The sequence below is a fragment of the Salmo trutta genome, chromosome 12, assembly GCF_901001165.1.
Source record: "Salmo trutta chromosome 12, fSalTru1.1, whole genome shotgun sequence".
NCBI classification, from domain to species: domain Eukaryota; kingdom Metazoa; phylum Chordata; class Actinopteri; order Salmoniformes; family Salmonidae; genus Salmo; species Salmo trutta.
In genome coordinates, this window is record NC_042968.1 from 81,863,334 (window position 1) to 81,973,847 (window position 110,514).

Consider the following 110,514-nt stretch of genomic DNA (forward strand, 5'->3'; position numbering starts at 1 on the left):
CACGACTGTGGACCAGATCCAGGACAGTTTTTTAAATGTGCAACGACAGTGCCAGCAGGCCCTGGTATTGGTCGACGTAGATTGTCCTGTCGCTCCCGGGGAAGCTAGATCTCCCTCTCCCCTGGTCCGGTCTGTATCCTCCCTTGTCTGCTATTGCTACTGTAGAAGACCCTGGAAACACTCTACTGCTTTGGTATGTCTCCCTCTGATGTGGCTGCCTCCATACTGCACCTTGGTCTGAAACTGTGCAATGCTCTCACACAATGACTCGAACATCTCTTTTGGAACTCTGACATTGTCTCCATCTGGAGGCAGAGTAACCTTGCTTGTCCCACACATGTTCACTTTGTATTGTGCAGTGTCTTTGCTTTCCAGCAATTCTAGCTGCCTTATCTGATCAAGCTCTGTAGCAATGCGAATTGCCTCTTCCAATGCTTTTGGTACTGCCTTGCGCAGGTGCATGCAAAAATCACTGCACCCAATGTGTGTAATAAAACGGTCTCATGCCAGCGAATCACGTGTGCTCGCGCTATAATCTGGATAAGCCTTTGAAGCCTGCATAATTCATGCCAAAAGTCACGAATGCACTCACACACTTTACGTTTTCTGTCCTGAAAAAAATGCACGATTCACGTCAGCATGTTCCGGTGACTCAAAATGCCTCTGCAAAAGCCACTTTCACACTGTTGTAATTGTTCTTGGTATCCTGAGGTAAAGTATTACAACATCGCAGCACATTTCCTCTCAGCAACAGTATGAGAAAGTTCAAACGATCTGCCGCGCGCCATCCATTCACTTGCGCTGCTAACTCAAATTGTTCAATCCAAACAGCCATTCGCCTTCTTTCCCCTTGAAAGATTCTGGAATCAACACCGGCCAGTCAATCCACCACCGGCTGTCAGTCGGTTTGTGGTTGTTGATTGCTGTTCCCGGGTTGTTCGATTTCTCTCTCCATTTTCCCAGGCAGCTAACCAGCTTTTTAAAAAAAATGTTTTTATTAACAACAAATCAATACAGGAAGTACATGTGGGAACACAAGAATATATAAATAATATACAAAGGACAATTGGGCTAGGGGGTACAATATCACATTACACAAGGACCTTAAGGGACACACATACACTTACTATTCTAACAGCTTTTTTGTTAGTAGAGTATTTAATTGTCTTAAAATACAGGTCAATTTATTTTTGAAAGGTAAGAAAATGTGGTGTTTGGTTTGTAAATTTACATTTGTGAATGAAACTTGGCCAAAATAATAATGAAATGAATTACATAAAAATGCTTCATCTTATTTCTATCGTAGGTAAAGAATCCAAGCAGTACATCTCTCCACAATAGTGTAAGATCTTCATAAATGTGTTCAATTATAAATCTACTGATGTCTTGCCACAGTTTTCTTACATGAATACAATGCCAAAAAAGATGCAACACTGTTTCTGGGTAGTCATTACAAAAGGAACAATTTGAGTTGATGTTTTCCTTAAACTTCTTCATATAGTGGTTGGCAGGATAATATTTATGAATAATTTTAAAGGAAACTTACTTAATTTTGTTAACAAGTAGGTATGTGTGTGGCAACATCCAAACTTTTTTCCAACAGATATTATCAATAAATCCATTCCAATAAGGCATAGATACAACATCCTGCTGAAACAAGGTTCGTATCGCTCTGTTGTTGAATGGACCAAAAGAGAAACAAATCTTTCCTACTGATGAGTCAATAGGGTCAATGGAAGGCAGGCTTTGAGGGTCAGGTCTTGACACGTTCCTGAATAATAAAGCAACACCTGAGGGAATGGCATCTAAAACAATTGCAAAATCTTTAGGTGTTTCAAGGACCTTGTAAAGTGATAAGAGTTCCTTATAACTAAGTAAAATACCCTCTGCATTTACCAGTTGGCTCACCAATAGGATATTATTTCAGAACCAATATTCTAAAAACAAAAGAAGTATTTTTTTACAATATATCCCGATTATTCCATATATAATATCTGTGTGGAGAAAAATTATGCTTATAAATTAAGGACCATGACAAGAAAACCTGCCGATGAAAAGCAGAAAGTTTCACTAGAACTTTGTCAATATTATAATTGCAAACCAACAAGTTATGGCCACCAAAAGTAGAGAAGACATGATGAGGAATACAATTCCACATAGAAGTGGGTCTTCTTAGGAATTGTTTTATCCAATTGATCTTAAAAGTATTATTTAAGGTAGTAAAGTCCAGAAAATTCAGCCCGCCATTCTCATGTGTTCATTACAACAGTTTTCCTAATGTAATAAGTACGGTTTCTCCACAGAAAGTTGAAAAGCATCTGGTCTATCTCCTTGATTATTTTACCATCAAGATATAAAGATAGAGCGCCATACGTTAGTCTAGAGATATCTTTAAAAAGAAGAGTCCTAATAACCAAGGATGAAGCTAAGTCCCTCTGTAGCCATTTGTTTAGCTTCTTCTGGGGTTTTTTAATAAGAGGGTTAAAATTTAGTAAGCCTCTAGTCTTCTGATCCTTTGTAATGGTTATGCCTAAATACATACGTTCTTTTTTTACTGAAATACCATAATATGAAGGTGTCACACAATCTTTAACAGCCATGAATTCACATTTATTAATGTTAAGATATAGACCAGACGCTTTGGAAAAAGATTGTATCACATTGATCGATCTGGGAATTTGGTTAGCGTCTTTCAGGAAAAGTGTAGTATCGTCAGCCAGCTGGCTTATAATAATGTCTTTACCAGCTATGGAAAAACCTTGTACAGGACTATTATTTAAAGAATTTGTAAGAAGTTGGGTGATTAATAAAAACAGGTACGGAGAGATAGGACAACCTTGCCTAATTCCTCTCTTTAACTCAAATCTAGGTGAGGTGCCATATTTCAATTTGATAGAGCTGTTACCATTTGTACAGAGTCTTAACCTGTCTGGGCTAGTCAACAGCCAGTGGAATCGCGTGGCGCGAAATACAAATTCCTCAAAAATGCTATAACTTCAATTTCTCAAACATAGGACTATTTTACACCATTTTAAAAGACAAGACTCTCGTTAATCTAACCACACTGTCCGATTTCAAAAAGACTTTACAGCGAAAGCAAAACATTAGAATATGTCAGGAGAGTACCCTGCCAAAAATAAATCACAGCCATTTTCAAAGTGAGCATATATCAAAATCAAATCAAATTTATTTATATAGCCCTTCGTACATCAGCTGAAATCTCAAAGTGCTGTACAGAAACCCAGCCTAAAACCCCAAACAGCAAGCAATGCATGTGAAAGAAGCACGGTGGCTGGGAAAAACTCCCTAGGAAAAACTCCTGAGAAAGGCCAAAAACCTAGGAAGAAACCTAGAGAGGAACCAGGCTATGAGGGGTGGCCAGTCCTCTTCTGGCTGTGCCGGGTGGATATTATAACAGAACATGGTCAAGATGTTAAAATGTTCGTAAATGACCAGCATGGTCAAATAATAATAATCATAGTAATTGTCGAGGGTGCAACAAGCACATCCGGTGAACAGGTCAGGGTTCCGTAGCCGCAGGCAGAACAGTTGAAACTGGAGCAGCAGCATGGCCAGGTGGACTGGGGACAGCAAGGAGTCATCATGCCAGGTAGTCCTGAGGCATGGTCCTAGGGCTCAGGTCCTCCGAGAGAAAGAAAGAAAGAGAGAAAGAGAGAATTAGAGAGAGCATATTTACATTCACACAGGACACCGGATAAGACAAGAGAATACTCCAGATGTAACAGACTGACCCTAGCCCCCCGACACATAAACTACTGCAGCATAAATACTGGAGGCTGAGACAGGAGGGATCAGAAGACACTGTGGCCCCATCCGATGATATGTCACAAAAACCCAAACCACAGCTAAATGCAGCACTAACCTTTGATGATCTTCATCAGATGACACTCCTAGGACATTATGTTATACAATACATGCATGTTTTGTTCAATCAAGTTCATATTTATATCAAAAAACAGCTTTTTACATTAGCATGTGATGTTCAGAACTAGCATACCCACCGAAAACTTCCGGTGAATTTACTAAATTACTCATGATAAACGTTCACAAAAAACATAAATTATTTTAAGAATTATAGATACAGAACTCCTTTATGCAACCGCGGTGTCAGATTTTAAAATAGCTTTTCGGCGAAAGCACATTTTGCAATATTCTGAGTACATAGGTCGGCCATCACGGCTAGCTATTTTGACACCCACCAAGTTTGGAGCTCACTAAACTCAGAATTACTATTAGAAAAATTGGATTACCTTTGCTGTTCTTCGTCAGAATGCACTCCCAGGACTTCTACTTCAACAACAAATGTTGTTTTGGTTCCAAATAATCCATAGTTATATTCAAATAGCTCCGTTTTGTTCGTGTGTTCAGGTCACTTCCATTACCGTACTTAGAAGCAATATTCCAACCGGGCAACGTTGTATTCATTCAAAGGCTGAAAGAAAAAAATTGAGAATTCTCATGACCGCGCTTCAGTCTCACTGTCCCCAGGCTGACTACTCACAAACTCTCCTGCTGTTCTTCGCCCCAAGAGACAGCAGACACCCCATTCCACTTTCTGGCGGCTTTAGAGAGCCACGTTACAGCACAGATGCTGTATTTTCGATAGAGATGCAACAGAAGGACAACAAATTGTCAGACAGGGCACTTCCAGTATGGAATCTTCTCAGGTTTTGGCCTGCCATATGAGTTCTGTTATACTCACAGACACCATTCAAACAGTTTTAGAAACTTTAGAGTGTTTTCTATCCAAATCTACCAATTATATGCATATTCTCGTTTCTGGGCAAGAGTAGTAACCAGTTTAAATCGGGTACGTTTTTTATCAGGCCGTGCAAATACTGCCCCCTAGCCCCAACAGGTTAATAGACTTACAGAAAAAATCCCCAAAGCCAAGTCTCTCAAGGGAGTGGAAGAGGAACTGATGCTTTACTGTGTCAAATGCTTTATAAAAATCTAAAAATAATATGACGCTATCCTCGTTATTAGGTCTGAGTAGTCAAGTATGTGTAATACTAGTCTGATATTGTTAGAAATATGTCTGTTCTTCATAAAGCCAGACTGTGTTTCATCAATGATTGCATCCAGGACTTCTTTAATTATTTTTACAAGTAGTAAGGCTAATATCAGTATTAAGAAGACAAACTGGACGCCAGTTATCGATGAGCAGCACTTCTTTTTTTAGGCTTAGGTATCAATGTTATTAACCCCTGACTCATTGTAGGAGGGAGAACATTGTTTTTAATACTCTCTAAAAATACTTCAAATAGGAAGGGAGCTACTGGTTCAGAAAATAATTTGTAAAATTCTGATGTAATTCCATCAACACCTGGTGATTTATTGTTCTTTAGATGTTTGATAGACTCTATAATCTCTTCAACTTTGATGGGTTCATCACACTGTTTAGATTCTATGTCACTGATAGAGTGAACATTATTCAGTGAGTCAAAAAACATATCTGTGAATTCCTGACAGTACGTAGAGCTATACAATTTTCTGTAAATATTGCTACAGTATTTAGCGATTAATTTTTGGTCATCTGTAATAACACCATCAATGTTTAACTTATGGATAGTGTTATTTTTTAGAGTGAAATTTCTCAAGTCTAAAGAAATAGGATGAATTCTGTTCTCCTTCCTCAATCCATTTTTTCCTAGATCTAATAAAGGCTCCTTCTGCTTTTAATCTATATATATTACCCTGTTTATTTTGTAACTCAATCCGTTCCATCTTCTCCTCCCCCGAGAGGCCGGCTGGGGACCTCTGAGAAAGGGAAGTTATCTTAATGATCACCTTTTCCTCCTCAGCTCTTCAGGTCTTAACAAGATTACTACCATATTTTCTAAGGTATTTGGACACCACAAGCCCTTTCTCAAAAGTGTGAAAGCAGATCTTTAACCTCAAACTTAACTATATCATTATTTAATAACGAGCTATTTAGCTTCCAGTAGGATGCTCTACTAAGGTTAGTATCAGGGGTAAATATTTTGATATCAATGTAAATGGCCCTGTGGTCTGTGAGGGGAGTAGTACAAATATTTGTAGTAACACACCATCAATACATTTGGATATAAGCCAATAATCTATTCTGGACTGTCTGGAACCTGTTTTGTTACTCCAAGTGAATGATCTGTGGCCGGAACCCTCTCTCTCCATATATCAGTAAGATCAAACCTTTCCATAAAAAGTATTAAACCCAAATTCTGATTGGTTGGCCTACCTGGGGGCCATCTATCAGTTGAATTATCTATAGTAATGTTAAAGTCCCCTCCTATCAATAATAACGAATTCGGAAATTTAGATATACTTCATTGGTTATGTTTCTCTATAGATTCAAGCAACTCATCATTCTCATGTTTGGTGTTGTACCCGTAGAAGTTTACAGTAATGAGCGTAATGTCATTGTAACTGATCACAAGACAAATAAAGTGGCCAAAGGGGTCACATTCTGAGTGTAGAATATTACCACCAAAGGTATATTTCATTGTAGTGACACCAGCGAAGTGTTCAGATCCATGGGAAAACCAAATATCGTTGCCCAACTGTGACCTCCAGAAGTTGGCATCAGCCGAAATTGAGTGAGACTTGAAAAAAGCAGAAATCTGTACGAAATTGTTTAGCAAATTAAAAAGGCCTTGCGCTTCACATTGTTTCGCAACCCCCCCAAGCATTAAGAGAAACTACAGACAAAGACAAAACAACAAAGATTATATAAAAGTATAAACTGTAGTAGGATGAGTCAAACGTAGGAGCAGTGAACGTAAGCGATAAGGAACCGAGATCTGCACCATTTAAGTCAACTTAAAGTGAAAATTGCTTATTCCATAAACTCTGAACTAGATGTTATCCAGCTTTTGAAATATGTTCAAGACCAAACCAAGGGTTCTTTGTAGTAAGAGACTAAAAACCCTCTTTAGTGTAATCAGGAACTATTCTGAGAAATAAAATACAAAATAATAATTTAAATAAAAGGTTACCTACTATTTTAAGCGTATATGAAAACTGATCATAAAAAAATGGAATAAAATGTTTTTACATATACATGTTCCTAAGACCTTTTTCACTTGGAAATATGTATTAATAACTAAATAGAACAATAACCATGTAAAGTCAGAGCAGACCTGTATGCCCTTTAAAACAGTATCTTAGTTACTGTATACATAAAAAATAAATACAAACTTACGAAGAAGACTGAAAGTTGTAAATAAAATAGGCCTTCTGGTCATACAAGAACAAACTAATAAATTGAGGAACCTGAGTATTCCGAAAAATAGTCACCTGATGCTTGTTAGGCAACATTAATCAATACAAGGAAAATGAGAATACCATTGCCGAAACCATCAATCTGTTCCTTCTGGTGAGGTTCTAGAGAGGAATATGGATTTCTGAACCGTTGATGAAGCCTCGTCCTCCGACGAAGTAAGCAGCCTTTCCCTCATTTCGTGCTTTCTTGATCGTTGGCCACAACTTGTTCCTTCTTTCTATGTCCTCTGGGCTGAGATGCTCGGCGAAACACATACCATGTCTCTGAAGGAAGGGGTTCTTCCTAGCAGCTTTCCAGACAGCATCCCTGTAGAATCTGGTAGTGAAGAGGATGATGATACCCCTTGGCCTTGAATCGTTTTGCTATTGCATCTTGCCGAGGCGATGCAGAACGTCGATGGTATCACCAACTTTGTTCTTCTCTGCAGGCATAACTTCTTGGCAGATGCGGATAGCCTCTCCTCGCACATCCTCATTCTCCACCTCTGGCACGCCTCATAGGCTGACCACACCACTCGCGTCGCGTTGCAAAATAAATGTAGAAATCTATGTAATTCAATTATTGCACCCACACTGCTCACGCGCATCTACGTTGCCAAGGGCTAAAATAGAACTAATTTCTATTTCTGACGAAGATCGCGCTGCAAGTCCTGCCTCTCCCATCTCCTCATTGGTTTATAGAAGCAGGTACCCACGTGCCATCTCCTCATTGGTTATACCCACGTGGGTGATTGAAAGATGAACTGTTTAAAAGTTTAGATGCCAATCACCATATAAGTTCAAAGATGAAAAAGCCTGGAAGAAGGAGAGATGACTAGAAATGATTCATATGACCGTTTGTGTGGATTAATTGTCAGAGTAGAGGACCTTGTGCATTTCAGGTAAAATAACAATTCAATGTTTATATCCCAGTACAAACTGGCTAAGAGCAAGCTAGCTAAATAGGTCAAATTAGCTAGCAAGTGCAAGCTAGCTAAATAGCCATAAATGTTTAATGCTTTTCGACCTGTTCCCAAATTAATGTAATTGGTTCAGAGTTAGTTTTGATATTTTAACCTGCGTGTCGTGATCGCGTTTGGTGTAGAGGGACAAAATACATTTATGCACGATGGCGCATGCGGCAGCCGTTTTGGGTTTCATGTTAGAGTCTCAGGTTCCATCTTCTTGTGTATTGTTCCAGATCAGTGAGACGTCTATGGTAGACGTTGTTATTCTTTTCCACACTTTTTTCAACTTTTGCCACTCTCGTTTTCACATCCTTGATTTCACCACATGTTAACTCCACATTTTTTTTCAAGCCTTCGATAACCATGGTGTTCGCGCCTACCATTTTCTCAATGGCGTCATACCTGGAGTTGATGAGTAAGGAGAGGGTAGCCACGATGTCAGAGTTCACGTTGGGTTTTTTGGAGGGTGGAGGTTTGCACGGAATAACCGGTAAAGAGGGGAATTCGTCATCTTCATCAGCATTCGAAAGCATGATATTACCCATAGGGCAAGCGTAGTTATGGCAGTTGTCTATAAGCACGTTTCTCTCTTGATTATCAATAGAACGGCTAGCTTCTTCCTTTTTTTGTCACGACTTCGCATGGACATGCCAAAATAAATGATCCAATTCTTATTCCAGTCACAGGAAAGTTCTTATATCTTGAACAAATAAAAACAGTAATAGTAATGACTAAACGTGTTTTTTCCCCCAATCTTTCTGAAGTTTAGTGCGGCGCTCGGTAAAAAAAAAAGCATCTGTTCAAGCAGCTAACCAGCTAAAGTTAGCCAAGCTCGCTAGTTGACGTGCTGATCCCACCTCTATTTTGTAACGAACCTGTAAGGCCACGGAAACTCGCACGCCTATTGATTTTATAATTTTTACTAACTACTATGGTAATTTAAACATCTGACAACATGCTGCCTTTCTCCACCATGCCAACTTTTTCAGTCACCAATTAATCAATAAACAGTGGAATTAAGTAATGGTAATGTGACAGAATTCAGAGCGTGCGCAGATTCAAAATCTGCAAGTGTATTTTTGATTCACAGCAGAATATTCAAACTCGTAAATGGTTTATAAAAAATTCTTAAAATTATCCTTACAAATCTTATTAAATGAATTCAAATGTAAAGTTACAAGTTTGTGATCGTTGCTAAATTTTTCACGCATTATGATACAAGCTTGCAAAATTAAATGACACATTTGCCAATTGTGCTTGCAACCACGAAATTCTATATAGAAACTCAGGTAGTTCTGTCGTCATTATAATCCCATATCCCCTTTATGTCACCTGTGGTGCCGTGTTCAAAACACCTGGGAACTCGGAATTATCTGCCTTCCGACTGGTAAATCGATTTGAACGGTCATCCAACTCGGAATTACAAATCTTTCTAGAACTCCGACTTTCCGACCTGAAGATCACCGATTTGACCACGTATTTTTCCGAGTTCCCAGTTGTTTGAACCTGGTCCAAACGCTCATATCCTTCCACGTACGGTGTTTGCGAAAGTAGTAGCCAGCCAGGATCCAGCCCAAAACAACATCAGAACTCGAGGCATCTCACAGGCAAGACATCTTCCTTCTCCAAGGAAAAAGTATTTGTCGTTAAAAACGGCAAAGGCTTTGTAAACTTTAACTTGTATTTTGGGATTTAATTTCTACCTTGATAGCTATCTGACACAATGGTCGCAGTAGCTGTTAGCTGGCTAACTAACTACAATGCTATTTGCATTGGATAACGGTACACTTCACGAGCTACTTACTGCTAGCTAGTTAGCAACCTACTTGCTAGCCTCTTGGTTGCATAACACTAGCCATTTGTCATCTTCTAAAGTATGTGTTACTGTTCAGAGTGTGCAAATCAGGTGAACGTAGTATTTAATTTTGCGTGGTGCTTAATCAACTCTTTCCAACTTTGACCACCCAAAAATATGTCGGCACCAATCTAGTCAATGTTAGCTAGCTACAGCCAGTTTGAGTAACATTGAATGTGTAGCAGGCAGCATTCAAAAGACAAATACATTCACTCACTGTCACTACAGTTGGGCAGAAGGCTACTGGCTATGTCATGTTTCAATTCCACAATACCTAATAGGTAGCTAGCTAACAAGTTAGCTGCTAATTTGTTAAATTACCATTTTACATCAACTGGTTGTTTTTTGTCATGGGTCTGTTCTTTAGTCATTTTAGCTAGTCTAAACACAGTTTAGATTAGGATTATAGGTATCCCATTTTGGTTACGTGAAGAGAAGGAGAAATAAGAACAACTTGGGAATGTGATGTGTTTAAGCTAAAAACACACAAAAACAGTCTACAGTTACAGCCTAGGATTACTATCCAGGACATCCATGAATTGTGTGCATTGAAAGACAATGGCTTGAAGCTGTGTCAACAACATGAAACCAAAGAGCAAACAGGTATGAGTGAAGAGGAAAAGAGAATCGTTCCACTTCAGTTACTTTTCATTTTGGGTGGCGGGAGTATATAGATTAAACACCACAGTGAGTGTACAGCCAAGGTAAAGTAGCCTACTGTGAATTCTGTTGTCGCATAGGCCTAGCCTCTGTCACAGGCATTCACTGAAGCCTGGGTGCCCAAGGCTAGTTGTGGCATAATGCCCTGGTGGAATGCTATAAATGCAAGTAGGTAGTGTTGATGAAAATGTAAGTATTTCTTAATTCGGGTACCACGTGCAGAAGAATTGAGTTCCTTTTAAGTGACCCACCTTCATTCACATGCAACTGGCTTTTCTCTGAATTTAAACTTTGCACCAGTGGAAAATCAACAAAATAATTCAAAGTAGGTCTAATGCTTTTTTTTTTTTTTTTTTTTTTTTTTTACATTAGTGACAATGATTATGAAACTTCCCCAGAATGTTGTGTCATCATGGGATGTGTGATCAGAGGTCCTGGTGCTCTCTACCCGGTTATTCCGCCTGTGGCTGCTGCAGAGAACCAAGACTGAAGCCTACCACATTTTGGGGGATTTGACACTGAACATCTACAACTGAGAAACCATGGGAGTCTGTCCTGCTGTGTCCATGTTTTTCCGGAAGTGCAAGTATATGATACTGTTGTTGCTCTCCGTCTCCGTCTTGGCTTGGTACGCCACTTTTGCCGGTGAAACAGTGAAAGCAATTCAGGAAACCCTTTTACCAGAGCAAACGCTTGCTGATAATACTGAGGTCCTGAGTGGGGGAGAAGAAAACTTGTGGAGATCAGTGACACAGGTCTTCTCCAATCCTCTCCCTGACACCTCACCGCCAAAACAAAGCTGTCCTGAGAAATCGCCACTGCTCCGTAAGTACAGACTCAGAGTATCCACAGATGTAATTGTAAGCTTGATACAAGCCTTTCTATAAACTACATACCGATGATGCCATGTTAGTGTATAATTCCTTGTAAAGAACGATGATAATGCCATGTTACTATATCATTCCTTTTAAAGAACATTATGTACGGTGTGGCTTAATGTGGAGAGAATAACATTGGTAATCAAGTAAATACTTTAATGTTTTATGTAGGGATTGTGTAACAAGCATTTGTTACTCCTAAACACTGCTAGGCAATGGCTCATTTTGATTATTTTCACATATTGTAGCAATCTGTGATAATCTCATTCCAAGTCTGGTGGACCAACACGTCAAATTTGGCCTTGGTTATTCAATACTGAGAGCCATGAGAATCACCCGGCATGTAGGCATTGGCTTAATCATCTCCTACAACACTACCCCTAACAGGCTGACTACACCGCTCGCGTCACGTGCGCGAGCATTGCAAAATAAATGTAGAAATCTATATTATTCAATTATTGCACCCACACTGCTCGTGCGCGCCAACGAGTGTCTGCGTTGCCAAGGACTAAAATAGAACTCCTTTCTATTTCTGACGCAGATCGCTCTGCAAGTCCTGCCTCTCCCATCTCCTCATTGGTTTATAGAAGCAGGTACCTACGTGCCATCTCCTCATTGGTTATACCCACGTGGGTGACTGAAAGACAAACGAGGTCGGTGGCGGTAATGCACCTAATTTATGATAGTTGCCAATCGCAATATAAAGTCCAGAGAAGAAAAAGCCTATAAGGAAGAGAGATAACTAGAAATTATTCAGTTGACCATTTTATGTGTGGATTAATTGTCGGAGTAGAGGACTTTGTGCATTTCAGGTAAAATAACAACTCAATGTTTATATCCCTGGACAAATTAGCTAGCTACAGCAAGCTAGCTAAATAGGACAAATTAGCTAGCAAGTGCAGGCTAGCTGAATTGCTATAAAGGTTTAATGCTTTTCCACCTGTCCCCAAATTAATGTAATTGGTTCAGCGTTTTTGATATTTTAACCTGCGTGTCGTGATCGCGTTTGGTGTGGGGGACAAAATTAATTTATACACGATGGCGCACGCGCAGCCAGTTTGGGTTCCGTGTAACCCTCCTTGTACTCTAGCACACCACAAGCACAGAACCAAGCCTCAGTCGTGTGATTTGCCAAAATTATATGATGACAAGTACTGTACTAAGTTGGTCACTCCCATATAATTATATGGCCACTCCCATTAAGGCTAAATTTGAGTGGTTGATATCCAAGTCTATATGCACTGTGCGCAATAGCTTGGGGATGCGGTAACAATTGGCATGTAGCCGACATACAACGGCTCCTTGTTGACAGGAAGTGTACAGCTGTTGTATTGAGTGATTCCATACGAAACCAGGACAAAAAAAGACAATTGCTTTTTGGATTTTTACTAGATTTAATCCATAGACATTTTTGGAAGAAGGTTTGTTGACATGCATTTGACATTTGTATCTAAAAGCATAATTGAGAAATAATTAAAGTTGATATATTTATGAGACGTGGACTTAACCGAGGCCACTTAAGACTCCGTAATGTTTCATAGATTGGTGGTATATGAAGCTTTACTGCTTGCTCTGTAATATGAGTAGGATTCTGAATTCAATAACAATTTTCTTACATTAATTTATGAATATTAAAAAATATAAACATGAATTTTGAAAAAGAAAATGATTTCCCCAATTTGTTGAATATATTGTTGAACAAAAGATACTCTACGGCCATATCAAAGTTCCAGGGTGAGATCTCTGGACTATTTTATACAGAGAAATTGGCGTAGTATACAATGTAACCAATCACAGCCCTCCTGTTACTTGTATCATTACACATCATACAAATCACCAGCATAGGGTGACCATTTTGAATCCATTTTCACATTCACTCTGTTGGTGATGCGTACAAATTGGATCATAACTCTAAAAGTAAGGTGGGTAAGGCCCACATGTCATAAATATGCCAACTTGGATTTAAAAGAATGTATTATTATTCTGCTTTTAGATACAAATGTCAACAATCCTTCCTTCAAAGGACCATTCTATAGATTAAATCTTGTGACAATCCCCCAAATCATTGTCTTTTTTTGTCCAGGTTTCATATGGAATCAATCTATAGGCCGACACCTATGGGATGCAGATTGCACAGCATTACAGTGGGTTTCCATAAACACATTCAAGTTTGAAGACAGTTTGTGTTTGTCAGTGGCCCAAACAAAATGCGCTCAGACGTGTTTGTAATCATCTGTCCATACCAGGGCTCTCCAACCCTGTTCCTGGAGAGCTAAACTCCTGTGGGTTTTCGCTCCAACCCCAGTTGTGTGTTACATTAGGGTTGGAGTGAACCTAGAGGACGGTAGCGCTCCAGGAACAGCCCTGGTCCAGACTATATTTTTTAACCTTTATTTAACTAGGAATGATTTGCAGTTCATAATATTTAGATCCTTTTTTTAGGAAACTAGTGCCATGTAAAAATATTGCTATGGAGTTGATTGATTAAAGCACAGATAATGAATTTGTCCAGAAGGCTTTACTATTTGGTTTCTGTATTTTCATTATTAGAGGTCGACCGATTATGATTTTTCAAGGCCGATATCGATTATTGGAGGACCAAAAAAAGCCGATACTGTTTAATCGGATGATTTTTATATATATATTTGTAATAATGACAATTACAACAATACTGAATGAACAATGAACACTTATTTTAACTTAATATAATACATAAAGAAAATAAATGTATTCCAAAATAAATAATGAAACATGTTCAATTTGGTTTAAATAATGCAAAAACAAAGTGTTGGAGAAGAAAGTAAAAGTGCAATATGTGCCATGTAAAAAGGCTAACGTTTAAGTTCCTTGCTCAGAACATATGAAAGCTGGTGGTTCCTTTTAACATGAGTCTTCAATATTCCCAGTTAAGAAGTTTTAGGTTGTAGTTATTATAGGACTATTTCTCTCTATACCATTTGTATTTCATATACCTTTGACTATTGGATGTTCTTATAGACACTTTAGTATTGCCAGCCTAATCTCGGGAGTTGAGTTGAAGTCATAAACAATGCTGTGCATCAATCATTGCTAAGAGCTGCTGGCAAATGCAGTAAAGTGCTGTTTGAATGAATGCTAACGAGCCTGCTGCTGCCTACCACCGCTCAGTCAGACTGCTCTATCAAATCATATACTTAATTATAATAAAAACAAACAGAAATGCGAGCCTTTGGTCATTAATATGGTCGAATCCGGAAACTATCATTTAAAAAACAAAACGTTTATTCTTTCAGTGAAATACGGAACCGTTCCATATTTTATCGAACGGGTGGCATTCCTAAGTCTAAATATTGCTGTTACGTTGCACAACCTTCAATGTTTTGTCATAATTATGTAAAATTCTGGCAAATTAATTACGGTCTTTGTTGGGAAGAAATTGTCTTCACACAGTTCGCAACGAGCCAGGCGGCCCAAACTGCTGCATATACCCTGACTCTGCTTGCACTGAATGCAAGAGAAGTGACACAATTTCCCTAGTTTATATTGCCTGCTAACATACATTTATTTTAATTACATATGCCGGTTTAAGAAAATGTACTTGTGTATTGATTTTAAGAAAGGCATTGATGTTTATGGTTAGGTACATTTGTGCAAAGATTGTGCTTTTTTTGCAAATGCGCTTTTGTTAAATCATCACCCGTTTGGCGAAGTTGGAGGCTGTGGTTCGATGATAAATTAACAGGCACCGCATTGATTATATGCAATGCAGAACAAGCTAGTTAACCTGGTAATATCATCAACCATGTGTAGTTAACTAGTGATTATGTTAAGATTGTTTTTTATAAAATAAGTTTAATGCTAGCTAGCAACTTACTTTGGCTCCTTGACGCCACAAGGTCCTTTTGATGCTGCACTCACGTAACAGGTTGTCAGCGTGCCATGCAGTCTCCTCGTGGATTGCAATGTAATCAGCCATAATCGGCCAAGCCGATTAATTGGTCGGCCTCTATTCGTTATGCCTACTATTGTCTATCTACAGAGGGAGCCCTAAACCTCACATTTGAGGACTCTCTAACGCTGAAGGAGGTGGAGAGTGAGAACAGTGGAGTGGCTGAGGGCCAATACCAGCCTCCAGACTGCCTCGCCCAGCAGAGTGTGGCTATCCTCATTCCCCATCGTAACCGGGAGAAACACCTCCTTTACCTCCTGCATCACCTGCATCCCTTCCTTCAGAGGCAGCAGCTGCACTACAGCATCTACGTCATCCACCAGGTATTTCTCTCATGATGTGTAGTAATAGTAAATTATGTCAGTTTCACTAATAATTTGTGAGTGAATTTAAATTTGTATAACCGTTTCATGACGAGTATTTAAATGTTCAACATGTTTCACTTGACTGGAGAATATTGATGGAGGAAAGTGCTGCACTGATTTTGAGCCTGAAATGAAATTGATGTTTGTAGTTGATTTGTTTGTTTTGACAGGCTGGAGAGGTGACGTTTAACCGTGCCAAGCTACTTAATGTTGGGTACTTGGAGGCACTCAAGGACTACGATTGGGATTGCTTCGTTTTTCATGATGTGGATCTGGTTCCAGAGAACGACTACAACCTATACAAGTGTGACCAACAGCCCAAACACTTAGTGGTCGGCAGGAACGCCACAGGGTACAAGTAAGTTTCTCAACTCATATCCACCTAAATCTAAAAGCAGGTAAATGTCTATATGCCATCAAAACAGCATCCATGCTTTTGTATGACAAAGTGATGTTGCCGCTATCAATATAAGTATTCATTACCAAGTCCAAAGATAAACATTTCAGTTACCGTGATTTCCGGACTATTAAGCGCACCTGAATATAAGCCGCACCCACTGAATTTTAAAAAAAGTATTATTTTGAACATAAATAAGCCGCACATGTCTATAAGCCGCAGGTGCCTACCGATACATTGAAACAAATTAACTTTACACAGGCTTTAACAAACACGGCTTGTAACAAAAATAAATAGGCTTTAACGAAACACGGCTTGTAACAAAAAATAAGAAATTAGCAGTAAGCTTTAGTTGTCTTTTTGCACTGAGTCAATTCCTCACGCTGCTGTTTCCAACGTCTTATCGACTCATTAAGACCAAGCTCCCGTGCAGCAGCTCTATTTCCTTTTCCAACAGCCAGATCAATCGCCTTCAACTTGAAAGCTGCATCATATGCATTTCTCCGTGTCTTTGCCATGATGAGGGTGACAAAATGACTACCGTAATCAGAATGATGGCAAGTTTGAGAGCACTTGATTTAATCTAAACAGTAAACAAAAAAAGTTGTTTGACCTTAACCCATTCGGCAATTTCATTGGTCTAATGAAAGCTTCATGCCGCCAAAAAACTGAACACGTCACAGAATGTGTTTTTTTTGGGGGGGGGGGGAATAGAAAGTGGGAAAAATCCATATATTAGCCGCGTCATTGTTTAAGCCGCGGGGTTCAAAGCCTGGGAAAAAAGTTGCGGCTTATAGTCCGGAATTTACGGTATTAATTGTGTTCTGGGGATAGGTCTGTAATGTCTTGTTTTTTGTCTTTTTGCTGTCGAAGATTGCGATACAAAGGGTACTTTGGAGGGGTGACGGCCATGACGAAGGACCAGTTTCACAAAGTTAACGGCTTTTCAAACACTTACTGGGGATGGGGTGGGGAGGATGATGACCTTCGCATAAGGTGAGACCACTGCTAAATGTTGGACCTCTCTCCATATCTGTCATTACATCTTAGTCAATACGGAATGTTATTGATTGATTTAATTTGTATCTGGTAGGGTGGAGCTCCAGAAAATGGAAATTATACGCCCCCCCCCTCTCATAGCACGCTATACCATGGTATTTCATAAAAGAGATAGCGGCAACGAAATCAATAAAGACAGGTGAGTCACGGTGGACACATCAATAATAAATAGCTTGCTGTATTCTAAATATTATTAGTCGTTGAATTCACTTCATTCTGAAATAATTTCTCCTTCACAGGATGCGCTTGCTAGGACGGACACCTAAAGTCTGGAGAAAGGATGGCCTTAACACCTGCTCCTACAGTACTCTATCAGTTGAGAGGTCGCCTCTGTACATTAATGTCACCGTTGACATTGGCGAACCAATGCACTGAGGCTTCAGAGCACCTCTCTTTGTTTACCGCAGTGTGTACAGGATTATTGATCTGGTATGTCCATGCCTACATGTTACTTACCAGAGGGTCGCAAACAGGTTAGTGGCAGTAGCTTTTGACCATAATTCATGTGATCTACTCAGTTTTCACTGTAAACCATTCCAAGCAGGGCATGTAAAATTTCTAGGTACACATAATGTAAGTCTGGAAGCCCTATACAGTCAAACCTGGTGACCAGGTTCTAGGGGTGAGAGTAAGACCAAACTATATATTTTTGTCTACAAGATAGCATTATTTGATTTGTCCTAGACTTAAAGGGGCAATCTGCAATTGCTACATTCATTTTTGGACTTATAAATGAATGACATTTATCCATTGATTCTTGAAGAATGTAACTTATAAATGCCTAATGAGCTTAGTTCAACTGTTGTACCCCATCAGAACCCAAAATATATAAGCTTATTTTATGCCAATGTTTTTAAACATTGTACATGTAAATAAACACTGTATAGCCTCAAAACATGCTTAAAACTATAATTTTGATATCTTGGATGGTCAGTACTTTGCTCTGCCGATTTTAATTTGAATGTTTTACATTTCTCCAGGCCCGTCACTCAGCTTTTTGCCAAAACAGAGTCAGGTGTGGCGCTTTGTTGTTTCAACTAAGGATTTTCCCGCTAAGGTGTGTTGTTACTTGATTGTTTCAACAAGTTATATGTATTCGAATATAGTATGTTGTCGTGTTTTTGATTCTAAAGAATCCTGGGTGTTAGACCTGGATTTGGTCATTTCTTAAAATCTCTTGTCAAATGAAAATGGGAACGAAGAATTGCTCTCAATTCATTCCTATTTGATGAATGTAGTAGCTAATATGGGACACAAGGGACTCATTTACATATATTGATCATTCTCACATGGTCCCATGTTTATGAAAGTATGTTACATTAAGATGAATTGTAATTTTTATGAAATCTTGTTACAATATTACAGTGTAGATGGCTTCATTTTATACACTTATCACAAGTTTGATATTTTGGATCAACATTTTGGATATGCTTATTCAAGATTTGTGAAGTAACTCATACAGATGTCAAATATGTAATATTGTATGATACTTTCTGTTGCCTTAAAGCTGCAATATGTAACTTTTTGGGCCACTTGACCACATTCAAATAGAAATGTGTGTTTATAGATCTGTCATTCGCATTGAAAGCAAGTCTTAAGAAGCGGCAGATCTGCTCTGTGTGCAATTTGTATGCTTCCTGTTCTTAAGTTTCGTTTTGTCTTTTACTTTTGGTTTTGTACACCAGCTGAAATTACAATATTTTTGGTTAAGGAAAATATATTTCACAGTGGTTTAGATGTACAATGATTCTCTACACTATACTTTGATTGCATAATTTCAGTTTGTGACTAAACAAATTATTAGAATTTTTGCAAACAGGAAATAGCGGAGTGATTTCTTCATAGTGCATATTTAAATAATACATTTTTAATAGAACCAGAGGTCTACTTTGTTTGTTATTGCTGATTCATAGTTCCTTGTGGGTTGTCCCATTTAGGCTGTTATGAACCACACACTCCCTTTATATGTGACACCTTTTTGATAGGCATAAACCAAGAATACATTCTATTTTAAAAATGTTATCCAATGAAATAGGACTATTGTGTGTTTTTATATATATATATATATATATATTTTTTTTTTTACTATTTTCTACATTGTAGAATAATCGTGAAGACATCAAAACTATGAAATAACACGTATGGAATCATGTACTAACCAAAAAAGTGTTCAACAAATCAAAATGTATTTTATATTTGAAATTCTTCAAAGTAGCCACCCTTTTGCCTTGCACACTTTTGGCATTCTCTCAACCAGCTTCACCTGGAATGTTTTTTCCAACAGTCTTGAAGGATTTTCTACATATGCTGAGCACTTGTTTGCTGCTTTTTCTTCACTCTCCGGTCCAACTCATCCCAAATCATCTCAATTGGGTTGAGGTTGTGTGATTGTTGAGGCCAGATCATCTGATGTAGCACTTCATCATTCTCCTTCTTGGTCAAATAGACCTTACACAGCCTGGATGTGTGTTGGGTCATTGTCCTGTTGAAAAACAAATGATAGTCCCACTAAGCTCAAACCAGATGGGATGGTGCATCGCTGCAGAATGCTGTGGTAGCCATGCTGGTTAAGTGTGCCTTGAATTCTAAATAAATCACTGACAGCAAAGCACCATCACACCTCCTCTTCCATGCTTCACGGTGGGAACAACATACAGAGATCATCCGTTCACCTACTTTGCGTCTCACAAAGACACGGTGGCTGGAACCAAAAATCGCAAATTTGGACTCATCAGACCAAAGAACTGATTTCGACTGGTCTAATGTCCATTGCTCGTGTTTCTTGGCCCAAGCAAGTCTCTTCTTCTTATTGGTGTCCTTTAGTAGTGGTTTCTTTGCAGCAATTCGACCATGAAGGCCTGATTCACGTAATCTCCTCTGAACAGTTGATGTTGAGATGTGTCTGTTACTTGATCTCTGAAGGATTTATTTGGGCTGCAATTTCTGAGGCTGGTAACTCTAAAGAACTTATCCTCTGCAACAGAGGTAACGCTGGGTCTTCCTTTCCTGTGGCGGTCATCATGAGAGCCAGTTTCATCATAGCGCTTGATGGTTTTTGCGACTGCACTTGAAGAAACTTTAAAAGTTCTTGACATTTTCTGGATTAACTGACCATCATGTCTTAAAGTAATGATGGACTGTTGTTTCTCTTTGCTTATTTGAGCTGTTCATGCCATAATATTGCAAAATATTTCCAAATAGGGCTATATTCTATATACCACCCCTACCTTGTCACAACACTACTTGATTGGCTCAAATGCATTAAGAAGGATAGAAATTACACAAATTAACTTTTAACAAGGCACGCATGTTAATTGAAATGCATTCCAGGTGACTACCTCATGAAGCTGGTTGAGAGAATGCCAAGCGTGTGCAAAGCTGTCATCAAGGCAAAGGGTGGCTAAATATTTGAATATTTTGATTTGTTTTAACAATTTTTGGGGGTTTTTGGTTACTACATGACTCCATATGTGTTATTATATAGTTTTTATGTCTTCACTATTATTCTACAACATAGTAAAAATAAATAAAAACCCTGGAATGAGTAGGTGTGTTCTAACTTTGGACTGGAACTGTATGCTTGGGCTCCCGAGTGGCGCAGTGGTCTAAGGCACTGCATCTCAGTGCAAGAGGCGTCACTACAGTCCCTGGTTTGAATCCAAACTGTATCACATCCGCCTGTGATTGGGAGTCCCATAAAACAGTGCACAATTTGCCCAGCGTTGTCTGGGTTTGGGCCGTCATTGTAAATAAGAATTTCTTCTTAACTGACTTGCCTAGTTAAGTAAAGGTTAAATAAAATATTCTGTAAGTTATGCCTCATTGATATTTGAATAGTGTGAGGTTAAAGCTATGTAAGTAATTCATTGTTTTGGTTTGTTTCTGTGGTCCTACTCTACCTGAACGATAGTTAGTGAATGATTCATGTTAGAAAATATTTAGGGATGCCATAGTGACTGATTCATTAAGAGTGCCATATTGGGTGAGGCCCTTCTGTTTTGAATTTTTTTGTACATTTCCTTTAACCTCTTACAGCTCTTTAAGGATAGGGGGCAGTATTGACTTTAAAAACCACATGTTTAGTCTTGTAGGTTTTCATTGGGTGTATGTGTAACCGGTGTGAAATGGCTAGCTAGTTAGCGGGGTGCACGGGCGAGGAGAGGGACGGAAGCAATACTGTCACATATGGTGGGTTAACCCATATGAATAAGATGGAAGTTGTGAATTCAAGATAATTTATTTCTATCAGCGAAAGGTAATTATCAACTGTGTTTCAGTTAGGGATAGTCTTTGATTTGCAATGTAGCTTTTTTGCAACATGGCTTCAAGTAGCCTAGTGTAAAGTTGTTGTTTGTTTTTTTAAAGGATTGACTGATTCATAAAGTACATTTACTAAGTAGGGTACTTAGTAGAATTAAACAGAAGTACCTGTTCTTTACCCACTTTGCTTTGCTCTCCATATGATGGACACTATGCAATGTAAAACATTTGTATCTAGTATTTTGACTACAAGTTTGAAGGATGTGCTCTGAAAGGAACACTGGTTTCACCAGTAGTCTTGTGGAGGGACTCGAAGAGGGGAAGGAGTGTGATGTCTGAGCATTTGTATGGACAAAATTATGTCATCCCTTTTTCCTGTTGTGCAGAAAGAAAGCAGTTCAGTGGAGGCCAGGATGGCCAGAGCACCATTGGAAACATTAAGCTTTGAGCCCAGCAAACAAGATATCACATGATACCATAGGATGTAGGATTTGAAATGTAAGCCAACTTCACACTACAGCTGACATCAAGAGCTTAGAATAAGGATAACACCATGGCAATACCTCCTACTTACATGTACTATTAGTCAGCTGTCCTTGGAAAAAATACCAATGAAGGCAATGGGATATGTCGAAACTGTTGACTCCCTGTGTGGGTTGTTAGATATGGCTCAGCAGGCCTGGTCACTTGACTGGAAACTTTCTTTTAAGCAAAAACAAATGTTCCATTAAATAACCCTTATGGTTAAAGACCTGGTGCTAAAGTAAGGGTCCTGACATGACCTCACCTGGAAAAGCTATGGGCCCCGAGTTATAACTTACAACTACTATAACTATAAACACCCTTGTTTGATCCTACTTGACAGTCATACAGTGCTTTCGGAAAGTATACAGACCCCTTGACTTTTTCCACATTTTGTTACGTTACAGCCTTATTCTAAAATTGATTTAAATCGTTTTTTTCCCACTCATCAATCTACACACAATACCCCATAATGACAAAGAAAAAAGAGGTTAAGAAATGTTTGCTAATTTATTGCAAATAAACTGATGTCACATTTGCTTAAGTATTCAGACCCTTTATTCAGTACTTTGTTGAAGAAACTTTGGCAGCAATTACAGCAGCGAGTCTTCTTGGTTATGATGCTACAAGCTTTGCACACCTGTATTTTTGGAGTTCCTCACATTCTTCTCTGCAGGTCATCTCTAGCCCTGTCAGGTTGCGTTGCTGCACAGCTATTTTCAGGTCTCCCCAGATGTTTGATCGGGTTCAAGTCCGGACTCTAGCTGGGCCACTCAAGGACATTCAGAGACTTGTCCTGAAGCCACTTCTGTCTTGACTAGAGGTCGACCGATTATGATTTTTCAACGCCGATACCGATTATTGGAGGACCCCAAAAAAATGCCGATGCCGATTAATCGGACGATTTTTTTTTGTGGTTTTTATATATATATATATTTTTTTTTTACTTCCCTAAAAAAATTTTTGTTGTAATAATGACAATTACAACAATACTGAATGAACACTTATTTTAACTTAATACATCAATAAAATCAATTTAGCCTCAAATAAATAATGAAACATGTTCAATTTAGTTTAAATAATGCAAAAACAAAGTGTTGGAGAAGAAAGTAAAAGTGCAATATGTGCCAGGTAAGAAAGCTAACGTTTAAGTGCCTTGCTCAGAACATGAGAACATATGAAAGCTGGTGGTTCCTTTTAACATGAGTCTTCAATATTCCCAGGTAAGAATTTTTAGGTTGTAGTTATTATAGGGATTATAGGACTATTTCTCTCTATACGATTTATATTTCATATACCTTTCACTATTGGATGTTCTTATAGGCACTTTAGTATTGCCAGTGTAACAGTATAGGGTCCGTCCCTCTCCTCGCTCCTACCTGGGCTCGAACCAGGAACACATCGACAACAGCCACCCTCGAAGCAGCGTTACCCATGCAGAGCAAGGGGAACAACTACTCCAAGTCTCAGAGCGAGTGACGTTTGAAACGCTATTAGTGCGCACCCACTAACTAGCTAGCCATTTCACATCGGTTACACCAGCCTAATCTTGGGAGTTGATAGGCTTGAAGTCATAAACAGCGCAATGAGCTGCTGGCAAAACGCACGAAAGTGCTGTTTGAATCAATGCTTACGAGCCTGCTGCTGCCTACCACTGCTCAGTCAGACTGCTCTATCAAATCATAGACTTAATTATAACATAACACACAGAAATACGAGCCTTTGGTCATTAATATGGTCGAATCCGGAAACTATCATCTCGAAAACAAAATGTTTTTCCTTTCAGTGAAATACGGAACCGTTCTGTATTTTATCTAATGGGTGGCATCCCTAAGTCTAAATATTCCTGTTACATTGCGCAACCTTCAATGTTATGTCATAATTACGTAAAATTCTGGCAAATTAGTTCGCAACGAGCCAGACGGCCCAAACTGTTGCAAATACCCTGACTCTGTGTGCAATGAATGCAAAATTACACAATTTCACCTGGTTAATATTGCCTGCTAACCTGGATTTCTTTTAGCTAAATATGCAGGTTTAAAAATATATACTTCTGTGTATTGATTTTAAGAAAGCATTGATGTTTATGGTTAGGTACAGTCGTGCAACGATTGTTTTTTTTCCGCAAATGCGCTTTTGTTAAATCATCCCCCGTTTGGCGAAGTCGGCTGTCTTTGTAAGGAAGAACTAGTCTTCACAGTTCGCAACGAGCCAGGCGGCCCAAACTGCTGCATATACCCTGACTCTGTTTGCAAGAGAAGTGACACATTTTCGCTAGTTAACATTGCCTGCTAACATGAATTTCTTTTAACTAAATATGCATGTTTCAAAATATATACACTGCTCAAAAAAATAAAGGGAACACTAAAATAACACATCCTAGATCTGAATGAATGAAATAATTTCTTTACATAGTTGAATGTGCTGACAACAAAATCACACAAAAATAATCAATGGAAATCCAATTTATCAACCCATGGAGGTCTGGATTTGGAGTCACACTCAGTTAAAATGGAAAACCACACTACAGGCTGATCCAACTTTGATGTCATGTCCTTAAAGAAAGTCGAAATGAGGCTCAGTAGTGTGTGTGGCCTCCACGTGCCTGTATGACCTCCCTACAACGCCTGGGCATGCTACTGATGAGGTGGCGGATGGTCTCCTGAAGGATCTCCTCCCAGACCTGGACTAAAGCATCCGCCAACTCCTGGACAGTCTGTGGTGCAACGTGGCGTTGGTGGATGGAGCGAGACATGATGTCCCAGATGTGCTCAATTGGATTCAGGTCTGGGGAACGGGCGGGCCAGTCCATAGCATCAATGCCTTCCTCTTGCAGGAACTGCTGACACACTCCAGCCACATGAGGTCTAGCATTGTCTTGCATTAGGAGGAACCCAGGGCCAACCGCACCAGCATATGGTCTCACAAGGGGTCTGAGGATCTCATCTCGGTACCTAATGGCAGTCAGGCTACCTCTGGCGAGCACATGGAGGGCTGTGCGGCCCCCCAAAGAAATGCCACCCCACACCATGACTGACCCACCGCCAAACCGGTCATGCTGGAGGATGTTGCAGGCAGCAGAACGTTCTCCACGGCGTCTCCAGACTGTGTCACGTCTGTCACATGTGCTCAGTGTGAACCTGCTTTCATCTGTGAAGAGCACAGGGCGCCAGTGGTGAATTTGCCAATCTTTGTGTTCTCTGGCAAATGCCAAACGTCCTGCATGGTGTTGGGCTGTAAGCACAACCCCCACATGTGGACGTCGGGCCCTCATACCACCCTCATGGAGTCTGTTTCGGACCGTTTGAGCAGACACATGCACATTTGTGGCCTGCTGGAGGTCATTTTGCAGGGCTCTGGCAGTGCTCCTACTGCTCCTCCTTGCACAAAGGCGGAGGTAGTGGTCCTGCTGCTGGGTTGTTGCCCTCCTACGGCCTCCTCCACGTCTCCTGATGTACTGGCCTGTCTCCTGGTAGCGCCTCCATACTCTGGACACTACGCTGACAGACACAGCAAACCTTCTTGCCACAGCTCGCATTGATGTGCCATCCTGGATGAGCTGCACTACCTGAGCCACTTGTGTGGGTTGTAGACTTCGTCTCATGCTACCACTAGAGTGAAAGCACCGCCAGCATTCAAAAGTGACCAAAACATCAGCCAGGAAGCATAGGAACTGAGAAGTGGTCTGTGGTCCCCACCTGCAGAACCACTCCTTTATTGGGGGTGTCTTGCTAATTGCCTATAACTTCCACCTGTTGTCTATTCCATTTGCACAACAGCATGTGAAATTTATTGTCAATCAGTGTTGCTTCCTAAGTGGACAGTTTGATTTCACAGAAGTGTGATTGACTTGGAGTTACATTGTGTTGTTTAACTGTTCCCTTTATTTTTTTGAGCAGTGTACTTGTGTATTGATTCTAAGAAAGGCATTGATGTTTATGGTTGGAGCAACGTGTACCTAAGCGATTATATGCAACGCAGGACAGGCTAGATAAACTAGTAATATCATCAACCATGTGTAGTTAACTAGTGATTATGATTGATTGACTGTTTTTTATAAGATAAGTTTAATGCTAGCTAGCAACTTACCTTGGCTTCTTACTGCATTGGCGTAACAGGCAGGCTCCTCGTGGAGTGCAATGTAAAGCAGGTGGTTAAAGCGTTAGACTAGTTAACCGTAAGGTTGCAAGATTGAATCCCCGAGCTGACAGGGTAAAAATCTGTCGTTCTGCCCCTGAACAAGGCAGTTAGCCCACCGTTCCTAGGCCGTCATTGAAAATAAGAATGTGTTCTTAACTGACTTGCCTAGTTAAATAAAGGTCTAAAAAAATATATATAAAAAAAGAAAAATCGGCCAAATCGATGTCCAAAAATACCGATTTCCGATTGTTATGAAAACTTGAAATCGGCCGTAATTAATCGGCCATTCCGATTATTCGGTCGACCTCTAGTCTTGACTGTGTGCTTAGGGTTGTTGTCCTGTGGAAGGTGAACAAAGATGTCATCAAGGCAAAGGGTGTCTACTTGAAGAATCTAAAATATATTTTGATTTGTTTAACAATTTTTGGGGGGTTACTACATTATTCAATGTGTTATTTCATAGTGTTGATGTCTTCACTATTTTACAATGTAGAAAATAGTACAAATAAAGAAAAACCCTTGAATGAGTAGGTGTCAACTTTTGACTGTTAATGTAAAAAACGGAAATATCCTATTTACGTAAGTATTCAGACCCTTAACTCAGTACTTTGTTGAAACACCTTTGGCAGCGATTACAGCATTGAGTCTTCTTGGGTAGGACGCTACAAGCTTGACACACCTGTATTTGTGGAGTTTCTTCCAGTCTCTGCAGATCCTCTCAAGCTCCGTGAGGTTGGATGGGGAGCGTTGCTGCACATCTATTTTCAGGTCTCTCCAGAGCTGTTCGATCGGTTCAAATCTGAGCTCTGGCTGGGCCAATCAAGGACATTCAGAGACATCTCCCGAAGCCACTCCTGCATTGTCTTGGCTGTGTGCTTAGGGTCGATGTCTTGTTAGGTGAACCTTCACCCCACTCTGAGATCCTAAACTGCTCCAGAGCGCTCTTCATCAAGGATCACAGATCACTGCACCTGTACATAGCCCATCTATAATTTAGCCCAAACAACTACCTCTTCCCCTACTGTATTTATTTATTTTGCTCCTTTGCACCCCATTATTTCTACTTTGCACTTCCTTCCACTACAAATCTACCATTCCAGTGTTTTACTTGCTATATTGTATTTACTTTGCCACCATGGCCTTTTTTGCCTTTACCTCCCTTATCTCACCTCATTGGCTCACATTGTATATAGACTTATTTTTCTACTGTATTATTGACTGTATGTTTGTTTTACTCCATGTGTAACTCTGTGTTGTTGAATGTGTCGAACTGCTTTGCTTTATCTTGGCCAGGTCGCAATTGTAATTGAGAACTTGTTCTCAACTTGCCTACCTGGTTAAATAAAGGTAAAATAAATAAATAAAAAGGATCTCTCTGTACTTTGCTCTGTTCATCTTTGCCTCAATCCAGACTAGTCTCCCAGTCCCTGCTGCTGAAAAACATCCCCACAGCATGATGCTGCCACCACCATGCTTCACCGTAGGGATGGTGCCAGGGTTCCTCCAGATATGATGCTTGGCATTCAGGCCAGAGAGTTCAATCTTGGTTTCTTTACACCACAGATTCTTGTTTTTCATGGTCTGAGAGTCTTTAGGTTTCTTTTGGCAAACTCCAAGCGGGCTGTCATGTGCCCTTTACTGAGGAGTGGCTTCCGTCTGGCCACTCTACCATAAAGGCTTGATTGGTGGAGATCTGCAGAGATGGTGTTCTTCTGGAAGGTTCTCCCATCTCCACAGAGGAACTCTAGAGCTTTGTCAGAGTGACCATCAGGCACTTGGTCACTTCTCCCCCGATTGCTCAGTTTGGCTGGGCGGCCAGCTCTAGGAAGAATCTTGGTGGTTCCAAACTTCTTCCATTTAAGAATGGTGGAGGCCACTGTGTTTATGGGGACCTTCAATGCTTTAGAAATGTTTTGGTACCCTTCCCCAGATCTGTGCCTCGACACAATCCTGTCTCGGAGCTCTACGGACAATTCCTTCAACCTCATGGCTTGATATTTCTATTTATAAAAATAATTAAAACATAATTTCACTTCATCATTATGGAGTATTGTGTATAGATTTCAGAGGATTTTGTTTTTATTTAATCCATTTTAGAATAAGGCTGTAACGTAACAAAATGTAGAAAAAGACAAGGTCAGTATACTTTCCAAAGGCACTGTGTGTGTGTGTGTGTGTGTGTGTGTGTACAGTTGAAGTCGGAAGTTTACATACACCTTAGCCAAATACATTTAAACTCAGTTTTTCATAATTCCTGACATTTCATCCTAGTAAAAATTCCCTGTCTTAGGTCAGTTAGGATCACCACTTTATTTTAAGAATGTGAAATGTCAGAATAATAGTAGAGGAATATTTTTTTCTGCTTTTATTTCTTTCAGCACATTCCCATTGGGTCAGAAGTTTACATACACTCAATTAGTATTTGGTAGCATTGCCTTTAAATTGTTTAACTTCGGTCAAATGTTTCGGGTAGCCTTCCACAAGCTTCCCACAATAAGTTGGGTGAATTTTGGCCCATTCCTCCTGACAGAGTTGGTGTAACTGAGTCAGGTTTGTAGGTCTCCTTACTTGCACATGCTTTTTCAGTTCTGCCAGCAAATGTTCTATAGAATTGAGGTCAGGGCTTTGTGATGGCCACTCCAATACCTTGACTTTGTTGTCCTTAAGCCATTTTGCCACAACTTCGGAAGTATCCTTGGGGTCATTGTCCATTTGGAAGACCCATTTGCAACCAAGCTTTAACTTTCTGACTGATGTCTTGAGATGTTTCTTCAATATATCCACATTATTTTCCTCCTCATGATGCCATCTATTTTGTGAAGTGCACAAGTCCCTCCTGCAGCAAAGCACCCCCACAACATGATGCTGCCACCCCCGTGCTTCACGATTGGGATGGTGTTCTTTGGCTTGCAAGCCTCCCCCTTTTTCCTCCAAACATAACGATGGTCATTATGGCCAAACGGTTCTATTTTTGTTTCATCAGACCAGAGGACATTTCTCCAAAAAGTACGATCTTTGTCTCCATGTGCAGTTCCAAACCGTAGTCTGGCTTTTTTATGGCGGTTTTGGAGCAGTGGCTTCTTCCTTGCTGAGTGGCCTTTCTGGTTATGTCGATATAGGACTCGTTTTACTGTGGATATAGATACTTTTATACTTGTTTCCTCCAGCATCTTCACAAGGTCCTTTGCTTCTGTTCTGGGATTGATTTGCACTTTTCGCAACAAAGTACGTTCATCTCTAGGAGACAAAACGCTTCTCCTTCCTGAGCGGTATGACGGCTGCGTGGTCCCATGGTGTTTATACTTGCGTACTATTGTTTGTACAGATGAACGTGGTACCTTCAGGCGTTTGGAAATTGCTCCCAAGGATGAACCAGACTTGTGGAGGTCCACAATTTTTTTTCTGAGGTTTTGGCTGATTTCTTTTGATTTTCCCATGATGTTATGCAAAGAGGTACTGATTTTGAAGGTCGGCCTTGAAATACATCCACAGGTACACCTCCAATAGGCTAATTGACATCATTTGAGTCAGAGGCTTCTAAAGCCATGACATTATTTTCTGGAATTTTCCAAGCTGTTTAAAGGCACAGTCAACTTGGTGTATGTAAACTTCTGACCCACTGGAATTGCAATACAGTGAAATAATCTGTCTGTAAACATTTGTTGGAAAAATGACTTGTCATGCACAAAGTAGATGTCCTAACCGACTTGCCAAAACTATAGTTTGTTAACAAGGAATTTGTGGAGTGGTTGAAAAACGAGTTTTAATGACTCCAACCTAAGTGTATGTAAACTTCCGACTTCAACTGTATATATATTTTTATGACTCATTACGGTTTCTGTCTGAACATTCCTATGAGTGCCACTTTCTACTCCATAGCTGTTGCTCAGTGATAATTGACACTTCCGCATTGTGCTGTTTTATTTCTGATAATTTTCAAAACCTATGAAGATGTCCAGTGAAAGCAAATATGCCATTTTTTAACACAACACGCTACAGACTTGGATACACATTATTCTGAATGTTAATCAATAAAAAATGTCTGTTAAATTCACTGCTCTGTTTTGCCTGATTACAGTGGGTCAAGTCACAGGGTATTGAGGGAGGAATTCTCGTATTGTTACAACACCAAAAAATGTTTTTGTATAAAGTTGCTAATATGGCCATACTGTATATACAGTGTGGCTCTGACACTACCTAAGAAACATCAAGGGTATGTCAATAGGGTGGCAGGTAGCCTAGCCGTTGAGTGTTGGTCCAAAAACCGAAAGGTTGCTGGTTTGAATCCCAGAGCTGACTTGGTGAAAAATCTGGCTGTGCCCTTGAGCAAGGCACTTAACCCTAATTGCTCCTGTAAGTTGCTCTGGATAAGAGTGTCTGCTAAGTGACACATGTAATGTAAAATTAATTAATTTGGTAGTGCACTCATTTCTTGTTTGAACAAGGAGGGCAACAAGACTTTGAGCAGATCTACAGATTTCCAAGAAACAATTTAAATCAAACAAATGTATAACTATAGCAGTTCGTTAAAGTTATTGTTCATTCAAGTCTGTTTTCAGACTTCAAATGGTCTAATGTTGAGTAGTCCACATCCTACGCCATTAGTGTTATAGATCCAGCTGTGTGCTTCAAAATTAAATGAAAACCCTGAATGTCATTCAACCTACCCAGTAGCCTTGTATTTTGGCCTACTTAATTGTATTAATGTTGTTTTTTAAAGTATTGGTTCATTATCAGTTGAACATTTATTTCGATAGGAAGCGTGCTTTAAACACGTGGTTGGAAAGCTTCAGTCTGCTGTAGAGGGAAAATGATGAAACAGCTAAGCAGTCAGTAACAAGAACCATGTGTCCACCCCCCCTTTCCCCATCTGCGCCCTTCAAGCCCTCATTTCACCCCCCCCCCCCACTTCCCTCTTACTTCAGAACTGTTTTTGTTTTCCAAACAAGGCTCTCTGTACAGGAAATTGTGTACTTTGGGAGCATTCAGGAAGGCAGAGAGCACATTTCCTGTTAGGAATATGGCAACAAAAAAAGTGTGGATAAAAGGGGTCAGTAATCTCTAAACCAGAGAAACAGCAGTCAGCTATTCCCCTCCCCTGACTTCACTTCCCTCCCCTTCTCACAGTCTTGAAATTTCAAACCTCCATGCCACTCCAGTGCCACAACTACCATGACCTTCGAAACATGGATAAATTGAAAACTGGAAGCAAGAAGGATAAAGAAACAAACACAGAAACAATATTCCTGCGCCTCACTGGGTACATCTCCACAGATACAGGGGAGCCAAAGAAAAGGGAGATTGTCTGGGCGGGAGGAAAAGAGGAGCGAAAAAAGACAGGCAGACTGAGTAAAAAAACTACAACAGGAAACCAACTAATTCTGATGCTGTTTCTGCAAATCCTTCTGGGATAAATCACTTCAGAGGACTGCCATTCCCAATCCACATTTCCAGATATTTCACAATTATAACTGACTATGGTTTTTCCCTTATATTTTTGATAGATTGATTGGAAATGTATAAAGCACTAAGAAGCTAAAAGGAAAAGTGACGTCAACTTTATTCTTCTCACAAGGACTTTTCAGTCTCCCAAACTGTTAGTGTTGTTGGTCAAGATGTGAGTGGATGAATCCTTTTTGGGCGGTTTGTATGATTTTTACTTTTGGGCTTCAATTTTAGCCTTTCCCAGGGTCTGTTGGATCAATGATTGTATATTTGAGGATTTGTTTGTTCTGAACTCCTGGACTAATAACTGGATCCAGATGAAGAATAAAGGAGCCAAGCAGAGGTCCAAAAAGAAAGGAAGTGAGAATGCATTTGACTGTGACTTGACAGAACATCTACAGAATTCAGGAAAAGACGGTAAACTAGTTTCTTTCGATGTTTATTATGTTGCTTCCCTTTCCTGCTGCTTCCCTTTTCTAGCAGATTTCAGCAGATTTCATCATGTCCCATAATAATGACCTCATGAATTCAGAATGCAAACAAACTGTTACAGCAACAGAGCCCAATTATTGGTCCATATATAGTCATTATTTAATGTGTACTGGATTTATTGAGGGCATTGTCATATTTCATGTTTTCAGATTTATTAAACATAGTAATAACCTGAATAAACAACAAATAATAATAGTTATGATAATGGAAAAATAATAATACAGGATGATTTCGAAAACATTTTTCCAAATCCACCTACATTGAGAAAAGGTGTTCTCAGACCAAACACTTAACAATTTAACAACTTGGTCTAGATTAGGTAGACATTTTCATTTTTTATTGAGCTATTACAATGTTGGTACTTTGGTCTGAGAACAGCTTTTCCTAAATTCACAGCGAATTCTCGATGACTGTTCGATACAGGATATGTAATGGTGCAGTTGAATTATCAATACATGTTCTGTATGGAACACCTCTAAGGTTTTAGGAGAATTCTGAATTAGATTGAGCCTTATTCAACACCTATGTTAATTAGATTGAGCCTTATTCAACACCTATGTTTTTGGGCAAAGAATATGTTAAACCTCTGCTTTGGATGATTTGGTAAACTTGTGTGTGTGAGAAATTGGTTAGGAAAGATCCCAGCTGTTTACATAGTTAACAGTTAGACAGTACATTATTTAGTTTATTCAGGTGTGTGATGCAGATGTATGTTGCAATTTGGACATCAATGGACATGTGTTTTACATTTCATGAAGTCCTTTACGCACCCACAGAGGGGATTTGTTACTTAGGGTGTGGCTCCTGGTGTTTTTGTCAACTTCTCACCAAGAGGCCTGCGTCTTGCTCTCTCTCGCTCTCTCTCTCGCTCTCTGTCTCGCTCTCTGTCTCGCTCTCTGTCTCGCTCTCTGTCTCGCTCTCTGTCTCGCTCTCTGTCTCGCTCTCTGTCTCGCTCTCTGTCTCGCTCTCTGTCTCGCTCTCTGTCTCGCTCTCTGTCTCGCTCTCTGTCTCGCTCTCTGTCTCGCTCTCTGTCTCTGTGTGAGGATTCTGGGTGGGCAACACTGTTCACAGGGGCAGTAGCAGCCGACAGATCAGAATTCAGACAACAATTTGAGGATGGGTGTGTTTACCCAGATAGTATTTGAATGGAGGTAAAAATAGTTGTATGAAGTGAGGTCATGCGATGTGACTTGGAAACCTTTTACTTTGAACAGATTGAACCGATTTAACAGCTAAACAGAATTGATCAAGTAGATCCTTTTTACACAAGACACATGTTTCTGTTACAGGGGGAGAAGGGACTATAATTTACTGTATATGGCTAATATGATACTTTTAGTTTTTATTTGTCAATTACAAGTGGCTTGTGATGATATCTGCTTTTGTTGACATGACACTGCAATATCAGCTGTTGTTGACTGTCACTAACTCTGTCTGACCCTAGATAGGGAAGAGAAAGAATGTTTTATAATGACTTCATTTACACAGACAATTTACCTACGAGGATGTTATCCAATTTAACAATCAACAGCATCTCATTCAATAAGCCGTATTCTTAGATTCCTTTTGAATCCACGAGAAAATTTCCAGGCAAGCAGGAGTTTCGTTCTGAGCAAATACTCAAAAGTAATGTTGAATCAAATCCCATTCGGACCAGGCAGCTACCATTTTGACCACAGGCATGTCACTGCGAGTGTCTGTTCAGATGTGGGAGAACAGACTTTCATTCATACAGCCCATGGGAACCTCTGGGCAGATTGTTTCAAAGCTCCAAAGCTGGAATGAATTGTTTTTGTTTTGCTTGGCTAATGTTCAGCTGCATATCAGCGACATCCTCATGTCTACGTGCGTACTGATTTTATTGTTCAGGTTGTTGTTCATGAGATATGTTAAGAGTCTGAAAGTAAGGGAAACGATGTTTAAGCTGACATTGATCTATGCCACTGTTCCACTATAAGGTATTGTATAGCTTATATACAATAGCTCTGCATTCTCTGGGGACAAGACATCCACGCTTGTCATTGTGTGGCTAAAATGTTAAACAATCCACTGTCACTGGGCCACGCCACTGGCCAGATGGTTCCTCATCCCATTGTAAAGAGTTCTGGGAAGGGCCTCATCATGGGGCGGCAGGTAGCCTAGTGGTTAGAGCGTTGGACTAGTAACCGAAAGGTTGCAAGATCGAATCCCCGAGCTGACAAGGTAAAAAATCTGTCGTTCTGCCCCTAAACAAGGCTACGTTTCTCTTCTAAGGTTGTTGAATATAATGGTTTGCCGATTTCAGTCCAGAGTGGAATCATTTTGGCAAAACGTTAGTCTACCTCCTTGCTATGCTGAAAGAAAAACTAACATATTAACTGCTGTAGTCTATGCTATACTGTGCAAAAGAGGAGCTATACATATTTTATTTTCAGTTTAAATGTATTATAAAGGTGTCCCTTGATTTCCAATAATATATTAGTGTAGAAAGCGACCCTACGTTCCTCCTGAATACAGAATTGTAGATAACATATTTTCCCATGTGGCTCAGTTGGTAGAGCAGAGTGTTTGCAACACCAGGGTTGTGGGTTCGATTCCCACGGGGGATCAATACGGAGAATTTTTTTTTAATGAAATGTATGCATTCACTACTGTAAGTCGCTCTGGATAAGAGCGTCTGCTAAATAACTAAAATGTAAATGTAAGAAAAGAGACCCCACTAGGGAATAAAGTTTCAAAAGCAATAGAGAATTGGGTGGTAACATTTTGAAAGGCCATTTTCTATTAGAGGAAGTGTCACAAGTAATACCAGCTGCAAGGATTTGGGTGTGTCCACCTTCCTCTGAAACAAACAAACCATGTTTAACTTCCTGAGAAATTCCACCTTCTTCACAATCAACAACCTTATGGAATAAAAAGCAGAGCTACTGTCTAAAGTATGTTTAGAATAAATAAGTACTGATACAATTTATTCTAATGGCAATCTGTTTCTCCCAAACTGCCCTTCTCTATCCTTCTCTGTCATGGAAAAAAAGGGTTGACTCAAAGAATGAGCCAAAGATCCAGATTCTGTTTATAGCACACACAGTATTAAAGGTCCAGTGCAGTCAAAAAACGTGATTTCGTGTGGTTTATTTGTATTTCCACACTACGAGGCTGGAATAATACTGTGAAATTCTGAAAATTATTGATTATGCCCTTTTAATGTAAGAGCTTTTTGAAAATACAGCCTGAAATTTTTGCCTGTTTTGATGGGATGGAGTTTTGGTCTCACCAGTCGGTAAATTAGTTAATAGACCAATAAGAAAGAGTTCCAAACCTCTCTGCCAATAACAGCAAGTTTTCCGTTTTCCCCTCCCCACTCAAACCACTCCCAGACAGTCCTAGCCAAAAAGCTATTTTTGTTTCTTGTTGACCATTTTAATTGAAAACAATCACAATAAGGTACTTAATCGTTACCCAGAAATGATCTGATATTGAGATAAAATGGCTGCATTGGACCTTTAAACTGACCCTGTCTAGTTCACAGAGGCACTCCTCTTTCTGCTTCATGTCAGCAGTTGAAATGGAATGCCAGAATTTTCCTAACTGCTAAAACCCAAGTTGCCACGTTTGCCATTCACCTCCCTAGACTGAAAAAGTTGCCTATTACAGAAAACCTATATTACAATTTCTCTTATAAATCATAGCTTATTCACATAACTTAGTAAACAAAATCCTAGTGACGACAGTGTTATATGTTGACCTTCACCTCTTAAAATCTGTATGTTGCCAGACTGGACCCTCCAATTTTTTTTATTTGGTTTTCTATGTATGTGTGTCTTTTGATGTCGAATGTATGGTTAAAACAATCTTTTTTTCAATATTTTTTTTTCAGTTCCTCAAGTTTTAAGGACATGTGCAGAGTTCATTGAGAAACATGGTGTTGTGGATGGAATATACAGGCTCTCGGGAGTCACCTCCAATATCCAGCGACTAAGGTAACTATTTTAGCCACCTAAAGTGCCTTCCAAAAGTATTAGGACAAGGAAGTCAAAGTTGGTGTTTGGTGCTCTATACTTAGCATGTTTGAACAGTAAGTTTATAGATTTAGGCCATTGTGAACATACCATGTTGGACAACTTATGTCTATCCAATATAAACACACGTTTCTACATTTCAATCTTACAAAACATACATATACATTACTAGAGGAGTGTGGAAGCGTCATACGTCTCCAGCTGTATTGATAACCATGTGTTTGTGTGCTTACTTACAGACAGGAATTTTGCTCTGAGTTGTGCCCTGACCTCACAAAGGAGGTGTACCTCCAGGACATCCACTGTGTGGGCTCCTTATGCAAGCTGTACTTCAGGGAGCTACCCAATCCCCTGCTCACTTATGAGCTTTACAAGAAATTCACTGTGAGTACTGTTCAAAGAGGTAGGGTCTCTACCTGTCCGTAATACGCCCACTTTGTTAACCAGAATGTCTCTTTGATTTATATTAGGAATGAGTCCTTTAATAGTGAGTCACATTCAAAGAAAGAATGACATGCAACATTGATAATACTTGACTTTTACTGTGTAGGACACCGTCTCAGTCCAGGAGGACCATGAAAGGCTACAACATATCCAGGACGTCATTAAAGAGCTACCACTCCCCCACTTTAGGTAAAACTCACATCAGCCCTTTTGCTGCCTCTGTGATGTACCTTTCCATTGTTTATATGTGGTTAAAAAGCTAAACAAATTGTGTTTGTCCTCTCTCTTCAGGACTCTGGAATATCTTACCAAGCATTTGGCCCACCTGGCCACCTTAAGTCCCCAGACTAACATGCACACCCGCAACCTGGCCTTGGTATGGGCTCCAAACCTATTGCGGTGAGCTCTACACTAATTGTACACAAACCAATATCACCTTATCCAAAACATACTAAAACACTTATATGATAACTATATTTTGTTCTTCCATTTTGCTTGAGTTATACTCCAGCTGATATTTAATGTAAAATACCTCCTTGGTTGTGACTGAAAGCATTTCTACTTCCCGTTTGGCTATGTGTTTTGTAGCTCGAAAGATATTGAAATTACATCCTGCAATGGGGACATGGCTTTCCAGCAGGTGAGGGTTCAGCAGACTGTGGTTGAGTTCATTTTAAATCACACTGAGCAGATCTTCAACCATGCAGCTGCACCAATAAAAACGAAAGAAGGTACGTTGTTTGAAAGTGTTGATTGTGTGCATTTAGAGACTTCCTGAATGTTGCCCTCTTGCTTGTTGCACTCTTATCCTAATTTTATGTTGCCATTGGAAAACACATTGTATTTACTGTCCTCCTTTCTACCTGATGCCAAAAGGATTTTTTTTAAAGACATTGTTTCGCTACAGGACCCAGTTTGATGTGTGGGGAGAAGTATGCCACTCTTCCTATCAGTGGCCAGGGTGGGCCAATGAAGCTGATGAGCCTAGAGGAGGCCCAGGCCCGCTCCCTGAGCCCTAACCACCCAGCACGGAAAGAGCGACAACGGGAGAACAGTCTACCTTACACCAGCACTGCCACACTGTACCATACCGTCATAGACATATCGGATACCAAGTGAGATGGATGAGAATTCAACTGACTGATTTATTTAGTATACTTAACAAACATGCTTAATACACATCCTCTGGGCTGCCAGGCACCTGGATACATTTGGCAGTGAAAACATGAATCAAAAAACACCTGGTCAAACATAGTATACAATCTAACAATAACCCCGAAACAGAGTACACAGTAAAATACCCTGCAAATAAGTCTAGGTTGATTGTACTGTTTTAGCAATATGTATGTTCATTTGTATTGTTTTGTTGTACATTTTGCTTTTGCTCTTCAATGAACACATTGAACTTCAACAAATAACATCCGAACAAGCCATGTTGTTAACGTACTTCATCTCCCTGTCTGTCAGAGGAAAGGTTTCTGGGAAATCGAAGAAGTGGAAGTTCATCTTCAACCTGGGCAAGTCTGTGACGGACTCTAAGGGAAGACTGAGCCGGAATGGGAGCGTGTTTATGAAAGCACAGAATATCACAGGTAAAGCATGATGAAAACGCTTATCAACCAATATAGTGAACCCATTTCACTGCTAAGGCTAAATGATATATCAAGGTTGCAATAGAATGTGTACTATCTTACTATGTTTCCCATGATAAATTAAATGATCAAATGAAAATTAATATCACACAAATAAACATGCTACTTGAAATAATTAAGATTATGATACAGAATAAAATAACATGACTACATTGTTCGTTCACAGAAAAGGCAGCTATCCGACCAGCGAGAAGCATGGACTCTTTGTGCTCTCTGCAGACAGGTGGGGCTGAATGCACTACATTGTATACAAAACACTTGTGTCATCGTTAAATCTACTCACAGCAGTTCTCTCTCCTATAAACAAATCTTAATTTGCTTTGTAAATAAGGCTGAGACGATGTGTATCTAACAATTTGCTTCTCGTTTGATTTCCAACACAGATGATGACAAGGCAGGAAAATTCAGCTCAGCAGGCGGGGCCAACGGTTTCTTTGCGCCCGGCATAAAATCCAGAACACTTGAATCTGACACGCTCCATGATGTCAGTGAACAGGACCAGGGGCGGGAGTTTGAGATGAAGAGATCGAGCGAGGCCACAGGTGGCAGCAGCCCTAACATGAAGAGAAGGGGCTCTCCACGCGTCTCACCACCACAGCAGAAGGCTCTACCCGAACAACTGAAGGTTTTCAAAGGCGATGATGACCTCAGCAGCTGCCAGCCCAGCTCCCCTAAGAACAGGAGGATGCTGTGTTCTGGCTCCACCCACAGCAGTGCATCCAGGCCCTCCTTCCCTGGAAGTCTCTTTCCAGAGTCCTCCCCCAGGCATCAGCGCAAGGCTCTCAACATATCAGAGCCCTTTGCTGTGTCTGTGCCCCTGAGGGTGTCTGCAGTCATCAGCTCCAACAGCACTCCCTGCAGGGCACAAGGGAAGGAGAGGCCTGCTGCAGCTGCTCTGAAACCAAGCAGAGAGACCTCTCAGTCAGAACAGAGTGACAGTAGTGCCAGCTCAAGTTACAGAGAGCACCCCCTTGGAGAGAGCAGTGTTGTGAGTGAGAGCAGTATCTATAGTAACAGCAGCTCAACCCCTCTGGAAAAGGAGGAGAGACCAGCAAAGGAGAGGAGCAGAGAGGAGGCAGTTTTCAAAAGGGTGACAGAAGGTAGGTCATGTTCACCTGTTAACATAGAAAAAAGCCTGTGTGTGTGCGCTCAGATTAAAAACCTTCCTCATCATCCATGGTAATATTGTCTATTAATAAAATAATTACATATCTATTTATTTTATTAGTTTCGAGAAGTGAAGGAGAGGTGAACGATGTTCAAGGGAAGGTGGAAGTATCTGACCGGAGACAGTCTTCCACTCCCACCACAAGAGAGGAAGATCAAGAGAAACAGCAATTTCCTGGGAAACAACTGGACAACCCGCCAGCACCACAGTATGAGCCAAAAGAACTGACACAACTGGTATGTTTACTCTCCAGTTTAACACTGTGCTTCATCACAGATAATATACAAAGAATAACACAATGACAATGACCGTCGCTTTAATAAGCATTTGTAATTCATGTTTTTGCAGGATATGGGATCTTTACCTATCAAGGAAGAGCTGTGGTCTGACCTCCATCTTGAGCTGAAAATTACTGAGCCTGAGATTGACATTATGGATGAGGAGTTTATGCCTGTTTTCTGTTCCACTAAGAAAACTTGTGAGGATGTTAAGGCAATGCCAGATGCTCCAGCAAAAAGAAGAAGCAGCCTTCCAACTCACTCGTTATTATATAAGGGACAGCCTTTGATGCCCGTCAGGCCTGCACTGACCTATCATGGTGCTGACACAGTAGCACACACAGCAAGAAAGCACTCCTCAGACACACAATGTCCAAATGACAAAATGTTACATTTCATGGTCGGCACAGATATGAAAAATACACCTCTACACGCTGCTGATTCAACAGATAAAACAAAAAACAAACTACACACTTGCTCAAAATCTAAGCTCCCAGAAACCGATAAACCCACTTTCGTCAAGCCACGGCCTGTGGTTACTCACCTCGCAGAGCCAAGTTTACATTCTACTCAACAAAGCCAGGTCACAAAGAGTTTGCAGCCAAGGGATGTCGCAACAGACATAGGCATGTCTGTAGCAGAGAAAGGAAAAGAGCCATCAGGGAAAAGTAAAAGTCAAGATGGGGTCAAAGGGCTTTTCCATGACAATGGAAAGAATGCTTTGTCAGTTGTCATGGGAGGCATTGAGAGGCTTTCAATATGTTTGGAAGAAAGACCCCACCACACCTTGGGGCTACCACACCAAGACGATGAGGATAGATGTGGAGGACACTCCGAGTTGGAGGACTTGGAGGAGGAACCTTGGGAGGAGGTCTTCCGCTCCACCAAACAGTGGGTAACCAGTCCTCTCCATTCACCCACACTTAAGGATTTGTTTGGAAATCTAGATGTGTCATCGTCTTGTTCTGCAGAAGAAGGTTTGAGCTCCAAAGAACTAAACGTTCCTCCTCTATCTAGAGATGACAAATCAACAAATGGATCATGTCCTTTTAGGAGCATTGAAGTGTTCCCAGGAAATAGCTCTCAGGCATGCAGCAGCAAAACAGAGACCAAAATCACACATCTACTTCCCTTACCCTCCAAAACCACCCTGGTCGGTGATGATGCAACGAGAACACAAAGAGGAAACAGCTGCACAGCCAAACAGAAAAACACCTCCTCATCCCAGAGGTTTCACAGACAGATGTCTTATGAAGCATCTCATTCAGAAAAAATAGAGCAGAACAGCTTTTCCAAACACAGGCCCTACTCACTCAATTTGGATTTAGGACATCGACGCATCAGAGACATTTCTAATCAGCAAAACCTTGAATCAGCTGAGTTGTCCTCCATTCAGAGAGGGGCAGTGACACCGTCTGAGACCAAATCCAACGGCCTGTCCCAGGAACTGGAGCTGTTCCTGAGCCATCGACAGGCCCCTGTGCGCCGGAACTCGGCCCCCGTCAGTGTGTCGTCTGTCAGGACGGCCTTCATGGTAAAAACGTGTCAGGCTAAAGCCGTGCCTGTCATCCCCCCCAAGGTGCAGTACAGCCACATACCTCATCCCAGGCAAGATAAGGGCTCTGGTGCAGGAAAGGGACCAGAGAAAGAATTCACAAAAACCAGGGGAGATAAACTAGATCCTGTACCTCTTCTTCCCTCTATGAGGGATCTAAAGGAGGAGTTGGAAAATAAGGAGCCAGTGCCCAAATCCCAAATAAGGCAGCCTATTGCAGAGAAATCTACAGAGACTAATAAAACTACAGCTACTTCAGACCCACCGGTGCTGAGGAGGAAACGCTCCTCCAATGCAGAGGCCTTTTCTGATTGTCCAAGACCTGAAAGGTCTACGGTTCTACAAAGGCCATCCTTTAGGAACCGCCAGAGACCACAGAGCCTCATCTTGTTCAGTCCACCCTTTCCCATCATGGATCACCCACCGCTGGGGGATGATGCCAAGCTCATCCTCTCGCCCATCAGAAGTCCAACTGAAACATCAGCACTTGATGTCTTTTCAAAAGAGATGGCAGAGAACCTCAGGACCCCAGAGGGGGTGACCCTGCGGAACAAAATGACAATACCCAAGAGTGGACAGAGACTGGAGACCTCGACCAGCTGCTTTTATCAGCCACAGAGGAGGTCCATGATATTTGACAGCAGAAACCACAGGCAGATTGAATGAGACACCGGACAGTTTAACCAGTCATGTAGCTACATGCCCCTCAGACTATGTTTCTCAACACTACTCTGGTTATCCTCCTTTTCATCCTCCCTGTTCTTGGACTAATGTAAATGATTTGATCAATATTGGGTCTATAAATCTACCTTTGATATGAAACTATTTGGGGAAAATAACAGTTTCTTTGTTTCCAATGCTCCACCAATCACCTCTCTATCCTGCACTAAAATAAGTAATCTGGACTCGTGGTATGTGAAGATGTGTGTATTTCCTTCAGCCCAAATCATATGCAGTAATTATCAATATTCAAATGATATTTTTTTTATTCAAATGTTAGACATATTTTGTAATGTGCATATGAAGGATAGACAGCCAAAGAGAGGAAAATGTTACATCAACCCATATTGCCATTGGTATTTCAGAGAAGCCATGTACCGGTAGTTTATTTGTTTACATCTCGTCATTAGCAATCACAAGATTGCCTTTTGGCAAAGACAGTTGTACCTTCAGTACTAGCTAGCTACTTTGTTATTAGTTATACCTTTTGTCTTAAATATGTTTGCGAACTGAATAATGACTTCATATAGTATGAACCCGCTGACGTCCAGCTATTGTCACTGTGATCAGCTTTTATCCTAACAGTATCAGGGTAGTGTTTTTTCAACATTCTACGTAATGAGAACTGCAGAAAACTGCTCTGTTAGTTTTAATTGTATTATGGACTGTAATAGTATTTATTTATCCAATTATTAATCTATAGATAGTCATTAACACACTTGACCAATTCTTAGTTGTTTTTTTGTTGATACTTTTAAGATGGACAGAGTGTGTTCTCTTTATTGGTTTGTAAAGTAATGTTTTGGTAAAGTCCGATGTGCTTTTAGAATGAGGAGGCCAGATGACAGAAATACCTAAAGTGTCTGATGTGATAATTTTATCTTAAAAACGAAGCTTTGCTGAGAACTGTTTTGAGTTATAATCAAAAGGAATTGAGGGAAATGGATGTGCTGGCACTTATAATGGTGTAGATTGTGAAAAAGAGGACTCAAACACTATGCATTAAATGTTGTGAAGATTTAAAAAGATATCAGAACAGGGATTCTGGTTGTTTGCAGCTGTGTTGACATAATACTACGCTTGTAACCTGTACAATTTTGTATTGAGCAAAATTGAATGTATTATGTATAGCAACAAAAAATTAAGAGTACAGATTATTGTATGGGACAATTTCCAAACTTTTTTGAGAAAGGTAATTTGAAAAATAAAATTCTATTTAGTACATTTATTGGTTCTCTTAATTTTGATTAGAGACATTAAAATGTAATGAATTGTAAGGTTATTTGTTGATCATAACAAAAAAGTGTTATATTTGCATTACTTCTTTACTGGTAGGTCTGAACTGAAGTTTTTTTGAAGATTTCTTTGTTGGTCATCCTCAGAAATCCAACTGAGTGTAGTGGAAAATGACTCCCAGTATCACAAAGAACTGCAGGGAAAAACAAAGAAAACCGTTGATCCAATTCTCCATATCGCTTTTATCCTATTTTTTTCCACCACATTTAAAGGGGCAATCAACAGTTGCTACATCAATTTTTGAGATTATAAATTCACTATATGTACCCACTGATTCTCATGACTCATGAGCTTAGTTTAACTGTTGTACTCCATCAGAACCCAAAATATAAGCTTGTTTAACTCAAATCCAATTTTATTTGTCACATGCGCTGAATACAACAGGTTTCACCTTACCGTGAAATGCTTACTTACAAGCCCTTAACCAACAATGCAGTTCAAGAAAGAGTTAAGAAAATATTTACCAAATAAACGAAATAAAAAATTATAAAAAGTAACAATAAAATAACAATAACGAGGTACAGGTTAGTTGAGGTAATTTGTACTTGTAGGTAGGGGTAAAGTGACTAGTGTTTGTAAACAAAGTGAATGTAAACAAACACTGTATAGCCTCTAAACATGGTTAGAACTTTCATTTTTATGTCATGGATGGTCAGGTCTGCATCCATCGCTCTGTTTCTGAATTTAAGAGTGATTATATTTCTCCAGCCCTATCCTTCACTTTTTTATCGAAACAGTGGTGGGGACATGCTTTGATATTGTTTCTACTGCTGATTGGCCCTTTTAAGGGGAATTTTAAGTAATGCCATCTTACAATATTTAGGCCTACATGATGAAACAAAACTTATTTTGATTAATGCATACATTGTCTCAATGCTAGAGCAACTACATTTGTTTCTGCAGTGCAGATTTGTTTGAATACTGTACTATTGCATACAAAACACATTTCATGCTTATGGCTAAGAAAGTCTTTACTCACTGTCCAACACAATATGGCGAATCCAAACCATGAGACTCCAAAGCCGTGTCTGATCAAAGGACCAGCAATGTAATCATAACAACCCTAAAAGAAAGATAGATGACATTTTATATTAGAGCGCTGTACTGTTTAATGGAGTATAACCCCTCTAGGCACCTCCATCATTTAACCACACTTTATTCAGATCGAAGCTAAAAAAACAAAAAAGGTTATTAAATGGTTCTTCATTGTCCGTTCATGGAAGAACTATTCACAATAAAAACTCGGTAAGTCACTTTATAAAAAATATTACTTATAATTTTTTCAATTAACAATTAGATATGTATTTTCATGGTAGCTTGAACATGAAATGATCTATCACGCTAGCAACCCTAGCTAACGTTAGATAACGTTATTTACTGCTAGCCAGCTTGTTAGCTAGGGAACCCTTTGCTAAACCATTTTTGCTGCACTCCCTCAGTCTTTTGGGGTTTGTGGGGCACTCAATAATGAGGGGATGGTGAACATTTCAGTGTGGTCATTGACAAAGTCAGCTTTGAGAATTACCTGTGCATGCAGGAAAGGGCTAACCCCGATTTTGCAGGCCTCTAAATGGCTGATGGCTCCCATAGCGTCCTGCTGACAGCATTGTCTGGGCCAAGGATAATCAGCATCTGTGTTCTGCTGCCTGAAGTGGGACTCATACTTCACCCAATCCTCTGGCCCGTACACTCCACAGCACTTAGACTGCAAGAGGAGCACTCTGGTTACTAAAATGCGTCAGTTAATAGGGACAGTTCAAGACCATAAACGATTTTACATTACCAAACTGTGGTAGTATAGAACAGTAAGTAAATAATAAATCATAATCAAGTAGTCAGTACCACTGGGCAAAAACTGGTTGAATCAACGTTGTTTCCACATCATTTCAACCCAAAAATTTGATGTTTAATCAATATGGAAAACTGATTGGATTTGCAAAAAATCATCAATGTAAGGACATCTAATCTTTTTCTCGACCATCTTTTAACCTAAATCCAATAACATGGTGACATTTGTTGTTGATTTCACATTGAATTCATGTTAGTTGTCAACTCAACCAAATGCAAATCAAAACTAAATGGTGAACTGATGTCTGTGACCAGTGAGGTAGGCCTAGTTACCTCAGTCATGAACCGGTTCCATGTTTCTGTTATCCTGTTGATTACATAGATCTGGTCCTGGGTGCTGGGCAGATTATCTGGTAGTGGTTTGTTGTAGTTCTGTAGCATTTGCTTCAGGAAGAGGTCGGGGACAAACTGAGGAGATGCATCAAAATGTTGAGAAGATAGCCAAACACTGGTTTTATTTAACATTTTTATTTCAACTTTATTTAACTAGGCAAGTCAGGTAAGAGCAAAATCTTATTTACAATGACGGCCTACCCCGGCCAAACCCTCCCCTAACCCGGACGATGCTGGGCCAATTGTGCGCCGCCCTATGGGATTCCCGATCACGGCCGGTTGGGATACAGCCCGGGATCGAGCCAGAGTCTGTAGTGACGCCTCTAGCACTTCAATGCAGTGCCTTAGACTGCTACGCCACTCGGGATCCTTTATTCTATTTTTTTATCATAATATTGAGTGTAGCAAAATCTGAAATATAATATGCCAAGACCATTTTAACAATATATTAATATTAATGATTTACCCAGTCTTTATGTGTTGCAGCAGTAATAGCTGATGCCACCTCAAATGCATATATGATCACCATCAGGAGGATGTACTACAGTTAAAACAAAAACATGTCTGAGTCATGAGTTTTCTGGCCAAATGTTCCAGCAGGCCAAACCAATTATGTTTTTCAGTCAAAAGGATAATATTAGAATGCCTTTAATAGCATAAGTATACAGGCATAGAATGCCTTTAAAATGTTATTGTTGGAGATGTGATAGGGTATAGCAGAACAACTCACAGCTAGTAGGATCTTTCTTTTGGACACAACTATGGCGTGCATTCCCAAGATCGACGTGCAGAAAAGGGCAAACCCAGTGAAAAGGCCTATCCAGGCTCCCCTCCAGATGCTGTCATTTCCTGTGGCATACACTAAAACATACAATCCGCCCCGATCCGATATGAAGAAGATACACATGGCCATCAAGGCAATCCCGCAGCACTGAAAACAGAGGGGAAAGGGGGATACCTAGTCAGTAGTTGAGACAAATGAAATCAGAGGTAAATACTTTTTTTTTTTTTCAAATATTTTTTTAAACCTTTATTTAACTAGACAAGTCAGTTAAGAACAAATTATTATTTACAATGACGGCCTACCGGGGAACAGTGGGTTAACTGCCTTGTTTAGGGGCAGAACGACAGATTTTTATCTTGTCAGCTCGGGGATTCGATCCAGCAACCTTTAGGTTACTGGCCCAACCACTAGGCTACCTGCTGCCCCTCACTATTTCATATTAGTCAAACTTACTGCAATGACCAAATTGCCCCAGATAATCAAGGCTCTAAAGCAGCGGTCCTTGGTGTCCAAATCAGGTGTCATGTTTCTTCTCTGTATCAAAAGTAAAACATAAATGAGTAGATGTGCTTAACATTTCTGCATAGACAGTTATAAACTAAACCAGTCACTATAGTCAAGGTAATGGCATAAACATTTTTACATCTATAAATGTATTAATGAACAACAAGTAAATTCTAAAAGTACAAGACCAGACTGGACTTAAAACCCAATGCGTTATGATGATTCAGGTGACACTGGGGCCTGTAAATACTGGTGTGTATCAAATGTACATGGTGTCAGATTGAGAGGTGTTGTTGTTCTCAGGGAGACAGGAATCTGTGTGACAGCAGATTCTCATAAAGAAAATAGAACTATAAAACCGACCAGTATGATTAATACCGGTCTACAACCTTCTTTCAGACAGACTGAATACTAGATCTATCAGAGTCAGACAAAATCACTAATTTTCATACAAAATCCTGTAAATAACAGTGTTAGTAGGGAACTGATCCGTGCCCTGTCATTGCAAACCACAATACAAGTGAAGATCCTACTAAATAAAACTTAAAAATTGTTATGCAAGTTGCAAAAACTATTATGTTTACAGTAAGATGTATTTGGTAACACCAGTAGCCCAGGCAAAACTGAGGTACAATCTAGATCAACTCACAGACCTCTTGACCTTCATGAGTATCCCATTATTGTGGTACACTTAAAAAAAGGTTCCAAATGGGTTCTGCGGCTGTCCACATAAGAGAACCTCAATGGAAAAGGTTCTACATGGAACCCAAAAGGGTTCTACCTATGGGGACAGTCGAAGAACCCTTTTTGGTTCTAGATAGCACCATTTGTTTTCTAAGAGTGTATTTTAAATATCACTGAAGCGTCATATGTGTAGTAAATGTGAAAACAAACACAGATAAAGGCTTACCTTGGTAAACAGAGTGACCTGTGAGACACATCCACAACCAAATAAAGAATGAACGCTCCCCACGACTGGTCTTTCATTGAAGTAACATGAGATTGTGAAACCTGTTAGGTTAGTTATGAATGTTTATTGTAAAAGCAAGACAATCCTGAGTCATTACAAACAAAAGTGACCCAAGATAACACCTTGGAACAGACAGTTGATTCTCAACTTTAATGACTGTATTTCCGCAAAACCAAAACTTAATGGACCACCAAATTGGGAAACTGGTCCAAAAAGTGTTGTCATTGTTGCTAGATTTCATGTAGGCTGCTCACTTATAACAGTTCTGCCAAGTGGCAACTGAGTATGCCTAGGCCTATTCCAAATGTGAAACTATGACCATGTTCTTGGTTTAAAGTTTATCCACTGCATACAGTATGTCATAACTGGATGATCACTCGTTATAACCATAGCATTATGTTTTTCTGTTTTCTCGATCTGCCATGGCTTGCAGTCTTTACAATGATTGGAGAATCATCTTGAAACATGAAAAGCATAGATCAGATAGTGTGCGTCGCTTGATCTATCACTATGTAAACTACACATGGTACCGGTCTGTCTCCATGGTGACATAACATGGCACTTTCTACAGTCTTCTTGCTATGGTGGCTAACAGACCTAGTTACCATGGTCCTATCTATTATCAGTGATGGGCTTAAAGAGGATAGAATTCAAATTCTGAAGAATTACATTGAATTCAAATTCTGAAGAATTATTGTTTCCCCAGAGTCTCATTATTTACAACGCTGTGGTGCCACGGGGGCTTACTCAAATGAAATGAAACGCATCAGGAGTTTCAAGGTCGATGTGTAGCTGTGGCAGACAGATAGCACAAGGGCCTGTAGTGGCCATTCCTTCACAGGCAGAGTACAGTATGTTTTTCTAAAATGAAAAAGTGGAGGAAGAAAGTGGGAAAAATTATATTAAGCATATAGGTTATTTTCTGAGATTAAATAGGCTAGAAGGGAGGGTGGGAAAAGGCCAGGTGCCCAGATGATAGCAATACATTATAGAGATAGCCAGAGAAAAAAAATCCTTCAAAAAAAATTAGAGAATCAATCATTTTGATTTGATTCATGTCGTTAATGCTTTTTAATGAGCTTTAACCTACAATTAATGAAACTTTGACTTAATGTCTTGAAAACGTCTAAACCCAGATTGCTTCATTATAGTGGCTCATCTGAATAGCCTATTTGGTGACTGGCTGAGCATTGAACAGTCTGCCTGGGATACTAAATAAAAAATAAATATTTGTTTTGTATACTTCTGTTGCATTGAAGTTATTCTGCAATTGAGATATCAAAATTGTATCACAAGGTTGTTTGTATGTCTGGTCTTGCTAAATTGTAATTTGGACTATAAAATAGCTAGCCTACTTCACAATCATTGCCATTTTACTAAGACTTGGTCTATACATTGCTGAGGCAGTTTATAGTGTAACATAGCCTATGTGTATTCCTGTGAATGGCCTATGCTAGCTGGTGATTTGGAGTCCCCCCGGAGATATACAGACGACACTGTGAGCAATGAATTACGTTTTACTCATGACTGAATGATGCAGTTGTCTTCTGCAGTGCATGGTAGAACAGGCTGCTAGCCTACTCTATTTTCTCTGGTTTGCTGTTGGATTCTTCTCTGTTTCGAATCTTCAATTGTACCTGAGCAGGAAAAAGGGTGACTTTCCATTACTGAGCAGTTATATCCTTAAGCAATAAGGCACGAGGGGGTGTGATACATGGCCAATATACCATGGCTAAGGGCTGTTCTTAGGATAAGGAGTGCCTGGACACAGCCCTTAGCCATGGTATATTGGCCATATACCACAAACCCCGAGGTGCCTTATTGCTATTATAAACTTGTTACCAATGTAATTGGAGCAGTAAAAATAAATGTTTTGTCATACCCGTGGTATATGGTCTGATATACCACGGCTGTCAGCCAATCAGCATTCAGGGCTCGAACCACCCAGTTTATAATGTAGGCTACATAGTGCAGGGGATTCATGGTGACCCAACAACAACCCAACAACAACCCACCACCTCTGCTAAACAACCCAACTCTCATCCTCTGTTTATATGTGGCAATACACACAGGGTAAAAAAAGCGCAATGAAAGGATTTAAAAGGGTTCAGGTTGCCTGGGCAGTATTACTGCCTTGATGCCAAGAGGCCAGGCAAAACATGTAATAGGCCTTGTTATTATATCTGTATGGTCTCTAGGCCTTTATCTAAAAACATAAAGGAGTCATCTAACCTGTTCTAACATGAACTGAAGAGGATCGTCTGGCCTGTCAAAAACCAGGTTCTCAGCAATCTCCTGTAGAAAGATCACACAAAAAGATGATTAGATTGGAAACACTCTATGCCCATGTTTCATGATCACCAACTTTTGTTTCACTTCAGAAGTAAAGTGCTTTTCTCACCTGAAAGATCTGAAGAATTTGATGACTTTCCATGTATTTTACAGAGCGCTCATAGGGGTCCAAGTAGGATGGCACAGAACATGAAGACAGTTCAGCAGTCTCTGTTATAAGCACTTTGTCTGTTGCTGGGTCTGCCATCTGAGTAGAGAAATTATTACATTGTCATTTTTCCATACTGCATGATATGACACTCCAAAAACCTGTATACAGGACTAGGAGGAGTTTCAGTGATGAAATTGGCATGAACAAGGACCTCTGAAGAATGAAAAAGTGAAATGGTCTTTCAAATTATCCATAACCTGTTTTTTAAAGTGACAGGTTACTAACATCACCGACAAGCATCACTACTCTGGACGGTTCTGACTTAGAATGTCACGCTCTGACCTAGGAGAGCTGTGTTTTCTCTGTTTAGCTAGGCCAGGGTGTGATAGGTGGGTGGGCATTCTATGTTTTGTTTTCTATGTTTTGGCCGGGTATGGTTTCCAATCAGAGGCAGGTGTCTATCGTTGTCTCTGATTGGAAGCCATACTTAGGCAGCCTGTTTTTCCTGTATTTTTTGTGGGTAGTTGTTTTCCGTTTTAGTTGTAAGTACCTGATGGAACTGTCTGCTGTCATTTTGTTTTGTTGTTTATTTGTAGTGTTCATTCTTTTTTCATTAAACTACAAGATGAACATATTCCACGCTGCACCTTGGTCTACTCACTTTGATGCCTGTGACAGAACTACCCACCACAAGAAGACCAAGCAGCGTGGGCAGGATGACTGGACCTGGGAGGAGATCCTGGATGGGGCAGGACCCTGGACAAGGCCTGGGGAGTATCGCTGTCCTCAATGGGAGATCGAGGCAGCGAAAGCGGAACGGCGATACTGGGAGGAACAGGCAAGAAAGCAACAACGGAAGCCCGAGAGGCAGCGCAAAAAAAAATTGGGGGGGGGGGGGGGGCACACGGGTAGATTGGCAAAGGCGAGTTTAAGACCTGAGCCAACTCCCCGTGCTTACCGTGGGGAGCGAGTGACCGAGCAAGCACCGTGTTATGCGGTGATATGCACTGTGTCGCCAGTGCGTACTCACAGCCCGGTGCGCCCGGTGCAAGCTCCTCACCGTTGCCGTGCTAGAGTTGGCTGGCAGCCAGGGAGAAGTGCACCGGCTCAACGTATCTGGTCTCCAGTGCGTCTCTTCGGCCCAGGTTATCCTGCGCCTGCTCTACGCACGGTACACCTCATTCACTAGCACAGCCCAGTTCGTCCTGTACCAGCGCTCCGCCCTTGCCGGGCTAAAGTCAACATCGAGTCAGGGCGGGTTGTGCCAGCCCTAAGCACCAGACCTCCAGTTAGCTTCCACGGCCCAGTATACCCTGTGCCTGCTCTGCGCACCCAGTCTCCTGTGCGTCTCCCCAGTCTGTTGAGACCGGTTCCAGCTCCCCGTAGGAAACCTCTAGTGATGATCAATGGTCCGAAGCCTCCAGTGATAATCCATGGCACGAAGCCTCCAGTGATGATCCATGGCTAGGAGCCTGTAGGGATGATCCATGGCACAAAGCCTCCAGTGATGATCCATGGTCCGGAGCCTGTAGGGATGATCTATGGCACGAAGCCTCCAGTGATACTCCATGGCCAGGAGCCTCCAGTGATGATCCATGGCACAAAGCCTCCAGTGATGATCCATGGCGTGGAACCAGTAGCGATGATCCATGGGACGGAGCCTGCAGCGAAGGTCCCCAGTCCGGAACCTACAGAGACGCTCTTCAGTCCGGAGCCTCCAGCAACGCTCCCCAGTCCGTAGCCTCCATCGACGCTCCTCAGCCCGGAGCCTCCAGCAACGCTCCCCAGTCCGTAGCCTCCATCGACGCTCCCCAGTCCGGAGCCTCCAGCGACGCTCCCCAGTCCGGAGCCTCCAGCGACGCTCCCCAGTCCGGAGCCTCCAGCGACGCTCCTCAGCCCGGAGCCTCCAGCGACGCTCTTCAGTCCGGAGCCTCCAGCAAAGGTCTCCAGCCCGGAGTCTTCAGCGACGGTCTGCAGCCCGGAGTCTTCAGCGACGGTCTGCAGCCCGGAGTCTTCAGCGACGGTCTGCAGCCCGGAGTCTTCAGCGACGGTCTGCAGCCCCGAGTCTTCAGCAACGGTCTGCAGCCCCGAGTCTTCCGCGACGTCTGCAGCCCAGAGTCTTCAGCGGCGGCCTGCAACCCAGAGTCTTCAGCAGCGGTCGGCAGTTCAGAGCCTCCGGCGCTGATCCACGGTTTGGTTCCTCCGGCGACACAGAAGCGGGGGGATCAGCGGGCGGTGTGGGGCTATGCCCCGAACCAGAGCCGCCGCCAATTATAGATGACCACCCGGACACTACCCAATAGGTTCAGGTTTGCGGCCGGGAGTCCGCACCTTTGGCGGGGGGGGGGGGGGGTACTGTCACGCTCTGACCTAGGAGAGCTGTGTTTTCTCTGTTTAGCTAGGCCAGGGTGTGATAGGTGGGTGGGCATTCTATGTTTTGGCCGGGTATGGTTTCCAATCGGAGGCAGGTGTCTATTATTGTCTCTGATTGGAAGCCATACTTAGGCAGCCTGTTTTTCCTTTGTTTTTTGTGGGTAGTTGTTTTAGTTGTAAGTACCTGACGGAACTGTCTGCTGTCATTTTGTTTATTTGTAAAGTGTTCATTCTATTTTCATTAAACTACAAGATGAACATATTCCACGCTGCACCTTGGTCTACTCACTTTGACGCCTGTGACATAGAATATGTGGACAACTACAAATATCTAGGTGTCTGGCTAGACTGTAAACTCTCCTTCCAGACTCATATTAAACATCTCCAATCCAAAATTAAATCTAGAATCGGCTTCCTATTTCGCAACAAAGCCTCCTTCACTCACGCCACCAAACATACCCTTGTAAAACTGACTATCCTACTGATCCTCGACTTTGGCGATGTAATTTACAAAATAGCCTCCAACACTCTACTCAGCAAACTGGATGTAGTCTATCACAGTGCCATCCGTTTTGTCACCAAAACCCCATATACCACCCACTACTGCGACCTGTATGCTCTCGTCGGCTGGTCCTCGCTACATATTCGTCGCCAGACCCACTGGCTCCAGGTCATCTATAAGTCTTTGCTAGGTAAAGCCCCACCTTATCTCAGCTCACTGGTCACGATAACAACACCCACCCGTAGCACGCGCTCCAGCAGGTATATCTCACTGGTCATCCCCAAAGCCAACAACTACTTTGGCCGCCTGTCCTTCCAGTTCTCTGCTGCCATTGACTGGAACAAATTCCAAAACTAGCTGAAGTTGGAGACTTATCTCCCTCACTAACTTTGAACATCAGCTATCTGAGCAGCTAACTGATCGCTGCAGCTGTACACAGCCCATCTGTAAATAGCCCAGCCAATCTACCTACCTCATCCCCATATTGTTTTTATTAACTTTTTTGCTAATTTGCACACCAGTATTTCTACTTGCACATCATCATCTGCACATCTATCACTCCAGTGTTCATTTGCTAAATTGTAATTACTTCGCCACTATGGCCTATTTATTGCCTTACCTCCTCACGCCATTTGCACACACTGTATATAGACTTTTTTTCTATTGTGTTATTGACTGTACGTTTGTTTATTCCATGTGTAACTATGTGTTGTTGTTTGTGTCGCACTGCTTTGCTTTATCTTGGCCAGGTCGCAGTTGTAAATTAAAACTTGTTCTCAACTGGCCTACCTGGTTAAATAATGGTGAAATAAAAATAAATAAAATAAAAAAGTGACAGGTTGTGAGAAATGAAGAAAATAGAACGTAGGTCTCTAATTGCGTTTTCTCTCATTACCCTATATCAGCACATACCTTTATGAACAGTAAAACGAAATTACTGAAATTAATTGACAAACACCCACCTTTTCGTATGACAAGTTATTGTTTTTCCTCCGTTACTACAAAATGTCAATGCCACTGATCTTTAGGCGCAGTGGTGGCTGAATGTGAACCTCCCCGGGGCGGGTGTTAGACGTTTCCCCAGCAACTGTAAACAAGAGCGTTTGTGAAGTCATGTATACAGTTTTCAACAGTATAGAAAGGCGCCCAGTTGTGAATTTGAACTAAAGACACCAGTCTGCCTAGTAGTAGAGAAGGGCTGGATACGAGATACCTTAGCAATTAGCAATATTCTCCCAATGTTTTATTATATCAATCATTCATGGAACAGCTACAAATTCCACTTATTGATGAAATAATTTTGTTCATTGCATCAATAAATAGTGCTTTGTTTAAAATAATAAGTAACTGTAGAAACGATTTAGACCAGATTAATCCATAAAAACGATTTAGACCAGATGAATCCATAAATATGCCTGCTATGCCTAATTGATTTTAAAGTGTTAGGACATGTTCAAAAGAATGATCGTTGTATTCAGTTGGTGTCATGTCTACCACCGAATATTGTTTTTATATGTAGGTTAATAGTCTAGCAGTTAACAGCCTCTGTGACACTGAGTGTCCTCCCCTGAACCTGAACCCATAATAAAATGACATACAAATATCCGCCAGATGGCGCTCGTAATCAACTAAAAGTACACGTCTCACAATATCCGGAAATCTACAAATCGGGAAGAACATTTAGGCTACTGCCATGAGAAATGGCGTTTGTTTGACTCAACACCCAGCTATACTGTACATTGTTTGTAGTTATGAGATTTGTCTTGCTGTACTAAGCGAAAAAGGAAATACGTTTATATCATTTTAATGGGCTACATTTTCTCAATGGTTCTCTTCATGTTGTCTTTCATAATCTAATATAGTAGGCCGAAGCACGCGCATTATTGTTATTATGCTATGACACACGTAGCCCAATTATCCTACAACATAGCTTTATTCATGAAACATAACCTCCTGATAAGTATGAGAACGTAGATGACACTTGGGATTTTGCAGATACGTTCAACATCGTGGTGTTGCCTGCAACTAATACCCCACGTTTAGAATATACAATAAACATTAACTTCATCTCAGTTTAAGGTTGATTATTCCAGTCTAGACATCAGACAAGCGCGCGCGCACACACCACACACACCTGTCACTGTCTAGACGAGGAGGGGGCACACGGAGGGGGTACGAGGAGGGGGCACACGGAGGGGGTACGAGGAAGGGGGGTCACTATTCTTTATTTCTTGCCAGTCAGAACATAATGTAGGTCTGTCTATATGTGAACGCATTGGAGAACAACATTTTTTAATATTGCTTTACTCAATCTGATTGGCCAGCTAAACCGTCAGCATTTTTTCCCCCACTTGGCTTGAGGTCAGCTAGGGACGTTGAAAAATAAATAAATGAGAAAATAGAAATGCGTAGAAAGTAAAAGACACGGCAGCCAATCTAGCTTGTTGGTGCTAAAAATGATAGGCAGGTACGTCATCCAATATAAAGCTGCAAACCAATCGGTAGCGGTTACTGACAACGACATTGTCCAATGCAAAGTACAGACACATGATCGACATTTTTCTCAATTGACTGCCCTTTTGATCGAGGATGGAATATTGAGACTTGAGAGAGTGCTTCTGTTTAAATTATAGACCAAGAGTTATAATTCCAATATAGGCCTGCTTCATTATATTTTCGGATAACAGCTTGTAAGACGAAATGAACACTTGATTACCTCTATAACAATGATTTCCTTAGAGAACATTCTGCGGACAAGACATACATTCTGCATGGATGAGCATTTCAAGACCCAGAGAGCAGAATTTAATTAAGAAACTACAGCCTTCGGTTGTCCATATTGGATCAAACAACTTCCCCGTCTGCGTAGGAGGAACATTTACTACTTCAGAGCCCCAATGGAGCCAGTTTCACCGTCCCACCGCGCTCCGTAGAGAGGGTATACGACTCAATGATTGGGGCAAAACCACGCTGACCGATATATCTTCCAACCTACACCGCTCAAGAGATGGCTCTCTGTTCCAATCGTAAGTGAAAAGGCGTGCCTGTCCAAAATATTCAACGTATAGTTAAAAAATGGGTGGGTACATTTTAAACTCGTTTAGGTCCTCTATGAAGGTAGGCTGCAGCGTGTGTTTATTGATGAGATGAAAGAAGATGGAAGTGAGAAATGAAACAAAGTAAGGGAAAATATTAAAAAACTCGAAGCCTTGCCGGGGAAAAACCGGGGAAGCTGCGAAACGCTGTCGCCACTGGAGAACAAGCTTAGGACAGCAGGTAAGAAATAGGAAAAGTGAGGGAAGGGGCGGGTGTTAATAGTATCTATGTTAGGCTATTTATAAGAAGAGAAACGACAGTTATTCCCAATATATGAGATATACAAAACTTAATAGGAAGTGAAGCTTAGAACAGCCTACGGAACAATTTTCGCTGAGTTCCATTGCCTCCATTTCTTGATTTCCCACCAAAATATACATCAGAATCAAAAACTTTATTTAATTCCAGAGGCTCATTGAATTAGAACTTAAATGCAGAATGACATATGCTATTGTGGGGTTTATTGATTGCAGACAGTCTAGTTTTACAATAGCCTGGTCCGTTTACAAAAAAGACGCGCTGCACACTGTCATGACGTCCCAGGTTGTCATCTGTCATTATTCTCAACATCAATGCTTATTTCCTTAGTTTTACTCCTTCCGATTTTTGACAGAGATATGAATTGTGTTGACTCAGTTCTACTTCTGTCTGTTTGAAAACGTCATTGTGAATGAGACGCCATGGTTAAAAATGGATGAGACAAGTGAGCGAAAATAAGGATCATTTGCTCGAAACATCTGGAGTCCAGTGCAGGCGGTGTAGTAAGAAAAGCGGAATAAACACATTTATAATGGTCTTTAATTTGTGAATGAGAAGGAGCGGGCATGCAATTTAAAACCACCATGTAACTCAGTCTGTTGGCTATTTTCTCGGACTATGCCCAAATTTGCCCAACCTTTATCAAGTCAACACTTGTTGGCACGAAATAGAAGTAAAATTGCAATAAATCCCTCCAACCAGTGTTTTGGCACATGCTGTACCAGAAGTTAAAATTAGGATGCATGGTGTCTGACATTTGTCAAATTAAATTATACATTAACATCTGCCTGACTCAGAAAGATAGCCTACATTTTGAGCCAATATCCTCCGCTAAAAGTATAAAAGACAGTGCTGATTTAGTTCACCGATAAAAGAAAGATTGTCCATCTGCTCTGGATTTTGGTGCCATGTTTTACAAAATGAATGCCCTCTTTTATTGTCACGATCTGTGTTGCGCAATTCCAGCTAGGCTATATTAACGCACATGACCGTATAGGAAATTAGAAGAGGGACCATTTTAAAAAGATTTGAATCTAGAAATAAGATATGAGTAGTTTATAATCTACTTCTCACCATTTCACCCATAAATATGGCTTATGAGAGACCGTCCGATTTGTATTATAAATGACAGCACACGGGTGCTTGAGACAGTGAATTGGTTCATCAAGAGGTTGTCTTATCCACTGAGATGTGGGCCTAGCCCCGAAAACATAAACAGTTTTATTAGTTTTAACAATTTTAGTGACGGTTGATTAGACAGTTGATCACTTGGGCAAAACATCCTGTCCATCTCTCAAAGTTGTTGAGACTGTTGCCTCTGCGCCGCATGTGGATTTCAGCACCAGGCCTGGTCAAGGTTAGGAGTATAGCCTATTAGAATGAAACGGCAGAGAAACATCAATCTTCGAATCTTTTGAGGTGATTGCAAAAGATAGGACTCACGACAGCACATTTGAAACACTCAAAGAGATGACCTTGGAGGCACGATTGACTCAGTATGAGCCCCCTCGGTAGGCCTATGTGTTGACTTGCTCAATATTAGACCAAACTCGGACTACACTATTTGATCATATCTAACATCTACATTTTTTTCGCTGAAATATCAATTTTCCATAATGGTACAAATGTTGCAGGTTGAAGGGGTTTTTGGGTGAATAATAGGCTACTGTAGGGCTATATCACGTCGTCCATTATGTCAAACTTTATTGAATCAGTTAGAGATTGTTCACAATGTCCTTTTCGGATAATTACATTTTTAAGTAGAACTTGTTTCGGTTCGGCTTGTATCCCATTCACCGCCTTGCAACAGCCTACTAATGGTTATAGACTACTATTGAGTATTTTCTGTCCTATAGACTATATATAATAGGCCTACTTTATATAGCTTGATATACCGGTAACTCCACAAAAGAAACTTTGCTTGGCACTGTGAGTTGTGATGGATGACCGGCCACACGTTTGACCGCACATGTACACTGGCTGCTACTGACATGCGTGCGTTGCGTGTCGCATCACCTCCTAAATACATGTCATTTGGTCGTTCTTGTGACGTCATAGACCACACCCAATGAACGTTAAATTGCGATCAGATATTTTGTGGATATATAAAAACAATTGGGCCCAGAAGTAGCGTATCACTATGGATGTTCAATTATTATTATTATTATTATTAATATTATTGAGCGTGCCGTAAATTGCTGGTATGCAGTCTGTGCTTTCAGAGAGGTGTGAATTACTAAGCACCTATAACTCTGTGATTTTCATGAGGTTATATAGTTGACAGGTGTAACCTAAATCTTACACAGGCCTTTATGAAGTGAAAACATATTCAAAATGAATTCGCAGCCTTTCTTTGGACTGATGCCATCATGTCTCATTGTTGGGCCTATGCTGCATTGGAGGCCTAAGTCCTGCAAACTTTGGATAATAATCCCTTCACAGAATCCTGAAATTGGTATAGTCCTACATATGGCTAATAGATCTTCACTAAATGATCACGTGAATCATAGGCTGTTTTCTATATATATGATGAAGAATAGTATCATGTGTGCTGAACTGTAGTATAGCAAACATACATTGAGGTATCCTTTGTTTGAAATGCCTGTTGACAAGGAGCCTACTGACACACATCTTGAGCTAAGATAAAACTCATAACTCAAATGTACATTATAAAGAATAATTGTACCCTCTCATTTTTCTGTATCATGATCCATTTTCGCTTTGATGATGAGATGGAGAGATGCTATTTTATGTTAACTATTTTGGTTTGATATGGCAAGTTTGGACTGAAAACATCCACTATTGTAGTGATTTGAGGATGTGTGCAGAGTATGCTATGATGGATGAAATTGTAGTTGTTGTAATAAGTGCCAGTATCATCAAGTATTGCAATTGGTTGTTGTTTGCTGGCTCATTTAGGCCTATTCTTTAGAGAGAGTTTGGCATCCAACATCCATCTATGCTGTTCCATTTCTGTTCAATCTGATTTTCATACAGAGTGTATTAATTGAACCACAACAGATATTAAACTGGCCCAGTTGTCCCATTGTAATTGTAATAACAATAACAGTGTAACTAAATGCACATCGTTACATAATACCTACAACTATCACAACATATTTTCAGTTTGTGAAGGAAAAACCTGTTTCTTCTGGCTACAATTTAGAGAGGCTAGCAGAGTTGAAGGAGTTTGTTTGCAAACCAATGTCTTACAAGAACTCTTCATATGAGCAATCACAAAAAAAAACTATTAAATGCAAGATTTCAAGCTTTCATTCATATAATAATTGATTCAGTATTTTGTCCATAGCGATCGTTCTGGATTGGCTCACGAAGGCACTGCCAGGACATCAAATGTGATCTGGGATGTCATTGCCAGGTGGGGAGGTTTCGGAGGCATCCAGTTTAAATTGAAAGGTAAGCCATGTAGCCTATTTGTGCTAACAGAACAAAAGTATGATGAAAATGTAATGGTATACCCTTCAGCTCTCAAGGGTACCACGTGCTTGTTTGTGTAGTTAATTCCATAATCAAGCAATGGGTTCCAAATCTTGTTTAGAAATGTATTTGTTAATGGATTGTAACTATTACAAAGCTAGAGGAAAAAATGTATTTGCTGTTTTAGTATGACTTCCTCTCCTCTTTTGCTCAAGCACATAGAAAGGTTTCAGCCTCTCAGTTTTCATAGTTCCAACGTCCAACCAACTTAGAAGCCTGATGTTCAATCAAAGCTGCCTCCTTGCAGAGAGTGTTCTCCGGGGTTAGCAAGCCCAGCTGTCATCTCTCTGGCAACTGGTCACTCAAATATTGACATATTGAGATATTTGTAAATGGAGGACCCACTCTTATAGTGCCTCCCCTCCGCAGAACGCTGGGGCCTCCCCTTCTCTTCAGCACAGCAAGCCTTTAAACTGAAGACATAGAAAACCCTCAATTAGCTAAACAACAGCAGTGTTGTTCTCATTGGCTGAGTAAATCAGTAAATGTGAAACTGAGGTTCCCCGACACATTATGTAATGATATTTGAGCATTAGGCTATAATCAACTAAAGAAACGTATAATCGTGTGTAATCTGGGGCACGGATGACAATATTGGTCATTTTTTTTGAAAGCCCATTATAGGCCTTTCAGGAGCACGCTTTAAGATGTCATGCTGGAAATAGCTCATTTTAGTCCTGAAATATATCCTGACAATTTGAAGATGTGTAAAATCCAGTAACAAGTATACATTACCATATCATGTCCTCTTAATGATACTTAAAAAATATAATTTTATTTGTCACATGCGCCCGAATACAACTGGTGAGGACTTTACAGTGAAATGCTTGATTATGAGCCCTTCCCAATAATGCAGAGTTTAAAAAAGAAAATAGTAACACAAGAAGAATAAAATAAAATACACGAGAATGGAGCTATATACAGGGAGTGCCAGATCAATGTGGAGCTATATACAGGGAGTGCCAGATCAATGTGGAGCTATATACAGGGAGTGCCAGATCAATGTGGAGCTATATAAAGGGAGTACCAGTACCAGATCAATGTGGAGCTATGTACAGGGAGTGCCAGATCAATGTGGAGCTATATACAGGGAGTGCCAGATCAATGTGGAGCTATGTACAGGGAGTGCCAGATCAATGTGGAGCTATATACAGGGAGTGCCAGATCAATGTGGAGCTATATACAGGGAGTACCAGATCAATGTGGAGCTATATACAGGGAGTACCAGTACCAGATCAATGTGGAGCTATATGCAGGGAGTGCCAGATCAATGTGGAGCTATATACAGGGAGTACCAGATCAATGTGGAGCTATATGCAGGGAGTACCAGATCAATGTAGAGCTATATACAGGGAGTACCAGTACCAGATCAATGTGGAGCTATATACAGGGAATACCAGATCAATGTGGAGCTATATACAGGGAGTACCAGATCAATGTGGAGCTATATACAGGGAGTACCAGTACCAGATCAATGTGGAGTTATATACAGAGAGTACCAGATCAATGTGGCGCTATATACAGGGAGTACCAGTACCAGATCAATGTGGAGCTATATACAGGGAGTACCAGATCAATGTGGAGTTATATACAGGGAGTACCAGATCAATGTGGAGCTATATACAGGGAGTACCATATCAATGTGGAGCTATATACAGGGAGTACCATATCAATGTGGAGCTCTATACAGGGAGTACCAGATCAATGTGGAGCTATATACAGGGAGTACCAGATCAATGTGGAGCTCTATACAGGGAGTACCAGATCAATGTGGAGCTATATACAGGGAGTACCAGATCAATGTGGAGCTATATACATGGAGTACCATATCAATGTGGAGCTATATACAGGGAGTACCAGATCAATGTGGAGTACCAGATCAATGTGGAGCTCTATACAGGGAGTACCAGATCAATGTGGAGCTATATACAGGGAGTACCAGATCAATGTGGAGCTATATACATGGAGTACCATATCAATGTGGAGCTATATACAGGGAGTACCAGATCAATGTGGAGCTATATACATGGAGTACCATATCAATGTGGAGCTATATACAAGGAGTACCAGATCAATGTGGAGCTATATACATGGAGTACCATATCAATGTGGAGCTATATACAAGGAGTACCAGATCAATGTGCAGAAGTACGAGGTATTTGAGGTAGATATGTACATGCGTTCAGGGTAAAGTGACTAGGCATCAGGATAGATAATAATAAGAGTCAAATAAAGAACAGAGTAGCAGCCCTTTGGAATATGAACATGTAAAGAGTAGCCTTTACCTAAAGTTCAAGCAGAGGAGGAAAAGTGAGCTTAAAATATTTTATTCAGTAGTAATTGTCTGAGCATATCCTCTATGAAATGATTTAAGCTTAATAGTGCTATTTTCCCTACATTGTGTGACACAGATTTCTCTCACAGGCCTAGCCTACATGCAGAAATGTTGCCACACTCTGCTACATAGAAGTTGATGGACTTGTATTTTGGCTGTTGATATGATTTGTAATTATTTTAACATTCCTAGTTTTGTATTTGCTGTTTAAAACTTTTGTACTTAGCGTATTGTAGTGTCGTTGCCATTAGCAACCATTATTTGACTACTGCCAAGGACATATGCCTAGTAGGCCAAGGAGGTAATAAGCGTGTGTCTACGTCATGTGAAAGTGTTGGAAAGAAAGTTGAGGGGTATGTGCCTTCCAAGTGTACTACAACCACTGCTATGGGAGTTACTCTATTTTCACAGGAAGTAGAGTCGTTAACACATGTTCCTGATGGAAAATGTGGAGGAGGGTAAAACCACAACACTATTTGATCACTAGGCTTGATCATTTATTTGACAAAACTATTAAACTTCACAATAGTGACAAGCTTGTAAACTACCAAACTCTGGTAATTGACTGGTTAGTTGGCGTTCAAGCTATCTGAGCAGATTGCTGGCTGCTGTTAACATTCTTACCCTGTGACAGTCACTTAGGTGTCTAATCCTGACTTGAGAAATGGTCATATAACTCAAATAATACTTGAGATGGCAAAACCCAACTGGTTCATCAAGTATCGGTGAGACTTTGTTGAAAGGATTTCAGTTAGGCAATATTCTTGTTTATTTATTTGCCAGTACTCTGTCAGTCAGTTTTCTGTGCCTGCTTCTTAAAATGTACAGTGAATCGGCTTGATCGTCAGATAGATATGGTGAATTCAACCAAACCCACACTGCAGCCAAGCCGCACCATGGAAAATAACATTTCCTTTTTTATGTAATGTGATTTGTTAGACAATATTTGAGTAAAAAAAAATAAACATTATTATTCAAACCATGCATTTTCTCAGCACTCCCCCCCCAAAAAATACCACAGTGGGGGTGTCATAGGATTGGCAAACATAGCACTAACACTTGTTAAAATATTTAGTGAACTTTAAGGTAGATTGTCATTTCTCTCATGTGAAGATCTAAGGACTTTGTAACGTACAGCCATTTATTGTTTCAGAATCTATTTTATCCTGCACGGTAGTGTCTCTGTACTTTCTTTGTCAAACTTATTGTGATGTGCTTGAATTCCTTAAACATGTATTTTATTTGGGCTAAAGACAGGGGCATGTAAATACTTTCTTCTGCATCTTACTCTTTAAACATACACAAGGGCTCAGGAATTTCACTGATGCCAAAAATGTATCTTTGTTTCTAATAGGGAAATTGTATGTTTGCCAAGGTGCATGTGTGTCCTTAGCTAACCCTTCTACCCATATGGTTTTCTACAAGTCATGGTTAGATCACTGTGTATTCAAAAGGGAAAGTATCTGGAGATGGTTTAAGAAAATAAATTAAATAGAGACTCTTCTGTAACTTTTTGTGGATAATGCCAGAGTAAGTTTATATTCTATTTGTTTACACCTAGGCCTCCTGAAAAGACGTTTAGGCCCCATGCTAGTGAAAAACACTCAACATAGTGGCCAAAATTGTATGACGGACTAGCCTACAGGTCATTAAAAAAGGCACAGTGACATTGGTGTGCAGTGGAAAAACCTGAGACGTATTATCTACACAATGGCATGTGTGTTGTAAAGCCAGAGTTGACCCACAAAAGTAAAGGCTATTAGGACTTTCCACACCTCATTGTTACTTTATTATTAATAGGGTAGCAATTCGGTTTTTTGGAAATAGCTGACAGTCATATCTTTAGATGTTTTGTTTTACCCATGAAAACAGTTAGACCTGCTATTATTATGAAATCCTATTTGTTTATGCACAAACAAATCTATCTTTTCCTAATGAGTATCCACTGAAGAAACAGACGGTCTCCGATTTTTGCATTATTGTTCTTTACGAACACTTCCTGCATGAAATGAATCACGATTATCAAATTATACTGATCATAGACACTTTATAGAAGCTTGCTTCCCGGTATTATTTTTAGGAAGGTGTGCTGACTGATTCAGACAATTAAACATCTAGGTAGCTAACATTTTAGGCAGATTTTGACAAGTGTGCTTTCTTGTAAGGGTAAGAGAGAACAGGTAACAATGGGGATATGGCCTAACGATCCAGACACACTGTTATTTTTCTTTCAAGTGAAACATGTTTGTTTCTAAGAATTTCTGGTCTCTACTTGCCTTTACATGTTGTATCAACTTGCATGTCTTGCACAGTAAAAGCAGCTTGTCTTACGTGTTTAATCTCTTATCGATTGTTTTGCTGTGTGGGATAATAAATGGCAATATGTTCATGCAAGCTATGGTGGCCTGCTGTAGGACATTTTACACTGAAAAGGACAATTATATTTAGCCCAAGGAAATATTTGGCATAATGACATATACAGTTCCTTCAGAAAGTACTCACACCACTTTACTTTTCCACATTTTGTTGTGTTACAGCCTGAATTTAAAATGTGTTACATTTAGAATTTTTTTGTCTCTAGTCTGCATACAATAGCACATAATGTCAAAGTGGAATTCTGTTTTTTGAATATTTTTTTTTACAAATGAATAACAAATGAAAAGCTGAAATGTCTTAAGTCAATAAGTATTCAACCCCTTTGTTATGGCAAGCCTAAATAAGTTCAGGAGTAGACATTTAGATTATTGTGATTTTGCTATCCATTGTAAATGTTTGTGGTCTTATGTAGCCAAATTGTATCTATGATCATATGTTATCCATTCATGCTTTTTATATGTTCTATTTATATCTGTAAATTAACCAATGAAATCAAGCCACACCCAGCCATGATTAAAGACACCTGTGTGTCCTTTGAAACGATATAAACTAGTGACCTGCAGTGTTTGTCATTATACCCTGATGAAGACAGCTTGTCTGTATAAACTAGTGACCTGCAGTGTTTGTCATTATACTGTCACGGTTGTCGTCGGTGAAGGAGGACCAAAACGCAGCAGGTACGTGTAGGCTCATCTTGACGTTTATTTAACTTTCCAAAATGAATACAAAATAACAAAACACGAGAATGAACGAACAACCAACAGTCTGGCTAAGCATAAGGCTTACACACAGAACAATCACCCACAATTACCAAACACAAACACACCCTACTATATGGGACTCTCAATCAAAGGCAGATAGACAACACCTGCCTTCAACTGAGAGTCCCAACCCCAATTAACCAAACATAGACTAAAACCCGGAATTACTAAATCAAACACCCTTTTAACAAAACACACCACCCTGAACCACATAAAACAAATACCCTCTGCCACGTCCTGACCAAACTACAATACTAATTAACCCTTATACTGGCCAGGACGTGACAGTACCCCCCCCCTTAAAGGTGCTAACCCCGGAAGCACCTTTAAAACAAAAAACAAAACAAAAACAACAACCCCAAACAACAAAACAAAAATTCCCCTCTACTAAAGGGAGGGAAGGGAGGGTGGCTGCCGTCAACGACGGCACTGTGCTACACCCCCCCCCTCCCCAACCCACCTATATCAGGAGGTGGCTCCGGTTCTGGCCTTTCCAGGCAGTCGGGGCAGTCTGGCAGCTCGGGGCAGTCTGGGTAGTCTGGCAACTCGGGACAGTCTGGGCAGTCTGGCAACTCGGGACAGTCTGGGCAGTCTGGCAACTCGGGACAGTCTGGGCAGTCTGGCAACTCGGGACAGTCTGGGCAGTCTGGCAACTCGAGACAGTCTGGGCAGTCTGGCAACTCGGGACAGTCTGGGCAGTCTGGCAACTCGGGACAGTCTGGGCAGTCTGGCAACTCGGGGCAGTCTGGCCACTCCGGCAGTTCAGGGCAGTCTGGCCACTCCGGCAGTTCAGGGCAGTCTGGCCACTCCGGCAGTTCAGCGCAGTCTGGCCACTCCGGCAGTTCAGCGCAGTCTGGCCACTCCGGCAGTTCAGCGCAGTCTGGCCACTCCGGCGACTGTTGACTGGCGGGCAGCTCCGACGACTGTTGACTGGCGGGCAGCTCCGACGACTGTTGACTGGCGGGCAGCTCCGACGACTGTTGACTGGCGGGCAGCTCCGACGACTGTTGACTGGCAGGCAGCTCCGACGACTGTTGACTGGCGTGCAGCTCCGACGACTGTTGACTGGCGTGCAGCTCCGACGACTGTTGACTGGCGGGCAGCTCCGACGACTGTTGACTGGATGGCAGCTCCGACGACTGTTGACTGGCGGGCAGCTCCGACGACTGTTGACTGGCGGGCAGCTCTGACGACTGTTGACTGGCGGTGCTGGGTTTACGCACTTGAAGGCTAGTGCGGGGAGCGGGAACAGGACGAGTCGGACTGGGTTGACGCACTTCCGGGTCCGCACGAGAGACAGGAGCTGGAAACCCAGGGCTATGGAGGCGCACAGCCGGTCTAGATCTTACCTCCTGCACAACCCGCCTTGGCTGGATGGAACTAGTAGCCCTGTACGAGCGGGGTGCTCGTACAGGGCAGACTGGGCTGTGCAGGGGCCTGATGGTAGCCGTGCGTAGAGCGGGAGTTGGGTAGCCTGGTCCTCGGAGGCGTACCGGCGACCAGATGCGCTGCGTAGGCATCCTCCTACCAGGCTGGATGCCCGCTCTAGCACGGCACTTGCGAGGGGCTGGAATAACTCGCACCAGACTGTGCGTGCGTATGGGTGAGATAGTGCGCTTCTCAGCGAAACATAGCGCTCTCCACCCCATACGCTCCTCCATATAACCACGGGTAGCTGGCTTCCGGCTCTTCCTTCGCCTAGCCAAACTACCCGTGTGCCCCCCCCAAAAAATTTCTTGGGGGTGCCTCTCGTGCTTCTCCCTCAGCGCGTCCATGGCCTCGTACCTCCGCCTCTCTGCCTTGGCTGCCTCAATTTCCCACTGCGGGCGGCGATACTCCCCAGCCTGGTGCCAAGGTCCGGCCCCGTCCAGAACTTCCTCCCAAGTCCACTTCTCCCGCCAGTCCAACTCGAATTCCTTCTGCTCCTTCCTCTGCTGCTTGGTCCTTGAGTGGTGGGTGATTCTGTCACGGTTGTCGTCGGTGAAGGAGGACCAAAACGCAGCAGGTACGTGTAGGCTCATCTTGACGTTTATTTAACTTTCCAAAATGAATACAAAATAACAAAACACGAGAATGAACGAACAACCAACAGTCTGGCTAAGCATAAGGCTTACACACAGAACAATCACCCACAATTACCAAACACACCCTACTATATGGGACTCTCAATCAAAGGCAGATAGACAACACCTGCCTTCAACTGAGAGTCCCAACCCCAATTAACCAAACATAGACTAAAACCCGGAATTACTAAATCAAACACCCTTTTAACAAAACACACCACCCTGAACCACATAAAACAAATACCCTCTGCCACGTCCTGACCAAACTACAATACTAATTAACCCTTATACTGGCCAGGACGTGACATATACCTTGATGAAGACAGCTTGTCTGTATAAACTAGTGACCTGCAGTGTTTGTCATTATACCCTGATGAAGACAGCTTGTCTGTATAAACTAGTGACCTGCAGTGTTTGTCATTATACCCTGATGAAGACAGCTTGTCTGTATAAACTAGTGACCTGCAGTGTTTGTCATTATACCCTGATGAAGACAGCTTGTCTGTATAAACTAGTGACCTGCAGTGTTTGTCATTATACCCTGATGAAGACAGCTTGTCTGTATAAACTAGTTACCTGCAGTGTTTGTCATTATACCCTGATGAAGACAGCTTGTCTGTATAAACTAGTGACCTGCAGTGTTTGTCATTATGCCCTGATGAAGACAGCTTGTCTGTATAAACTAGTGACCTGCAGTGTTTGTCATTATGCCCTGATGAAGACAGCTTGTCTGTATAAACTAGTGACCTGCAGTGTTTGTCATTATACCCTGATGAAGACAGCTTGTCTGTATAAACTAGTGACCTGCAGTGTTTGTCATTATACCCTGATGAAGACAGCTTGTCTGTATAAACTAGTGACCTGCAGTGTTTGTCATTATGCCCTGATGAAGACAGCTTGTTTGTATAAACTAGTGACCTGCAGTGTTTGTCATTATGCCCTGATGAAGACAGCTTGTCTGTATAAACTAGTGACCTGCAGTGTTTGTCATTATACCCTGATGAAGACAGCTTGTCTGTTGAAACGTTAGTTATTAGGTTATTACATTTTTGCATCCGAGCTCCTACAGTGTGCGCCTCTCCTTTTCTTATTCAAGTGTTCTACCCCGCTAGCCAGCATCTTGCCTAAACAGGTGTTCTACCCCGCTAGCCAGCACCTTGCCTAAACAGGTGTTCTACCCCGCTAGCCAGCACCTTGCCTAAACAGGTGTTCTACCCCGCTAGCCAGCATCTTGCCTAAACAGGTGTTCTACCCCGCTAGCCAGCATCTTGCCTAAACAGGTGTTCTACCCCGCTAGCCAGCATCTTGCCTAAACAGGTGTTCTACCCCACTAGCCAGCACCTTGCCTAAACAGGTGTTCTACCCCGCTAGCCAGCACCTTGCCTAAACAGGTGTTCTACCCCGCTAGCCAGCACCTTGCCTAAACAGGTGTTCTACCCCACTAGCCAGCACCTTGCCTAAACAGGTGTTCTACCCCGCTTGCCAGCACCTTGCCTAAACAGGTGTTCTACCCCGCTTGCCAGCACCTTGCCTAAACAGGTGTTCTACCCCGCTAGCCAGCACCTTGCCTAAACAGGTGTTCTACCCCGCTAGCCAGCACCTTGCCTAAACAGGTGTCTACCCCGCTAGCCAGCACCTTGCCTAAACAGGTGTTCTACCCCGCTAGCCAGCACCTTGCCTAAACAGGTGTTCTACCCCGCTAGCCAGCACCTTGCCTAAACAGGTGTTCTACCCCGCTAGCCAGCATCTTGCCTAAACAGGTGTTCTACCCCGCTAGCCAGCACCTTGCCTAAACAGGTGTTCTACCCCGCTAGCCAGCATCTTGCCTAAACAGGTGTTCTACCCCGCTAGCCAGCACCTTGCCTAAACAGGTGTTCTACCCAGCTAGCCAGCACCTTGCCTAAACAGGTGTTCTACCCCGCTAGCCAGCACCTTGCCTAAACAGGTGTTCTACCCCGCTAGCCAGCACCTTGCCTAAACAGGTGTTCTACCCCGCTAGCCAGCATCTTGCCTAAACAGGTGTTCTACCCCGCTAGCCAGCATCTTGCCTAAACAGGAGTTCTACCCCGCTAGCCAGCACCTCGCCTAAACAGGTGTGCATTTATTTTGCCTCCAGTAAAAATGTGCTTAACATGTCATGTAATAAGTTCGATGGACTCACTCTGTGTGCAATAATAGTTTTGAACATGATTTTTGAATGACTACCTCATCTCTGTATCCCACACATACAATTGTCGGTAAGGTCCCTCAGTCAAGCAGTGAGGCATTTTCACAAAGAAGGGGGCCTATTGGTAGATGGGTAAAAATACATGAATATCCCTTTGAGTATGGTGAAGTTTTTTTATTCTACTTTGGATGGTGTATCAATACACCCAGTCACTACAAAGATACAGGTGTCCTTCCTAACTCATTTGCCGGAGAGGAAGGAAACCGCTCAGGGATTTCACTATGAGGCCAATGGTGATTTTAAAACAGTTACATAGTTTTAATGGCTGTGATGGGAGAAAACTGGGGATGGATCAACAACATTGTACTTACTCCACAATACTAACCTAATTGACAGTGTGAATAGATGTAAGGCTGTAACACAACAAAATGTGGAATAAGGTGGGGGGTATGAATACTTTCTGAAGGTGCAGTACATGTAGCTGGTCAAGGTTTTATTTGTTCACTGACTATTTGTGTCTGCAACGGCCTTACACATTATCCAGTGGTTGTGCAAATGATAGTATTTTGCTACCTAGCCTAAATCACACTCAAATGTATTGTCATTAAATGTATTGATTTAAGAAATACAGTACATTTGGCATGTCGTCTTGTGAAGATGATAGCAGCTAGGCTTAAACTATTTCAGAATTTGGTTGATGCGCTTTTCTTGACAGTTTCTGTTGATCAGCAACAAAATATTTGTGTTCACGATTAGCCTACATACCTCTTTATATAATATAATTTAAACTTTATTTTACCAGGTTTGTCAAATTTGTCTTATTTAGGGACTTTTTAAGAGTCCCTCTGTCATTATAAATTCGTTTATGGTTTAATGGATTAGTAAACTTTTAGTACAACACTGTAGTCATCACAGATTATACAGTATGTTTGTCTCTTGATAGTTCACCCTTGCTATTAGCCTAAATCACGTTGCTATTTTCTGAAACAAGCAATGAGCTTCTGGCTCGTGGCTTCATTATTGTGAAATAGCTGGCTTTCTTAACAAGTTACCCTTGCAACACAGTTATTAATCTATGGGTCAAGTTTATAAAGACCTTATATTTTCAGATTGTCAGTATGCATCTACCCATTCTGCAATAACAGAAAACAATACCTTTGTTTCCTGAATGACAAATACTTTATTAGTGTATGTTTGTGTATGTGTGTTTTTAAGTGTTCTCTATCGCTGATGCAATGTGTAATTGGGACTAAACTTTTGTAGATCGTTACAGAAGCTGCATGAGAAACTGGCCAGCAGGCCATTGGCACCAAAGTAAGGCGAGATTTCATCTGCAAGCATAACAATTATAGAGAGGTCAAAGGTTATGAGAGCTAACAAGATACAGTGGCACTGTATCTCTTTCATACAACATAAAAAGTCTATGTTGTGTATGGCTTTGGAGTGTGGTATGGTGTAAAGCAATGACATCGCGCTTTGAATGTAAAATCTATGATTGTTTTTTCAGATTCCTCATTACGTCCTATAGTACAAGTGATTACTGTTTCTCTTGAAAATATATTTTCCTTTTTTTCCCCCTCCAAATTTAGCCGTTGCTATGGACACCTGCCATGCCTAAATAATAAGACTGTATTTGTGCAACTATCTGCTTCTGACTTAAAGTATTTTAAAGACTGTCCATGAATGGTCAAATGCTTCATCTTTTGAATGACTTTGTGAAAAACCCAAACCCAATAAAGTTAGCATATTGAAAGGCAACCAATCATGGGATTCAAACAGCATCCTGATATTGACTGGTTTTACTAGTACTGTATGTAGTAAGCCTACTGCAAGATTAACTTGGTCAATGGTTTGACAATAATTAATGGTTGAGCCTCAACTTTGTTTTGAGTTCAGATCTTAATTATTGTTAAGATATTCAAGACAATTGAGATATGCGTAAGTATTTATGATAAAACGTCATGAAAGCGAATTAATTAATACTAGGAACAAAGTACAAGGGGTGTTATTGCCACCGGGGCCCACCGATTTAACTGATAAACTGCTTACTGACTATACACTGTAACGGGTTTACAAACGCTTTAGCTATGTTGACAATGGCTTGGTTTGGCTAGAAAAGTTTTTTTTCTCCTTGTCATATACAGCTGATGCGAGAAGGAATACAATGTGGCTGCTATGAAAGTGAACTGTGACATGCGTGATCAGGGGTGTATGCTCTCAACCTGTGTGCACCGAGGTTGTAAACTTTCATTCATAGGCTAGGTTGTAGAAACTTCATGATGGGTAAAGGGAAAATTTGAGTATCATGTAGTAGCCTAAATCTATCGATATTAATTGAACTGGGTGAATGGAATAATAGAAATATGCAGTAATAGAAATTAGGCCAATCTCATCAACCAAAAAAATTGTCCTTCCTTATTTTGTAAGGCATCGACTGCCACTGAGCTACCTCTATTTGAAGTATTTGAAAATATTTTCAAATAACTTTCTATAAATAGCCAAAACGATTTTCAAATACTTATTTCCAAATACTTATTTCAAATACCCCTAGGAGCAAACCGACCTGGGTTCAAATGCATGTAGTATTTAAATATTTTTATTTGAAAATACACTTGTCTGTGTATTTGAGTATTTTCAAATATGCCAATACTTTCCAAGTGTATCTACAAATACAATCCAATATTCAACTACTTGTATTTTCAAAGAAGAAACAACAAAATACTTATACCAAAATGTCTATGAAATACCCTAAATAGTATTTGAACCCAAATCTGAATGTGGTTACTAAAATCCGTTTTGGATATATTTTGCTGTTTTTGCAGCATGAAATTTAGATGTTGTCCATTTTGGGTGGTGTTTTTTTTTGTTGCTAAATGCTAACTACAGTTTGGATAAGCTTGAAATCGATTGGTGGAAGTTGCACCTTTTTTATGTATAATGCAGGTATTGGGGACGACATCCATACAAGCATTATTATCAGATTTTTACCCCAACATAGTGTGAAATACACAAATAAACAGTAGCCTAAATGTAGGTAAATTTTTATAGGTGGCAATGAGGAGATTCTGGGGAAGCCAGAGAGGAAGAGGCAAAGCAAGAGGGCTGACTTCGCCCAAAATCTTTCCACCATGAAAATAAACCGTTATCAAGTAGAAGTGGGGATTTTTTGCTTTGCAGGTCAATGGGAGAGTGTCGAGTTTTGTCATCATAAAATGTAATTGCTAATTTGCTACATGAAGCTTATTTGATCAAATAGAAGTTTTGTCATTTTTAGGTTGCAACTTTGTGCCTGTTGTTGTGCCTGTTGTTCACATACGAACCTGCGAATTGGCTAAAATATTCCCGCCTCCTCCCGCCTGCTTTCTGCCTTTGTGGAAATTTATTCCAGTCACTTGTCACTATATAGATGCTCATTTTGGTCGAACTCTGACCTAATCTATGTGCTTTTAAAGGAATAGTTTACTATAATAGCATATCTGTGTCACGTAATCATCTTAGTATTTTCAATATTTTCGACGAGTTCTGTACCTTTATCTTGTTTTTCTTGCAAACATTTGCATTGGTCATTTTTGGAAAAAACAGCAAAATCAGCTGTTATCTACCAAATTTTAGCAAATTAACCATGCAGTAATGGTGGATTGGAGACTGTAATTACGGAAAATAATTCAGCAATACAGACTTATCCGCTTCAGGGTGTAATTTAAAGTTATCAAGTTATTCATTAGACTTCATTGTGTTGAAGTACTTTTGAAGTCTGAACGATTTTGGATCATTGAGATTGACAATAACAGTGAGTTAGCCAGCTAGCTGAGGTTGGTTAATGAATTAGCTATCTTATCATGAAACGTCACGACTTGTAAACTAGGAGCACAAAGATAAAACCAGATTCTCCCACTTGTATTTCCGACTTGGAAGCTCACATGAACAGTTTTTCAACATCAGACTGGTAATCCGATAATTCCAATATATATAGCAATATATCCATCGCAAGTAAGAGCATTCAAATGAAATGTACAGAAGCCCTGTTCACATACCTCATGTAGCCTACTACGTAGCTTGGTCTAGTAGTCTTTGTGCTGAGAATTAGTCCAGTGGTGGAAAAAGTAACCAATTGTCCTACTTGAGTAAAAGTAAAGATACCTTAATAGAAAATGACTCAAGTAAAAGTGAAAGTCACCCTGTAAAATACTACTTGAGTAAAACTCTAAAAGTATTTGGTTTTAAATATACTTAAGTATCAAAAGTAAATGTAATTGCCAAAATATACTTATGTGTCAAAAGTAAAAGTATAAATAATTTCAAATTCCTTGTATTAAGCAAACCAGACGGCATCCTTTTATTTTGAATTGACGGATAGCCAGGGGCATGCTCCAACAATCAGATATCATTTACAAACAAAGCTTGTGTTTAGTGAGTCCACCAGATCAGAGGCAGGAGGGATGACCAGGGATGTTCTCTTGATAAGTGTGTGAATTAGACAATTTTCTTGTCCTGCTAAGCATTCAAAATGTAAAAAGTACATCATTTTCTTTAAGAATGTAGTGAAGTAAAAGTTGTCAAAATTATAAATAGTAAAGTACAGATACCCCCAAAAACTACTTAAGTATAACTTTCAAGTATTTTTTATTAAATACTTTACGCCACTAAATTAGTCCTATTCAATAGTGGGGTCGGCATGTGGAGGAACAAGTTGATCAAGAAGAACGCCTACGTCCACTTTGTGCTTGAGTAGCAAGTCACATTGGGCTCCCGAGTGGCGCAGCGGTCTAAGGCACTGCATCTCAGTGCTAGAGGCGTCACTACAGACCCTGGGTCAGCGGTCTAAGGCACTGCATCTCAGTGCTAGAGGCGTCACTACAGACCCTGGGTCAGATCCAGGCTGTATCACAATTGGCCCAGCATCGTCCGGGTTAGGATTTGGCGGGCGAGGCTGTCATTGTAAATAAGAATTTGTTCTTAACTGACTTGCCTAGTTAAATAAAGGTTAAATAAAAAACGTTGGCTACACTGCCCCCTGGTGGAACATCAAGTGTTGACATCACGACTGAAGTCTTTTAATATGGCCATTCAAACAAACGACTCTTTACCTTTGTTATCTCAAGATCATGGGAAACTGTGTCCATGTGGTGATCAGGAGATAAGTTTCTCATTATCTGGAAGCTATCCATGCAGGTATTGCATGGATACCAACTCTGAACGTTGGTATCCATGCACCTGTCAGTATCTCGGTTGAATACTTATTGAATACTTATTGACTCACGACTTTTCAGCTTTTAATTTGTAATTAGTTTGTAGAAATTTTGAAGAACATAATACCAGTTTGACATTATGGGATATTGTGTGTATGCCAGTGACAAAAAAAATCTAAACGTAATCCAGGCTGTAAATTCAGGCTGTAACAAAACAGAATGTGGAAAAAGTCAAGGGTTGTGAATATGTTATAGATTGATGCATAACGTAACTTCTCAGTAGGGGTTCATTTCTGAGATGCTATGGCAATAGCTTTCTACAATGTTTGGTGAGTTCCTAACCTAACATTTTGTTGTAATTCTAGTCAGTCATATCAACAGCCTCACCCTGCCTTCGTTTGGTAATCTGAGGGATTGACCAGGGACATGTAACCGCTGTGACATTCATAGATATGGATGCATGGATTGACAGTGCTAATGATATATTTTTTGTTGTTGAAGCTATACATTGTTTTCAAAGACTCAAATGACCAAAGAACATTAACAATTGAGTAAGATTACCTTAGATTAGAACATGACCTAACCCTAAGGGGTCGGGCAGGGGCAATCATTACCTAACCCTCAGGGGTCGGGCAGGGGCAATCATTACCTAACCCTCAGGGGTCGGGCAGGGGCAATCATTACCTAACCCTCAGGGGTCGGGCAGGGGCAATCATTACCTAACCCTCAGGGGTCGGGCAGGGGCAATCATTACCTAACCCTCAGGGGTCGGGCAGGGGCAATCATGACCTAACCCTCAGGGGTCGGGCAGGGGCAATCATTACCTAACCCTCAGGGGTCGGGCAGGGGCAATCATTACCTAACCCTCAGGGGTCGGGCAGGGGCAGTCATTACCTAACCCTCAGGGGTCGGGCAGGGGCAATCATTACCTAACCCTCAGGGGTCGGGCAGGGGCAATCATTACCTAACCCTCAGGGGTCGGGCAGGGGCAATCATTACCTAACCCTCAGGGGTCGGGCAGGGGCAATCATTACCTAACCCTCAGGGGTCGGGCAGGGGCAATCATTACCTAACCCTCAGGGGTCGGGCAGGGGCAATCATTACCTAACCCTCAGGGGTCGGGCAGGGGCAATCATTACCTAACCCTCAGGGGTCGGGCAGGGGCAATCATTACCTAACCCTCAGGGGTCGGGCAGGGGCAATCATGACCTAACCCTCAGGGGTCGGGCAGGGGCAATCATTACCTAACCCTCAGGGGTCGGGCAGGGGCAATCATTACCTAACCCTCAGGGGTCGGGCAGGGGCAATCATGACCTAACCCTCAGGGGTCGGGCAGGGGCAATCATTACCTAACCCTCAGGGGTCGGGCAGGGGCAATCATTACCTAACCCTCAGGGGTCGGGCAGGGGCAATCATGACCTAACCCTCAGGGGTCGGGCAGGGGCAATCATGACCTAACCCTCAGGGGTCGGGCAGGGGCAATCATTACCTAACCCTCAGGGGTCGGGCAGGGGCAATCATGACCTAACCCTCAGGGGTCGGGCAGGGGCAATCATTACCTAACCCTCTTTTTGTTGGGGGCGGGGGCGGCAATCATCTCATTTATCATTTATGAAATCATTCTCATGTTTTGAGTGGTGGTATTGCTTTGACTTAAATGGCCTGTAGTATTGGCACGTACTGTACCAATTACTATACCTTTATAAACATGCCAATCATGTATGTTGAAAACTTCGTTTTGGCCAACACGTTATTAAAATTAGAAACATTTGTAAGGAATGTTAGACTACACAGCACATCACGACAATGTGGCCTTATTTGGGGGGTATTTTTATATATTTGAAGCTGTGTGTAGGTGTTTTGTTAATGTTGTTTGATGGATTTTCTGACATCAGAGTTCATATGCAGACCAAAGGTTAATCAATTAAAACCTGAGATTGAGTTGTTGTTTTCCAGTATGGGTGCATTGAGTGTATTATCAGGTCATTTTCATGTTTATAGTTAATAGCACAAGGGCTTGATTTTAAACCACTCAACTGTAATAAGAGATGTAGTACTGTATATTGCTCATTAATTTAATTACCCAACAGAATGTTGTTGGGAGAGAACTGAACATTCAATTGCCAATAATTTATTCAGATCAGAGTGGCATTTGCAGTATTGTTCAGATGTGGTATACAAATTGTTCAGATGTGGTATACAAATTGTTCAGATGTGGCATACAAATTGTTCAGATGATGTGGTATACAAATTGTTCAGATGATGTGGTATACAAATTGTTCAGATGATGTGGTATACAAATTGTTCAGATGATGTGATATACATATTGTTCAGATGATGTGATATACATATTGTTCAGATGATGTGGTATACATATTGTTCAGATGATGTGGTATACATATTGTTCAGATGATGTGGTATACATATTGTTCAGATGATGTGGTATACATATTGTTCAGATGATGTGGTATACATATTGTTCAGATGATGTGGTATACATATTGTTCAGATGATGTACAATGTGGCTCCCTGCGGTGAATTAATAGATGTAGACCTATGTGTATTTTGTTATTCAAGTTATTCAAATCATTTTGGAATGTATGTATGTCAAACTATAGAAAGGCTGTGATGAAACAGTAAGCCTGCTGCTACTGGGTTTGACCTCTGTCAAACTGTACCTCAGTGACAGCAACAATATTGTAACAGAAAAAAAAATTACATCTAAATCACATTTGCTACTCTTATGACATTTGTGACTATAATTATTTTATCTGGTGTGAAAAAGGTTTTGGGGCAATTTCGTCGGTGTTCAAATACTTACCCTACCATTCATAAGTGTTGAAAGCTGACCCATTTTTCTTAGGCTTCATTTTTGGCAGTAGAAATAACAATCGTGATGAAATGATGGTTGAACCAGATTGTTTTTACAGATTTGATAGATTTCCTTTTACTTTACAGTTATTGATAGTATTCATGTGCCCCAACAAAAAGTAGCAAAACACTGCATGCTGCGTTGTCTGTTTGCTGTTAACACTAAATAGAATCAGAATAGGCCAGAATATCCTTCTGAATGGTACAGTAGGCACAACACAATACACATCACAGATTATTCATCGCCCAAGGAAACAAATGGGCTGGTTCATTTCCATTAAAATCCCTCTGTAGGCTCACATGTATCAAGGAGAAAATATATGCTTGTGGTGTGTATTGTAAGTCACATTTGCATATTCAAGATGTATATTATTCACATGGCTAACATCGTCTCCTTTCACAAACCCGCCTCTCATCTCTGTCCTCAACCCCATCCCGCACCCCCACCTTCTTTTCATTTTCCCCCTAGATTAAACTGATTTCCAAATTTGGCGCAGTATTCTTCATGAGGTTGCCAACTAATTAAGGCAGGCTAGGCAGCTCTGATTAACCTGAAGTCAGACTGGTGATGCTGCTCTCTTCCCTTCTCTCCTCCTTTTTTTCCTCCTGTGGTCTTTGTTGTGGCAGCAGGGCATGGCACTGGCAGTCTGGAGCATTGTGTCTGATTTCTAGCAGACGAACTGACCTCTGGGGACTTATTGACAGCTAACTCTACAGAGAGGGACACAGTGCAGGGAGAGAGAGCGAGAGAAAGAGAAAGGGAGAGCTGTGGAAAGGCTTGGGGAAGATCAATATCAGACACATAAATGCATTATAATAGTATAGTTTGATTCCCTCTGAACAGGGATGAAAATACAAAAATTATACAGATTTGGCAGAGGCATAAGTAGTGGAAGAAAATGGCTGCCTCCAAAAAGGATCTAATTAATTTTGAAGGATCATCATCAGCCCCTTTCGTCCAAGGCAGGGGAGGGAGGAGGGAGACCCCTGGACTGATTAGCATTCACTGCAGGTAGGAGCTGGCTGCTGCTCACCCACTGTGTCACAGCTAAAATGGAATCACTGTTGTGAGTGGCAGTCTGGGCAGCAGAAGTCTGCTTCCCTTAGTCTGCTCCTTTGTGCCCCTATTCACCTCACTTCAACGCTCAGGCAGGTGGATTTACATGTCTAGATTGCAACTGAGACCAGGGAGGAAGTAAATATGCTTGTGTTGTCTAAAACTGGCCCTGGAGAGGCCTTTGTCATCAGGTCACCATAGAATGACACTAACCAGACGTTAACACACTATTAAACCTGCATTCACTGGCTTTTGTAAACTAGTGAAATTTCCCTCTTGATTTCAGCACTTTGTGACACTTTTAAAAAAGAACTAGAAAAAGGCCCCTTAATGTTCTTTCTATTATTTTCCTCAAGTTAAAAGTGAGTGAGGGAGTGCATACTGTGCGTGTATGTGTGTGCGTGATGAATGGTACATCTCTATGATGTTCTTTATTATAGAATGTACTGTTGTACTTGAATTCAAATTCTATAGGAATAGCTCTGACATGTAGTTGCTCAGTGTTGGTTAATGAGCATACTGTATAGGCAGTGTACGCACATAGACGTTAACCAGTGACTACGGTCCTGGCAAGTGTGCTTACACATTACACTTTATCAGGGGTCCGCAAGGGTGGCTGCTGGGATCTTATTGTGATTGTATGGATTATTAGGGGTCAGAAGACAATTTAGGGTGTTGCATTGGTTTGTTCCAGCTGTTGCCACGCAAGACTCAAAATCTTTTCAGTTGCATAGCAATTAGGGGTGTGAACGTTTAAATGTTTAAATGGAGTTGGGATCCTTAACGTTAAGAAAAATCCCAAACCGAAAAACAATGTTTTTTCCCCCACATAATTAAAATCACAGTGCAGTTATCACAAAACATGATTTTCCGTGTTATAGCCTGACTAGACTATATGGCTATAAAGGCCTGGGGAAAGTTGTGTAATTTAAATAAAACCAGAGAGGAAGAGGCAAACTTTAAGCTACTTTGGTGAATTTGCGAGGCATGCAATACAATTAAGACATTGCGAGATGCAGATTACCAAGACATATGCACACGGTTCTGTCTGCCCCTCCTCTCTCTCCCTCATGCTGGCCAGCCTGCTCTTTCTTTTCGTGAATGACACTAGTGTGTGTTCAGTCTTCGGTCTGTTGCGTGTAGAAAATCCTAGCTTAGGCTATTCATGAACTGATACAGTATATTCGGGCCAGTCTTGCGAGCACGGTGTAGGCTACACTTCGTTGCAGAGTGGGTGGGGGTGTTTTTGTCTCATAATATGAAATTACAGTAGGCTACCGGTATACTGTAGCCTGTATCAATTACCCTTTTCAGATATAATGGTATGTGGCCCCTTGAAAGCGCCCCGGCTACGGCATGTTTGCTTGCCTGTTAGGGCAGGCAACACTACGGCTTCTTAAACGCTGACACAAAACCTTCTCTGGAGACATGAATGGCATTTTACTTGTCTGTAAAGTAATGCCGCTTCTGAAGCGGGACTAACTTTCATCACTAAGCGACCAGACCTGTCAATCCTAGCCTGCCTGCTGCCTGAGCACAGACCACTCTTTCCTAAAAAAGTACTTTAAAGTTACCATAACTTACCATAAAAAAAACATAAACAACACAGCTGAACATCAATCAGCAACATTTATTGTTTTCAGGGAAACAGGGCAGAATTCTGTCTGAAAAGATACAGATGCTTCTGATGCTGTACTTTTTGAAATTGTCTTAAAAGTTATCAATTATTGACATGCTACTGTAGCAGTGTTCTATGTCTGTAAAGGGTTGTGGTAGATATAACTTCATTGCCCGGCCCTAGTGGTCTTACATACGTAATAGGACCATTATTCTGCATTGTGAATTGACGTGGAATTGTATGTTTTTTTTTCTTATGGTTTTAAAAGAAACCCAATACAAAAATTGCAGTTTAAACGTTAAGAAAAATGGTCCACTTGTCACATCCCTAATAGCAATGGCTTCAGACTTAGTTCTTAGCATCATTGGAAGGTGTTTTGCAAAGTCCCTATATTAAAATAATATGGCTGGTGGCGTAGTTGGTGAGGCTAACCAAGGCTTGTTTCTGTTGAGCTGTTTGACCTAAAACCACAGCAGTGGCTCGTTATGGAAACATGGTGCCATTTTGTCCAATATGGAAAACAAACAGCAACACATGCTTATAGCTATATTTACTGTGCCTCAAACTATAATTCGATAAAACAATAGAGAAACAAACATTATTCATGGCGGGGATCACAACTATTGGCATAGAGGGGACGCTGTATGTCAGTCTTCTGTGCTGTAACCACAGGTATTTGGTTGTTAGGAAACAGGTTGAAGAGGTCCACATTTCTTTATTTTACCTTTATTTTAACAGGGAGTCCCATTGAAACTAAGAATCTCTTTCGCAATGGAACACTGCATGTATCCAGGTAGAACCCTTTTGGTTCCAGGTAGAACCCATATGGGTTCCATGTACTGTATAACCCTTTCCACAGAGGGTTCTACGTGGAGCCTAAAAGGTTTATCATATGTGGACAGCAGAAGAAACGTTTGGTTGTACGTTACATTGTGTTTTCTTAGTTTATGATATTTTGTTTTTCCAAAGGTTGAATTTGACTGCTTCTGTGCATCTACAGATGTAGGATCTTAATTTGATCACCCTGTTGCAGGATAACTTTCCTATCAACCCCTACAAAAATGTCCAATCATTATAATCCACATAATAATTAATATTTCCTGTTGCAGCTGTATTATTTTCCTGCTGTAGCATACTGGCTCAAATTAAGATCCTACATCTATACAAAGCAGTGTTTAATTACATTAATCTGGCTGGTCTGCCAGAGGCATAGGCCTACTAATACAATGGAAAGTATGCAACGATAAATAAAGCCCTTTTTAGAAAAATAAATATCTATGCTCAGAGCAGACTGGGAAAGATAACCAAAAGCAGAGAATAAATCTGATGAATAGATAAATGACATAAAGCATTTATGGAGACAATTCGGTATTCATTACCGTCACATGCTATGTCTTGTTTGTCTGTTGCAGTCATTACCTTTTGATTAGTCGCTCTTTTTATTAATTTTTTTATTTTTTATTTCACCTTTATTTAACCAGGTAGGCAAGTTGAGAACAAGTTCTCATTTACAATTGCGACCTGGCCAAGATAAAGCAAAGCAGTTCAACAACATACAACAACACAGAGTTACACATGGAGTAAACAACATACAGTCAATAATACAGTAGAAAAAAATAAGACTATATACAATGTGAGCAAATGATGTGAGATAAGGGAGGTAAAGGCAAAAAAATGCCATGGTGGCTCTTAAAGTTAATACAAGTTGTTTTACTTGATGCCAGTACATTTTCCCAGAGTCAAATATTTTAAAGGTTCCTTGGAATGATTAAAATGGTTGTTGGTTACCCCCTCTACTAATGTTTACTGTTTAATCAAGCTTAATGCTTTAACCAAGGAAAAGTCGCTTCAGCAACAGCTAATGGGGATCCGAATAAAATACCAAATACGTGATATTCCTGCAGTATAGTGTATGATCATATTCATGAAGATCATTCATTAAATAGATTGCAATAGATGAAAGACACATGGCAAGAAAAGGGAAGACAAAAAAAATAGGAAGACATTTGTTTTTATTGTACTATAGGCACTGTCCACCATCAAAAAGAGGAAACCACAATGCAACGGTTCAAAGCAAATATGGGTATTTATCCTTTAGGAAACTTTATTTGAATTTGATATATGGAAATTTCCTCCATTTTGTGAACAGTTGTGAGGACCTACAGTACAAACCTGAGGATGCTCACTCACATCGTCTACAGTTGGCCTTTTACAGTTTATGGCCATGCACACATATGTATGGCTTAGAGTCTCTGTAAACCTGAGAATCACACCCTGGGTGTAGTTAAATGCCTTTTTGTGTTTCTTCAAGAATGCCTTGTGTTACAGTATTTCTCAGTTGACTGTTACTGATCGTAAGGTCTTACTATGGTGCTCCATAGTAACCCCATGTTGTCTATTTTAGTATTGATATACAGTACCAGTCAAAAGTTTGGACACACCTACTCATTCCAGGGTTTTTCTTTATTTTAATTTTTTTTAGTTGCAGCGATGGGACAAGAGTGTAACTACCAATTGGATATCGTGAAATTGGGGAGAAAAAGGAGTAAAAATAAATAAACATACATTTGAAATCACATTCAGTACTGCCTTGGCACACACATATCTAGGAAGACCTTGATGATTGTGTATACACACACGCACACACACACACACACACACACACACACACACACACACACACACACACACACACACACACACACACACACACACACACACACTGTTGGAGTCCTTTGTATTGGAGAACAGTCCTTTCGCCATTGTTGCAATCTTTTATTCAAATAAATCAAGCTCCTGAGTCCTCTCTAGGCCCTCTCTAGGCATGTTGTAGAATTTTCTGGTCTCTCTCAATGCTTTTCTGATAAATCTATGAGATCTTGAACATATGTATATAGCCTTTGACCTTTGTCCTTTTATTCAAAATGGGAAAATATGATACAGTATGAGGAGTATAATATCTTTGTGGGTAAATCAGACTGGAATGTGGAAGGATCTCCTTTGCAGGGTGTGGTTCACTGACCAGTAGTTTAGATAACGACTGAAAAGAGATTTGGCCCTGTGACCATATGATTTCTAACCTTGACATATAATTGGCGGTCAAGTGTCCACTAGAGTAAACTGCCTTAAATTGGTCTAGAAGGTCCACTCACTCTTTACCTTGGAAATTATAACAAATCCAGATTGCATTGCTCACTTCATTATCTATGTATGAAGGTTAGACACCTACACATTTCTTTCTCAGAATGAACATGTTCTCTTTTTCCCCCAGGGTGGTATTGAAGAGACCACTGTGGCCCTGTGGCAGAGCGACCTATGATAGTGGCAGCAGAGAGGACTGAAGGGACAGCCTAGGACTGGTCTTTCCATAGCCACCTTCACCAGCAACCTGTAGCAGTGTGCCCTGTGCCTCATCACCAGCCTCACACACATCTTCCCAACAAGAGTCATCTGACTGTGAGTATATTTCTGTGGTTGGTCAGTTGGTCGGTCAGTTGGTCAGTCTGTCGGCAGTTAGGCTACTCTGGCCACTGTATCTCTAGCTGCATGGGTGTGTTTGTCATTTATTAACAGACATTCAGTATGGTTTTGTAAATATATACCAAAGCTGTCCTGCTGTCACGGCATGTTGCAGTCATCCCGTTTTTCTCTTTCTGATTGTATTAAGCCTAATGGCTGTGATTAGAGGATGTTTGTTTAAAAAAAAAAATCTGTTTTTATTTATTATAATGCTTTCGATCAATTGGTTTCCCAAGAGTAAATAAAACTAAATGGTGTTCATTAGTTCTTCCCTTGGTTTTGATAGCAAGTCTTATATAAAACATTAAAGTAAATAGACATACTGTAGATTCAAGGCTTTTATTTTCTCTGGCAGATGGTCAAAGGTAATCACTTGACCTAAAAGCAAGGCATGGCCATGAATATACATTATACATTATCTAGGAAGATCTTGATGATTGTGTTTAACATTAACGGGAAGATTGCAGAATTAGGTTGCTGTTGAACATTCGGATTGATTTCATCCTTCCAACTAAAAGTCCCAATACGACATATCACTTTACATTTGTATTTTGAGACAAATTTATATTTTATCCGAATTTGACCGAGGTCATGTCGGAAAAGCGTTCGGAAAAGTGACTTTAAGAGAAGGACACAAGTGAATACACAGCAGGAGTGAAGCCAGTGTCCACATAAGACGGTAAGGACCCCCATTATACCAAGTCAAGCATTTCTCATACTGTTACACAAAAATAAACCTTTACCATCGTAGTAGACATTGAAAGTCTATAACCAAACTGGCTAAAACTGTTGGCCAATGGTAGCTATAGCTAGCCACATGCTAACCTGAGTGCTAACGTTACTGACGTTATTAGCAGCAGTAACAGTAAATCCAGGTATAATGGACAAACATTGGTTACCATGATATCCTGCAAGTAATATCGGCCAAGAAAGATCAGGCAGTTCAGCTAAAATAAAGACCTACCTTGAAATAAATAATGACATTAACCCGATTGGTATTTGACCATCCATTTCTGCAAAGCGTACAGTGTTGATGGGGTTGTTGTAGCTTGCTTGCTAGCTAGCTAGCTAGTTAGCTTATTCCATCCCCAAACACCATGTTAGATCTGAGTGGGCCAGTTAGTTTTGCATGGCCCGGTGCACTTAGATAGCTGGCTATCTTAATTTTTTATAATCTACTAACAAGATAACATGACAAAACTCTTTGGGCACTTTAGTACCTACTTACCCAATTAGCCTCCATCACCAAAGCCACCAGCAGGCTGTTCCTTTCTTGACGTCAAAGCTGCACTGTATTGTTGGTATAGGAGTTTTTGATGAATGTAATTCAAATTGCGAAAATGTTTTATACACTTTTGCATGAAGACCCTTTAGATGGAATATAATCAATCTACGTTGTTAGATTTGTGGAATATATTGTATATCATGCCACCTTTCCTTTACGACTGAATAGGAGAGAAGTCTGATTTAATTGTAGTTTTACTGCTATTGCATATGATAATTACAAGGGTGAAAGTAGTGAAAGGGGGTCAGGTGCTATAAGAATAAACGTGTGGTGTGTGTGTGTGTGTGTGTGTGTGTGTGTATGTGTGTGTGTGTGTGTGTGTGTGTGTGTGTGTGTGTGTGTGTGTGTGTGTGTGTGTGTGTGTGTGTGTGTGTGGGTGTGGGTGTGTGTGCTTGTGCGTGTATGTGTGTGTGTGTGTGTGTGTGTGTGTGTGTGTGTGTGTGTGTGTGTGTGTGTGTGTGTGTGTGTGTGCGTGTGTGTGTGTGTGTCTGTACGGTATGTACCCAGAGGGTAAAAGGGGAGGTACTGTATAATAGCAGTGGTTTTAAGAACCCATGTACTCTGGGTGTGGGTTATGTGGATGAATGAAATTATGTAAAACATATACGATTGTATGAACAGGTGTTCAGTCTTCCAGAAAAGCCATTCATGTTTTTTTAAGGACAGTATAATGTAGAGGCTGTTTGCTGGAGGGCTAATGCTAAATAATATTTAGTGATTTGATACTTGTTCTGCTATCAAAGTGGTTAATAAAATATGTTATTATGGTGAAATGGTAGAAAACCAATTTAAATAATCAAGATTCCATGTGTGGAATGACAAAGCTATTGGATGCCATTGTCTTTCATTGTCATATCCAGTCTTATTCAACTGATCTTCAAATGTCAGCTAGAAAAGTCAAGCAATATTCAACAAGTCAGTTGTATATTGTCTTTGTAGCATTTTGTTAATACTACATTTAGATGTCTAAGAGGAGCTTTAACATTGCATGAATTGAGAGCAATACTGTTACGCTTGGAATATAATGGAGCTATTTTTGAAGATTTGTTTAGTTGCTGAGCCAATTTGTAGATATGAGTTTCAGGTGCAGTTTGTGTTCAGGGCAGCCACAAATCCATTCATGAGGGTGGCCTAAACATTGTCAGACCAAATTTTAGCAAAGGACTCTGGCGCAAATACCAGCTTAATTTGTGTAATGTCCCAAAATTGGGAAAGCAGAGGTAAGATAGTTAGGGAGCGCCATCACTTGGAGAGCAGAGGGTAAGATAGTTAGGGAGCACCATCACTGAGCACGCAGGTGGACGGCTGATAAACTAAGCCTATTGGTTTAAACCCAGAGCACCACCTACTGGTGGTTTAGAGTCTCAGAGAAAATCTACCACCAGACTTGTAAGATGGGAACAAAACTAATGAGATGGGGATCCATCTTGATTGTCTCTTTCCCTCTATCGCGCTACAGATCCTTTGTTGTGCAGTTTTGTGCAGACATTCATCCAACTACTAACCAGCTAGCTAGTTTACCTTGACTAATTTGATTGTTTCAATATCAAATGCCAACATCTTCTGAAAATAAGATGACCACTGAAATGTGAGGAAAGCACATGGGGTGGATGGAGAAGGTCATTTGTTGAAATTGATTAAACTTGGCATTTCTGTGCTAAATATCCTGATTATGTCCCTGCAGTGCAGCTATGTTTCATCTTGTATTTTATAATCATTATCATTTTTTTTGTATTAGATAGTGCTCATCATGTGGCCCACATTTTGACTTTCTAAAGGTTTATTAATTATTTAAAACATTAAGCCTTTTTTTCTTCTGTGTCCAGGTGACATCTGTTGCAAGGGGATGACCGAGCGCATTCATAACATCAATCTCCACAACTTCAGCAATTCTGTACTTGAGACCCTCAATGAGCAGCGCAACCGCGGGCACTTCTGTGACGTGACTGTTCGGATCCATGGAAGCATGCTGCGAGCCCACCGCTGCGTGCTGGCCGCTGGGAGCCCCTTCTTCCAGGACAAGCTGCTCCTGGGCTACAGTGACATTGAGATCCCCTCGGTGGTCTCGGTGCAGTCCATCCAGAAGCTGATAGACTTCATGTACAGCGGGGTCCTGCGGGTGTCCCAATCGGAGGCTCTCCAGATCCTCACTGCTGCAAGTATCCTGCAGATCAAGACGGTCATCGATGAGTGCACCCGCATCGTGTCCCAGAATGTGGGCCTGGCTGGTCCAGGGGGGTTCCCTGTCAACCCAGGGGACTCTGGGCAGGAGACGCCCCGGGGCACACCTGAGTCAGGCACCTCTGGGCCCAGCAGCGATGCAGAGTCAGGGTACATGCAGGCCACATCCCAGCAGAGCCTTGAGCGTGCGTACACATCGCTGTACTCCTACTCAGGCCTCTCACTGCAGAATGGAACCCGTGAGCGCTCCCACTACGTAACCAGTATGACAACAAGCTACGACCCAGCCCTTAGCATGCAGAAGGACCAGCACGACCAGGACCCGCCGTGGATCACCCGCATCCATGAAAGGTCACAGCAGATGGAACGCTTCCTATCCACCCCTGAGACCACCCACTGCCGCAAGCAGCCCCGACCGGTACGCATACAGACAGGAGGCATTCACATAAAGCAGGAAGCAGAGGATGAGTACAGCTGCTATGGTATGGATGAGTGCACAGAGGACACTGACCACGTTGAGGGTGTGGAGACTGAACCGAAGGGTGAAAGCTTTGACTCAGGGGTAAGCTCCTCCATTGGTACTGAGCCAGACTCCGTGGACCAGCACCAGTACCCTGTGGGCTTTGGGAGGGAAGGAGGTGGAGAGGGGACCCCAGTGCAGATTGAGGTCAATGACTCCTCCCCAGAGCAGATTCATGAGACGGAGGAAGGGGGCACATCCCACAGCACTAGCGACAGTAACATGTTGCAGCCCCTGCCCAACCCAATCATGGCCCAGTCTCTGCCAAGTGCCCTACTCTATATGCGTCAGGCCGAATCTCACACCAGCAACCTGAGGATGCCGCTCACCATGACCAGCAACACCCAGGTAATGGGCATGGCTGGCAACTCCTACCTGCCCACTCTGTTTCCCACACAGTCGGCCAGCAACAACAAGCCCTTCCTCTTCAGCCTGCAGCAGTCCATGGGAGGCCAGCAGCCCCAGTTTGTGTCCGGGCCTACCCCTAGTATGCCCCCATTCCCTCAGCAATTGACGGTACAGCAACAGGCAGCGCGGGAACAGCAACAGGCGGCCTCGATGGGACAGGGGGAGAAGAAGCCCTATGAGTGCACTCTCTGCACTAAAACCTTTACTGCTAAACAGAACTACGTCAAACACATGTTTGTGCACACTGGTGAGTACACTGGCTCCCCATTGCCATGAGTGGGGTTTCAAATAATTTCCCTAGACATTTGCAAACATAAAAGACACAAACACAATTAATAATTATTTTAGTTTAGATGTAGCAATGGATTTCTTTTTTACTAGGCTGAGATCTCTTTCACAGATGAGCCCTCTATACACATCAATACACATTAAACACATCACTATACACATCAATAACACATCAATATACACTATACACATCAATATATACATCACTATAAACTATACACATCAATATACACTATACATATCAATATACACATCAATATACACTATACACATATTATACACTATACACATCAATATACACTATACACATCAATATACACATCGATATACACTATACACATCAATATACACTATACACATCAATATACACTATACAAATCAATGTACACATCAATATACATTATACACATCAATATGCACTATACACATCAATATACACATCACGATACATTATACACATTAATATATACATTAATATACACTATACCGATCAATATATAAACCAATATACACTACACCCGACACTATACACATCAATACACATATCAATATACACTATACACATCAATATACACTATAAATATCAATATTCACATCAATGTACACTATAGACATCAATACACACTATACACATCACTATACACATCAATATACACTATACACATCAATATTCACATCAATATATACTATACACTATACACATCAATATACACATGAATATACACTATACACATCAATATACAAACCAATATACACAATACACTACACTATACAAATCAATAAACACATCAATATACACTATACGCATCAATATACACATCACTATACACTAAAGACATCAATATATTTATTAATATACACATCAATATACACTATTCACATCAATATACACTATACACATCAATATACACATCAATATACACTATACACATCAATATATACGTTAATATACACTATACACATCAATATACACTATAAATATCAATATTCACATCAATGTACACTATAGACATCAATACACACTATACACATCACTATACACATCAATATACACTATACACATCACTATACATATCAATATACACATTAATATACACTATACACATCAATATACACATCACTGTACACAGATATATATATATATATATATATATATACACTATACACATCACTCTGCACAGCAATATACACTAAACACATCAAAATGAACATCAACATGCACTATAAACATCAATATACACTATACACATCACTATACACATCACTATACACAGATATATATACAGATATATATACACTATACACATCACTCTGCACAGCAATATACACTAAACACATCAAAATGAACATTAACATGCACTATAATCATCAATATACACTATATACATCACTATACACTATACACTTCAAGATACATATTAATATACACTATACACATCAATATTCACATCAATATATACAATACAATATACACTACACTACACATCAATATACACATCAATATACACTATACACATCAATATTCACATCAATATATACTATACACATCAATATATACATCACTATACACATCAATATATACATTAATATACACTATACACATCAATATACAAACCAATATACACAATACACGACACTATACAAATCAATAAACACATCAATATACACTATACGCATCAATATACACATCACTATACGCTAAAGACATCAATATATTCATTAATATACACATCAATATACACTATTCACATAAATATACACTATACACATCAATATACTATATACATCCCTATACATGTCAATATACACATCAATATGTACTATGCACATCAATATGCACTATACACAAATATACACTATACACATCACTGTACACATCAATATACACATATATATACACATATATACACTATACACATCACTATACACTATACACATCAATATACACATGAATATACACTAAACACATCAATATACACTATACACATCAATATTCACATCAATATATACTATACAATACAGACATCACTATACACTATGCACATCAATATACACTATACACATCAATATTCACATCAATATATACATAACCATACACATCAATAAATGCATTAATATACACAATACACATCAATATACAAACCAAAATACACAATACACTACACTATACAAATCAATATACAAATCAATATACACTATTCACATCAATATACACTATACACATCAATATACATTATACACATCAATATACAATATACACATCAATATATACATCAATATACACTATTCACATCAATATACACTATACACATCAATATATACTATACACATCACTATACACAGCAATATACACATCAATATACACTGTACACATTAATATATACGTTAATATACACTATACACATCAATATACACATCACTATACACTAAATACATCAATATATACATTAAAATACACTATACACATCAATACACACTATACACCAATATACACTATACACATCACTATACACAGAAATATAAACTATACACAGCAATATACACTATACACATCACTATTCACCATACACAGCAATATACACATCAATATACACTATACACCAATATGCACATCAATATACACTATACACATCAATATACACACCACTATACACTAAACACGTAAATATATACATTAACATACACTATACACATCAATATACAGTATACATATCACTATACACAGAAATACACACTATACACATGAATATACCCGTCAATATACACTATACACATCAATATACACTATACACATCACTATACACCAATATTCACATCAATATGCGCTATACACATCAATATGCACATCAATATACACATCACTGAACACTACACATCAATATACACATCAACATACACATCAATATACACTATACACATCAATATACAGTATACACATCAATGTACACATGAATATACACTATACACATCAATATACACATCACTATACACATCAATATATACATTAATATACACATCAATATATAAACCAATATAAACTACACTATACACATCAATTCACACATCAATATAAACATCACTATACACATCAATATACTCTTCACTACACACATGAATATATACATTAATATACACATCAATATATAAACCAATATAAACTACACTATACACATCAATTCACACATCAATATAAACATCACTATACACTAAACACATTAATATATACATCAATATACACTATACACATCAATAACAAACCATTATACACTATACACATCAATATATACAGAAATGTACACTACAAATCAATATACACTATACACATTAATATACGCTATACAAATCACTATACACATCGATATACACTATACACATCAATATACACATCCCTATACACATCAATATACACTAAAAACATGAATATACACATCAGCATATGCTGGGGCGGCAGGTAGCCTAGTGGTTAGAGCGTTGGGCCAGTAACCGAAAGGTTGCTGGATTGAATCCCAGAGCTGACAAGGTAAAAATCTGGCGTTCTGCCCCTGAGCAAGGCAGTTAACCTGTTCCCTGGGGCAGAAGCCCCCCGCATCTCTCTGATTCAGAGAGTTTAATGCGGAAGACACATTTCAGTTTACATTTACATTTAAGTCATTTAGCAGACGCTCTTATCCAGAGCGACTTACAAATGAAGGCATTCAGATGTACAAGTGACTAGGTATACACATCAGTATATACTATAAACATCAATATACCCTCCACTAATATTGGCAGCCTTGGTAAATAGGAGCAAAACAGGCTGTGAAAAAAATGTCTTTATTGTTTATCCTCTTGGTCTTTCATTCAAAATATTCCCAAAAATCTAACCTTTAATTAAAGTAAAATAATTGAAATAGATCAATTATTATCATGAAACAAATATTTTTCTCAAATATATGTGTGCCACAATTATTGGCACCCCTTCATTCAATACTTTGTGCAACCTCCCTTTGCCAAGATAACAGCTCTGAGTCTTCTCCTATAATGCGTAATGAGGTTGTAGAACACATGGCAAGGGATTTGAGACCATTCCTCTATACAGAATCTCTCCAGATCCTTCAGATTCCGAGGTCCACGCTTGTGGACTCTCCTCTTTAGCTCATCCCACAGGTTTTCTATGGGATTTAGGTCAGGGGACTGGGATGGCCATGGGAAAACCTTGATTCTGTGGTCAGTGAAACATTTTAGTGTTGATTTTTGAGGTGTGCTTTGGATCATTGTCCTGCTGGAAGATCCAACCACGGCCCAGTTTAAGCTTCCTAGCAGAGGCAGTCAGGTTTTAATTTAATATCTGCTGGTACTTGATGGAGTCCATGATACCATATATCCTAACAAGTTGTCCAGAGCCTTTGGAAGAAAAACAGCCCCACAACATCAAAGATCCACCACCATACTTCACAGTGGGGATGAGGTACTTTTCTGCATGGCTATCTTTCTGTCTACGCTAAACCCACCTCTGGTGTTTGTTTCCAAAACGCTCTATTTTGGTCTCATCTGACCATAGAACCCGGTCCCATTGAAAGTTCCAGTAACGTTGGGCAAACTGTAGGCGCCTGAGTTTGTTGTTTGATGAGAGGAAAGGCTTTTTTATGGCAACCCTCCCAAACAACTTGTGGTTATGTATACGGCGTCTGATTGTAGTTTTGGAGACTTTCTGACCCCGATACCCAACTAACATCTGCAATTCTCCAGCTGTGATCCTTGGAGATTTTTGGGCGACTCAAACCACCCTCCTCACTGTGCAAGGGGTCAATATAGACACACATCCTATATACAATATACACATCAATATACACTATACACATCATTATACACATCAGTATACACTATACACATCAATATACACTATTCACATCAATATGCACTATACACATTACTATACACATCAATATACAAACCAATATACACTATACACATCAATATACACTATACACATCAATATACAAACCAATATACACTATACACATCAATACACACATCAATATACACGTCAATGTACACATCACTATACACATCAATATACACTATACACATCAATATACAGATCAATATACAGTACCAGTCAAAAGTTTTGACACATTTACTCATTCACGGGTTTTTCTTTATTTTACTATTATCTACATTGTAGAATAATAGTGAAGATATCAAAACTATGAAATAATGCAAATGGAATCATGTAGTAACCAAAAAAGTGTTAAACAAATCAAAATATATTTTATATTTGAAATTCTACAAAGTAGCTACCCTTTGCCTTGATGACAGCTTTGCACACTCTTGGCATTCTCTCAACCAGCTTCACCTTGAATGCTTTTCCAACAGTCTTGAAGGAGTTCCTTCACTCGGCGGTCCAACTCATTCCAAACCATCTCAATTGGGCCAGGTCATCTGATGCAGCACTCCATTCCACAAATTAACTTTTAACAAAACACACCTGTTAATTGAAATTAATTCCATATGACTACCTCATGAAGCTGCTTGAGTGAATGCCAAGAGTGTGCAAAGCTGTCATCAAGGCAAAGTGTGGCTACTTTGAAGAATCTCAAATATAAATTATTTGTTTAACACTTTTTTGGTTACTACATGAATCCATATCCAGCAGCATACCACCCTACATCCCACTGCTGGCTTGCTTCTGAAGCTAAGCAGGGTTGGTCCTGGTCAGTCCCTGGATGGGAGACCAGGTGGTGTTGGAGGGCCAGTAGGAGGCACTCTTTCCTCTGGTCTAAAAAATATCCCAATTCCCCAGGGCAGTGATTGGGGACACTGTGTAGGGTGCTGTCTTTTGGATGGGATGTTAAACGGGTGTCCTGACTCTCCGAGGTCATTGAAGATCCCTTATCGCACTTATCGTAAGAGTAGGGGTGTTAACCCCGGTGTCCTGGCTAAATTCCCAATCTGGCCCTCATACCATCACGGCCACCTAATCATCCCCAGCTTACAATTGGCTCATTTATCCCCTGTAACTATTCCCCAGGTCGTTGCTGTAAATGAGAATGTGTTCTCAGTCAACTTACTTGGTAAAATAAATATGTGTTATTTCATAGGTTGATGTCTAAACTATTATTCTACAATGTAGAAAATAGTAAAAATAAAGAAAAACCCTTGAATGAGTAGGTGTGACCAAACGCTTGACTGGTACTGTACATAAGGTATTATCAACGAGGGGCTATGCGTTTTATGGAAAATAATGAAGGAGGTGGAATGTGTGTTCCAAGACGCGGAGTGGAACTGACCATCCATGGATTTGCATTATTTTCCATAGAACACATAGCCCCTCGTTAATTATCCCTTATGTACAGTACCAGTCAAAAGTTTGGTCACACCTACTCATTCAAAACTATGAAATAGCACATATGGAATCATGTAGTAACCAAAAGTCCTGAGTTGATTATCCCTTTCATACCATGGCTATAATTTCACACATTTGCCACTAGAAATGAGGTTCATTTGCCAGTAGACATGTGTTCAACATCCACTGAAGTAGCTAGCAAGTTTACTAGATAACTACAGTAGTTGCTGTGGTAACCAAACAAACAGACTTGCTAGCTTGCTATTATGAAAACCAGTGGTGTAAAGTAATTAAGTACTACTTAAGTTGTTTTTGGGGGTATCTGTACTTTACTATTTATATTTTTGACAACTTTTACTTCACTACATTCCTAAAGAAAATGATGTATTTTTTACTCCACACATTTTCCCTGACACCCAAAAGTACTCGTTACATTTTGAATGCTTAGCAGGACAGGAAAATTGTCTAATTCACACACTTATCAAGATAACATCCCTGGTCATCCCTACTGTGTCTGAGCTGGCGGACTCACTAAACACACATGCTTCATTTGTAAATTATGTCTGAGTGTTGGAGTGCGCCCCTGGCCGTAAAAAAATGAAAATGGTGCCGTCTGGTTTGCTTAATATAAGGAATTTGAAATGATTTATACTTTTGATACTTAAGTATATTTAAAACCAAATACTTTTAGACTTTTACTCAAGTATAATTTTATTGGGTGACTTTCACTTTTACTTGAGTCATTTTCTATTAAGGTATCTTTACTTTTACTCAAGTATGACAATTGGTTACTTTTTCGAATTCAACAATACCAATACTGTTTTCAATTTGACTTTTGCTTTCAAAAGCGGCTCAGACAAAACATGTAAAAATGAATTAAGGCACCTCTGGGGTTTCTGGTATATGGTCAATATACCACTGCAAAAGGCTGTTCTTTGGCACGACGCATCTCGGTGTATATTGGCCATATACCACACCCCCCTCAAGCCTTATTGCTTAAATATACACTATACACATCAATATACACAATACACATCACTGTACACATCAATATACACTATACACATCAATATACACATCAATATACATTATATACATCGATGTACAGTATACACATCAATATACACTATACACGTCAATATACACATCAATACACACTATACACATCATTATACCCATCAATATACACAACAATATTCATATCTATACCCTGAAAAGCATCAACACAATCATAGAGAACAAACATCTTACGTACAAAGGTCCTCAATCAGCCTTTTGAATTCCCTCCTAATAAATGTGTATTTTGTTTATTGCTTGACAAACTATTTCTTGAAGGATGGGTGGCTAACTCTGATGCAGAGGGGTTGGGTTAAATGCGGAAGAAACATTTCAGTTGAATGCATTCAGTTGTACAACTGACTAGGTATCCCCCTTTCCCTTTATACATTATATTTGTTTTCTGTGCATGAAAGAAGTAGTGATTTTCAGGGATTGACATTAAAGATTGTCCTATTGGCCAGGCAAGTGAACTTCCTGGTTTCTTCCCTTATGGAAGGAATGGCAGTTGGGCAAGTTGAGCCTTCTCTGTGGTTTCCCCATTGGTCAGGTGAAAACAACCAAACTTTCCAGTAGCCTAAAACGTGTATTTTTTGTTCCTCACAATTGTTTAAGTGAAAGAGAGACAATTTATGGCACTTTATGGCTCTAGCTGTTTGCACACAGAAATGTCATAAATTGTCTTCCACTTAAACCACGTGTCAAACTCATTCCATGGAGGGCCAAGTGTTTTCGCTCCTCCCTTGTACTTAGTCACTAATTAGTAAAGAACTCCCCTCACCTGGCTGTCTAGGTCTTCATTGAAAGGAAAAAACTAAAACCCACAGACACTAGGCCCTTAGTGGAAGGAGTTTGACACCCCTGACTTAAAAAATGGGGAGGTACCAGAAATATCTGTTTTAGGTTACCTTAATGTCAATCCCTGATTTAGATTCAGCTGATCTATACAAATGAGTAATAAGGCTTTGTCACATTGAGAAGTGAACTGTGGCTACCTGCATCATGTAGCTGATATTGTGTTTTTGATGACATTATAGTGGGTGAAATATAAAGCCCTGTATGGTTGCCCATTAAGCTTGTTCTGTAAGATATCACACATCGATTAGGTACTATTTGTCATTTTAAAGTTGTATCAGTGGGTGGTTGGTGCATAAATATTAAAAGTAAAAAATAGGGAAGACAACACCGAGCAGGATGTTGGAAGGGGTTCAAATTTGACCTGAATTCATAATTGGGCCATTTAAAAGCAGAATGAAAGAGCAGTGAATATTAAAAATGATATTGTTTTTGATTCGTTTTGAAAATATATTCAAACTGAGATACTCGTTCATACACTGATAATATGTTAATGAGTAAGAGGGAAATATCGGTATCTATTCAAATGTAACGAATCAGACACTGGAGGATGAGCGTGCCCATAAACAATGGCTGCTTGACAGTGAGTTCATGGACTGAGGTGTTGGGTTTACTGTTGTTTTGTGATGGGCACCGTCCTCGTTAATTAGCAAAAATCATGCAAAATTCTCAAGGCTACATTCGAAGAATGGAGCTTCACTGTCAGTCAGTGTTCTTTGTTGTTTAGCAGGGTTTTGTGTTTTTCTGTCTCCTTTTTCCTCCTAATGACTGTGACTTCTTTGTACATCCAGGTGAGAAACCACATCAGTGCAGCATCTGCTGGCGCTCGTTCTCCCTGAAGGATTACCTAATCAAACACATGGTCACTCACACAGGGGTGCGTGCCTACCAGTGCAGCATCTGCAACAAACGCTTCACCCAAAAGAGCTCCCTCAACGTCCACATGCGGCTGCACCGTGGAGAGAAGTCGTATGAGTGCTACATCTGCAAGAAGAAGTTCTCTCACAAGACCCTGCTGGAGAGACACATGGCTCTGCACAGCACAGGGGGCGCCGTCACAGGGCTGTCGGGGGCAGCAGGCGCCGGTGGCCCCGTTTCCATTCCCATGCCCGTGCCCGAACCTGGCGCCGGCGTGGTGGCCCTCGCCATGCCCGTCGGCGGTGGCGCAGGAGTAGGGGGTGGGGTCGGACCAGGAGTGGGTGTGGCTGCGGAGGCAAGCTGCCAAGAAGGGACCACCTACGTGTGCTCCGTCTGCCCTGCCAAGTTCGACCAAATTGAGCACTTCAATGACCACATGCGAATGCATGTCTCCGATGGATAAGTACAAATAGATACACTTCTTTAAAAAATATTAAATGAAAAAGAAAAATGGCACTAGATTTTTTTTTATTTTGAGGCATGAAGAATAATCAGTATAGACACTGGCACATTAAGTTTCCCAGAAATGATTTTTTTTTGTTATTCTAAAAGAAAAACAAGATGGTGGCCTTAAGGCTTTGTAGTTTGATATTGATCCACTGGATGGATCCTTACTACAGGCCTCTAAATGTATGCTTTCCTAAAATACTGATTTATGTGTTGAACACTACCGAAAGGCCTATGAAAGAAACACACACACATACACAAATTCAAACTCACACACCTATATACAGTATAAATATATCTTTGTATGAGTGTATGTGTTAATCTGTGTATGTGTGTACTTGTGCGTGTGTATTTGTATGTGTGCGTGTGTGTGCGTGTGCAAACATTGCCATGGAATTTGGAACATGGTAAATGTAATCCCATATTGACCGTTTTGGACACTATTAGGAGTCCAAGCTTACTGTGGTATAATTTTCACAAAAAAAATATAAAAAATCTGGCTTGGGCTAAAGATTCCCTCTAAAAAATATTGTTGGTCACAAGTTTGCCTTCTTATGTAGGGTAAGAAAAGGAGAGTAATTCATTTGACACTGGGTTTTTATTTATTATTATTAAGGTATTGAGGGATTACAATACAGCTGTTGTGAAGGTACAAATTGATATTAATAATTGTACTGAAATGTAACTTCCTGTGAGTGGGTATAGAAATGGGTATTTAGTATATGTGTTATTGTCCATGCATTTTGATGGTTCAGGTTAAGTTTACAAAATTAGGGTTGTTGATAAGACAGTATTTGAGCAAAAATGTAATATTGTTAGGAGTTTATTTCATTTGCATACACTGCCACTAATATCTTAGAAGACTGTTAAGGCTATTAGACCTCTTCCATTTACAACATGTGACATAACAAAAGACTAAAGGTTATTCTTGACATAATGAGGTTATAAATGATTGTTTAGTTCTATGAAGAGGATTTGACATGTGCAGTTGTAGCAGGCTTGATTGAGTATGCCACCAGACTCATCGTGACTGCTGCTTCGCAACTTGCACCAGACTGTTATCAGCTGTAGATTACAACATGATTGGTCAATTTTACTATTAACGTTTAAATTAAGAAACTAAAATATATTATTTGAATGGAATGGAATGGTTTACCAGGATAGTTTAAGACAGCTGTCAAATAGATTACCGGTAAATTGAGTGATTCTGTGAACTTGCATTGGACAAAAATATAATTGTATGTCCTAAATCTCTGTATATCCTGTTCCTATGGACATGACACAGCTATTTGAGCAGGTGGAGAAACTAAAATGCACTACTCCTGAAATGTTAGCTCCACCTGGTGGCCCAAATGGCATGTCACGTTCGGACATTTAATACAGACACCAAGACAGACGAGGCAAAAGAAACCACAATAACATATACCCTGGTCAATAATTACTTCATAATATAACACAACTTGCAGATGGACTTCCAAGACAATAAGATACATTCCTGATTTCACAGATACCTAGACACAGTGTGTACAGAATAGATTTGGGAGTAAAGCAAGGGGATGTCATTCAAGTGTAACGTCACTCAAAGGCTCTGCTCTGATATTTGGCTTACTGTTCATGCATTTTATCCAAAATAAGACAAACACGTCTGCCTGCAACTGCAATCTGAAGATTTTGCTCATTTCTTTGAGTAGACACACCTTTTTAGTTACCATGACGAGATAGTAACTTACCAGAATTACAGTACAGTCTGAAAACAATATGTTGTAGATAAAAACAAAGTGCTGCTTTGCACATTTTCTTCAAATGCCTGTGCTTAATATTTTATTGTTTTACTTAATAAATGAAATTCTATTATTTTCATTTGTTCATTTTTTAAAGGAAAACATCTTTCTTAAAAGCTTGATAAGAGGACTGCATTATTTTCTTGCATAGCCTATATGTTGCACTGCTTGAGCCGATAAGTGCACTACTGTTACCAGAGATATTATAGTTTTAGAGAAAAATAATCATTTTTTATCGAATAATTTGTTGTAGAATGAACGTGTTAGAATAGCTTTGTTCCATTTTACGATAAGGTCATTTTATGTTTCTTAGCTTTTGTTATCTCTTGTTATTATATCTATCTACTTGTACAAGCGTTTAGTTCTATTTAAATGTGATCCATCGTGTGAGCTTGTCTCTGTTTTCAACCTTTTAATGTATTCTTTTCAAGAGGTAATCCCCTTCAACAGCAGTCATCCCATTGCATACATTAGAACAGATGCTGAATTTTCATACAAAAGCATTCATGCCAAACGAAATCCCTCCCCAAAAAGAAAAAAATATTTTATAGTGTCCGTGGACATAAATGATGTGTTTTTTTAGAACAAGTTTCTTTAGGAATTACAGGGTGGGTGGGATATTGTACGCAGCTATTATTTGCTATTTGTAAATTGTATACAAGTCTGCATCTCTTGTGTTTGTCTGTGTGAGTGTTTGTGTGTGTTGTATAATCAAACTGTTGGTGTCCCAAGTGGAGGTGTAATACCTGAACTGTAGGGCTTCCTTTGCAATATGCAGTGCAGGTACTGTGAGACGCAGCTTTAGCTAACCCTCTTGGGCTAATAAACACATTTGTTGTGCACATTTACAAAGACATCTATTGATCAAATATTGATAGTGGTAAATACATTGCCCCGAGTAGAAGAAGTGCATGGCATTTTGTGCCTAGTGCTTTAGTTAGCTTCAGCTGGTTGATATTTGGATAAGGCCTACCTAATAATACTCTTCTATCATCTTCACTGTATTCTATCTTTGTCTCTTTCAAATTGAAAACAAGGAAGTGATGAGGGCTATTAGTTAGTAATCAATCCCAGAGTTTCCTCATATCATCAGAGCGAGGGCCTTGTATTATGTTTCATAGAGTTTCCATCTGGTCACTGAAATAGCATGTGGTTGTCAAGTAAAGGGAAGAATATATGTGACTTGTGACTGGGCCGCAGTTTGTTATCCTCTGCTGCAGAGGTCTCTATCAGGAACACAAGCCTAGAAATGCTTCTACTCTGTTGCTCCCATTGCTACTCTGAAAGACCAGGAACTGCATGGCTGCATACAAGGTTAATTGTGTCTGTAGTCTTAGAGGACTCTGTAGTCTCATGTTTGATGAGACAAAGTCCTTAACAGATGGTTACAGTATGTAAGGAACTGCTGAGATCTATTTTGATCACATGTTATTGCTCTGGCATACAGTTGTTGTTGGTGGTGGTAGTGGTAGTGGTGGTGGTGGTGGTGGTGGTGGTAGAGGTAGTAGTGGTGGAGGTGGTGGTGGTGTTGCTTGTGGTGGTGGTGTTGTCTGCTCTATGGAATAATATAGAAATGGTCAACCAGCTAGGCAGAGCAGTACATTCATCAAGTTAGTCCCAGTAAACACAGTAAGAACCATGCACTGTGAACTAAGTCCAACCTTCAGTTTCCGAAACAGAATAATGAATGCTAAACAATTTAACCATCACTTATTTCTTATGAAACCAAGACCAGACTATAGTTGCTTCCAAATGTATTATCAGTGAGATAATCTAGCATTATTTTGACCACTCTCTTACAGTCAGCCTAAATGATATTTATGTAATAAATGAATCAAATGCACTATTGACTGTAGATGTTTTTCTAAAGTACATCATTTTCTCGTTGTCATAGGTTGTGAAAAAAGATAATAGCAAAGGAATAGTTTAATGTTGGTTTTGAGATATTTCGAGAGTGGATTTGGGCTATATAAATCATCCATATTATCACACAGCTCACGAGAAAGGTTCATTGGAAACATAACATAATCTTTGACAATACTGAGGTATAGGCCTGTTGGCTCTCCCCTGCCCATAGATGGTTGACCACACTTATACCTGTGTGTGACTTACAAGCAGACGTTTAGCATTAGTATCATCTTATGATACTATGAATTGACATGACATAAGAACTTTCCAGGATTTGTTTTCCAACAACGCCATGCTTTGTCGGCAGTCCCTCCTGGCCTTTCTTGTCATATCTCTCTTTTGTTTGATTAACTTATTGTACCAGTGGCTGATGTCATTGTGTTCAATTAATAGTCAGTTCAAAAGTTGGGAAAACATGCAATGCAACCCTGTCGTTGTTGTCCTTGGTTTATATACTATACAGTCAAGAAAGAATTTAGAATTTATGTTTGTAAGATTACTATAACATAATGTATTTTTCAGCTATACAATATATTCACAGGTATAGAATTACTTAGAATTAAGCCTACAGCTTTTCGTTTGGTGTTTTAACTGTCATGTTCTTATATTTCACGTTTTTACTTAAGTGTAGAGACACAGGATCAGTTTTGCAGTGTGTTTGAATCCTCTATGTGCTTGTGTGTTCCAGGGCTTTAATTTGCCTGTTTTTCTTGCAACCATTATGTACCGGTGCGTTTGTAAATAGTTTTTAGTTAGTGGACAAAGGATAGACAGCCATTCAGTAAGACATCATAGCTGGTCAGAAGCGCCTATCTTTTGTTTGGACATGAACCCTCTTTTCAAATGGGAGATACTGTACGTTCAGTTGAAAAAAAATAGGAAAATATAACAAACGTAGTGCTAAGACTAATGTGATGTGATCAGTTACTAGTATAGCTCTTGTGACTAAGCAGGCTTTTAGAGAAATACCCATGCAGTTTATCTTACAGCTCCCGATTTACTTTCCTTCAGTGTCCTCACATTCATTTTATTCACTCACCTAGAGTAGTAACACATAGTAACTCAGATAGAAACTAACAATTACCATGACAGTAAACCTGCTGGCATACATTATACAGATACAGTCCAACTACATAATATAAGTTGAATCTAAAGTATATATACACAGTTTTTTTAATCAAAATGTTCTTCATCAACAACTTTAACACATATAATGGAAAGCGTTTGAGATACAGACAGAACTGTAACTATAGGACTATGCTTTGAGGGATATAAGGAGTATGCTTAGCTATCAAGTGCCTATTTATACATTACTATACTAAATCTTCATAAAGTAGTTTTGCTCTCCTACCATACATTTTCCAAATATATACAGTAGCTATATACACATGATAATCTATACACAAATGATAACAATATTTATACTACTATAACAGCAATGTTGGTCACAGTCATAACACAGTGCATCCTAAGAAAGCCCTTTAAAATATCTTTATCCGCCTCAAATCTTCTATTTATATAAGATAGATTTGTTATTATTTCCTGCTGACATACTTAGTTTTGTAACTAGTACATAGGAGAAAACAGCTAAGATAAACAACTGGACTTCATTAACTGTAGTACAGGTTTTCTTTAAGGGGTCTAGCCATGAGGCATTCAACTAACTCTTCTTCATTAAAACAATGAGTAAGCATGTGTATTAATATGATATAGTAGCTAGTCCCTATCTTCATGTTTGCCATTACAAAAACACAACATTGTTTTGTTCGTCTAAAACTACAGGTGTGTGATCCGAAGGATTTTAAATAGTTTTGCGTAGTTTGCCCATGTTTGTAAGCACACCGACATTGTCATGACTTAATATAAATAGTAGTCACTAAACCACTTATTTTCTTAGCTTTCGATTTTTGTTTTGATGCAAAATACCTACCACAATCAAATGTTGCCCTTAGACATAGTCTAGCTGTTCTATCAGAATACAGTGATTATGATCTCACATAAGACATGCCAGCCAGTTGAGCACATTCCTTGTGTTTGTTCTCTGGTTGGAGCTCATAATGATGGATAAAGTGTATACTATTGTCTTTGTGCTGGTCGGAATGTTTCAGACCTAGCAATCAATGATGCTACTCGGTCCCTGCAGCTAGCTACACGTGCGCGCCTACGTTACTGTACTTGATCAGTGACATCAGTGCAGTGCTATATTTGCTTCAGCTACTGCAGCCTACAACACCACAGCAATATCAGTTAGAAAGTGCAATCAAGTTTTACTTGAAGAGTACCAAGCATTTGTCTGAGTGCTAGCTGTAATTAAAAGTGTCCTTGTAAACAAGAATCAGACCGCTACCCCTCTTCTTCAGCAGTCTTGTCGTAATCTATCGTTGTATGAGAGTGTTACTCTACAATATGATTTGGAATCAATATTCACCAATTGTGTGTCTCTCTACCTTGAATTGATAAGGAAAGTTAGTGTCATAAATTATTAGGACCCAATACCCGAAGCATATCTGAAATATGCACATTCCTGTAATGTCCAGAACATTCCTGTACCTAGTCTGGCCTCACTCTACGAGATTATGTTGTCGATTATTTCAGACTGTAACAAATGATGTGACCCCAACAGCCTTACCAGGACAACAGATCAATGACTTCCTTTTCATTACTTTCTGTTCTGCTGGTTGTTTTGTCATGTGACATTTTCTCCTCTAAGTTCAACGTTTAGTTGAATCTCCACAATAATCATCCTCACATTTATGTTTATTGTAGTGTCACTGGCTTGCTAAACTGTATATGATTGCAGATCCGTCTCAGAAAAGCACTGCTTAGCATCTCTGACATTGATGGTCCCATCATTGGATTTTTTTTAGCTTCTAACCATAGTGCAGAATATGCCCCTGCATAAAGGAAAATGGCCTGCTTGCTACCATGGTGTGTTCTTCTGGAACATGGTGTGTCCTTCTACCTATCGGATTGTGTTTCATATGCAATATATCTCAAACTCTCCCTTAAATGTTGTGTCTTAGTTACGGAGAATACTGAGTCATCCAGAAGGTGCTGAATAAAAGAGCCTCAACAGTAGCTTACTTAGCACCTTGAATAATTGTCTTGGGGCTTTCAGCAGGTCTCTTGCACTTCTCACATGTCCAAAAGATCATTTATGTCTATGGTGAGACTAAGCAACATGCACTGCACTGTATTACCCATATGTTTTTCTACGTTTGTCTCTCTTTTACCTAATAGGTTTGGTGAACATATTTCTGCCCACTTTCTGCCGTGTTCCACACATTCTTGTGGTCTCAATCAGCATGCGATCATATATAATTAGTTTGGACATGCAGAGCTTCCATTACAATACGTTGCTTGATGTTGTTAAAGGTGCCGGTGGAAGTAATGATTTGTTGTGATATGGAACCAAACCATCAGGGGGCTGTTGAACATGTTGGATGACATATGCTTGTTTCCGTAAACACCAAAGAATGATAAGAATATCACAGTGTCTGAATTTCAAGCAGAAAGAACATTATCTGTTGTGTAAGCGATAACAAAGACTACCAAGATGTACGTTCCTATAAATTTGTATTTGTTCAAATCTGGCAAGATGGCTAAAATGATATTTTCTTTGATACTCAAGACAGGATGCTTGTGAAAATGCTTTTCTGCGTTTTGTCCTCTGATCACTATTGGTAGACTGTAGTTTAATTGTTGTGTTAATGTGCCTACTGTAGACCAAAATAGCTTTTCTAAAGAAATTCAGCAAAATATAAAAAGAAACCTGACCCGTAGTAGTTGTTGTAGAACTATAGCATGTTATAACATGAATAAGATTGTAAATGTTGCATTGTTCCTCTGCTTAAAATGAATACTCAATATCCATGAGTTCTTTTTTCTACACACACTTAGCAAATTGATTTAGGCCTTTCCAATACACATTTGATTTTGTTTGATTGATCCGTTTATCTTTGTTTAATTCGTTTGTCTGTTATTCCAGTTTTCAGTAATTGATTTCTTCCTGCCGTATTGTTGATTTCAAAGCTTTTATTCTCTGATAAACTAAATGCACTGGATTAGTGGAGAACTGATACTAAATTAACATGCCATGCACAATTTATCTATTTGTCTGACTAATATTCTAAAGACATCTGTCTCAAAATGTTATTCAAACATATAGTGGAAGATCCATACCGAATTTAGACTGTTTTTTCAAACTTTGAGGTGGACCAAAATATTAGTTGCTTTTGCACATACTTGTTTTGCAATGTGTTGATGCCATTGAGTAAAAGAGTAGAAAGATTAAACTTGCCGCTGCCCATAACAACCGAACCAAGCAACACAAAGAGGCCTAAATCTGATTTAAGGGCAAATGTTTTATCCCACAATACGATATTATAACATTTTGATGGCTACCCTAGAGCCTGCTACAGATACATTTCCCCCAGAGAGCATTAAACCCAAAAGCCAGCTGACATTTGATGAATAATTAAGGCATAAACAACAAAACGGTGTAAATATATTACTATTAATTGAGTTGTATTAACATCTTGATGAGTTGGACCAAATTTCTTATCAGTTGGTAGCATACAGTACATGATGTTGATTACTACATGATATATTTGTTGTAATATGAATTGTTCATATCAAAGAAAAATGTAACCCGTTGGAAAATTTGTATTAGTAAAATTTAACTTATTGTGGAGGTATGACATAATTTGAACGTTTTTTTCAAGCTGGATGTTTGAAATATGATGAGTTATTTGGGCTATGCTTCTTTAGTGTGGTAGTTGCATAAAGTCAGTGTCTACATTGGACGTTGTAAGATCCACTCAGTGATGAATCAGAAAGTCAGTAGGCTCCCACAGTACATGTGTAGATTTATGTTACAGAAAGCTTAGGTTTTTAATCAGATATTCAAGCTTTTTCCTGCCATATCTTAAAGCTGTTTATTTAAGAAATGTACCTGCAGTGAAAAATAAGTTGCACTTATATATATATATATATATATATATATATATATATATATATATATATATATATATATATTATATGTGTGTGTGTGTGTGTGTGTGTGTATGAACATGTATTTAATTAAGAATCTTTTGTTAGGTTTTGTTGCCTGCTTTGGCTTGTGATTTCTTTATCTTCCTGATCAAATACTCCTTATATATTAGAATAATAAACTTGGCAGAAGTGGAGCTGTTGTAGTAAAGGTAGTTAACATCACAAATAAGCAACCCTGACTTATATGCTGCAGTAATGTTGTTTTTTCAGTTTGTTTTCTTTTATGTGTGCTCCAAGTTGGTTGGTATTTTTATTACTGTTATGAAACAACGTTGTTTGAAATGTATGACTGCTGTTTTCAAATAGGTGATGAGTTTTTTATGTATGTAGGTAGGCTACAAGGAAGTTTCATACTTTGACTTGTCAAACACTGGACTGGAGTGAGTTTTCCAACATTTCCAAGTTGAGAGCTATTATATGAGAGACATTAACCGACTGCACAGAATACAGCCTTATCGCACCCATTACCTGACAGACAGAGAGGGTCCAACCTGCTAGAGAAGGAATAGTGACTTCTCTGATTGGAAATTATAGTTCCACCATTTAATCGATGGTGCTGAAATATATTAAGGTGCTGAAATATATCTGCCAAAATGTTGTATTTGTCAGGCTTATAAAATCTGGCCATCATAATTATACAATAACGATTTCAAAATTCCCTGTTCTAACAAAATAAGTAAATGCTAAAATATCAAAAGGGATACCACTTAATAGCAATTCATTAATCAAAAGAAACCACTCGGTATATGTTGTCTTACTATGTCAATCAAACATATAGATTGAACCCTGTAGTGACCTTAATGTCAAAGTCTTTTTTTTAGAGCCAACTACCACTTATCAAACCAGAAAAGAGATTTGCACTAAACATATTTTGGTCTTCGTTGATGGAAAGCAATATGACACAGAACAATTGACACATTCTTCAAGCCACAGTATCTCAAATAAGAGAGCTGTCTGTGCACAGGGGTAATGCTGTGTAAAAGGTGATATTTGAAAAGTTTGTTGGGAAAAAAATTGTGTAAAGGTACAGAATGGAAACTTGTCTTTGAGACGCACATTATGAACTTGGACACGCACACATTGTTGTTTAGAGTTGACATATTTGACCAATCAGAAGTGTCCGAGTCTGAGGTGCATAGTTTCCTCTTGTGATTGTTTTGGAGAAAATGAAACGGCTCTTACTAGCCCTAAATGAGGGACAGGAAGGAGAAGAGAGTTACAACATATCCCATAAACATGCAATCATTGTAAAATGTCCTCATCAAAAAGATAACTGAACAAAAGGTAAAAAAGGTTTATGTTATGTAGACACATTTTTTTTTCAAAGGATTCCAACATAAGACATTAAACTTCCTCCATGTTAAAACATACAGTTTTCTTCACTGATTTAGTCATTTTTGTTTTAAAACACTCATATGACCTGTAAAGATTCAAGGTCAGTTCAAGGTTCATTAGGAAATTATTGATTAAAAATAGTTATGAAAAAAAGACTACAACATTTGTGAAGTAAAACACTGATGGATGGGAAATGCAACTTTCCTTGTCAATTGTAACATCAGTTTAGTCATCCAAAGAGTCAAAGTCCACCCACTTATATTGTAATTCATAATTATCCATAAGAAAATAGACAGCAAGAGTAGTGGGGTGAAATATTGTTGAAGCCTAAATGTTCTTTATTGATCATTTTAAATCATCAATAATTTATGATAGCAATCATGATAACTATGATTTTTGGTATCTGGAAATATTAGCTTTCCTGTTATTAGGCCTACCGTTTTGTGGTGTTGCAGTTTGTCTAAATATGTTGCGTGTTAGAGGAAGCATAAGTATGTGCCTTCTTGTAATCTCCTTGGTGAGCTTGTTATTATTGAGAAGCTTAAGCCAGCCAATTGTGTTTGCACTAAAACCAAATTGCTTTTGTGATGTAGGCTATTTAAAGCAAGCTTGTTGCGTCACTTTAACCGTACAGTATGCATGAGGGTGAAATTGGTAAGTGATAGGGCTAGAGCTCCCATCTGTTGAACTAGTGCAGCTTAGGGAATCCCCTGAACATATCAGCTTTGTACTGCGTTCAGTTTTTGATTCCATCTCATTCATTACTCTTCTAAATTATCACAGACACATGTTCCACAGTAAATCGTCTCTGTGGAATATCCACACTCTAAAAGATAAGTAAATAACATAAGAAATAAAATACAGCTCTCCTTTTTTATTTTTTTCATATGCCACAGCTGAACAGCTGCATTACTGTAGTAAGAGATATTCAACCATTCTCTCAACCCATGGAGATGCATGATTACAAGAGGTCGCCTCGAGACTTGGTCAACTTTATTTTTATGTTTTTGAAAGTTTCTATTTCTAAGTTATTTTTGTTTGTTTAAATCTAAGAGAAAGACCTACAGTACATGCTTTGACTCTTACAAATGCACCTTATTCATGTCAGTCTGAGTGGAAAAGACTGGCTATGTAATATCTCTGGTTTATCACCTTACTACACAGCATGTTTTCACTTATGCCAGTTTTGCTATTCTTCCGTGCATATGATTTCCAAAATAAACCTTATATATTTTGTGAAAATGTTTAAAGGGATGTGCCAAAGTTTGGAGGCGATCTCCCAAGTTTTTATGCTAATTATTTGTTCTTTCTTCCTCCTTCAGTTATCACAATGGTATGTCAAACCTTTCCTATCAATGTGTGAAAGCAAGTTATTTCAGCAAACAGTATCATTACCTGCCATTTTACAGTAAGCCCTGTATTTCACGTATATTTACCAGTGATGTGTATTTGTTATTATAAAGAAAAATAGCCGTAAAGCTTCATTATGTTACATAATATTGTGACTTTTTTCGAAAAACTGTGAAGACTTATCTTGCATATACTTTATACAGAAGTATTAAGCCTTAATACAAAAGACTAAAAAAAGTGAGGAAGAATAAACTGATTGTTGCTAAGTAAGGATGATTTTTTGTAAATGTTACCAGCACTTTTTTTGTAATTTTCACTCTGAGGTATTGTACAAGTTCACGCTGTTTGTGAAGTTTGATTATGAAGGAATAAAAACTAGTACTTTCCTGTACTTCACAGAAAGTAATGTTGTGTTTTTATTTCATTAAAGGATTTGCTTAGTGGACCAGCCATATGTTGCTACCTGATGCTTCAATAATTCAAAGGTCCATACTACTTTAAAGCCACTGATTTCCAAACAATTTCAACTAGTGAAATGTACTATTTGATGGTCAGCCTATGCAGAGTGTGGTTTTGATCATATTAAAAAAAAAATCCACAGACCATAGAAGTTCAAATCTTTAGTTCAAGAAAAAAATAAACATTTTATGATTCAAGACATTAGTTATTGTTGATTGCATTATCATACCTTCTAGTTGGCTATATATAACTGTTCAGGAAACTATATACCTCTCCAGAATTAAATGATGGAATTAATTCAAAGCCATCACATGGCTGTATACATTGTTTTACCACACAAACTATGTACAAAAAGACATGAAAACAACCCAACTATTATATTCATCCTCATTATATGAGCCACATTACAACTGGGTATGTTTTTTGTTTTTTTTCTCC

The 110,514-nt window shown here is 39.9% G+C and overlaps 4 protein-coding genes across 9 annotated transcripts; 3 read left to right on the forward strand and 1 right to left on the reverse strand.

The window, feature by feature from the left end:
* The first annotated feature begins 11,223 nt into the window (after positions 1-11,223).
* b4galt4 (UDP-Gal:betaGlcNAc beta 1,4- galactosyltransferase, polypeptide 4) lies at positions 11,224-19,398 on the forward strand. 2 transcript variants are annotated; one of them, XR_003880363.1, is made up of 7 exons: positions 11,224-11,568; positions 15,640-15,872; positions 16,085-16,272; positions 17,185-17,307; positions 17,405-17,509; positions 17,610-17,843; positions 18,351-19,398. XR_003880363.1 is itself a non-coding variant. In XM_029769953.1 (6 exons), the coding sequence occupies exons 1-6, from the start codon at positions 11,286-11,288 to the stop codon at positions 17,743-17,745; spliced, it is 1,068 nt and encodes a 355-aa protein (XP_029625813.1). In that variant the 5' UTR covers positions 11,224-11,285; the 3' UTR covers positions 17,746-19,392. The 2 variants fall into 2 exon arrangements, 1 of the variants encoding a protein (XP_029625813.1); XM_029769953.1 differs by having other exon boundaries at positions 17,610-19,392.
* Positions 19,399-31,372: 11,974 nt separating this feature from the next.
* Positions 31,373-43,268, forward strand: LOC115204412 (rho GTPase-activating protein 31). The gene is made up of 12 exons (XM_029769954.1): positions 31,373-32,154; positions 36,086-36,188; positions 36,467-36,611; positions 36,778-36,860; positions 36,963-37,070; positions 37,260-37,402; positions 37,579-37,786; positions 38,139-38,263; positions 38,490-38,546; positions 38,707-39,423; positions 39,552-39,727; positions 39,840-43,268. The coding sequence occupies exons 1-12, from the start codon at positions 32,055-32,057 to the stop codon at positions 41,988-41,990; spliced, it is 4,116 nt and encodes a 1,371-aa protein (XP_029625814.1). The 5' UTR covers positions 31,373-32,054; the 3' UTR covers positions 41,991-43,268.
* LOC115204414 (uroplakin-1b) lies at positions 42,293-55,919 on the reverse strand. Of its 3 annotated transcripts, XM_029769959.1 has the most exons (13): positions 55,814-55,905; positions 54,060-54,184; positions 50,181-50,318; positions 50,012-50,074; positions 49,294-49,416; positions 47,720-48,640; positions 46,759-46,839; positions 46,252-46,452; positions 45,988-46,062; positions 45,462-45,596; positions 44,866-45,045; positions 44,320-44,403; positions 42,293-43,473 (listed from the first exon to the last, which is right to left on the reverse strand). In XM_029769959.1, the coding sequence occupies exons 7-13, from the start codon at positions 46,828-46,830 to the stop codon at positions 43,423-43,425; spliced, it is 798 nt and encodes a 265-aa protein (XP_029625819.1). In that variant the 5' UTR covers positions 46,831-46,839; positions 47,720-48,640; positions 49,294-49,416; positions 50,012-50,074; positions 50,181-50,318; positions 54,060-54,184; positions 55,814-55,905; the 3' UTR covers positions 42,293-43,422. The 3 variants fall into 3 exon arrangements, with proteins under 3 accessions (XP_029625819.1, XP_029625818.1, XP_029625820.1); XM_029769958.1 differs by having other exon boundaries at positions 47,720-49,416; XM_029769960.1 differs by lacking the exon at positions 45,988-46,062 and having other exon boundaries at positions 47,720-49,416; positions 55,814-55,919.
* A 90-nt stretch (positions 55,920-56,009) lies between these two features.
* On the forward strand, positions 56,010-105,351 carry zbtb20 (zinc finger and BTB domain containing 20). Of its 3 annotated transcripts, none has more exons than XM_029769956.1 (5): positions 56,010-56,123; positions 59,762-59,868; positions 83,658-83,842; positions 87,017-88,546; positions 97,615-102,753. In XM_029769956.1, the coding sequence occupies exons 4-5, from the start codon at positions 87,037-87,039 to the stop codon at positions 98,142-98,144; spliced, it is 2,040 nt and encodes a 679-aa protein (XP_029625816.1). In that variant the 5' UTR covers positions 56,010-56,123; positions 59,762-59,868; positions 83,658-83,842; positions 87,017-87,036; the 3' UTR covers positions 98,145-102,753. The 3 variants fall into 3 exon arrangements, with proteins under 3 accessions (XP_029625816.1, XP_029625817.1, XP_029625815.1); XM_029769957.1 differs by lacking the exon at positions 56,010-56,123 and adding an exon at positions 56,130-56,373 and having other exon boundaries at positions 59,748-59,868; positions 97,615-105,351; XM_029769955.1 differs by lacking the exon at positions 56,010-56,123 and adding an exon at positions 56,130-56,373 and having other exon boundaries at positions 97,615-105,351.
* The last annotated feature ends 5,163 nt before the right edge of the window (positions 105,352-110,514 follow it).

Excerpts from the sequence above, each read along its gene's own strand:
- b4galt4 (XM_029769953.1), top strand. The coding sequence starts at position 11,286 with ATGGGAGTCTGTCCTGCTGTGTCCATGTTTTTCCGGAAGTGCAAGTAT. Across the intron at positions 16,273-17,184 it reads AGGAACGCCACAGGGTACAA|ATTGCGATACAAAGGGTACT; the intron begins GTAAGTTTCTCA and ends TTGCTGTCGAAG. Across the intron at positions 17,510-17,609 it reads AACGAAATCAATAAAGACAG|GATGCGCTTGCTAGGACGGA; the intron begins GTGAGTCACGGT and ends TCTCCTTCACAG.
- LOC115204414 (XM_029769959.1), bottom strand. The coding sequence starts at position 46,830 with ATGACACCTGATTTGGACACCAAGGACCGCTGCTTTAGAGCCTTGATT. Across the intron at positions 45,046-45,461 it reads GGAACCGGTTCATGACTGAG|TCTAAGTGCTGTGGAGTGTA; the intron begins GTAACTAGGCCT and ends CTCCTCTTGCAG. Across the intron at positions 43,474-44,319 it reads TCGCCATATTGTGTTGGACA|TTCTTTGTGATACTGGGAGT; the intron begins GTGAGTAAAGAC and ends TTTTCCCTGCAG.
- LOC115204412 (XM_029769954.1), top strand. The coding sequence starts at position 32,055 with ATGAAGAATAAAGGAGCCAAGCAGAGGTCCAAAAAGAAAGGAAGTGAG. Across the intron at positions 37,787-38,138 it reads ATAGACATATCGGATACCAA|AGGAAAGGTTTCTGGGAAAT; the intron begins GTGAGATGGATG and ends CCTGTCTGTCAG. Across the intron at positions 39,424-39,551 it reads TTTCAAAAGGGTGACAGAAG|TTTCGAGAAGTGAAGGAGAG; the intron begins GTAGGTCATGTT and ends TTATTTTATTAG.
- zbtb20 (XM_029769956.1), top strand. The coding sequence starts at position 87,037 with ATGACCGAGCGCATTCATAACATCAATCTCCACAACTTCAGCAATTCT. Across the intron at positions 88,547-97,614 it reads ACACATGTTTGTGCACACTG|GTGAGAAACCACATCAGTGC; the intron begins GTGAGTACACTG and ends TTGTACATCCAG.